This window comes from Falco rusticolus, chromosome 4 (assembly GCF_015220075.1).
Source record: "Falco rusticolus isolate bFalRus1 chromosome 4, bFalRus1.pri, whole genome shotgun sequence".
Lineage (NCBI taxonomy): Eukaryota > Metazoa > Chordata > Aves > Falconiformes > Falconidae > Falco > Falco rusticolus.
In genome coordinates, this window is record NC_051190.1 from 34184365 (window position 1) to 34327201 (window position 142837).

General features: G+C 42.1%; 3 protein-coding genes across 5 annotated transcripts; all 3 read left to right on the plus strand.

The window, feature by feature from the left end:
* The first annotated feature begins 31081 nt into the window (after positions 1–31081).
* SMG1 (SMG1 nonsense mediated mRNA decay associated PI3K related kinase) lies at positions 31082–99843 on the plus strand. 3 transcript variants are annotated; one of them, XM_037383241.1, is made up of 63 exons: positions 31082–31360; positions 40728–40891; positions 44822–44977; positions 50131–50267; positions 52565–52623; positions 53370–53583; positions 54387–54512; positions 54604–54676; positions 55356–55453; positions 57018–57191; positions 58226–58450; positions 59188–59289; positions 59737–60006; positions 60571–60701; positions 61433–61594; positions 62089–62207; positions 62953–63040; positions 63127–63228; positions 63635–63775; positions 64081–64280; positions 64567–64763; positions 65441–65608; positions 66415–66569; positions 67648–67793; positions 68468–68669; positions 70489–70598; positions 70979–71126; positions 71513–71672; positions 72358–72478; positions 73140–73388; positions 73685–73969; positions 74971–75115; positions 75394–75532; positions 75822–76052; positions 76148–76325; positions 77126–77287; positions 77578–77795; positions 77994–78148; positions 79085–79307; positions 80269–80515; positions 81106–81335; positions 81911–82159; positions 82550–82688; positions 82771–82880; positions 83494–83712; positions 84150–84340; positions 84955–85127; positions 85509–85788; positions 86522–86794; positions 86925–87159; positions 88644–88870; positions 90077–90227; positions 90315–90504; positions 90739–91208; positions 92220–92357; positions 93222–93374; positions 93710–93889; positions 94107–94334; positions 94793–95004; positions 95204–95310; positions 96038–96217; positions 96415–96521; positions 97213–99843. In XM_037383241.1, the coding sequence occupies exons 1-63, from the start codon at positions 31272–31274 to the stop codon at positions 97288–97290; spliced, it is 10989 nt and encodes a 3662-aa protein (XP_037239138.1). In that variant the 5' UTR covers positions 31082–31271; the 3' UTR covers positions 97291–99843. The 3 variants fall into 3 exon arrangements, with proteins under 3 accessions (XP_037239138.1, XP_037239140.1, XP_037239139.1); XM_037383243.1 differs by lacking the exon at positions 73685–73969; XM_037383242.1 differs by lacking the exon at positions 40728–40891.
* A 3541-nt stretch (positions 99844–103384) lies between these two features.
* ARL6IP1 (ADP ribosylation factor like GTPase 6 interacting protein 1) lies at positions 103385–113545 on the plus strand. The gene is made up of 6 exons (XM_037385814.1): positions 103385–103505; positions 105468–105601; positions 110345–110464; positions 111347–111464; positions 112128–112212; positions 112463–113545. Exons 1-6 carry the CDS (start codon positions 103470–103472, stop codon positions 112579–112581), a joined length of 612 nt encoding a protein of 203 aa, XP_037241711.1. The 5' UTR covers positions 103385–103469; the 3' UTR covers positions 112582–113545.
* A 1044-nt stretch (positions 113546–114589) lies between these two features.
* On the plus strand, positions 114590–118987 carry RPS15A (ribosomal protein S15a). The gene is made up of 5 exons (XM_037386042.1): positions 114590–114657; positions 115581–115718; positions 115912–115991; positions 117515–117600; positions 118852–118987. Exons 2-5 carry the CDS (start codon positions 115586–115588, stop codon positions 118943–118945), a joined length of 393 nt encoding a protein of 130 aa, XP_037241939.1. The 5' UTR covers positions 114590–114657; positions 115581–115585; the 3' UTR covers positions 118946–118987.
* Positions 118988–142837: the final 23850 nt, after the last annotated feature.

Genomic DNA, 142837 nt, shown 5'->3' on the forward strand with positions numbered 1-142837 from the left:
GCAGCTTCCAGGTGTCACAGAGGCTGCCCCGCTGCTGGTAACATCTTTCTTCCCAGGTAGGTGGGTAGTCCACATTGCACCAGGGTTACTCCAAGGTTACCCCAAGGTTACCCAGCAGGAAGGCTTGCCCAGGTGGCACAGGGATGACCCAGCTGCACAGCCTGAAAGGGCAGCATCAGCTCTGCTCTCCCTGAGAGGGACAGCAGCACCCGCAGGGACGGTGCACAGATGCTGGCCCCTGGGCAGTGTCCAGTCCCAGGAGCAGCATGGAAAATACCAAGAAAAAGGAGGGGAAAGGATGTGACTGGCTGGGAGTTGCAGACACAGCGTCTGCCCCCATGGCCTGGGGAGCACTGTAATGGAAACTCATCAGATCTGTGGGAAATCAAAGAGAAAACACTAAACCATGCATGCTCAGTAGGTTTTCTGACAGTTTTTATTTGCAGTTGGTCCAGATCTCAGATTCCTTGCTTTATAAAGACTGGATCTGGGCGTTTAGCATGCCTTGCTCCGGGTACCTGTGCAGGAGAGTGACAGCTGGATGCCCTCGCAGACCAGAGGACAGAAGGTAGTCAGGCTTAACGAGCAGCTGGCACATGGCAAGTCTTCCACACTGAGTAAAACATTTGATGCATTTTCTTTAAGCAAAGAGCTCCAAGGAAACATTTCCCATCAAAGCTGGTTCCCACAGGTTGCCAGAGGAGGTGGGTGCCCTGTGGGAAGGTGCTGCCAGAGCTGGTCTCCCCTCCTGCGACAGGCAAGGAGGCTGTGGCATTGTGAATTTGCAGGGGGTGCTACCTTGCTGCCCCTAATTAATGCTGTCCCTAATTAATTTTTGTCCCAGGTGCTTCTCCACGCAGATTTTCCATATTGCTGGCAGTGGGCTGTCCAGTGCGGAATCCCAAGCCACAGGCTCCCCCGAGGTGATGGAGAGGAACTGCAGGTCTTCCCGAAACCCAATGCAAAGGAGCATCTCTGGTTGGTGCTACCAGCTGAGCAGACACGGCTCACCTCAGAGGCACTTCTGTGTAAAAAAATTGTCATAAATTAAAGGTATTTTCCCTCCCCAGCTCTCAGACTGACACCTTTCACTGCTGCTACTTTTGACGTGACAGAGTTAAGTGGAGAGGGCTCAGGTCATGCTCATGGTTCACACTAAATCTGCCTGTGGTCACGGTCAACGGTGAGTGGGCATAAAGGGTCTGTCCCTCTCCAAAAGCTGTGCCCAGGTCCGCTGCCCCACAGTGCCACTCCTGGGAGATCATTGCTCCAGGCCAGGAGTCCCCAAAGGTGGGAGTCCCAGGAGCATCCTCTAAGGGGGTTTATGCCCTGTAAGTTAAACCCCAAGTGATGTTTTAACCAGACCCCTGGGAACCGGGGCAGGGCTGTGGCTGGGAAGCAGGGCGTGCATGCGGGATTTGGCCGGCCGGGGCAAGGCAGGTTGGAGCCCCCCGTCTGCCTGGCGTGGGGGCACGGCAAACACCGGCTGGGACCCTGTGGGAAGGAGAAACCCAGCAGGGAGCCGGGCACGAGGCTGCAGTGGGGGCCCCGTTAGAGCCAGCAGTGATGAGGGTTCCCCCCTGTTCCTGCCTGCCCTGGGTGCAGCACTGCTTGTTGGGCTCATCATGCCCAGAGAAATGAAGTTTTCTTTCCTTAATCTGGCACAAGCCGACATGCAGAGCTGGGGTCGCTTCCTTGCTGCAGGCTTTCTGGATCTGCCGGCCGGACCCCTGGGGGGCTGGAAATACTCAGCCCTGACTTCGACCTTAATGCACCGAAGACGTGATTATTCTAATGCAGCACAGCGCCTGTCACACCATTATGTCCAGTTGCCGATGGGCTTCTCAATATAAAGTGGCTTCCTCGGGGTGCAAGCACCCACATCACCCGTGGTGGGGAGGGACCAGCACCTCCAGCCTTCCCTCTGCATGCAACTGCCAGAATCTGCCTTGCAAATCTGCATTTCCCTGCAGCTCTCTATCTCTTGGTTCCCTCTGTTTACATAGGGATTATAAAGCAAATCTTTGCATCAGACTTACTGAAAGCAAACCTCAGGTTCTTCTGTGTGCAAAGCACCGGGAACGAAGGAGGGATGGCTGTGATCCCAGGCAGCAAGAACAGCCTGGTGGGATCCCACGGGAAGGGAGCCCTGGCAGGGACTGGTGGATCAGTGCACAGCAGGCTCCTGGAGGTGGACACCAAAGAGCTCATCAAAGTTCCTAGGTGCAGGGAAATAAAACAAACACACACAAAAAACCCAAGTGGATGGAATCACGTGGTGGCCGTATCATCTTGGGAAAGGCAAAAATCAAGACTGAGCATTTTCTTTGAGTTTCTCTGCTCGAGCTCTGCTGGCGCACTTGAACTAGAAGAGGGTGTGCAGTGGGGATGGCTGAGAGCTGTGCGGGGTGGCAGGGGAAGGAACAGTCAGTCCAGATGCAAAATTTGGCAAAGGATGCTATTAACTTATTTTTTTCTCTCCCATACAACACTCAGAAAATGAAGAACAAGTCCTTTCACTGACACCTAGCAAACACCTGGATGGACAGCCCAGCATCCACCCAGTGCTGATGGGGATGCCCAGGCGTGTGTGAAGCGATTCCTGCTGCTTTGTCCGCCTGTGGCCATGCTGGTGGGGGCCAGGCTGGTGCTGCAGTACATGGGCCACAGCATTGTCCCTGCCCCGCTCGCCCCCAGCCCCATGGCAGCCAGCCTGGCCGTGTGCTAAAGCACACCAGACGGGACAGTGTCCCTCCAATGTGCATCGCCACTGGATTAAAGTTGTACAGGTTCGTATGCATTTGGAGGGAGAGAGGGAGCCTTTGCTGTGGCACATACGTGAGAGAGTGCTGCCATCTTTTGGCTATGCAAATCAGGAGAGGTATAGAGGAGTTATACAGGGTCCCATGGAGCTTGCATGGGCTAGGAAAATGTTGCCTATGCACCACTCCTCTCTGTTCTGTGTGTTGCTGCCACTCCTCTCTGTTCTGTGTGTTGCTGCCGTTATTTCCGTTACCGTGTGTTATTCCCTTTACCATGTGAAGTGACCCTAGGTGCGAGGGGAGAGCCCTGACCGGTGCTCGGTGCTGGCTGTGGGGACACCGCGGTGGCTCCCGACAGCCCAAGCTGAGCATCCCGGCAAGCATACTGTGTTGTGGGACACCAGCATCCCTTTCTTCCAAACAAAATGGTTGATCGAGTATCTATTTTTAGATACATATAAAGATTTGCTGTAAATTTCAGAATTAATTATTGGATGATGGAAAGTCTCAGGCTTATCTGTTTGCTTCAGTGGCGCATTGCAGTATCTGGAGCCATGTAATTAGCACCTTCCTGGGCTTAAAAACGGAGCTTACCATCAGCACACAAGTGAGCGCTCTGTTTTATAGACAGTGTTTACTCCGTGTGCATTGCTCAGGACTGAATGGCAACTACTACCACTAAGCACAACAGGTTTCAGAAATGAACTTCAGAGAATAGGATATCTGATTCCTCTCTGGTGAGCCCCATCCAGAGCTAAGCATGACTCACTCCATCCGTCCATCAACACAAATTCCACCAGTGTGATTTCCCTCAAAGAAAACAGGTTATGCTTTGACAGCTCCAGGGCACCATCAGCTGTAGAGGTTATTTGTCAGTATGGCAGCCTTTCTTTTACATTTGTGTGGGTCCAAATAGCTCATCTGAAGTCCTTTGCCTTTGAAAAGGACAAGAAAATGGAAATTATTGGAAAAACATAAGTGAATTCTTGTGGCTGCTGAGGCTGGATGTAGGAAACATGACCTGACAGCTTGCTTCCCACGCTAGGTTGGAGCCCAGCTGCAACCCACGCTGCAGTGGCATGTTTTGAACCCCACCAAGGCTGGTTTGTGCGGCATGATCCCTTCCCCGGCCGTTGGTGCTCGGCGCAACTCCATCACGGCCACGGTCCCGCCCAAGGTTCGGCTGCAGGTGCACAGTGCTGGGCTGAAATTCCTCCTCGCCCCCCCCCCCCCCCCCCCCCCCCCCCCCCCGGATTTAAACATCTCTTTTTGGGTGAATGCTTTTGGGAGGATAGTCCTGTGAAAATAGCCCTGAAAAGCTATCATGAGCATTTGTTCGATAGGTCATTCCTACCCTTCCCATGGTGATAAAGCCAATATTTGAACAGCCATGAAAAAAGGAAAGAAAAATTGCCTGGGGAGATTAGAGGGTCAAACTGTGCCTGGTATTTTGTTGATGCAGGTGTGATCCATTTGAATGTGACATCTCTGGCAGTGGCATAAGCTGCTTTCCCAAATAAAAGGCTCCCAATATATCACTTTTCCAACACAGAAAAACGAATTTCAGTGATGCTGCACTGAAAGAAGGTGAGGTACGGGGGACGGGGACCTGCTTTGAGCTAATAGCCCATCGCTGAGAATGTGACTGTTGAACTGGCACATTTCAGGCTGTTTTTCTTGCCTCTGCCCAAATCAACAGCGGTGAGTCATCACGGCAGACGGTATCAGCTGCCATGGCGTTTGCAGCGGTTCATAGCGCAGCCTGCCGAAACCTGCTGCTTTCCCCTGCTGCTGACAGGAGTGGGACTCTGATCCTGGCCGTCCTCAGCACCAAAACAACGATCACTCAACGGAAACGTGGTTTCAGGAGCCAGAGACCCTATGTTTACTTTCAGTACCAAAAGAAGCGGTGCCCTGTTCCCGTGCTGGAGTAGGAGATGGCAAAAGACTGGGCAGAGTCTGCCCACCTGCACTTTGGCCACCCCTATGCCACCATGGCTGCTGCCAGCACATCCCTGGGGATGCACAGCCGGTGCTCCCCTCCCCTCCCCCAGCTCAGCGAGGACCAAAGCAAAGGGGAGCCAGGGTGTGCTGCAGCACCCTTTGGCCCGTGCAGCTGAGCACCTGTCTTGCAGACACCAGGATGTTGGGTGGGGAAAGGGGAGTTTGGCACCTTGGTGTCCTGGCCCAGTATGGATTCAGGGCATGCCCAGGGCATGTCCCCAGACCTGTGACTGGGGCTCCCTGCGTGCACCCACTTGCACAGAGCTGGTGCAAGGTCGGTGGGGTCCAACTCCTTTCCCATGCGGAAGGCCAACAGCATCCCGGCTTGTGTCTGAACAGCATGGCCAGCAGGACAAGGGCAGTGATTGACCCCCTGTGCTCCGCACTGGTGAGACCACTCATTGAATCCTGTGTTCAAGAGAGACATTGAGGGGCTGGAACGTGTCCAGAGACAGGCAACAGAGCTGGGGAAAGGGGCACAAGTCTTCTGGGGAGCGGCTGAGGGAATGGGGGGTGTTTAATCTGGTGAAAAGCAGAGTGGGGAGGACCTTATCTCTCCCTCCAGCTGCCTGACAGGGGCTGTAGGCAGGTGGGGGTCGGTCTCTTCTCCCAGATAAGCAGCAGGACAAGAGGAAATGGCCTCACGTTGTGCCAGGGGAGGTTTAAATTGGATATTGGGAAAAGTTTCTTCCCCATAAGGGTTGTCAAGCACTGGAACAGGCTGCCCAGGGAAGGTATACCCTGGAGGTATTTGAAAGACATGTAGATGTGGCACTTGGTTCAGTGATGGACTGGGCAATCCTGGGTTAACAGTTGGACTTTGTGATCTTACGGATCTTTTCCAACCTAAATGATTCTATGAACAATGCCTGGGGCTTGCCATGGCCCTGCAGGTGGGAGGCACCACTCAGCACCAAATCCACTGCTGCCCACCCCAAGATTGGTGGCTCCAGGAGGGCCAGTGTGGTGCCTGGCAGGGCAGAGCTGTCACCCCGGGGCACTGCCAGGGCTGTGCAAGCCCTCTCCTCTGGGCCTGCACATGCACAAAGCCAGGGACCTGGATTTATCCAGAAAAGCTGCAGGATATGGATGTCGCTGAGCAGCTTTTGCTGAGCAGCCTGATGTGATTTGGAAGAAGAAAAGCCGCAGTGCTTGTAGTCATTTTCCAGGCTTGACCAGCATGGCTTAGCAAAAGGTCAGTCTGTGGCCGGGGCTCACTGACAGTCCTTGTGGGTACAGGCACATACCCACAGCACCGGCAACAACAGCAGATGATGAAACACATTGGCAGGATCTGGGAAGACTGAGCACAGTTTGCTACAGAGGGAAGTATTTCAGCAGCTTTTCAAGGTCAATAGAGATGCCCTTTTGCCTCTGAAGTCCTTATTGCCACAGCTCCTCTCTGCTTCTTGCTTGGGAATGGAAGCGCTGTCGGAGTTACAGGAGCACAGCCTGGGCTTTGCCCTGCGAAAGCCCCAGCTGCTCAGTCCAGGCTCAGAGCGGACAAGCTCCTCGGCTGCTCAGGCAGCTCCCTGTGCAGGCAAAGTGATGGGATGGGGAAAGTGTGAGGCTGCAAAGTCATCACTATCAACACTGTCAGCCCAGCTGGTCTCAAGACATTCTCCCTTGAACACCCACCTCACAGATATTAATCAGCCAGCTGGGCAGATTAGATTAGCTGGATTTCTGCATCCAAAGCTGATGCCCACTGATTGGAAACCACTCCAGAGCACAGGCAGTTAAATAGGAAGGTGTTTCCTATTCATGCACAAGCTTTGCTGAAAGGAGATAAGCATACATAATAAGAGGAGGCAGAGGAGCAAGGCTGAATTAGCAAGGAGTTTGGCATGCTTTTGGTCTGATGGTTACTACAGTCTCAGGAATTCACTAATTGGCTGTGTGGGACAACTAATTATCTTATCAGCCAGTAAGTCAAGTAGTAATTCAGTTTAAGCACACTTTTTCTTCTTTTTTTTTTTTTTTCCCTCTATTTGGAAGCATATTTGGCACTTTGGCATCTCCACGCACCGTTGCAGTGCAGCACAGGCTGTGGGATGCTAACCCCCTGGCTCTGTGGGAAGGTGGGTCACAGCCACTAACGGGTTCTGGGTGACACTGCACGCAGCCTCGCTTGCTGCTGCAGCAAAGGATGAAATGTTGGGGGTTGGGCTGTTTTTTTGTTTGTTTGGGGGTTTTTTTTGGACCCTGAATTATGTCTCAAGGATGGGGCCAAAAGACAAGCCCAAAGAAAACAGGAGGCTTCAGCCTGATACATGGGGGCAGTGGTCCACAAGGGCCAGAGCTAACCAGAAAATAATAGCCCGAACACTTTTAATAAGAGACATCAATCTGAGCAGTACAGAAACTTTTTTCTTAAGCGGGTGCCCTGGTTGCTCCAGGTCCTAATTTCTCCAATCTTGTATGCTTCTTACATGAGTATCCAAAGATGCGTGCACTGGATGGGGCAGAAAATTAATAGCTGGAAAAGGCATTTTTTTTTCTAACTGGTTGGTAAACATTTTAGTCTGTGGGCTTAACCCTGCCCTGAATGATGCCAGAGTAAATTTGAAGGTCTTTTAATTATTTATTAGAGTTACTCCAGGTGTAACAAAGTGCAGAACTCATTACTGCATCTGGTGAGGGATCCACATCTTGGGCAGGAGAAGAAATCCGAGACCAATGTTGCATTTTCCCCCACCAGTGTAAGAGTTATCTCCCCCGAGCCCAGGGAGAGGGGGATGAGGAGGTGACTTAAGTTATTCATAAGCTGAGTCCTAATGAAGCTAATCACCAGCTAATTAAAGTCCTCCTATCAGACATCCTGTGCTGCTTTGCCCTAACATAGAGCATGGGGAGTTCTTAGCTGAAGAAGCTGAAAAAAATTATTTGGAATACATTCCAAAATTAATTTAATATATGATGTCTGCTGGGACTGGGTGAGTCAGAGCGCTGTGATGGGACTGTGAATGTGCTGCAATGTATTTGTACTGAAGTTTAAATAAGATTGATGGAGCCATAAAAACATTATTGAAGAGGCTTCGTGGTGGAGCCTAGGGGAAAAATAAAGCACAGCAACAGGCTCTTGGTTTTGTAGCATACTCCCACCTCACTGTGGGGTTGTGATGGTGACAGGTTGTCTTTGTTGGCTGGGTTTGGGTCCGCAGAGAGCTGCGGATGGCTGTGGGATGGGGTGGATGTCTGGGACTTGTGGGAGTTGCTAAAGCTCTGCAAGGAGATTTCCCAGGAGATGACAGATGGCCTGTGGAGCTGTTTCTAGTAGAAGTTTAAGGTCAACCTGAATCTTCTGGTTTAGAGCTGAGGTTTTGTCGTAATTGTCCTTGAGGAAGAGGGCTTGCAAAGCTGATGAGGTCTGAGGCCAATGTGGTGGGGATGCAGAGCTCCCAGCTGATTTGAGCTGCAGCTCCTGAACAGCTGAGATCCTCAGGCTGGTCCTTTTCAACTGCAAAGTCATATTGATTTGCCTCCTAATGCCTTTTACTAGCAAACACACAGAGCACTGGTCCCAGGAGCATTCCCTTCCCTTTCACCCGCTGAGGACATGAACGTGCCCCAATGGTCAAAGGGTAAAAATGTTCCGGTCCAAAGGATGCAGGCAAAAGGATGGATTTGGCCAGTTCACTGCTCCCTCGAGCTGTTTTTTAAAAACATCCCATAAGTGGAGAGCTCAAGTCTCTCCCTGTATTCCTTGAAACAGTGATAGGAGAGTAGACCAGAAGAAACCATCTGGCTGTCAGGGCTGTGACAGGGAAACGGGTTTTGGAACAGAAACCAGAAAATCCAGAACTGCTGAAGGTGTTGCTGGGAGTTACTGGTGCTCAGACAGTTCAGAGATGGCTTGGGATGCTGCAATGCCTCTTGGAAAAGAGCGTTCATGCTCCTACAGGAGAAACCCAACTCTTGCTGGCTGTGGTGCCTGGGAAGTCTTTGCAGCAGCAGGTGACCTCAGTCAGGGAGATGCCTCAAGGGTCCAGGCATCCCTCGCTGAATCTAAGGCTATCCCTCCACACCCCTTTTTCTCCAGGGCAGCTGAAGCTGGTTCCCCCCTCCTCACCCCACTCCTCAGCAGGGCCAGCGCCCCTGCCCATGGCGCTGTGCAATGAATCCCACCAGCAAACCCCACCAGGCTGGAAACCAGAGACTGCCCATCTGCCACAAATGCTTTTGGAAGCAGAGCAAAAGAAATGGGATGGATGGTATAATAAAACTACAAAGAATTATTGGCTTTGGTTTGCTTTGCAAAGATTAAGAAGCTCTTTCAAGTGTCTTGGGCTTCATTTATCACCTGGATATAGACCAGCACAGGCAAGTACGTTTATGGTGGAAGATATCTCTAAAGGTCTGCCTTTATACTTCACAGCTGTGAGGTATCAAACCCTCAGCTTTTTAATGATATTTCAGTCACAGTAAGCTGTAAAGAGGAGCAGCAAGTGTACATGGAGCTGCGGCAGCCTGCAGCCAGAGGCTGGGCATCTGTGGGCCCTGGGCAGCTCCCCTGCCCTGGTGCTCATCACGCTGTGTGTCACTGGTGTGCTTCAGGCAAGGTGACAGAGAGCCTGCTGTCTGCAGGTGTCCACTTTTGGCTGAACCCTCTCCGTCTGCACTTGTAGAAAGGTTTAGTGGTGGCTGCTGCCTTGAGGTGTTCAACGCCACACATGTGCAGCTGCCACATACAGTATTGCTCACTTGGAAATCCCTTTCCAAATGCACTGAGACCTCAGCTCCAGGGCAAGAGCAAGGAAGACCCAGGACACACCAGGATTTCCAGCCGGGATATTTCTATCATTGCTGGATTAAAAGCACTGAAGCAGAACCCTTCTGAGTAATTCAGAGTCTCCCTTTGCAACTGGGTGTGTGAGTCATCAATATGTTGACACATACTCATTTTAGTAAAATCTGGTATTTGTTTCACTAGTAGTGTTGATGTACAAAAGGCATTGAAACGAAGTGCTGCATGTTAAAGATCAATTAGCTTTTACTCCCACTGAAAATGACAATGGTATTTGGAAGACATATGTACACCCACGTCCTCGCTTATGCTCGCCAGAAAATTTATGGTGCTCTCCCCAGCTGCAGGGAGGCCATTTCCTCTGCAGTGAACTTGAAACTTTGGTTTCTGCCTCTGCTCTTTCTCCGTTTGAGTACAGGAGGGAAAGTCCTGCAAAGAGCGAGTGGGTCAGCACCAGCCAGGAGGGGCTGGGACTCGCCTGCTATTCTTCAGACCTCGCTCCCTTCACCTGAGGCTTATTTTGGGTAACCAAAGGAGCTGATTTGCAGCGTGTGTACGGGCTGCAGGTGGAAACACTTCCCCTGCCTGAGAGCTGCACCCCTGGGGTCTATAACAGCAGCTTAAGGGGAAGAGGGGAAGCACCACCACAGGTACCTCTGAGGGAAGTGCTGTGAGATGTGGGGCAGAGGTTTGCAGGGCTGGTACCAAGGGCTTTATGCTGCTCTGCCAGAAGAAGAGATGAGGTAGGAGAAAGCATGGTAAAGGTGCTGGCCTGGGTTACCAGAGACCCTGAGCTAAGCCTGTCCCAGTCCCCATGGGCATCTCCCCGTGGGCAGCATGGGGCCCTGCTGGATGCTGGGGTGCTCCTCTGCTGGTTTGAACAGGGGGGCTCTGGCTGCTGATTTTCTTCTCAAGCTGCTTTACCAGTTCTGTTTGATCTCAAGCCACTGTTTTAAAAGAAAGTGGTATTCCAAGGAGTAAAGCACATTTCTCAGACGTGTTATTTAAAGCAACAGTCAGCCTTAAATGCGGGGTGGCACCTGCCCAGACTTTCCTGTTCCTGCCGTTGGTGTTGCAAGGAGGTGGAGGCCATTGCTCAATGTTTGTGACTAACGCAGCCCTCCCTACCCACAGCTCTCGGGGGGAGTGGGCACCCACCATCAGACCCTGCTGGAACCTGGGGTGGCTGGCACAGGGTTCTGTGTGAGCCCACCTGGGCCAAAAGAACCTTGGGGGATGAGGATCAGGGGGCTCTTTTCAGCTTGATAATCTCCCTGAGGCAATTGAGGGGCTGCTGCTCCTGGAGGAAGGGTGTGCTTAAGTAATTTCTTGCTGCCAAAAGAAACACCTGAGAGGTGGTGGCAGCTGTGCTGGCTTCAGCCAGCATTCAAGGATAATAAATTGAAAGAAACCACCTGAGAAGGGAGGTTATTCTTGCACTGGATCAGTTCCCTGGTGTGGTTTGCACTGTGCCTCCCAAAAAAAGGTGTAGTGGCTCAATTTGGGCAGGACTGAGCTGGTGGGGATGGGCTCTGCCCTCGAGAGGAGGGCAATGTCCCCAGGGGCCACACAGGTGAAACACAGGGCTCCCTCATCCCATTTCTCTCTCTGCTGCATCCAGAAATTCAAACACTGTTGCATTAAGGGTATGGACACCTTTTCCTGTGTTTTGGCTTATTTTCTCCTCCACCCCTATGTGAAGACAGATGCAAACTGAGCTGGGAACAGACTAGCTACAAAAGCGGTTTCAACTGCCAAGAACAGCAGACTGGAAAGACAGAGGGATGCGCGTGCTTTGCTTCTCATTTATACCGAAGTTGTAGATGTTATTTGTCATTTCCAATCATGTGCGTGACTGTCAGTTTAATCAAACTGCTCCTTTTAATGTCTGACTCATGCAGGGGCTCCTTTCCGTTCCTGCCTATGTCAGGTGAGGACCCAGCATGGGCAGGGTGGGGCATGGCCACCTCGATGCCCTGCAGCCCCCCCAAAGGGCTGGTGGCCAGGCACACTGCTGGGGGGCTGTGCCGCTTCAGGCACAGGCTGGGGCTGGATGCACAGAAGCAGCAAGTCGGGGACCGCCAGCAGGTCCCTGTCGTGATGCTGGTCCCCAGGGATGCCCGGAGGAATTCACGTGCTCATCAAAGGCATCTGCAAGCGATGGCACGGAGGGCAGCAGTAAGAAACCTGACGTCACCTGCCACGGCTGCTCGCTCTGTCTCGCCTGCTGGGGACTATTTTTAGCATTATCTCAAAAGTGCCTCCTCGCCAGGGTTTAGTTGCTTAGCAGCCACCTCGTGGCTGGCATGATTAGGCTGAGAGCAGGCAGTTATTAATGCACACGTGCGGAGATTACCTTGCAGCTTCCACCTGGTCATTGCCTGAAAACCTAACGGCTCTCGGATGCATGGGTCTGGGGGCAGGGGGTTTCAGCCCCAGGGGATGCTGTCCCCTGCGTGCAGCAGTGACAGCCCCCATGGGCCTTGGGGGGGCTGCCTGCGCCCCCTGTCCTGGGGTCACCCCTCCAGCACAGCGGACCCTTTCCCTCTGGGTTTGCTCTGTTTGGGAACAGGCATCAAAAAAGGGACTGGAGCTCAAAATTTGTCTCTGTGGAAGTCCCCAGCCTGCAGCCAAGAAAACACGGTGCACAAAAGACTGGCAGGATGCTTTGTTTATTCTTTGGTGAGCCATTTTACTTTCAGATGATCTGTTTTCTCTGACATGTATAGAACTGTATTTTTCTAAAACTGCCTACCAGGATTGCTGGTGTCTGAGTGCAGAATTATGTTTGTTGTAAAGTCAGTGGTACCCTTGGTCATGATTAGGGCTCTCAGAAGACAAAGGGAGTTATTTTCTCAAATTGAAAAGTTTGGTCCTTGAATTATATCTGCTCAAATTGATTAAATCAGACTGTTGAGCCACAGATAACACTGTAAATACATTAAGCTGAAGAAAAAAATCTTTTAAGTCTCCATGCCCTGACAGGCTCCTTTTAAAGCTGGAAAATCCTGAAATGAGTTACTGTGAGTACAAATACAATATACAAAAATGACTTTTAGGGACTGGCTTCCAAAATGGCAGGAGTCTAAGCTGACGCACAATTATAAGCGTGTCCCAGCTGCTGGCAAAGTGATGCCTGCACCTGGAGACCACTGCAGCCTTCCAACAGTCAGAGTATTGCAGCTCCTCCTAGGAGTTTAGAGGTTATTTCAACAGCAAAGTGGTCCTTCAGCCTCTGTTCAGGGATGGTCTGGCTCAGTGGCAATGTTGAACAGTGCCTCTTGGGGACAGCCACTGCGCAGAGGGACAGCCAGCACAGCTGGCCAAATGCCTGTCCCAAGAAGCTTCCATAAAGGGACACACAGGTCTTAGAGATTAAAGGGCAAAGACCGGGACTTTCATGAGTGGGCATAAAGGGACATCCACCACCTTAATGCCATCCTTGACTGTGGTCTGGCCCTCAGCAGTGTCTTTTTTGAGCTGTTGTAGAACACGAACTTCCTCAGCAGGGCCCCAGCTGGGAGCAGCAGCCCCTCATTAGCACCTTTAATCCTCTTCAAATTCCAGGATAGCGCAAATAATATTCCTCGAGAGTGATCAAAAGCTTGCACATGGACGTGGAGCAAACTGGAGATTGCACGAAGTGGAAAATGGGGCATAATCTGATAAACCTGAAAAATCATGCTGAGGCTGTGTGCGCCTGCTGGGGCACATCCTATTCCTGCCTGCCCAAGCCCCTCAGGGACATGCTGTAGCTCCTGTCCCTGCACTCGCACCTCCTCCTAGTCTCTGACTAGATATGTCTGGGAGTGCATCCAAGCTGCAGAGCCACAGGTCTCAGCACAGGCAGAGGAGGTAGAGGGAAGGGGAAGGCAGGAGGGGCCTGCGAGGAGGGCTGTTGTGTTGGGAGATGCTTGATCTGGGCAGCTGAGCGAGGGAACTGAGGTCTGGGATCTCCTCAATAACCCACTGCCCAGCTAGCAGGGAGGGAGGAGGGACAGGTCGCTGCAAGGACAGATGCTATTTCAGGAGCGATGCTGTTTGTGAGACGGAAGGTCTCTGTCAGGCACCAGGGCCTGAGTGCTGCCGGCAGGAGAGGGTTTCTGCTGCGCGTCAGGTGCTGCCAGGAGTAGTCCTGCAGCATCCAAACCAGGAATCAGACGCCTACTCAAGAGAGGTGATCTCTGAGTATCATCCCCTGTTTAATGCAGGGTAGGTTATGCTGCTGTGTGTTTTATGGCCAGGATCTCACCTGGAGCATCTCCACACCCCTCCTAGGCTGTGGGCAGGGACAAGAGGTGGGAGCCTTGGCTCCCAGCATAAAAGCCCTCCGTGCATACCTGTAGATTTATTGATTCAGCATAAAAAGAAGAAATCAAGTATGAAATCAGCTTGCTTTGCCAGTTTGGTCCACAGATCATGCATTTTTAGAAAGCCAGCCCACATCCTTCATGTAACAGAGTTACAGGCCACTACTCTTGATAAATGGCAGCCAAGACTTAAGTAGGGAACGGGAATGGGGCAGCCAGGTGTTTCCTGCAGGTGGTGGTGACACCAAAGGCATTCTCGGTGGCCCATGCTACTATCCAACTAGCTGGTAAGTTGGAACGGAGCTCAGTTTGAGGAAGAGTAAAATACAGTACTGCAGAACAGAGAAGGCATTTCAGCCTGGTTATGGTTTGCACCCTAGAGTAATCTTTAAACACTTAAAGATGAAATGGCAATTCCTGAACTATTGGAAACTCAGCATTTCAGGAAAATCGTTCTCTTAAAGCGTGCTTGAGTGATGGAGCTGTTTCCTCTCCCTTTGTCCTCTTCAACTGAGGTACAGCAAAGGATGCAGAGCTAGTTACTAAGTTGTTTTTCCTGACTGGCCCTGGGAAAGGTGGATCTGGCAGGTGACAGCAGCAGTGGCCTGGGAGTCCTGGCCAAAGCAGCAAAATGTGTGTTTCTGCCATGTCCTGAAAACGCGATGGAGAATCAAATAGCGCTGTGCCTGTGCTCCTGTTCCTCTGCAGCTACAGCCGGCTCGTTTTCACTGTCTGGCATGTGTCCTGGCTGAATCAAGCCAGTGTGCGCCCAACTGTCTGCGCAGGCATGCCCCGAGGTGATGCTGGAAAGGCTATTCCTTGGCTTTCTGCTCCTATTAGTCATGTTAGCGCCTGTGCCTGTATTGATTATTTTCAGACATTATGCAATGTTAAAGCCCCTCCGCCCTTGCGAGGCAGCGTGAGAGCAGATTTGCACGCTTTTCTTCAAAACAACTTCAACTATAAACCCGTGCATTTGCAAAAACAGCCCCTCGCTGGGCCTTTTTACGTTTTTAATGAAACACTTTCTGCATTCAAATTCCGGTTGCCTCTCGCTCTGTGTGACAGCGCCTTCGCTCTGCCACCTGCTGCCAGCTGCTGCAAGCATTGGCTTCACTGCAGCCAGCCCAGACCTTGGGGTGAAGTGTAAAATAAATTTGAAATAAGAAATCATATTTAGGTGTCTTAGGGCAGAGCTTTATCCTACTACTTATTTGCTTAATGCTCTTTACTTTGGCAAGCATGTCAAGAGTGGGAAAGGAAACGCGTGTTAACATTTGTCACACATTTGGTAATATTGCATATAGAAAGGTAAATGCCAAATGTACATATGCCATTTTATAAATAAATGCTTCTGGCACGGAAAGGCGTTTTCTGCCTAATTACGTGGCCTTTTTGATGTAAATGTTATGAATGTGTGGTAATATTTGGCCATCTGCTGATGACAGTAAGAACTGCACAGGCAGGGCGGGATGGAGCCCCTCCGCGCTGGCTCTGCTGCAGGCTGGGGATGGGATTGGGGCACCCCAGCACCCCGCAGAGGTACTGGGATCTGCCCCACGTGCTGGGATGGGGGTGACAGCCTCAGCCGGACATCCTGACATCAAAAGAAACCTAAATGCAGGTTTGGGATCACGACCTTGGTCTGTAATGGTATCTGTGGGTGGCAACTAGCAGGTGGCCCTGCTGGCCCATGGCAAGCTTTCCCCAGGCTGCTGGCCACTTGCTGCTTCCAATGGCTGGAGTTGTTTCTAGAAATGCATTTGCCTAATGTCTGTGGCCTACGGACTGCACCTGGGAACAAAACCACAATATCCAGGTGAGAGAGGAAAAGGAGGTGGCAGAAGAAAGTAGGGCAGGTGAGAAAAACACACAGTACAAAAACAACAAAAAAAAACCAACCAAAAAAAGGTCTAAGTAAAAAGAAGGTGGGAAATTCTCGGTTTGTGAGGTCAAGGCTGGCTGAAGGAGGAGATGGAGGCTGAGAGAGCAAGGAAAAGCTGATGAGGGCAGACATGGAGACAAGAAAAGGAGAAAGGCAAGGAGTGGTGGAAATGAAGAGCCTTTCTCCAAAGAGAGAAATTAGGATATGCCGTTCGGGTTATGATATATAGAAACTTGTCCCTTGAAAGTCCCCTGTGCTCCTCCTCTCCCCACACAGGCTGTGGGGCAGGGGGAAGAGGCGAGGATGCAGGACTTTTCCACTTCTGTCCGAGCCCTGCCAGCACCAGCACTTGTATTTCACACCTGCTCGGCTTGGTGTGCCTGATGGGCAGTGGGGTGCACTGTCCCTGCGTGGGCAGAGTGGGGTGTTTCAGTGCCCTTCCAGCCTGCTGGCTTTCCCTATGGATTGGAGAAAACAGCGGGTTCAGGTCTTACACTCACAAGCTGGAGTCAGTGCGGAGGAGCTGGGGCAGGCACGCTGGGTGCTGGGGTGGCGGCAGGGATGTGACACCATGACAGCAGAGGTATGGTCTAACTTTGCCTCGACTCCGTTTCAGAACCGAAATATGTTAGTTAAAGATTTTATCACTAGTTTTGTTTTCCTTTTCCTCTCTGAGACTGGCGGCCCCGTTCTGTGTGCCAGCACGAGCCAGCGCTGCAGTGGCCCTGGCCAGCGCGGACGGATGCAGGAACACTGGTGCCCTGACTGTGTCACCTAGAAGACACCTGGTGCTGAAGTCTTCGCAGTCCCTTCTGGCTTTTCCCCCACCGCACGCACTTATGGCAGAATATCGGTGCTGTGCACTCCGAAACAGGTTGTGCAGGGGGGCGGTGATTTTACAGGCTGCCCAGCAGAAGGCAGCCAGGTGAGCTCCAGCAATATCTGATTATCTTCTCCCATCAGAGGGAGCTTTCAGGCGTTCCTACCCCTGACACCCCACAAAAGGTACTGAGGAGATGTTTTAGAAGGAGAAAAAGGAGGACTTGGCTTTTAAACCCACAGAAACATGAGTCGGGGAAGTTTTCTAGAAGAGACAGATAAAATAATAGCACAGCCATTTTCTGTCTGTCTTTCCTAAGCACATTTGTTAATCTTTCTGCTGAATGAATCCTGCATTTTCTCAGCACAGCCAGAGTTTCGCCCTGTGAGCCCACCCCTGACAGCGACAGGGGCACCTGGCATCACTGTAGCACCAGTCCCACCTGTATCTACCCTGAGGCTCAGCTGGGGGTCATGAGCTGGGAACAGAGGACCATGTCCTACAGCGAGAGCTGGAATCGAGTGAGGGAAGGTAACAAACACGTGGCAGAGATGCTGAAGCTGTGGAGTTCTATAGGAGTCCCCAGGCTGGCCAGTGCTGAGAGCCTCCAGCACGAGGAGCAGCCCTCAGGATGTGTATCCCTGCTGGTCTGACTTTCTTGGGGGAGAAGGAGAAATTCCCATCATCTGTCAGAAGTCATCACCTGAAACTCCCCAGTCCTCGGTTCAGCCCTGGGGTCATTCCACTACTGCAATGAATTTGTGCCAGGTAAGGACTCTGTTGATTGCATATGTAAAAAATATGTGGTTTTTTACTTCCAGCTATCATCAGTTTGAAAACTGCCTCTATATTTGACAGGCAGTGTATTGACTCACTTCTGCTCATTTGTTTTCCAGCTCCGTTTTTCATTTTGCATTTCTCAACATCTCACCACAAGCTATTCGGGTTAGTGCTCTTTCTGTGACAGGGCACATCCTCAAACAAAACTGCACATTTGGGACAGGAGATGTCTGCTCCAAGGCTTGCAGCTTGGCTTTTTATAAAGACCTGAACAATTTGCAAAATTTGGATCCAGCCAATGTTTTGAACGCGGCCAAGGCTGTGTTAAGGAGCTCAAGTACAGCACTGTAGCTGTTTTGCTGCAGCACTATGTTTTTGTTTCAGCTTAGAGTAAAAAATAAACCTGACATACTGAAGGAATTGGTGGAGATCTCATACAGAGGAGTGAAGTACTTGTGTTAGAGGTATGGGGACAAATTCCCTGTTGGGGAGAGCCTGATTTCCAGGCGTGGGATGTTCCTTTGGCCAAAAATCCTGTGCAATTCCTTCACCCTGCTAAGACAAAAAAGCTTTGTGCACTCTCTTACCACGGTCCTTAATTGTAAGTGAAAATCTTCCCACACATGGCTGAGATTTGTCTGTGGCCTAACACTGTTCATAGCAATTGTATTCCGATGTTCTTGTTTGTTAGTTTAATAATATCCTAAGTAGCATTTAATACTACTGTTATAGCTGCCATATCTGATGCAGACTGAATATCAATCCCTTACAAAGCTGGAGGTTGGAACATGAATGGAAACTTTCTTTTATGCTGAGTTCATTGTTCATTTGTTTAGTGTTCCCCTTTCATATCTTCTGTTTCAATTCAAGAAAAAAAATCTCTGAAAAAGGAAGGGAGGAGAAAAGACAGTTTCTGTGGGCTCACGTAAGTGTTCCTGACCTACTCCCTCTTGGTCCTGCTTACCTGTAGCTCAGCTGAAGTAAAATTGACATACAACCGCTGTTGCTGTATCAGCTGGGCCATACTGATCTTTAGGCATAGATCCCCCTAACTTCAAGGAGAATATTTGACCTCTTGGAGGCCTGAGCAACCTCCAGAGCCTGGAACGGTAAAGGCGTTCCCCCGTGCATTTGCCGTGGGGAATCACTGAGCTGTATTTCAGGCTGTCGCTCCCTGCTCCAGGGGTGGCTGCACTGAGCAACAGCAAAAGCGACCCGGGGTGGGAGAGCTGTGAGGTTAAACTGCAGGAGACACGGAGTTATTTCTTGCCACAAGACAAACGGTATTACTCACACAACATGAACAAGATCTATCCCAGGGCTTATGAAGACTGTCAGCTTTGCACACGTGGATAAAAGGCATTAAGGAAATCTCCCTTATTTTTTCGATGTGTTGTCTTTTCTGGGACTTGCCCATTTGCCGAGTTTGTGCTGTCATGCTGAACGCATTTTGAAGCTCTCTTCAAGTGCTGTGTATTTAATTGGCTTCACAGGCAGGCACCTCGCGCGACACAGTCTGTCTTGTTGGCAGCCTGTGAAATATTTTGCCATTGTTCTTTTTCATTTGGCACATGAGTGTCTGCACACAGTGTCCAGAATAGCCAGGTCCGAGTCACTGGTGACATCATGGTCTATGGAAGAAAAACTTCCTCGGGGAGCAGGGGCAGTACGTGCAGCTTGGGGCTAACTACAAAAGAAATCTGCTTTTTTGTGTAGGAAATGAAAAATATGCTCAGAAAGATAAAAGGGAATAATAACACTGACTACTAGCAGAGGACGTGTTGGATGACCCTGAAGTCAGTGTGATTGTACTTTACACCGTACCGGTGATTACATCTGTAGGATGAGCCCCAGCTCTCAGTGAATTCATCCTTGTGCCTTGGTGGCCCTTTCCCTCTTAACAGGGGCAAACTGTGGTCCAGAATGACCTGCCAGGATTCAGCAGAGCTGACCGAAGGAAAGCAGGGCTCCTCAGCAAGCCTCCTGTCTTGGGAACCTGTCGCTTCCAGACTAGAGCCTGCTGGGTCCCAGGTTGTGACCCTGGTTTCCCTTTTTCTTTTCTTTCTGTCTGTCTTTCTCTCTCTCTCGGACCGCTGAGAGTAAATGGTAAAAGCTCTCTTTCCTGATGCTGCTGTGGGAAGATTCGTAGATTCCTCCTGGCTTCCAGGAAATATCGACAATTCCAAGGCAGGGAAGAGTCAGCTGCGAGGGAGGGAGGAGGAACACTGCAATAGCTATTCAACTGTCCTGGGAGATTTGCATCCTTCAGCTAATAACTGAAGCAGAGTATAACAATGGAATTAATTTTAAACCGCCTGAGCAATCAAAGAGCAATTACTTCCTTTAATTACAAGCAAGATGGGGGAAACAATAGGATTTAATTTCAATAAAATCTCAAACAACTCAACTCTGATTTTTATTTAATACAAAAGTAACAGAACTTTGCGCTTTGCAACAACCTATGTGCCTGAAAATACCATGCTTTATCGTCACTATTGGCACGATAAACCATGGTATGGGCTTTGCTTAATATTCAGCACCTGACTGAAAAATAAACCAGGGCCCTACGCTTTGTTTTTAAATTATAATCCCAAATCTGTACAGCAGTGTCTGTTCTCAGTGCCAAAGTTCACTGGCAGAACCCAGCACTAAATTGAATGATGCCCTGTTTGTTTTGGTATTACTTATTAATTACATTTTTTTTAGATGCCCCCAAGTATTACAGTTCCTTTACAGAGCACACGGCTAACTCGATCTCTCCCTGGAAGGGCTGAGGGCTCAGCGAGGGGGATGTGAGGGGGACCTTTGGCTACTCCCGGGCTGGAAAAACTTACCAAAATCTGGGTAAACAGAAAGGGAAATGAGAGCAAAAGTAACAGCCGGATTAGTTGGCTGCTGGAGCGCCGCAGGCGAGCTGGTGAGTGGCACAGCTGTAGAACAGTTTTGGCTTGCTTCTTCCTGCTTTTTTTGCCTTTGTAGTTGCTGGTTTGTGTTTTTTTTCCTGGTATTTTTAGCATTATTCCAGTTTGGTAGTATTTAACCTTGCTGCTACAATAACTGCTGCAGAAATTGTCAAGAGGGAATTTATTCTGTCTTTGTGAATATATTTGTACAGCATGAAATAAAGAAGGCCTGACGCAAGATATCGAACAACAAGGAAAAGACAAAATATTGACTCACCAATTCAGCAAGCATCATCTGCCTAGTGTGCTGAAAAAGGCAGGAGTCCTGTAAGAACAATCTCCCCTTGATCATGTTATTAAGGAATATCTCGTAAGGTGAAGAAACGGAAGGACTGGAGACAGCTGCATGGCCTGTAGTAAGCCTGGTAATTTTTGAATACTTTGCATAGTGCGAACATATAAAACTCATACATGATTTATATAGGTAGGCAAAGGAACTGATATACCCAGGCATGTATTTCCAACGCACATAAATCAGTGGTAGTTTCATTCCTGGTGTTAGTGATTCCATTTATTCTCATCTTGGTGCTTGTTGCTTTTATTTAGCGTAGCCCCTTCTGACGTCCTGAGTCACTTCAGAAGAGGAGGACACGACGATCCAGCTTTAGCTTCTCCAGGCAGCGCTTTCAGTCCCATGCCTCGGTTGTTGTCAAGGAGACATATCTCTGGCATATATCTTCTCTGTGGTTTCTCTTCTTAGTATGCTTTTCCATTGCTATGGAGACTATCAGAAACTCATTTAGCAACTCCCAGTGCCCCACGAGGAATGTGTATTTCATAACTCACTGCTCAGAACAAGGAGTGCTGTTTAATTTTTGGCCTCTCACCTGCACTGTCCAGCCTGGCTACGCCAGGGACTCTCTGTGCCAAGATGTTCTGAAATGATACAGCGCAGGTCTAAGGGCAGGGCTACAAAAAGGTGGCTTCAATGGGGACAGTTTTGAAGCTGAGGCAAACCTTGCACGTGGAAGGTAGCCAAACGCTTGCCGTGGCTACTTGGCGTAGCTCTCCAAGTCCAAATCCCTCTTATTCTACAGGTCCTCATCTTGTGTTCTGCTGAGTTCTTGTGCCGTTGCTATCTCCAGTAGAGAGACCATTTCAGATCAAGGAGTAAGTGTTTGCATGCTGTAGGTAAACTGTAGCTCTGGAGACCTTAAGGATTTCTTAATAATGTATGTTTAGGAGACATAATTACAGGAAAGAACATTAAAAGACAAGTGGCCAAATAGCATGAGGGACTGAACTTGCTGGGGTAAGAGCAGAAGCAGCTCACAGACCTGAGGATCGGGACAGGGAACACAGATACGGTTGTCTTTCATGGATGCTGTAGGAAGCAAACCAGATGAAACCAAGGAAAATGCCTAACTATAATGGTGCAAAAAAGAGGGAAACAGAACCGCTCTGTTGGCCACCACTGCAGGGCAGGAGAGAGGGAACCATGCAGTGGGGCTAGCGGCGTGGAGATAAGGAGTGAGATGGAGGATCTGCAGCTTGATTTGACCAGCTCCCAAGACTGTCAGCATCCTGACACTGTGGATCAAGGCTGCATCCCCCTCAGGGCAGTACCTGCATTTGTGTCAGTCAAGCGGTGGCACTTTTGACTCCCAGAGAGCGGCGGGGCAGTTGCATGAGAAGCAGCAGCATCCCAGCAATAGAAGTGGCAACAGCAGGCTGGAGAAACCTAACCATGTGCTGACACTGTGCACTCAAACCACTCTGGCCAGTACAGAAGAGTAGGCTTTATTAGGAAAACCAAGACATAAAAGAAGTTACCATTTGAGGTTTACAACAGCTGGTACACAGGAAGGCGGTCACTGCTGGGCTGAAGGGCCAGCAAGCAGCGGGTTTGAGCACAGCAGCGTCTTTCTTCTAAGAGAGGATGGAGAACAATCCTTGCAACCCAGCCCAACAGGGACCCAGTCCATGGGAAGACCCCTTTCAAAGTGGGTGCAAACAAGCAGGCAAAAATAAGAAATAAATAGGGCTGCCTATAAAATAATAATGTTCCACATTCAGCGTAGGAATTATAGCCCCTCTCATGAGCTCTGTGGTTTGTGCTGAGATGGCAGCTGAGACTGCACTTCCCAGCTCCCTGCCCTATTTGCCCACTCCAGTGCACAGTCTGACATATTAACGTAATCCTCAGTTCCAGTTTGCGCTAATATGCCAGTCTATGCCCTGCAGTAACAGATATACTGTCATTTGGCTACTAGGGCTAGAAGGCCATAGGTGGGCTCTGAGAGGGGGACGGTAACTCCACTACCCTCCCTGGGTAAATCGGAGCCCACCCATACCCAGAAATCTGTAAGCAGCCAGTTAGTCTCCAAATCACCACCCTAGTGCAACACAGAGTCATAAATATCCAGCAGGTACTAGGAACAGCTGAACCCAGCTTAAAGGATCTAAATATATAAATAAAATGAAGTAATTAATCAATTCAGGCATTTTACCAAAATGTATGTAAAATGTACATATTTTATTGTGTCACATGATTTGTAATGAAGTAGGATTTGGGGAACTGAAAAGAATCACATATACCCTGTCACTTACGCAAATAACTCTATTCACTGATGTAAAAAATCAGTTAGCGACGTGTGAAGCTGCTTTAAGATGTTGATGTGGATCTCCCTGATGTATGGGCCTTGTTTACATATGCTGGACTACAGCCAGTCCAGCACAGCACAGAGCTGGGCTGGTATAGGAGGCATACCCTGAAAGGACCCTCCGTGTTCAGGAGCCAGCGCACAGCAACTGACACACTCGCAGGCAGCGGCAAATGAAAAGAGGAAGGAAATGCATTAAAGATCATCTACCTTGAACAACTGATGTCAGTATGTCTTAGAAATGATGGGTGGCTTTTTGCTTCAGTGTCTATTTAATCTTACAAAGTTCAAAATTTAAAGGATGTATTTCATTCAAACGTAGATGTTCTTTTTTTCAACTTGAATTACAGATTTAAGGGCAATGAATCCAGCTAGTGTCTATAGAAATGTATGTGTATGTATGTATACACCATACATGCAAATGCATTTCAGAGGGGTAGCTGTGCCCAAAGAGCAATTACTTGTGCAGTTCTGGTTTGTACCACTGCATTTCTCAGTGTCACTTTTTTTGTCTCATTGTGTTTTCTTCTCAGTGTTTAAACGCGTAACTTGTTCTTTAGCTGTGTGTTGGTGAAGGCATACAGCCAGGATTTATGGATTTGTGAACCTGTCATTATGGGGTTGGTGGACTGGGTCTGCACACTTGGAGCTGAACTCCATTTATCTTAAACTAATGGGCACATCAGACATGGCATAAATGCAGGGCAGCTTCTAGTGACAGTGTTTTACAAAAACATCTGCATGAATGAGCTGAGAGACCAAAACATTGACTGTTTTTATATTCAGTGAACAGAAATAACATGAAAAAACACCATGATAAAGCACTATCCTTTTGCTTTACTGATTATTTCAAGGTTAATTTCATCGATTCTGAATGATCGTTGTATCTGCAAGACTGGGGAACAAGTTCAAGGAACCGAGAGAATCAAGTAATTACAAGGCTGAAAACAATCTAATTAATATCTCAAATAAGAATTTAAAGGAACTTACATGGAAGACAAAAATACGTTTATGTAATTTATCAATTACTTTCTAGCTGAGTGAAAGGCTGATGACGTTTGTTAAAAGGCCTTTGGGTTAAAGGGCTGTAATGCTGCTGTGTGCATCGGCTGCGTGAGCTGTGGTCTAAGGAGGATGGCTGCGCTGCAAGGAGCCAAGCGAAGGCGTAACGTAAACCATGGTCTAGAAAAACAATGAAAGACAGAAAGAGAAGGGGAGAGATGTGCTCTGTTTAAGGGCTCGTTCAGCTTCAAATGGCAAAGCTCCCAACGACTTCAGGCTCTTGAACCTACAGCAAAATGATTAGAATAAACGTTCTGTTGTGCTCCAAGATCCCAACTAGATCAAGGTCTTACTGTGCTAAACATAATGAAAGTTTCTGCCCAGAAAACTTTAAAAGATACAGAGTTTTATAGAATAACATGTTTTTTTACAGGAGAAATCACAAGTATTGGGGACTAAGGATATCACTGATGTGTAAATCGCAAAAAAATGATGCACAAAGAACACGTTAATACTGCATGGTAAGATCTTCTGTCTTCTGTTTATTTCTGATTAAGTCCTTGGAGTTGTCTCTGTAAACATGCAAAAACTGAATTAAGAGAACTTTATGAAGGCTACAAAAGCAAAACTTGCAAATTGGGGAAAAGTCAGAATTTGGGTTGACTAGGAATAGTGTATGCTTTTCATGCACAAGAATGCACACTGTTTTTTCATCCTGGCCTGGAGATGAGTCAAAGCTGTGTACTGAAGGAAGCTGTGGTTTGTAAGACTATTGTTAGAGAAGCTGGAAATTGTAGTGATTTAGATAGGGCAGTAGTGCAGGAAGATGATTTGGTGGTTACAATGTGTGTATGTTATTTAGGAAATCAGATTCTCTTTTACATAAGACAGTTCTTCCACACCAAGCTTTTCACAGGCTCAAATTAATACTGTCTTCGCACTGCATGTATCTGGCAGTAGAAGGCAATTTATTCTGATTTGATTCAGCTTGAATTGTGCCATTATTTAGATACAGATGCAGCCTTTCTCACAAAAATAACATGCAATAACAACTATGCAGGTGAGATTTCAACCAAATAGTGCCTGGGGCCTCAGTTCCCGCTGTGGGGACTTTGAATCCTCCTGGGTTTGCTCTAGATAGTGCCAGGTGACTGCAGCCACAGGGATGCCCATCGTCTGCAGCACCAAGCACAACAACCACGGTTGAGCTGGGGCAGAGCAACTGCTGCTGCTGCTGACCCTGAGCTTACCCCAGCTTTATCCACACGCCACAACTGAAGGAGTCCAACTCCATTTGTTTTCTGCTGTCGAGTATTTTTCCACCCTGGTGGCATGTTATCATGCAAACATCCAGAGTTGTGGAAGACTGTGGGCCATGGGTCCTCTAGTAATAACTTTTGGTCCCGTTGCCAGCTCTGTGGTCAAACACCTCAACTTGTGAGTTTCCACAAAAACACCCTTCAGAAGGACTGTGAGAAAATTAAGTGGGACTTGAGAAATGTGTGCAGAATTGGTGCATGGCTCCTCCCTTTTGTGCTCTGATACTATGTCTTTTCTCATAAAGGCTAGTTATCAAGCTGTCACTCGCAGTACGACCCAAGTGACATCTCTGGTGGTATCATCAAAGTCTTTTCCAGAGGCTTCAAGGAAAGACAGATAAGGACTTGGTATGCTGAGACCTGAAACACATTACAAAACAGGTAGGAAAATAAGCCTGGAAAAAGCAGTTAAAATTAGAGATTAAAAGATAAGTACCTTGGGGGGAGTCTACTGTATGTTTTACTTTTAATTGTACTGCACCTCTTAGACCAATTTTTCTTTTACTTTTCATAGCACTCCACTATCAGCAATAAGCACCAAACTGAGCTAAATTAACAAGCTGGATTCATTACACCATCCAAACAGATTTCCCTGGGCTTATTATGCCTTAAGGGCTCAATACTTTCGTGACAGTCTCTTTCAAATTACCCCTTCAACAAACATGACATAAACTTGGGTCTGTAGAGCATGAAAATTTATGTGAGAGCAGTTATTTTAATAGATGGAAATTCTCGGATTCACCAGAAAGCTGAAGTATCAAGCACACTACTAATTTTTCAAAAGGACTTCACAGATAATAGTATTGTAGTATTGGCATCCATGGTGAAAGATAACTGCTTCTTGCTCCAACTTTGTCTTTCTCTGCAGTGCAGTACAGTGAACGCCAGCTCCGTTCCAGCATTGTGCAGCATTTCATAATATGCAATTGCTTGTAAGTCCTGATTCAGCTTTGCACTCCTGCAGGATGCAGTGTTTCTCATTTAGTTTCTGCCCAGGCTCTCCTGAAATAATGCAAGCACCACAAATCTCCCAACAGCTGCCAGTCAAAACAGCCAACTCTTGCAGCAATGTGAACTAATCTGCAGCCAGGCTGCCTGGCTTGCAGATAACAGAACATCTTAGGCAGGACCTTGGGTATGGCACTGCCTCACTGAACAGAAGGGAGGGAACTGCTGCTTGTGGGCACACGTTTTATTCAGAATGAGTAAAAGCATACTTGATTTTTGGCTGGCGCTGTCTACCAATCAGACATGTACCTGTTCCACAACGAGTTTGTTTTTCAGAGATGCTGAGAAATATTTTTAACTGAGTTGCTATGATGCTGCCAATTTAACTACAAAACACACTGCATGCAGACTATGACTTTCCTCTAAGGCATTCTGTGTGGCTTCCAAAACTCATAAAAGGATTGCTGCAGTTTCTGCTGTCCTGAAGACCAGCATGGAAGCTACTGCTCTGGGCTATCTTGCCATTTTTACCCTGGCTGAACTTTAATAGATGTAATGTGGCTGATAGGATTGAGAAAAAAATTTACTTTTCTACCATTTTTCCTTGGACATTTCAAGACCTAAATACTTAAAGACCTACAACTGTTTTCGGCTATGTATTTGTCAGGTCAAAGTAACTCCAATGCCTACTTGTTTAGGAACCAGTCACTTAAATGGAAGTGCTCAATTTATATATTATATATGCCCGTTGCTGGTAATATGTAAATAATGTCTAGGACATTTAAGGAAGCATATAGTTAAAAAACAGAAAAGCATACTGTTAATAAACAGAAAATGAAGGAACAGCTTATACACACAACCAAGGACTTCTGTAATCCATGATGTGATAAATCTGTAACAAACATCTGTGACAGGAACTCAGATACTTAGTCATATACTGTACATAATGCTACTTTACCTAGGAGATGTAAAATGCCTTAAAGATGTAATAGCCTTAAAGAAATTCAGTAGAGCAAAAATGCAAGTTCTAAGAAAGTTAACGTGTTGTATTTGTTGCACTGATGTAGAGGAATACTGTTCAGTAGAAGTTATCCTCTAAAAGACCTTGAGGAAATGGAGCAGATGGTTCCATGTGCTATCCCACTTAAATTCAAAGTGCTTTTATAAATACTCAGAAAAAGTAAAATAATATTTTCCTTAGTCTTTTATGTAAAGAAAAGAAGGTAAAAGGTTAGTTTTGTCAGTATTACAATCATGGTGCATTTATTATGGAATTCTAAAATAAAAGATTGACTTTTTTTGCATTAAAAATATTTTCAGCTCAAACGTTTAGAATGGTTCAGTATGCCTTGCTATTGGGACTATTTGTACATTGGATTTCTGTATTCATACACTCTATAGGATAAGGAAAAATTCCAGTTTGGGATGAAACCAGGTAGGCCCCAATACGGACTGCACCATTTGGTCATGATAGTCAGTATGTTTGCTTGGCAGTGCAATCTCCACGGATTATTATACCTGCCGACATTTTTAATGAAGAAAACAGTAGGAGACCTGAGGGACCTACTGTGCATGTGCTGATGGGCTGTGTCTGCGCCACAAGTACAATATGTTCTGGACACCCTGGGCCGTCTATGCCTGCACAGATTGGCCATACATCACATGTGCTTTAAGTCTGCTATGTCCAGAAAATAGTGTATGAGGCCATTCAACTGAAAATCTGGTAGGTTACTGATAAAAACAGGATTCTGCCATCAAAGCAGTAGAATTGGCAGATATAGGGAGTAACTATTCTAGGAATCCTTTATAATTTTTAAGAGGCATCCATCTGCAATATACAGGCTACAGGATCTGGAGTCTGGTACTTCTCTGCTTTAGTTAAATACTGTTTTGCTCCTTGGCTTCTATCCTATTTCCAGAAGAGGAAATAGCATCTCTTTCCCTCTCATGGTTGGTGATTTTTTTTCTCTCAATCTGTAGCTTTGTTATGGATCAGAGGGAGCCAGGGGCCAAAAGTGACTTGCAATCCTCAGCTCATGCTGGTTTTTCTAGACATACTGCTTAGTAAGAAAATAAACTAGTAAGGGGTAAAAGATGCAATATGGTGCTTACCGCCCTATTTCAGCACATTAAATATGTACAATCTGCACTTTATTCCAACTAAAAATAACACTCAGATTCATACAGTTTTCTTTTATATATTAAATAGAGAAATCATTACCATGAATTATAAAGCAGGAAAAGTGTGGCTCACTGTGTCTGTCACTCCAGAGTTCTGCATTAGGATGGATGTGGACAGTTTGATGGAGTGGATTGAGTGTACGCCCAGGAGTGAGACAGGAGACGTATCTCTGCAAGTGTCATCAACTCATCCTGAGATTTAAAGCAGGTCTTTTAAGTCTATATGTTTCTATCTTAAGAAAGTCCAGATTTAGACAACTTATTTATTTATTTTTTAACAAGACTCAAGAATTTATGACCTACAGCTTCAACCAATGTCAGTGCCAGCCACTAAGTATCCAAAACTGAAGTCTCAAACTTGAGGACAGAAAATTAGTAGGCAGTTTGGAAAATGCTGGCCTCAGCTTCCCTGGGCTGCTTCATTCCTAGAGTGGTGCTGGAATGGCCTTATCCATCTTTGCAAAGTGATTGATAGAAATCTGCAACTGAGAAAGTGCTATACAAATAATTATTGCTCTATCTCACAAAGCTTGATGACCATTTAAACCATTTTCTGTAATATCATTCAAATTTCACAATATAATCATCCTTGTAAAAACAGATCAAGTATGCCTTTTTGTTTGGCAACTATATAACATTTTACAGTTTTAAGGCACAACAGCACAGTTTAGAATGCTAAACATCACATTTACAAATGGAAACAACTGCACTCGGAAGAGGGATCTGCATTAGACCACACAGACTGCAGCAAATTCATCACTAGAATGCAGAATTTCTGATACAAAATTTACTGTACCAATCAGCTAAATCAGTGGTTCTTAAACTCTTGTTATATGCTGGCAGTTGTTGGTCATAGTATGCCAGTTTGCTTTCTTGCCTCCCCTTGCCAAATTAATTTCAAAGGTGGTTATAAACATTCCTAAAGTTACCTTGTCCCTCAAGTGATTCATATTGTTACCATTGGGCTGCTACTCAGTTATGAAATAAAATCATCACCTGCTGCATCACTGGGGCAGAGGATCTGCTAGACTTTGTTGGAAAGGCTGAGCAAATTTGTAGCAAGTATTGTTGCTATACTTGTAAAAATCTAATTTTGCCACATGTTCTGTAATTCTGGATGTCCATCTCAATTATAAAGAAGGGAAAAAAGATCTATCATGGCTTATAGAATTGATAGTTTTTCCAAAACTGATTCACTTAAGATACGCAAGCATATGTCAGTTGAAGCACAGTCTGATGGGCACTGGGCCATATTGCATCAAAATGGCATTGTGTCGCAATAAAGACTTATGATACAATTTTTATTTTTTTTTATCCCGAAACGCACTTTGAAATCTGTCCATGTCTTGCATGCACTGCTTATGGACTGTAAGCCAACAAGACTGTATCAGCAGGATGATAGCTGCCCAGCAGAATCCAAGGGAGGCGGCAGTATGCCATCTGTCTTGGCTAAATCACCAACAGAACTGTGGCGTATTAGGCACAGGGGAGTTTTAAAAGTCTCCTCAGGTCTTTCAGTGGTCTCAAATCTAGGATATTGTAATTAAAAAAAGTTTGGTCTACCCAGGTCTCTTTGCTGACTACACTATTAAAATTTTTCATAACTAAGGAAATATTCCGCAGTCAGGAATCTGGTTTATCAGATCAGCTAATGTCAGTTTCCAGGTCTTGCAGGAGAAATAAGAATACGCGTCACACAGTCTTCACATCTTTTTGGGGAAATGTACTCGGAGTATCCACCAAATTGAGGAGACTCTTTTTCTCTTCCTCCAGATTTGCCTGCCTTCCTGTTTACAGACGGGCTTTCCCCACAATGAGCACCAAATGCTCTTCTAGCAAATGTTGCAACTGCTTTACACAGGAAAGTCATCTGGGCTTAGAAATACACTATTTGCTAGTCTGCTTTTGAAATGCATTTTAGCAGCTGTGCAGAAGAAGGAGAGACCTCAGGGGTTTAGTTAGTTTAGCATGGGATAACTCAGCTCTTTGCTGACCAGCGCCAAACATCAGACTTGTCCCAGGCAGTCATATATGGGCGACGCATCCTACAGGGAGAAAATGTGGAGATGAGGATCCGATCTATCCAGAGGGACACAGCTCGCCGCGGACACTCCAGCAAGGAGTGCCAGCACAGACCCGGGCAGAGGGAAGGGGGGACGATGTCCGCATCCTCCTAAAGAGGGGAGATGGGAGCAGCGCGGGGTCCCCCAGCGCGGCTCAGGGCCTGGGAGCCACGGCTCCCCTCAGGCTCCCCTTGTGCCCTGGGGACCTCGGTCCCCTCTGCACCCGGGGGCTGGGGTGCCCTGGCTGCCCTCATAGCTGCGGGACTGGGAGCCCCCGCTGCCCTCACGTCCCGGGGACCTCGGTCCCCTCAGGGCGCAGCGGTGCCAGGATCCCCGCAGGGCGCGGGGCACCCCGGACCCTCTTGCTGGTCAGGCTGGGATCCCCTGGCTGCCCTCAGGCGCAGGGGCCCCGGGTCCCCCTCAAGGCGGAAGGGTCGGGAGCCTGTCGGCTGTCACCGATCCTGACAGCGCGGGGGCTCAGGCGGCAGCCCCCGCGCCCCTCACGCCCCGGGCCGGGCCGCTCTCCCACGGCCGCCACGAGAGCAGCCCGCGGCCCCGCGGGTCTGGCGGCCGGGGACCCCCCTCCCGCAGGCGGGGAAGCCCGGCCCGGGGCTGCCGCAGGCGGAGCGCCCCGCCCCCGCCCTCCCGGCGTGCCCCGCGGAGGGGGCGGGCGGCCCATGTCCGCGATCCCGGCATGCCGCGCGGCCGGGCAGCAGCCGGAGCAGCCGCGGCGGCCGCGTCCCCTCCCTCCGGTGTGAGACAGCAGCCGCCCGCGGAGCGCAAGTGAGGAGCCGCCGCCCGCGCCTCTCCGCCCCGCTTCCTTCTCTTCCTCCGCCCCTGCCCCGCGCCGCTGCCCGGCCGGCCATGCCGTCTCGGGCAAGGTAATGAGCCGCAGAGCCCCGGGGTCTCGGCTGAGCGGCACCGGCAGCAGGCAGCACTACCACCCGCGGGGCTGGAATGACTGGCAACCCAGGTGGGCAGGGCTGGGGCGGGGGGCGCGGCCGCGCGGGTGCCGGGGCAGCGGGGCACGGCGGCGGGCGGCTCGGCCCGGCCCCGCCGCCGGGCCTGGGGGAGCGGGGCGGCGCGGGCCGCGGCGGCTCGGAGCGGCGGCGGAGCCACTTCCTGGCCGCCGGGCCTAGTGCGGGGCGGGTGGCGGCGGGCCGGCCGCCGGGCCTAGGCGGCGGGGAGGGGGCCGGCCGCGGCCGTGCTCCGGCGGGAGCCGGGCCGGGGCGCGCAGGGCGTTTCCGGATCCGCGTCCGCCGGAGGCGGGATGGGGACGGGTCTGTCAGCGCCCGGGGCTCGGTGGGACGCCGCTGCGAGCTCCGAGCGGGCGGGCGGGAGCGCGGCGGCCTGCCCCCGCACCCCTCGGCGGCCCCCCCGGCGGCCTGTAACGTACCTGCCGGTGCCCGGTGCGTGTCAGCGGGCGGGGGACGCTTCACCGGAGAGCTGAAGCGCTGGGGGCCTGCAGCGGGCGGAGGGGACCGGGGGGGGGGGGGAGCGACACGGACTCGGAACCTGTATTTTTCCAGCCTGGTTGTCAGCTGGCAGGTGATCGAAGCACAGAGGCTGCAGGAGCACTTGTAGTCCTCTGAGGGTTAGTGAAACAGTAAAGGATTATTTATTATTTTTGTTTATCTGGGGGAAGTACTTGAGCTCTGAGTAGGCTGGGGTGAGGGCTTATACAACGTGGTGGGTTTTAAGGTGTGTTTACACCCGGTACTTCATCATAAGTGACATTTAAAGTCTGTTGATTTCTTTAATCAAGTATAGGGAGTGTATTTCAGGTCTTGATTGCTTCTGATGTATCTGATGCCAATGTGTTAGCTCTAATGCACAGCTGTGCTACTTCAAGAGTCAAAATTGTCATGTAGAAATTGTAAATAAATTTGGTGTTTCTTAATATCTTTTTTAATGTGGAAGATTTGGGGCTTTTTTAGTGTTTTTGAAAGTTTAACACAACATGGGATCCTGCTTTTAAACTTTTTAGCAGCAAAGAACAGTGACACACGTGCTTGGGAACATACTTACGGACAATGGTCCAGGTCACATACAATTTGGACTAGGAAAATTGGGTGGATCTGAAGATCTATCTTGGCAAACACAGGTGTAACTTCAGTATTTATTGTGAAGGAAGCTTTCCTTTTGCTTGAACAGCTAGCAGCACAGCCTCTAGGCCTAATGCTAGAGGCTATTCAATTCTTAGTGGTCTGTGGGACATGGTTATTTAAGTTCTAATTTCTTCTGTTATTGAACTGCATGGTCAAATAACTTGCTATTTTTTCCTTACTTAAAAACTTGCAAACCTTACTGGTGACATTGTCTTATAGCACCTGGGGGTTTTGGGTGAATTAAGAAGTCTGGTTTCTCTCTTGCTCCTTAGCTACTACCTTGCTTCAGATTTCTGGACTGCAGTCTGGAATTCTGGACCCTAACTTTTGACCTTCCCACCTGGAACGAATTGGATGTGTCTTTGCAGTGGATGGCTTCTATAAATGCTTTGTGGTTGGATATATTTTGTTACAAGTTCTATTTTTTAGCCTAAAAAGTACATCGTACAGGGGCTAGGAAGCTGACTTCTTCCACTATAGCATTGCCTGCAATAGGTTCAGTTGTGTTAGGCATGAAAGTAAGAGTGTAGCTGCTAGAAATGCTTTGCCTCCTGTTAAGGCTGGTTTAAGAAGTTGGACTGTCACCTCAGTGCCTGACTCTGGTCAGTTCCCTGTGCTGCAGTTTGCTTCCTTAGCTCTCAAGCACAGCTGCTGTAAACTGGGCTGCTCAAATCATTATCCCAAAAGCCACAGCAGAAACAAAAATCTGAAAGCACTAGAGAAAGTGTGGCAGACCAGGGGAGCTTCATAGTGCAGATAGGGCCTCGTTCTGTTTCCATCACACCAGGTGATTAGAGCCCCTGCTAAGAAATGGGTAACATCTCCTCGCTGATCCTGTCACTTGCAAGAATCTAACTTTATTCTTTCCTTTAATTATTCTTTCCTTTAAATATTATTGTGTTTAATCTGGTGAGAGAGCCCAGCAATCAAAAATGTTCACACAGTCCCAAACAGGAGAGCCTGTATTTCTCTATATGTTATGCTCATGTTTTTTAAAATCTGAGAAAGATAGCTTTGGTGATATGGAACCTGTGAGTCTATCAGTCTTTGTTGTATTGGCGTTAACTAATTTTTAGAAGTGATTCACATGCATGGTTGAAAGGAGATCTGTTATATAAAACTTGCAACGAGTGTTTCTTTTTCATAGATTGTTTCGTTTATGCTCTTCGAAAAAGCCCCCAACACAAAATATACCCGTGTATTCTTTCCTTCCCCTTTCTTTTCTGTTGACTGTTAGTTTCGTTTAGCTTAGGTGATGTTGCTGGTAAATGCTTTCTTGCAGGGCGTGGAAGAGGGAGTGCACTCACCAAAGTAATGAAAGCTGTAGTCATTGTAGTTGTTTCAAGTTCCTAAGGGGGGGGAAGGAACTGCTAATGCATGGGTGTATTATCAGATGGATAGTGTTTTCAAATGCCCATTTTTGTGTGTGTAAAAATGACTAGATTGGTTCTTACTACTAGGTCCAAATTCCTCTGAAGTTCTAGTAATGCTAATCAGCATTGGGATCTGGGATGAAAACTTTGTGAAACTGAAAGTTGGAGTCCACATCCTTCTTTAAGGGAGAGTAGTTTTAATTTTTTTTTTCTGTACCTGCATGAATACAGTCATATCTGTCAGATGCACATGAACTGGTTTTCCTGCAGTGTGTGAGCATTGATAGAGCTGTGTATTGCAGAGGGAGTTGTCCTGATATATATGGGCATATTAGGTTGTGCACCAGACTTAAATGAATAGTAACACAAAAACTTTTTAGATAAATGTTGTATATCTGTGACAGAAAACAGGGGTTTTTTGAAAAGGCTATGTAAGATCTTGTTCCCCCGTCTAATCTTCCCAGTTTTCTAGACCTTTACTTCTTTTTTTCTTTCCTTTTTTGTTTGACAGATCTCACTGCATATACCCTTATATGACTTCTGGGGAAAAAAAATAAAATCATGTCAGTGTGCAGGTCTTGTTTATGAGCAGAATTAATTTGGTAGAGTACCAAAGGTTAATTATATACTGAAACAAGCAATACCTTCCTTTGATACAAAATGGTCTGAGTGGCAAAGCAAGTTTCATGTCCTTATGATGGTATGAAGCAGGAGCGTGAGTGCAGGGTAGCAGGCTAGCAAGTACAGGGTGCACCATGGCTTGCTTATTCTTAGGTGGAAGGGAGGAAAGGAAGATAAGATTTTAATTAACAGGACCTCTCTGTCTCTCCTGTCATAAATATAGGTTAGCAGGGGAGTACAGGGAAGAGTGAAAAAGAAAGTCTTTTGCATCTGAGAGAAGTTCCAGAAGTCTTACTAGGTTTAGTACTGAAATTCGTTCTTGAAAATGAAGTGTATCCTTCTCATCATGCAATGTAAGTCAGTGTTACAAATTATTAATTTCTTTTAGCGTGGTGCTGCCAAACCAAGTCGCTGCCTAGGTCTCTGTGTGTCTAGACAGGATAAGACAAGACAATAGAATATGGCTTTCCTTCCAGGTAGCCTATAACTTAAGCAGGAGAACAGTACTGGCTAGCACTTTATAACTGAGGACAAGTGCCCTGTATTTGATTAAAGATTGAATGGGAGGTATTGGCAGGGAGCAAAGAAGCTCATCAGAGCAAATAGGCTAAGAAAGTGATGAGAGTAGTGCTTTTTATGTGGCTGTAAAGAGCAGAGACATGCCTTCTACAAAAGGCAAGAACTAGTTATTGTGGATGTTGTCTGTTCGTAATGCTCAATTAACACATTGAATGACAAGCAGGGTGATAATAGGGGATGCTCTATAGAAGGAAGCTGAAACAGAGACTGTTTCTTCTGTGTTTGCATGTACAAGTTAAACAGAACGTGTTTCTTAGAAATAGGCTGAAATCTTGGTTTGGACAGGTCTGTAACTGAGAGACCTGAAAGTTGACAACATAGAGATGTTTGAGGATGTTGCTGAAATTACCAGAGAATGGGTGTAGAGTTGTGTATGATGGAAGTTGGTAAGGCATTTCCATCCCTTCAGGGATGGTTGCGAGAGAGTAGAGGGCAAAAGGTGAGATAAAGTGTCCATAGGGAGAGAGAAAGAAATAGTCAGTGATATTGATGGCTGCTTAGAGATCTAGATGTAGTATCAGTTGTGAGGTGCCATTGTGAAGAGATCAGTGGAAACCTTGGGAAGAGATTCAGTGGGCTGAGGGAGATGAACAGGAATGTGTTCAGTTCTGAACTGACAACAAGTAATTCTCAATCTCCTTTCACATCTGAGTGTGTTGAATATGCTGATAAGGTTGGGAAGGTATGAGATCAAAGAGCTTTTTTGGTGGTGATTTTTGTTTTTTTGGTAAAATGGGGGAGCCCAAGTTTGTAATGTGAAAGCCTTTGTTTTTAATGTGAAGACAGAGGAGAATGAGGTGTGGGAGAGATGAAAGAAGGTGAAAGTGTGTCAGTGGGAAGCAAAAGGAACTTGGAGAGCAGATAGTCTTCCATACAAGTATAGCCATGCTAGATCAGACCAATAATTAGCTAGCATAATATCCTGTATCCAAAAATGGCTATCAGAAGATGCCTATGGAAAAATAAGAACAGGATGTGTGTGTGTGATACGTTACCCTGATGTTCCCTCCTAATGTCCGTCACAGGACAGAAGGAAATTGGTGAGCTGCCGTGTTAAGAAGGGAGTGATGCAGAATCGAGCGGTGATCTGAAAAGGTACTGTGACTGCAGGTAGTTGTCGAGCAGTGGATATGACAGAATTGCAGTAGGAAAATAGACAGCTGTTATTTCACTAGTAGAAAACATGGCAACTTACACCCTTGTTACGCGCTCTCAGCGCAGAAGTAGAAACAGAAGGTGGCTTTGGGGTGGGCTTGGCAAGATGGACTAAGTGATGATAAAAGAGCATGGCAAAGGTGGCTGTCATCACTCTGCATGCCAGTGGAAGGAAGGTTGGAAACTTGACAGGAAGGTGTTGATTTGAGTGGATACAGTGGCTCTAAGTTTTAAATATTTTATTGATAAAGATTTTAAGTAATGAAGAATTTATCTGCATTATAGCAAATAAACTTGACAAATGGAACAAATAAGCAAGTAAAATTGACTGACTTGCATGATAATACAACTCATACAGTAGAGCTGTCTTGGGATAAATGTAGAACCTGTACTTGGAAATAAATGGAATAATTAAATGATTATTTTTTTGTCTCAAAATAATATCCATATGGCAGATATGTGTGCTACAGATAATGAATAGAACACACCAGCTTGTTTGTAACAAGTTTTTTGGACAAAAATTCTTAAGGCTTCCATATAACTAAAGAAGTGTGATGTATTTTTAATTGACCTATTTTTCTTTTTCTAGATATTTTTTTTTTAAAAGCCAGTTGTTCTCAGCCATGCTTTCTTCAGCCATACAAATTGGCTAGTCAAATCATGCTGATACTTTTGATGGAATGAGATACACATTTATTTTTGGGAATTATTTCCTTCTGTACGTCCGGGGGGGCGGGGGGGGGGGGGGGGAGGGAGATCAGTAGCGCTTTTTGTTTAGAAAGAACTAGTGGCCATTTCTGCTTATTTAGGTGGGTAAACTATTTTCTTTTTCTGATGGGTAAAGGCAGGTTAAACATCACCCTGCAGAAACCTGAATGTAATCTTTTCTGTGTAAATGATGTTGCTAAAACAGTGTATGCAGGAAATTGGTGTTGGTGGTAATCAGGTAGTCTTCCACCCAGAACCAGGCACAGGTGAAAATTGTCATGTGAGCTCTTGAAGTGCTGTGCTTAGTTTCCATCAGTGAGTTTTTTGGGTGAAAATAAGAGTAGTGTCTCAAAATGAGAAATAAGCTTTTAAAGCTACAGTATAATGTGATCATCATCAAGTTCATCCTTGCAGTTTCCCATTCCAACTTTGTCTAACACTGCATTTGCTTTTGTACTTCTGCTTATATGTTGCTAACGTTGTACACTGATTTTATTAGCATACAATGTTTGTTCAGGTCTGTGGCAATGTCAGTGTGTATAACTGATAAATTTGTTGTGACATAGGCTTTTTTTGAAAGATGATGTTAAGCATTATGTCTGTCACGTAACCTACTGTCTGCTTGGCACAATGTAAGTAAAGTGGAAATACTGCTGTGTGAACAGGAAAAGTGCGCTCCCGAAATGCAGGTGTGAGTTGAGGTAGCTGGGAGTAGTTCTTACCGTCACCTGGTGGAACGGCTGCAGTGTACCTCCAAGGGCTGAAGGCAGGTAGAGAAAGTAATTATTTGTAAGACTTTGGCAAGTACCTGCTCATAGAGTGGCTGCATTTTGAGTTCTAAGTGGTTGTCTTTCAAAATCACAAACGTGTTACTGGCATGAAAAACGGTATTTTTCAGAAACAGATTTGAAAATTGTATGTCTCTTCCTGTGCACACAGGCTGTGCTTCACTGTGAGTTTGCACCGCGGCATCCTGTGTCACCCAGGCGTCTGGGTTCTGGGTAAGGGAGCACAGGTGACGGGTGCTGGGGTCCTATCCCTGGGGTCCTGACGAGCCTACACCACAAACTCCCAGAGTGCCTGTGCAGGAGCAACAGTACAAGTCTTAAATTCCCTTCCCGCCTGAGAAACAGTGCGTGTTGAACAGCTAGAAATGTACAGGCCCATGAGATGACGGGCTCTGCTTTTGGTGTAAGTCTTACTCTAAGCTTATTTCAGTTCAAAATCCTTCAAAGCAATGCGGGCTGTAGCAGCCCATTGGGCCACAGAACCCAGTTCTCTGGAAACAGTATCTTTTCTATGAAGCATTGTTTTCTCTGCTTCCTAAAGAAAGCTTAGAAACCGCTAGATATCCAAGCTACACACTTACTGTAGTGGGAACAATGTTTTCAGTGGGATCTATTGTCTCTTAAATTGATACATTGGAGAACAGTTATATATTTTAACAAAATTGTGCTCACCTTCTACTTGGGTGATAAAGTGTGAACAGATCAGCTTGCAGAAAGCCGTTCCCAAAGACAAAATGAAAATGAAGTGAGTCTGTGGTTTTTCCCAGGGAGACAATAGGCTTACGTATTTTACCACAATGGAAAATTTTACAGATTGTTCAAAGGCTGTGCTGTGGGAAGTGAGGTTAGCTGAGAACACGTGTAGTTCTTCAGTTGATTGGGATACACATACAATTTTTTAGACTGTTCCATTTAATCAGCTTGCCTTCAGACTTAAGAATTTCAGACTTAACGCTTGACAATTGGAGATGATACAGGCTGCAGCACATCGTCTTAAAAAAAGCAATGCTCTTTGGGGAGGTACACTACTGAGAACCTACCAGTACTTACAGTTACCAATTGAAAATTTGTCTGTTTCATTGGAAGGCTAAAATAATTTGAATCCTCCGTAATAAACTCTGCTGTTCCTCAAAGTGAGCTGGAAGTTTCCTGAGGTTTTAGGACAGGGAGAAAATCTGGGGGCTCTGTGGCAGACTGGAAAATTTGCACATGGTGTATGCACATTTACAGTTCATACCATTTGGAGGTGCAGTGCAGAACTTTGTTGTTGTTCAGCATAATTTAGGTGAATGATGAAGGTCCAACTGTATTTTTGCAGTCTTAGTTGACTGTCATGAGGAAAGACTTACTAAGGCTTTGCCTCTTGAGTACCACAGCCTGTTTTATGAAATAGTCCAAGCAAGTGCTCGGCAAAAAAGTAGATGTGATGCCACAGTGAACACTGAATGAGGAAAAGTCTTCCTGTATATCTGAAGATGAATTTGCTTGTAGTAGAGCGAAAGGGAATAATATTTGCCAAACAAACGTACTGTCAACTTTGTACTGTGAGAACAGGGCAAACGCACAATTTTCTTCATTTGAACCCTGTTCCAAATTGGTGGTATATTGTCTTTTAACTGTCTCAAGTGAATAAAGTCTGTGTGTGTGTGTGTGTCTTTAATTCCAGTGGTTTTTGCAAATATCAGCCCTCATGGTATTACTCCTCCAATTGTATGGAGGACGGGCTGTGTTTGAAAATAGCAAGCCTTCAGGACAGCTCAAGTTAACAACTGCTTTTCAAAAATTGTAGCTGTGTTTTTCCCTTTTGGCCTTAAGATGTATTCAACTCCTTTTCTATGAATGTGTCTACCAGTTTTAATCATAGTGTTCTCTTGGAAAGTAAAAATTAAAGACTTTTCCAAGAACATGTGATGTTTCTCATTACACAAATTATAGTTAATTTACAGGAATGAAAAGCAACAACCTGTCCTGCTTTTTGTTAAATAATCAAGTGAACTATCCAAAGCTTAAAATAAAAATAGTAGGTCTTCTAGAGTTTGCTTGGGGAAAGCCCTCTGTAAATAATTTGAATAGTATGATTCCAGATATAATTGAACTGAACAAAATTCTATGGTGTTTTGGATGGGTGTTGTTTTACCAGTTTTAATGTAAAACCTCCAGTATTGCTCGTAAGGATGCATTTAAAATCATTGGTTGAATTTAAGTTCTGAAGTCTCATGTCCACAAGTTTCGTAAATTAAAGTTATTGTATTTTTAAAAAATGAAATCACGTAGTATGTCCAGTGAGAAATTGGCTTTATAATTTTCAACTTTTTCTGCAAAAGTTTATGCTGGGCTGTAAATCAGTTTTCTAATATGAGAGTGGTTTAAGCTTAACGCAGATTTTTTAAACTCACTTCTTATCAGCAAACAGTTACTCTAAAGGATAACAGCTCTTAATTTACATTTCCAGGTTTTTCCATGGTAAAGCCTGTTTTCTTGTTTTGCAATTTTTGTTTTGCAGAAACTTAATATGTGATTCCTATGTTCGTTATCAGTTACATACTAGTAACACCTCCATCTAATAAGTGGTTTTACATTGCTCAATAAAGCCCATAGTGTATTGTGTAAATACTTGTGTGCATTAGTAATGACTTTCATAAATGGCAGGTGCTGTATTGCCTAGCTGTGGCATATACCTATACCTAGTTGTATTTTACTTTTCACTTCTGGGAAGTCATTTTTCCTTATGTAGGCATCTACCTGAAAAGAGACTTGAGAACATCCTGAGAAAAGGCACTGGCACACTAGAATGCATTTCCTTTGCATGTTGCGATAATAATTAAGTCAATTCTAATGCCAACGTGAATTTAAGGTTTCTTTTTAAGAAGCAGGTTAGATTTACAACTTTTTTTTGACACAGAAAAATACATTTGGGATTGTCATTTAAATATGTTGCATTTATAAGTGAATGTGAATCCCACTCCTGTTATATCCCTACATAAAAAAAAATATTTTTCTCTTTATAGAACTGACAGTGCATCAGCTGACCAGGACAATTTAAAATACTCTTCATCCAGAGATCGGGGCAGTTCTGCCTCCTATGGATTACAACCCTCAAATTCAGCTGTGGTGTCTCGACAAAGACACGATGATATCAGAGTCCACACTGACATACAGAATGAAGAAAAAGGTATACAGATTGCTGTTTCATGTGTAAATTGAGGGGACATTCAGAGGAAGGCAGGAAGTTGGAAATGGTGGAGAACTATTTTTTTGGTTTGGTTTTTTTTTTTTCCCCCCAAAAAAAGACTGTGAACTGATTCAAGTTATTGCCACAGTATCTCTGTGTTGAGAAATTTATCAGGGATCAAATAAATGTGTGGTTGATATGAATAGTGAGAAAAATATGCAGTTGCATTAGCTGAAGAATGTGAGAGAAGACTTAATGCATTAACAGAATAGGCACTTTTTCCTAAAGAATAGTTGTCTGGTTTACAAGTTGTAATTTCTTCCTGAATACTGTCTAGTCCTGATGGTATTGAAAATGGACTGCCTGATTAAGCAGGCTGCTAATCTGATATATTACCTATTGCAGCTTTACTGCAGTGAGCTGGAATCTTTGGGAATCATATCTATGTTTTGTCATTAATGGGAATTCCTACCTCTGTGTGCCTCAATCTGATTTCATATAAATTGCATGATGTATGCTTCATACAATTTTTTCTGGTGTGTGGTTTTTGGTTTGTTTTTTTTTTTTTTAGAATAGAAATACTTTCTGTAGAAAACAGCTGAAAATTTAGTCACGTTTTTTCATCTTTATGAAAAATCTGTATTCTGATTTTATATTTTTAATTGCCAGATCAAGGTATCAAATAGGAAGATTTTTTTACCTGCAGAGTCACTTTTTAGACTACATAAATCTTCAGGCAGGCCAGATTGAAAACCCCCAAAAATCTCACAGGGAGATTAGTGTGGGAGGTTTTTTTCAGGAACCTGAAAAGCATTTGCACTCACCCTACTTCTCTGCCCTCTAACTCTCTGCAAAGAATTGCTACATCTTAGGGGAAGTTACAGCTGGGTGTGCTGCTGCAAAGTTGGTTTTTTTAGGTACTGTTAGTAGGAGGCAGGAGCATGAAACGGGTATTTGTTTATCTGTATACCTTGAGAACCTTGAGATTTGGTTAACCTTAACAGAGGAATTGCTTAGAAAGTGAGTATATTTGTCAGAGTGTCTGCTAACGTGGGGAGCTTTACTGTGTTTTACACAGATTGCCATAGTAGGTTATTCTTATACTTTGAAGTGTGCTAGAATTTAAAGAACATACTGGCAGGATACTGAAATAGTAAGTTCTGGACAAATTCAGTAAGGTAGTTCCTGAGGTTGTTGGGAAAGTGCCATTTGAAAAGAAAAATGCACTTATCTCTCCCTCAAGTACTCTATCTTACAGGGCATGTCTCTGCTAGCTCAGCACTTTAACTATGCTGTTTTGTTCAGGTATGACTTGAAAAGAGATGATTAGGATATTCTGTACCATAAAATCAAATTCCAGGTCTCTCTAGTTCATTTTTATTTTTGGAGAAACTTGTAAACTTACAGAATAGTTTCCTTGTTTCCTAAAATTTTTCACTTAAACTGTTGGAGTCTGCCAGCGTGAAATTTTCGTTTTAAAAACATCTAGCTTTTCTGTCCTGGATAACCATGTCATAAATTCCTAGAATCCTTGAGAAGAGATTCTACAGCCCCCTTCCCCTAGTTTCTGGTACTCATAATAAAAATTACTTCCAACTTGATGATTTCTAGGAGTTGTTCAGGTTTGAAAACCTCCAATGATGGGAGTTTCTGCAGTGTCCCTTAAGCAGCCTGTTTAGTGCTTTGCCACTCTCCTGATAAATAATTGTTTTCTCATATCCAGTTCAAATTTCCCTTGCTGCAGCTTATGACTGTTGACTCTTGATTCCTGTACTTCTGCTCTGTATCTGTAAGATTAGCCTGGCTCTTCTTTATTTTTATAAAACTCATCACATTAACTAGTGGAAGACTGCAATTAGATCTCTCCCCTTTATTTTCGGAACAAGACAAGGAAGTTGGAAGATAGAAGTTTTTAAAGAAGGCTCTTGGCTTTTTACTTATAGATGAGGTGTTCTCCCTGTGACACTTACCTCCCTTTTGATTTGTAATTATGATGTACTCGGAGTCCTTACTGCTAAAAAGATACTGCATTATTATTTGTATGTCATGGTACCTGTATATTTATGCTAAAATTAATAACGATGACATAGCTGATCATATTCTTATTTGATGTCAGATTTAGCATTTGAAGGGAAATTAATAGCATTTGTATATATTAGGATTTTCAAAAACTTTTCAGACCAGGAGGTAACTGGGGAGAGTTATAATTTAATATTTGCAACCTTATTGCTGAAAAACCTGATTGCCCTGCTGTTTTTTAATTAAATGACAGTGTTTCATATTATTACCAAAGATGTACCAACTATATGTCCAGTGGGAGAATATAGGTTTGTGTTTGTTTAATTTAAAATAATGTCAAATATGCTATAGTGAATACTACATGCCTTTGCAGACAACCAGAACCCCTGGGATATTTTATGTGCTAGAGGGGAAGTATGGAATAACCTTAAGAGCTCCGGTAGTATATGGTAGTATGTCTGTTTTTGCTAGTTAATATTTGTGGTCTGAAAACATGATTATCTGACATATTCAGTTAAACTAATCTTTGTTGCTTTGAATTCGTGATTATTGCTGTTAGAAGTAATTTCCTTCATAGGACAGTGTTGGTTTGTTATGACAAAATAACATTAAGGTGGCACACATGCTAGTTTATGTTTAAAAATTGAGTTTAATGTTGCAAATCCAAATATACACAAATAAAAAATTATTTTTTTACTTTAATTATAATTATCTAATTACAACTGAGACTTTGCACAGGATTTTCTGTAATGGTAGGATAGTCCCATGTGTATAGAAATGCACAAAATTCTGCTGGTAGTTCACAGCTTCTTTATGTTAAAAGCTTTGACTTCAAGATGACGTCTTTACATCTGATGAAGTCTGGTTTCACCTCGATGTTTCAACTTTTTTTTTTTTTTTTGTTTTAATCCATCCTGTCGCCTCAGGAGGCTGCGTCTTTTTTACAGAAAGCCACCTTTCCTTTTCCCCAGCCTTTCACTGATGCAGGTGGAATTGTGGAAATAACTTTTCTGAAAGAAGTCTTGCATATCTCATGTTGTTCTGGATTTAATTTTATTAGTTGATTGTTCCTTGTCTTAGACAGGGAAGGTACTTTGGAAAGCTGTGTGCACAACTGCCTCAAAAGTGAGCTGTGATACATTGAATGAAATATTGGGCAGGCTCAAGAACTTGCCCCTCAAAGTGGTGTGGCAGACTAGAGAGATCTTTGGTTTTAACATTTGTGTATGTAAATTCTTGTGAGTCTAGGAGTAAAAGTAATTGCATTACACAATGACAGTTTTACCTCGATTTTCTATTGTTACCAGAGATGTGCCATGTGTATCTTGAGTGGGAGTATGTAGGATTGAGTTTAATTTAAGATAACGTTAGTATTAGTGTATGAAAATATTGACTGTTGTGTGTTTAGGGAGAGGTGTTCAATCTGTACATATAAATAACCTGTGGCTTTTGAGAAGTTTTCTTCGGGGTTTTTTTTTTTTTTCCCGTTTTACTGAGCCTATGTGGTGGCCTTTGTAACAAAAACAGTGTGGAAATTTGATGTGCGTAATCAAGAATCAAGGAAGTGAATGTATCTAATCATGTGTACTAGCAGTTTGACATGAAGGGCCTTGTAAAATACAGGGTCAAAAGTAATAATAAGAAACCCCCAAATGCTACAAAATCGATGTTTTTGCCCCAAATAGAGGGATTTTCATATGCTTCAAAAAAAGACTGATTAGGTTCTGAATATGTGACCTGGAAACTTGCAGGGCATAACAAAACATTTTTTCATGTGAAGAAAGGAAGCTAAAGAAGGTGGTAGAGCATAGGGCTGCTAATTTGCATATGAATAGAATAACTCGTAACATACTACCCTACTAAATATATGGTCTGATAGCCCATTTTAATCTCATGTTGGTTTTTCCACAGGTGGATACAGTGTCAATGGAGGATCTGGGGAAAATACTTATGGTCGGAAGTCGTTGGGGCAAGAGCTGAGAGTTAACAATGTGACCAATCCTGATTTTACAAGTGTTCCGCATGGGAATCGTGCTTTAGCCACAAAAGACATGAGGAAATCACAGGGTAAGGATACCACAGACTTATAGGAAAAGAGGATGTCTTCTAGCAATCTCTCTTGTGTTCAGAATATGAAAAGAAGTTCACTATGATTAGGCAATCTATACAGATATTTTTTTGTGATATATGATTAGATGATGCTGATGGAAACACTCATCTTGTATTTACTGTTCCCTGTGTTGAGCATTCCTCCATAGGTTAGGCACATCTCTTGACTTTATGGCTTATGCTGTCAATCTTTCCGTTTCCCTTAAATAAGTTTTAAACCCTTATTCAGGGTAACCAGATTTGGCTAAGAGTTCGAGGGCTCCAAGGAGGAGAATTTGCTCTTTGGTTTGTTGAAAAGTTGTTTATTAATGAGTCCTAGTGTGAGAAAACCCGTGACAATGAGCTCAGCCGTTACCTGTTCTCACTGGCCTGCAGGTCAACCAGTCATCACATCAAACCAGCTGGTTAGTCACTAGTAGATGCATACTCCTGAACCAGCAACAATTCATGCTCCCTCTTGCTCAGCTGAGGATTAGAAGCCAGGGGGGAACCAGAGGCATCATAAGAATGTGGGCAGGGTCTTGGGAGATGCAAGGAGAGGGAATCTGGAGTTGCAGGAGGGTGCAAGAATGCTGGACTTGTGCTTTTGCTATTTGGGTTTAAATCATAGTTAAAAAAAAAAAATTCCAGGGACTTTTGAATGAAAATAGAAACTTTGTTAGGACCGAGCACTGTTGTTTATTGCATCACTTAGTGTAAGTGGTAGTGGAGCCACTGACAAAAACTGTTACTGCTTTATACCAGCCACATCATAAACATATGAGGACACGGTGTTTCTCCTCAGGAATTTCTATTTCAGAGGTGACAAAAGGTGAAAAAAGAATGTTGTGTGCTTTCTGGGTGGAAGGACTGAGGTGCAAGTGATGACATGAGTGTTGCGGAAGCCTGATCTTTGGAATGGGTTAATTTCAAGATTTATAATACCATTCTGGTGTCTTGATCTAAAAATTATTCAGTCCTTTTAGTGTCTTAAATTATGTCTGTGGAGGAAACAGAGAATTGTCTAATTGAGAGCTCTGTGTAAATGATACTTTCGGTAGTGGGCTAGTGCGTGAATTTACTGTTAGTACTGGCAGAAAATTAAAACTGGCCTCCTACGTATGTGAGTACCTCTTTAATCCTTAAAATGTTAAGAACTATAATTTTGGATGACTGAAGACCCTGCCTGTGACTTGTATTCTGTCCTCTAGATGTCAGATTTCAAGAGTTTCTCCTTTTTAATTAGGTTGTCTTTGTAATTGTTTGTAGGTTTCAGCAAGTCATTTTGATTTTTCATGTCTTGTTCAAAATACAGTGAGATTATGTTGCAACAGGATCTTATTTTCTTTTTTTATATTTTCTTGTTTGTTTATGTGTACATGAAGCAATTTTTACAGTAGTTGTCTTCTGTGAGTTAGCATGTGGCTGAGACCTCATGGATTTTTCACGAAGTGGAAGTCATACTGGTGTTCATTAACTAGTGATTTGATTAGTATAGCTTCAGTCATGCTCTTGATTAGTTTATCCTTCTTTTATTTATCTTTAAGTTATGATTATGGCTCAACAGACAGCTCACACTCTTAGGGACTAATGCCAACGTTCATCAGATATTAATAAAAACAAAAGTTGCTCTTAGTAGAGTTTTGAACAGTATGTCTTGTTCTGGCAGCAGTTAAATGTGTGTCTCGTAGCAGTAACCTTGATGGTGTTAGTTTTAATTATACAGTTCTGGTTTTAAGATGTTTTTGTATGTAGCACAGTGCAACTGTATTTCAAAACAAATTACAGTTTTCCATGAAGAGATTACAAAGAAAAAGATAAATGCAGAGAAGATAACACTAATAAGTTGCAAGTTGTGGATTTAAGTAATTCAAGGCTTATAGTTACTGCTGACTTTTCATCTAACACTGAAGAGTCAACCAGCATTTTTAGGGACAGGAGGGGGAACTTTTTTAGGGACCTTACAAAGACCTAGAATATCTTTATAAAAAGTTATTTACAAAAAATATTTTTCAGTATTTCCAAACCACTGCATCCTGGTTTGCCCTTCAAGAGCAGTTTCTAGTGACCTTACTCAGCTGTGCTGGTGTAGCCTCCCATTCGCTCGCTGAGTGGCAGAGGTCAGTGCGAAGTGGGAGTGACAGAAATGTGTGCTGTGTGTTTCTGGTCCAGGTTAGTGCTGGTAGAGTACAACCCTAGGAATATTGTACAACAGTTTTCTTTCTCATGAGGCACATCTGTTGTCTTGGAAAGGACTGTGGTATGGGGTGGCCAATGCATTTAATTATTCAACAACCTATTCAAATTGCTATTTTGAGAGGCTTCATATGTAGATGGTCTAATAGTGAAATAAGCATGTGTAGATTTGGTTCAGCTTAAGTTTTCAAGATACATTCAGTAATGTAGAAAACTACTTCCCTAGCAGAAGAGTTTTTACATGGAATCATTGATGGATCGCAGTTGTGCTTTTTATTTTGTGTACTGTGGTCTGTGTTAGTTTCCATTGTAACCCAGCTTTAAAAGAACTTTCATTCTTGTTTGCATATGTTTTGTATCTGAACTCTCAAAAAAATTTCCTTTTTTCCCTGGTCTGGTGACCTACTACTGTCCAGGTTTTAAAAAAAATGGTAGTAGGCATGGCACACCCATGGGCAGGCTGCATTCTTCCTGGTAGTCCTTTTCTTTTTTTCTCCAGGGTTGATATATTTTTGGGGTCAGTAACTGCACTAGGTCCATCTTTCTGAAGTTTGGCAGTGTATTAACTGTTGGCAGGTAAGCCTTGGACTACAGTTGCTAGCTCAGCTGTGGGCAGAAATACAAGGAGATCTTCAGATGCAAGCAATCATCTAGCAGGGATTGTCACTATTAGTCTGGTACCATCACTCAGGAAGACTTCAGATACTTCTTCAAAAGGTGTCTTTGCTATTCATGATTTCTTGTATGTTTCCCACCAGACATCTGGCTTTTTGTCCACTACTGAAGACTCTGGTTTCTAGATAAAGCAAGGGGCAAGAATCTTAGTTCTTCCTAAATGGATACGTATGCCTTAGTCTTCTGTAAAATCAGTGACATCTTAAAACAGGTGCTTTTCATGCCTGTCAGGTAACATCTCGACATGTCTTGTGTAGTTGTGCTAGCTAGGAACAAAATGTAGATTCAATCCTTCAGACTCTTACTGCTATTTTAATGTTTGCTAAGCCTGCCTAATCCTTCAGAATGTCAGGTGTCTTCAAAATGAGTTGCTTAAACTGGTGCCTGGCAAGAAACAGATCATCAAAGCCTATTTTATTCATACTCTTTTAAAATGTAAAAAATAAAGACATGAGGTTGAGAACATTCTTCATGATTTTAATACAGAAGACATGCTGTCCTGTAGATGATGATCTATAAGACTTACTGGCCTGTGGGTTGGTTCATAGGATTTTGTAATATACAAGTACACAAAGGTTTCTCTATTTCTTAAATTTCTTCATTACAAGTTACTACAAATTACCACTAGTAAAGCAAGTATATACTTAGGATTTTTTACTTACATGCACACCTATATATATATACACTGTTCAAAGTGTTACTGGTACAGCACTCACCAGACCTCCTAGGAGTGGTGCCAGTTGGTGACAGAAAAACTTCAACGATGATCTGCATCACGGAACCTGGAGTCAGTCGGGTGTTCCCAGCACGGGTCCAGTCTGTCCAGGAGATCTTGCATAGTGAAGTCTTTGCAGGGGGAGCTCTTGGGGAGAAGCTTCATTTTGGGTGGAAAGCGAGTTATTGTTAAGACGTAAGGGCTCTTAGGATGCAACCCCTTGGAGCCACCAGCAGCTCTTACTAACTACTGTTTTTCACCTGGAACAGGCAATAGATGGTGCTGTTTTCTATTTTCTCAGACCAATGTTTGTTTTCCCAGTCTCTCTTTCCAGCTGGAGCAGCCAGTAGCTGTTGCAGAATCCTGCCTTCCGAGGATGTTTTCCACCATTACAGTCTATTTCTCTCCTTTCTAGACAATAAGGTTGTTGCTGCATTTTCTTGGGTTTGTGCTTATCAAGGGTATCTCGGGATGTCTCAGGTTCTTAGGTGCCCAGCTGCCCTTCAAGGATGCTCCAGGTTCCAAGGCTGCAGTTCCCATCATTTGTCAGTATTTTTCCATTATAACCAGGCTGCCTTTATGGCTGCTCCCATCAGATGACTGATGTGTAACATACTGGAGAAAAAAGCTGCCTTTAGTTGTCTTGGGTGTTCTTATAAGAGGCTTGGTGACTAAAAAAAACCCATCATGTTCCATGAAACCTCTAATTTTAATCACTGTGAAACATCTAATGTTAAACTTCTCAAAAGAAACTTTGTTTCTTTTTTGCAAATAAGGGAATTGAATTATTCATGCAAATTCATTGTAATTGGTACCTAAATCAGGTAGAGTTGTGACCTTCACTGGTATCAATAGTGCTATTGGTCAACTTTAATGAAATGTTTTCTTTGGAAGATGCTAATTCTCTTGTATTATCCACTTAATTCGGTAGCCGCTGCACCCCTACACGCCTGTATACTTTTGTTCATCAATAAAGGAAGAGTCATTCTGTTCTCCATTTCAAAGCAGAACCCTGCTAGCTATCAGAGAACTGCTCATAATCTTAGTTCTTCTGGCAAAATGGTGGAGAAAATCCTGTTTCTTGGTAGATGCTTGAGCTTAAATTTGGTTCTTTGCTTCAAGAAGCAGCTTGTTTATTCCACAAGGTTTTCTTTAAATATTATTTGTTGAATTATTTTTGTTTATATATTCAGTCAGAAATCTGATTTAACCTTACCACACCCCCACCTTTTTATAGGTCCATTTATGTAGAAGGGAACCAAATCCAGGTTTTTGTGTAGAAGTAAAACAGTTCTGCTTAGTTCTGAATGAATTTTACCCAGGTGCTGGGCTGTCCAGTGGAAGAAATGAAATATTTTAGTAGCTAACTTAGATTTTACGTTTAATTTTTCTTATAGTAGCTTTAAAACAAATCAGGATTTTTTTTTTACTTTTTTCTCAAATTACTGTTATGACTTATTGAGTCCACAAATACACATTTCAGACTATACAGATACTATTGATCAAATGCTGTAGAGGAAAGAAATAATTGCCTTTTCTTCTTCAGAGCGATCGTTGTCTTATTCTGACGAGTCTCGACTGTCAAATCTTCTTCGGAGGATTACTCGGGAAGACGACAGAGACCGAAGACTGGCTACTGTAAAGCAATTGAAAGAATTCATCCAGCAACCAGATAATAAACTGGTTAGTAATTCTTTTTTGTAGCACTGGAGTATTTCTTGTTTTATAAAACTGTCTAAAAATCTGAGTATTGAGAGATATCTGCAAGGAATATCTTATATACAGGGAATTTCCTTCCACAACAAAGGAAAGTGTATTTCTGGATTGCCTGCCCTTTTTCCAGCATTCAGGAAACTTGTTATTGCTTGATTCCTTGGGACATATTGCCTTAAAGCAAACTATTGAAGTCATGCACTGTAGCAATAAATAAGGTATGTGTATGGGGCTTTTTGCCTCATCTTAGCAATATTCTCTGGATTCTTCAACAAGGAAGTAGAGAAAAGTAAAATGTATTGTTGTCTTGTTCAAGAACTGTTTCTGTATTTTAAACAAAATACACAGATGTTTCTACAGTCTTGTGAATAGCTCATCTTAGAGTTAACTCAGCTTTCCAGCTAAACACCTTTGTATGTGTATTCCCTTTTAGGGGAATAGAACAAAAGGATCTTTGTTTTCATTAGATCTTTGGGTTTTTTAATGGGTTGTTGAACTCTTTAGTGTCCTCAGGTGATTCTTAAGGATTTGGGGTTGGGGGGGGAAGTATCCCACTGTGGGTATGCGTTTTTAATATTACTTATTTTGAAGTGCAGTATTAAGAATATTTAATCTGACACATCTCCTTCACTGTTTTGGAGAGCTTAGGAGTTCTCCAAGTATTAAAAAAGCAGGAAGTGATGGTTTAATACTGTGCTGCTCATTTACACGCAGTGCTGCAACCTTTCGGTTGTGAATTATACATTTATCCATATTTATAAGAAGTTGGTTCATTCTCTCGTTATGTATTAATTTTTCAATGGTAATTGTGCTCTTTTTCCAAAAGTCATGACACTTAAATATTGAGGCTTACCTATTCTGTGGACCTAGGTATAAGCAGACCATGTGCAAGCCTAGCTAATACTTCAGCTTTCCTCTGAAACTAAATCCTTGTTTGTACAAGGGTTTGGGGAGTAAATGCTTTCCACAATTATTCCATGGCTGGTTTTTTTATTTACTTCCATTATTCTCAATGCATTTTTTCCCTAGGTTTTTTTTTTTGTAACTGCATTTTATTTAAGTTCATTGGCATATCAGACCCTGTTGGAACTGCCAGTCAAATATCTAACTCGGTGGTGACAAACTTTGTTAGTGATCAGAATGTTAAAAGTTTTTCACTGAGAAACTTTTCTTTAAACTTCTCCCAGCTTGCCAATGAGAACAAGACCGTATGTCAAGTGATATCCACGATGTCAAGCCTAAAACTTTTTAATGGACAGTATTTAACCTAGCAGTAGCTCCTGCAGATCTTGACAGTATTAAGTGCAGTTTAGCAGAGTTCTCTTCATTCTCAGGGTTGAAATGTGTGTTCAACAAAGTAATAAAAGTCACTAGGCAGTGGCATTGTCATGTAATGACATAATATTCCAGCTCCTAAGTTGTATAGATGCCTTCTCCTGTCTCTTTTGTAACGTCTTGCAAACACCAGCCACATTTTTAAAATGTCCTTGTGACTTCTTGAGGAATCAAGCATGTGAACCTCTTTTTCTCCCCACTTCTACCCCCAAAAGAGTGATGTTACTCAAAACTCAACAACAAAAACTATATAATGTCCATGGTGCTGAAGATTAATATCTTTCTGAAGAAAAGAGAACAAAGCTTTTATTAACTTGTCAAGAAGACTACTTCATCTTATACACAGTTGCAGCTAATGTAGTATTTTACAACTCGATTAACTGATGTGTTGGGTTTCTTTAGTGCATATTAGCAAAACAAGTATTTCTGGTTATGTTTACTGAGAAGCACCAGTTCATCGATAATTTTCATTCCCCAGAATAATACTCTGTTTCTCTGAGAGTCTGGATTGCCTAAGGAGAAAATACTTCAGATTCTGCTATCTGATCAATTAAATATTCTGCTGATACGATTGTTTATAAGTATAGGAGACTAGGTCTTCAGTAGATGCTACTGGTGAGCTGGATGGTGAATCTTATGTTTGTGATGTAATCTTATCAGCAAGAACTAAACTTAGAACAAACAGTGATAGCAGGCTGCCAGTGTATTTTTGTGGGTAGTGTAAATAAATATGAAATATAACATGTAGGATAATATTGCAGTATTGCTTAATATAGTTCATGCTGTCTGCAGTGGCTGTGGGAAGCATAATAGTAGTCTATTGGCAAACAGAATTGGCAGTGGTGTTTTTAATGTGGGTGTAAACAGGACGTAGTTTGCAGAAGTTATCGTGCCGTTATTGTGCTTATGCTTTTATATATCCTGTATTATAGGTACTAATTAAACAACTGGATAATATCCTGACTGCCATTCATGATGTACTCAATGAAAGGTAAGCTGGAAAAGCTAAACGGTTTGAAGGTTTTAAAGAGGAAAAATAACTTCAGTTTTAAGTTTGGATTTCAGTGTAGAAATGTAACGGAGGGGGGAAAGACTGAAAGAAATTAATTCACTAATTTTGCATGGGTGTGACATTGCAGTAACAAGACTGAACTGGGGGAGAATTAAGACTCTTAGGCACATCAACAGGACTGTTAGACTGTCTAAAGTACACTTCACATGGAGACAATTTGAATGCACAAGCGTGGCTTCTGTGTTGTAGGTAATATGAAGTCTCTCAGCTATGTTTAATCACCTGGGTGTAGTAGTACGCTGCTGTGGTTGTCTAGCTTGCAAATTGGATTGTTTTCTACAACCTGATTTAATTAATTTACATCCTACTAAGAGCATATGTAGAGGGAGCTTAGATGTCGATGGGATTTTTGGTGTTCAGTGTTATTATCCAAAGTCAGTTGTATGTTAAGAATTTTTTTCCTTGGGTAGTGTCGCGAGTAGAATGGCTTATCTGTTGCATGCTTTTATTCAAGTTGATGTATTCCATAGAAAAAATATTTCACAGAGTTTTTCAGGTTATTTTTATTTTAGTTTCATCACTGCTGCCATTAAGTAGGAGAGAAGAAGCTTCATTCATGCATATATTTTTCTGCTTTAGGAAATATTTTAATTTGTTCGTGGTTTCTTGTGTTCTGCTGTCATGTCTGGAGATCCTACTGTTTTTTTTCCTCCCCAAAAATACAGTAGCAAACTGCTTCAAGAACTGAGACAGGAAGGAGCATGCTGTCTTGGCCTTCTTTGTGCTTCTCTGAGCTACGAGGCTGAGAAGATCTTTAAATGGATTTTTAGCAAATTCAGCTCATCCACAAAAGATGAAGTTAAACTTCTTTATTTGTGTGCAACCTACAAAGCATTAGAGACTGTAGGAGAAAAGAAAGCCTTTTCATCTTTGATGCCGGTAAGACTACAAGTTAAAACAGGATTATTAATGATTTTTTCCAGTGCAATGCTTGAATCAACTTTTTAAACTGGAATGAACAATAAGTAATGATATGTTAACATAGTAAATATAATAACTGGGAGGGAACTTTCTGACCAAAGGAATTATTTGTTTCTGATTACATTGGAAAGGAATGTCAAGCCTTTGTAGGATGATACGTATTTTGAAGTGACTTTTTAGTATATATTGCAGATCCAAGAGGAAGAACCTTGTTGTGACCAAAAAGAGAACTCAAGTGGAGTGGTACACAAAATCCAACCTGTTGATTACTTTATGCTACCCCTCCTATTTACAATTTCTAACCTGAATTGTAATTAGATGTAGGATGTATGCAGACAAATCTGGCCCTCTGGTTCAAGTTTTAGGGTCTGTATTTTGGGTGTAGAACAACTACATCCAGGTCTGTGCTCCAATGTAATATTTACTTTACAGAGCCAAAAAACTTCAGCAGGAGAAACGGGAATTTAAAACAACTAGTTGTTCTGTGGCTGAAGAATTAAAGAATGTGGTGTCCCCAAGCCTTGAACCTGACTGTCATATTTCAAACAAATGCCCACTTGAAATTATTATTTTCATGCAGTATGTGATGCTTTTTACATTTTTTTTCTTCCTGCAGAAAGAGTATTAAGATGCTTCTGTTGTTTGAGTCAGAGTAGTTTGAAAAGTGTTCAACACTGAATAAATCTGTGTCTAATATCATAACTTTTTTGTATGTCGTTTTAATGAAGTGTTATGTCTAGTGGCTTTGCTTTACTTTTTAGCTTGTGATGACCAGCTTGCAGTCCATTCTAGAAAATGTGGATACACCAGAGTTACTGTGCAAATGTGTCAAGTGCATCCTTTTGGTGTCCCGATGCTACCCACACATTTTCAGCACCAATTTTAGGGTAAGCTTACGTTATCCTCTGTGTTTCCTTACTCACATAAATGCTGGTGCAGCAAAATGGGTAAATAACTTTTTTCAAAATCGCTTTCCAGGACACAGTGGACATATTGGTTGGGTGGCATATAGATCACACTCAGAAACCTTCATTGACGCAGCAGGTGTCTGGTAAGTTTGGCTAAAGAGTCACTAATATAGTCCACTGGGTTGCAGATGATGTGGGTTTACTTACACTAGTCTGGTCCTACTGACATGGAGATTGACATAAAACCAAAATGAGTTTCTGGCTATGTAACAAGAGACCTTGTTCCAAATTTTTAGTAAACTTGCATTTGCCATATTATGCTATATCTGGAGAAATGGGATGCTTTATTCAGGCTACATTTGAACCTAAATTGTTTCGTGTAAGTTTTAAACAATTTTTAATAATTTTATACATCTTAATATGTTCTCTGTGAAAGAATGCTTTCTCCTGTGTGCTTACAAAGAATCCTTGTGGTAAAGATACTGTACTGGCATTTAAGAAACTGGAAACTTTTTCGTATAGCTATAGCAGTTGTCTTGGAGTTATTCACAGCAAGTCTGTTATGTTTCCTGTGTCAGTCCTAGGTTCTGTCCTTAATGTTTAACTGCCATGGGACAGGACTGAACCTTAAAATGGATTTGTCAAAGGGACAAAAGAGGAAAATGAAGTTTATATTTATTTTAAAAACAACTTATGTAAAAGCTTTCATGCAGGTGACTTTCTCTACCTTAGCAACTTTTAGCTCAGCAATATGCAACTAAAATTTAATTTTCATGTGTTACCCTGTTTCCCTGTTTTAATTGCCCTGGTATTTTTATACAGGATGGCTGCAGAGTTTGGAGCCCTTTTGGGTGGCTGATCTTACTTTTTCTACCACGCTGTTGGGTCAGTTTTTAGAAGATATGGAAGCTTACGCTGAGGTAAATGAGACTTTATGGTATATACCATGTTAACTGTTACAGATTTCTTAAAAAATCCACAGCTGTGGTTCTTATGGATGGCATTACACTTGTAGAAAATAACTTTATATGGTTTTCCTGGGGAAAATGGGATCAAATTACAGAGTACAGTTATGGCATGTACAATGACAATTCCACACGAATCCTCATGAACTACTTAAACAGTATCATAACCAGGCTTTCAGCCGTTGTTGATTGACAATATAATGTTATGAAAACAATTAACCAAGCAGGAATGCCTTAATTTTAAAAAAAACTGCAATGAAGACATTTTGCAGTCTTTCTTTGGTATTTTCTCTTAATTGCCCAGCTTCAGAAATTTTTTAGAAGTAGTGACTACTGCAGGGAGAGGGATTCTTAGATTAATGGTAAATGTCTTTTTTCTTTTTTTTTTATGAGATTATGTTGTGCACAAAATCATGTACCAGGAGCTGATAGAAAACTAAAGTATGTTAATTTAACATATTTGATTTTGACTTTGTAACCTTTGCTTAGTTAACAGAGCATAGAGTTTATCTGGCGGTGTCAATAAAGGAAGTTTTGGGGTTTTTGGTGGGGGGAGTGTTGTCTTAAGGTATATGTGCTCATATGTATATATGCTTATAAGTAGATTATGCTATATTATGTATGTTAACATGCAGATCCTATAGATGAAATCGTATTTCCAGCATAGTCTGTTTCCCTCAAAGCAGAAGAAAGAAATTGATTTTATTAGTGTACCTATATATACACAAAGGTACAGCTTTAAGAGTTAGGATTCATAGACCTCTTTGGCAGCGTCAAACCCACAGAAACCTGCACTACTGCGACTGTAGGCGCACGGCTGAAAGTGATTAGTCAGTGCAGTAAATTGCTGCTTATCAGCTTGTCTGCTGAACTGGACAACATGTGTATTCTTAGTCACGGAAGAGTTTTAAGACAACGTGTGTTAACTTAAACCATGGAGGAGGTGATTCCAGCTAGTGTGTGTTTATCTCGCAGTGGGGTAGACCAAGGCTATATCTATAGTAATGAGATCAACACTTATGGGAATGTTCCCAGGCACTGATGCCAGCTGGCATGAAGTACCCTGCTAGTAAACTCAGGATCTCCAGATCAAGGTAGCTGCATGTAAACAGTGTGATGGGAATAGCCACTCGAACATACTGACTCAATTTGTGGATGGGAATTGTTTGGGAGAGTGGTAAAAGTTTGCAGACAGCTGTTGTGACAGCAGCAATATGGATGATCCTGTTCCAGGGGCCGGGAACATTATAAACTTCTGTTTTAATTTACAAGATACAGTCTGCATACACTGTTTCAGTCGCTAAACTAACAAACAGTATCTCCTTACTGGTCTGTGACATGCTCGTTGCCATTCTGTGTCTATCTCCCATCTTATGTATGTGAAGTTAGAGACAGAGGATAGTACCTATAATATGTCTGGAAAATAGATGAAGTATTTTCCATCTCATATTTTGATCTTTTATGCATGTATTATAACTGTTAATGCTATGTACTGATATATACGTTTTTTGTACTGTAGGACCTCAGCCATGTGGCTTCAGGGGAATCAGTAGATGAAGATATTCCTCCTCCTTCGGTATCACTACCTAAACTGGCTGCGCTGCTTCGGGTTTTCAGTACTGTGGTGAGGAGTATTGGGGAACGCTTCAGCCCAATTAGAGGGCCACCAATTACAGAAGCATATGTAACTGATGTAAGAATTCAAGTTTTTCTTCTCGTTTCCTGCTGACGTAATTTATCACCAAATAATGATGCTATTCACTGCTGAGTTTGTTTAGGTTTTGTGAATTTTACATGAATATGTATATATATGCTCAGCTTTGAGGAAATGTATTTTCTTAAAGAAACATACTGGAAGAATTTTATTAAATATTAGGGTATAGATTGTGATAGCAGCACATGGGAGTCATACAGCATAAACTAGCTTTTTTTAGGTGTTTTAATTTCATGTAGCTAGGATTATGCATGTGTTACCTGTCTGTAACCATAATGTTACCATTTATTCAGATTGTTATGACAGTATAAAAACTGAACTCAAATTACAAGTTTGTATTTATAAAACGTAGGGGTTTCTAGTCTATGCTGAAATTGTATCTAGCAAATCTGATAGCAAAGTCCACTTGTTCTAAAGTATAGGATGGGATAGTGTAAACTTATAATAAATATTATATAATATGCTAATAGCTGTTACACTTCTGTAACAGGAACTCTAGAGGATGTGGATGATCAAAAAAAAAAATGCTAGCAGTCAGAATCTTGTTGCTGCGTGAGCTGCACAACTGGAATTTATGCCCTTGCGACATTCTGTGAGGGACAAAACTTCTTGGGTAAATAAGTGTATGGGTTTTCCAATGAAAGCCAGGACAGTGATGTAACTTGTGTCTTAATCTGCAGAGGCTTCTTGTGACAAAAGCTCAGAAAGAGCACTAATCTGTCTTTTACAAGAGGAGTTCTGTTGACATCAGTTGGAACTGAACAGAATTCTGAATAATGAATTTCGGTTTTCTAGGCTTTTAACTGAGTAGGAAACCAGGCAATTGAAGGTTTGTTTTTTCTTCTGTAGTGCCATGATGTGCATTATTCAGAATATTCTTTTGACAGAATTTACCAAGCTGCAGAGTAGGTAATGGATGGGATATCAAATGGATGTGAATATTATTAAATACCATGCGGTCCTTGACTCTTTTTTTAATGGAGTTTAATTTAGGTGTGTTTTTAATTTTCCAGGTGCTGTACAGAGTAATGAGATGTGTGACTACAGCGAACCAAGTATTCTTTTCTGAAGCTGTACTTACAGCTGCCAATGAGTGTGTTGGTGTTTTACTTGGCAGCCTAGATCCAAGCATGACCATACACTGTGACATGGTCATCACGTATGGATTAGATCAAATGGAAAACTGTCGGACTTGTGGCACGGATTATATCATTTCAGTTCTGAATCTGTTGACACTGGTTTGTACATATTTTTATTACTGTGGTTTTCACATTGGAAAATACTATTTTCTGAGCAAGCTTGGGTGTTTTTCTGTGTGTACTAAATATTCAAAACTCTTCCCTTCCTGATCAGAAGCAAGAAATTCCTCTTCTAAATGCTTGTGTTTTCTGTAAAGCATCTGCTGCTAGCTTTTTTTATGCATTTGGCTTGTAGATCATGGCGTTTAGTTTTAGCCTGAGCATTCATGTTTTGTGGTTTGTGGGGTGGTGTTTTGTTTTGGTTTGGGTTTTTTTGGTGAGGGGTGGTTGGTTGTTTTTTCCACCCTGTCTGGCTTGACTGTTGGACAGTGCCATTCTCTGGCCTCTGCAGTTGATAACACCACACCACCTGGTGAATTTCAGAATCTTAGTGCATAATATGTTCTATTTATCTACTGATGCCATGATGTGGGAAATCAGACTTCATCAATATATATAGCTCCATGTGTAGGCCACAGACTCTTAAACCTGCATTGATCTAAATGAATTGTGCAACTTTTAGCTCTCAGCTGTGCTGTTAAAGCCTGAAAATAACTAATTCTCTGAATGTGAATTTGGGAAAGCAAATACAACGTACTTGCATTGCTGGGAAGCTGTTTTTTCTAGATACAGTGTGTATAAGCTAGAAAAACAGTGTTTAAATTAATCTTAAATAATCTATTCTAATAAAAATTAATTCAGGTGAGGATGCTTACCATCTTGGCTTTTATCCCCAGATTGTTGAACAAATAAATACAAAACTACCATCGTCGTTTGTAGAGAAATTATTTATACCAGAGTCTAAACTACTTGTTCTTCGTTATCATAAGGAGAAAGAGGTAAGAGTAAGTGACTTCTGCAGGTGTTACAACAGCCTTCATGTATTGCCTAGAATATATTTATTAAGCTGTAAAACTTTGTTCATCTTAAATATATTTTTTTTAATCTAACTGCATATCTATAAAACTTCTGAAAAGGCAGATGCAGCTAGTCCTTGGTTTTGGCATTTAGATAAGGAATTGGTTGGCTGGACATTGTACCAGATAGGGAAGTCCTTAGCTGATGTGACTTTCATAGTCGGGTGTGTTGTGTGGATGATCTGGAAAGCAATTAACAGATTCTGCAAGTAAGTAGTACTTAATTATAGAAAACTGGAGATAGGTATGTGTATCAGACTAGGCTATTCATAGATAATGAAGCATAATTTTAAATTCAGTTTTGGTGATGAATATATGTTATGATTTCATGCTAATCAATGATTACTGTAATTATTTTATAATCTCAAGGTTGTTGCAGCAGCCCTTGCTGTATACCAAGCCGTACTGAGCCTGAAGAACATTCCTGTTTTGGAGACTGCTTATAGGTTGATTCTAGGAGAAATGACCTGTGCTCTGAATAGTCTTCTCTATAGTTTACATCTTCCTGATGCCTGTTCTGAAATCCAGCATGACTCTTTCAAGAAGCGTATCCTCAATGTGGATAATGCAAAGTTTATTGTTATATTTGACCTCAGTGCTCTAAGTACTATTGGAAATGCTAAAAACTCATTAATTGGGGTGAGTAAAAACTCTACAGATACAGTTTGTACAACAAGTTTAAAAACAATTTTTTACTTAAAGTATACTGTAATGTCTTTCACTATTAGTGCGCACATGTATGATTAAAATGATCATATTTGTTTCCTAAGATGTTAGTAGAAAAACTTTAGTATTGAAACTTTGGGGAAACTGAACAGGTGGATTGTGTCTCTAGTTGGTGCATAAGGAAAAACAGTTTCTAGGGAGGAGCATCTTATCAGGGTTATTAATGGATTGATTCTAAGATAGTCGTAGTAATTCTTTTTGAAAATCAAGACAAATAAAAGCAGCTTTAGGTTGTCCTCTGGTGGTATATCAGCCATATGAAAACCTTGGTTTCAGACCTTTCCAAATAAAGACGTAAACTGCTTTGAACAGGTTGCTTAAAAAGAGGAAAGAAAATAGTTGCAATTATGGTCAGAAAAGTGAGTTAAATTATTTCCCATGGGAAGAAGCAAAACACAATAATTAATGGTGTGGAAATTACACTTAAAAATAGGTCCTGTTTATTATGTTTGTTTGTTTGTTGCTGTTGTTTTTTAGATGTGGGCCCTTTCACCGACTGTATTTGCACTACTGAGTAAAAATCTGATGATTGTTCATGGTGACATAGCAGTTCATTTTCCTGCTGTCCAGTATGCAGTACTCTATACGTTATATTCACACTGTTCCAGGTATGAAGATTAATAATTCATCAGTATTTTAAGAGCACTAGGATGGACTGATCTGAATAGATTATGTTGTTGAAGGGATGAATATAAATAAGCTATTACAATTAAGCTTTTGTTCCATCTTCCCTAATCAGTTTTTACTTTCATTAATTGAAGGGAGTCTGTATCTCAGCCAAGAAAGCATATCCTGGCTTAAAATTTGGCATTTTATTCAAAGGCAGATTAGAAGTCTTGTGTTTGAATAGAGATAACTGAGGGAGAACTCTACTGAAGTAAATAAGGAAAGATTATTTACTGTTTTGCTTACTGTGAGATCTAGGAGAGGTAATGAAATGTAAACAACAGATTTAAACACACTTTGGAACTTATTACTACAAAATGTTGCTGAAGTAGGGGAATATACTAGTTTAACTGTTACTCTACCCATTTCTTGGTTCTGGTGATTTTTCACTATGCATTTGATACCAGCCACAGTTGAAACCAGGTTATGGGGCTGCATGGACTGATGTCAAATTGTCGCTTTGTTGTTTTCGGCTAGGGATCAGAACACCTGGGTTTTGACAGAATGTACACCCACACAGTAACCATGTTAACTTTTGCTGCTGGGTTTTTTGGTTGTTTTCATTTGTTTGTTTTTTTTGTTGTTGTTGTTTTTCCCCTCTCCTGTATACTTTAAGGAAGTACCCCTATTCTTGGGGTGGGTTTATATTTTATGTTTTTCCTTGCCTTTTCAGGCATGACCATTTCATATCCAGTAGCCTCAGCTCTTCCTCTCCCTCTCTGTTTGATGGAGCAGTTATAAGTACTGTAACCACAGCAACAAAAAAACATTTTTCAATCATACTAAACCTTTTGGGGCTACTGCTTAAGAAGGATAACCTTACTCAAGATACCAGGTAACTAACGTTTTCTTACTAATCAGGAGGCTTTTTTTTTCCCCACCAGTAGAATGCCTTGATTCAGAAACCAGGATAATTTTAGTTGTAAAATTTGGGATAAATTTAACCAATCAGATATTTGGGGTTTTTTTATTATTTGAAACATTGATAATGACATACCTGTGGAAAAAGTAGCTGCTGATTTTTAGGCATGAAAATTATAAAAATTGAAGCCATCGTAAGATCTATACAGTAAAAGCAGAGCTATCCAAGCTTACTGAAAAAAGGTTTTTGTTCAGTAGTAGTACCCTTTTACCATAGTTACAACCCTGTATTACCAAAATGTTGTGAAAGCTAGGGAGCGTTTTAATGTTCCAAAAGCTGCTGTTTAAAAAAAAAAAAAAAAAAGAGTTCTGGTATAATACTCATCTGTAATGTAAAGTAGTTTAAGTTATATTGAAAGATATCTTTCTGTAACAGTAAAGAGTGACTAACACTTTTGTTTTTTGAAGGAAACTACTTATGACATGGGCTTTGGAAGTGGCTGTTCTGATGAAAAAATCAGAAACATATGCACCGTTATTTTCTCTCCCATCTTTTCATAAATTTTGTAAAGGACTTTTGGCAAACAGTAAGATATCACATATTTTTACTTAACTGTCTTTTACTTGGCATAATTAAGTGACCATGTCATATACCACCGATAGCTGTAACTACTTGTTGTTTAATTTACTTTTGGGTAGGCTTCCAGTTTGTATTGCACAAAAACTTACACTCCTGTATTTTTCCTCAAGTGCATCCCTACCTATTACTTATGCAAACAATTTATTGTCCTTGAGTAACAATTTGTGATTGTGAAATTGTGAAAAGCATCTACCAAAAATGTCAGTGATGTGCCAAATCTTACTTGTAAGATTGCATTATATTTTATCAAAAGCAATGGAACCGTTCCATAATGTGATGTATTGTTTGTTTTGGATTTCAAAACCTGGAAACAGAAATATGGGAACAAATGCTTTTAGCACCATAATACTAGCAAGAGCAGTAACTTCCCAAGGCCAGGAGTTACAACTTCACCTTCCTTTTTTTCTATTGAAATGTATTGTGTACAACGCCAGTGTATGGGGACCATAGGAAGGACTAATCTGTCAGCTGTCGGAAAAGACCCATGAGAACATTTATCACAAGTGACTTTGTTACTAGTCATATACTTGCTTACAGTAAAACTAGTCAATGAAAAAGTTTTGCTTGAAGCCTCTGTCTCCTGCCAGCTATGCTGTAATGTATGCAGATGTTCTACCGCAAACAGAGTAATGCATAAATTACCTAATTCTAGGAAGAATAACTTTTTTTTTTCTTTCAATTCCTTAATTCAGCCCTTCTGGATGATATGAACATTTGTCTTCAAGCATGTAGTAGTCTCCATGCCCTGTCTTCCTCCCTCCCAGATGACCTTTTACAAAGGTACTTGCACAGAATTCTGTATAATATTTGAATTATGCTGTTAATGGAAATGTTACCACCTTTCTTTTTCCTTTTTGGTGATGCAGATGTGTTGATGTGTGTCGTGTTCAACTAGTACATAGTGGTGCTCGTGTAAGACAAACTTTTGGAAAACTTCTGAAGTCGATTCCTTTAGATGTTGTGTTGAGGTAAGTTGTTGAAATTAACTTCAATGACATATTTGAAAAATAAAGCCAGTTGAATGTTGTCATGCTTTTAGATTTTTAAAGTATGGCTGCATGGAGTGTCTTCTATCTCTTACTTTGCAGGTCTGAGAACAGTAGGTAGTACACAAAGTAATTAACAAATCTGATAAACTATGCAACACTTCCTGTAGCAAATATGAATACTTGTAAGGTACATGTTATCCAGAGCTTCAGCAATATTACATCCTGCAAATTGTCTCAGGCCTGAACTTTTGAAAGCACCAGAGAATATACTTATTTCCAGTCATTGCGTGTGTGTGTGTGTGTGTGTGTAACTTTTTTGCACAACTTCTTTTGATGTATTCAAGTGCATTGTAACATGGGTTGTTTTCTCTCTCTCTTCCTGTAGTAACCGTACCCACACAGAAATACAAGAAATTTCTTTGGCTATAAGAAGTCATATGAGCAAAGCTCCAAGTAATACATTCCACCCACAGGATTTCTCTGATGTCATTAGTTTTATTTTGTATGGAAACTCTCACCGAACTGGGTAAGAGCTTTTAAAACTGAAATCCATGGATGTTGAATTTATAGCAAACAATTCAAAACCGTATTTAGTTTTAAATTTGTAATTATGTTTACAAATTACATTGATTTACCTTCAGTCATTTACTTTTATATTTGAAGTATTTATAAGTATCTTCAAATGCACACCTTTTTTGCATAATTGCCTATGTACATTGCTGCTTGGAAATAATCATATGAAAGACTTGAGGGCAACAGGGGGCTGAAGTGTGTGCAATATAAACTTGTTGCCACGTGAATTTGTGTTAATGTGCTGATGTTTTCTTTCAGGAAGGATAATTGGTTAGAAAGGTTATTCTATAGCTGTCAAAGACTAGATAAGAGAGATCAGCCAACCATCCCTCGTAATCTGTTGAAGACTGATGCTGTTCTTTGGCAATGGGCTGTTTGGGAAGCAGCTCAGTTTACTGTTCTTTCGAAGTTACGAACTCCTCTGGGTAGAGCCCAAGATACATTTCAAACAATTGAAGGTAATGTAAAAAATATAGGTTATTTTCATGGGATTTTTTTTTGTAAGGTTGAGCAGCTAAGAACTTTGTGTCCAAGGCAAGAAGTGCAGTGGCTTTGTTTTTCAGTGATTATAGATTTTTAGCATGTTTTTGACTGACACATCAAGAAATGTAATTGCAGAAGAGCAGTTGCATAATTATTGTTAACTTTTGAGAGATTTTGAGAGATCATTGCTATGCCTTGACACACTTAAATAAAGTACTTCTGGTAACTTTTTTTTTTCCCATGTTTTGGTAAAATGCTTAGGTATTATTAGGAGTCTTGCAGCCCATACGTTAAACCCTGACCAAGATGTTAGCCAGTGGACTACTGCAGACAACGATGAAGGACACAGTAGCAACCAGCTTAGGCTTGTTCTCCTTCTACAGTATCTGGAGAACTTGGAAAAATTGATGTACAATGCTTATGAAGGATGTGCCAATGCCCTTACCTCTCCACCCAAGGTTTGTCTGTCTTATGGTGCTGATGTTACTTGAAAGTCTATTGAATGAACAGTGTTTTCAAGGTTGTTCAGGTCTTGACTGTGGAAATTGAGAAAAACTTCTTAAAGTTGGAGACTGTAATTTGTCTGACTTTGACTTTGGCTTATTCCTAGAGAAACGTGAAAACAGGACTTATTTCTGGAGTACCAGCTTGTATAGTGGTACAAAATCAATCAAGTGTGTAGTAAGTCTGATTTGTAGTAGTCACTTATTTGTAGATTGCCAGCAGTCCTGTTATAAAGTAATACAATTATTTGAGGCTTTAAATTGCTTTTTGAGGAGTACAGTAATTATTTATAAACAACATACCCTTTTGTGTAGTTCTAACTGCAAAGTGCTCTTCACTGTTGAAATAAGCTATTTAATTAGCAGACTTTGGTAGTAATGTACAGTTAATAGTCGGTTTACTTCAAGATTTTTAGCTTGCAAGTATGCCTGGCCAGTTGTGGGCTATGCATGATTTCAAACCATCTTCATTAATAAAACGGAAGATGCAGAATTTTACCTCTTTCATCATCTCTCAATTGAAAACTCAACTACCTGTCCTGACTGATTGTTGTAAGTATTTAAGTACTTAATGTAACTGTTTTGATTCATGCAGAATGGTGTTGTAAAACTTACCTTTTCTGTCTTTAAAGGTTATCAGGACATTCTTTTATACTAATCGTCAGACATGCCAAGACTGGCTCACGCGGATTAGACTTTCCATCATGAGAGTTGGGTTGCTGGCCGGCCAGCCTGCTGTGACAGTCAGGCATGGCTTTGATTTACTCACAGAAATGAAAACTAACAATAGTATTTCTCAGGTAATCTCTTCTCAAGCTCTGTAGGCTATTGCAAAAATATTTCCACGTCATTCTAAAAGAACTAAGCTAAGGCAATCAGTAGTTATTAAACCAAGTGGTAAAAGACTGTGTTGTACAGACATGCTTCTGTATTGACAGACTTTTGTGGTTAAGCGATACTGTATGTTGGAGGTTAGGATGTACTGTATATATGTGGTCAAATACTATAAGTAAATGAGTGCTGTAGGTTGTTCACAGTTGGAATTGAGCAATTCTTTTTAAGTGGAAGATTCTGCTTAAACCTTATGAAACTGCTGTTATATTAGTGTGGCCTTCCTGAGCTTGTGGCAGTGTAATGTCTCTGCTTACCTGTGGGTATGGGCAGGGGGGATGTATCGTGAGGGTATCCTTCCTCTGTAAGCAGCTAGCAGGTAAGTGCTGGGTGAGATCAGTAGATAAAATGGTTAAGCCTTCTTAAAAAGGCTGAATAGTTTCTTCAGTACATGACTTGATTTGCTTAAATATTTTAACAAAGGAGGTTTGATAGATTTGCTTCCTGCCTCTTTAAGAATTCTCATACTTACATAGATATAGGCCATCACATAGTGATTGCTAACTGCTGACATTTAGGCTATGGATTCACAGCATATCCTCTTCCCTTAGCTCCCCTGCTTTTCCAAAAGCAGTGTAATGGATGAATATGCAAAGCACTTCACTTGTAGATGCATATAATGAAATACTATTTTACTATTTCCAAGTATTTAAGCGTGTATATAGCTTTTATTTTATGTGAGACTTCTCTAATAAAGCTTTCGGTTTGGTTTTAGGGAAATGAATTGGAGGTGACAATTACGATGCTAGTAGAAGCATTATGTGAGCTTCACTGTCCTGAAGCTATTCAGGGTATCGCTGTCTGGTCTTCTGCTGTACTTGGGAAGAGTCTTGCCTGGATCAATTCTGTAGCTCTCCAAGCAGAAGGGCGGTAAGTTTTCTCAGATAACAATGTTACAAACTTGGACACTTTTTCCTTCTTATGCATAGTTCTGCTTCTGAATCTTTTAAATTGTGGTGTGAATCAAGGCTGTTGATGTAATTTCCATGTCCAAGTCATTGTGTCTTTCAGAGATACCCAATGCATTCAGTGTTTTTAGGTACTTTAACTTTTAACTAAATTACCAGGAATTTAATATAAATGGTGTTTCTAAGCTGTTTTTTCTTGGTTTTTCATACCCAGCAATACTATTTTCATATTGTGTTTAATTTTCCATTGCAAAATATTATTAACTTAAATATTTTCTAATGAAGTTTCTGACCAATGGTGTGATCTGGTTACCTGCTATAGTTTGCAAAGAGAGGGACTCCAAGGGAGATGTTTTGCAGTTTTAGTTCAGTTTTGAAAATGTAGCTTCTACGTCTATTGAAGTAGAATCTTTGGCTGCAGGTACAAATAAGTGGATCAGTGTTCCAGGTGGGATATGCCTGCCTTTTGGTGTTTTCAGCTCCTTAAAGGAATGCATCCTTTGTTCTGTATGAAACAAAAAAGGGACACCTGTCATTATTTACCTGCAATGTAAGATTACCACAACAAAACAAAAAAATAAGGTTTTGCATTTACAACTCTACCATTTTTGTTAGATTACTTAAAATAACGTGCAGCTTTGTAACATGTGAGAAGTTTCTCAGAAATGTCAAGTTTAAGGTGTGAATTGTTGCCCTAGACCCAGTTTTACAATCCTCTCTTAAATGATACATAGTTAATCAGTATTCAGGTTTACTCATTCACATAAAAAGTGTGGCAGGCAAATAAAAAACTTAATTGTCTCCTTTAATCTGTACTTGGTTTGAAGTTGGCATTAAAACCTGAATGGAAAAGTTTTTATACTGTGCTATAACCTGGAAATTCAGATGGCAAACATGTATTCTACGTTATCCTTTCCTTTTGCTGAAGGTGACATGAACTTTTTGAGTATTGTGCTAAAGAAATGTTTAAAATATATTCTATTTACCAAAAAAGAAAACTGGTTCTGTAAAATGCTGACTAAAATATTCAACCATTTAAGGTTTGAAAAAGCAACTGCGGAGTATCAGGAGCACCTGTGCTCCATGACAGGAGTGGATTGCTGCATAACAGGCTTTGACAAAACTGTTCTGAAGTTGGCCAATTCAAACAGTGTGAATAATGCCAGCCCAAAGCATTCCTTGAATGGTCGGTATTTATTGTTTTCTTTTTAGAAGAAATACAATATTGTTACTGTATGTACATAAAATTGGAATGTTTGTTGATATAGCCGTGGTAGTGATGGTGTCTAATTCTTAAATCTGAACATCTATTTCTGTTTGCAGTTAAACTGAACTGGTAATGCCGTTGAAACCAGTAGTATGCATAGAAGCTTTGCAGTATTGAGGTCTGGATGAATGAAATTAAAAATAATAGTAAAATACTTTGTAACTTACAAATTGAATGATCTAAAATAATTTAGCATGACTTAAGGCTTATTATTTGTGATACAATTATATCGTAAATGCACTAGTTAAAGTGTTTTAATTACTGAGACTTGGTTTCAGTATTCAGTTTTGTCTTTGAAAAGGGGCCTTCTTTGTTCTTAATTCTAGTTACTCTGTTTATCTGTTTTGATGCTTCTTTACAGAAATGGACTAAATTCTTCCAAAATCTCCTTTGAAAAGGTTCTGGTTTTTTTTAAGTGAAAGAAGAATACTGTAAATGTTATATAACTACTTGATTTTATTTTTTTTTTAATTAAGTGGTTTTCTTGACAAAAGACACAGAAATTACATTTGAGTAATAGAATTGTTATTTAAAAATATATAAGCATAAATATATATTAAAGTATATGTACTTTTTTTTTTGCTGTTTCACAGGAGAAACTAGAAAAACTGTTCTGACTAAGCCAAGTGACTCTTCACCTGAAGTTATAAACTACTTGGGTAACAAAGCATGTGAATGTTACATTTCCATTGCTGACTGGTCTGCTGTTCAGGAGTGGCAGAATATGGTCCATGAATTGAAGAAAAGCAATAGTAATACCTCAATCAATCTGAAAGCAGATTTTAACTACATAAAGTAAGCATATAATGAATTTATTCAGCAGCGTCTTACAGTTCCGTATCTTAGAACTGAAATACTAAAGTTTTTATGGATTTTAGAAACCAGATGTTATTGAAATAGAGGCATGATAAGAAGAAAGTTGTGTTCAGAGAGGGAAAACTTGGCCATGATATTTACTAGCCATGCAGATAAATAAAGAGGTAACATAATTCTAAATAGTTACTATGACTTTCTGACTGCTAAGGTTTCTTAGTGTTCAAGAAAACCATCTTTTCATTGAAAGTAAAAGAAAATTTATTCTACTTCTATTGGTAGAAGATGCATCCTTTTGTACAACTTAATAGTAAAAAAAAATTATCTCAGTGGTACAGTTCTTCAAAAATATTTTAATTCAGTAGTTGAATGTAAAAAGTATATTAAAGAGGTGGTCTTGGCTGCTTACATTTTTTTGGTTCCATTTTTTTTAATGGAACATAGAATTGTTGTTTGTGCATTTATTTCCTAACCCTTGATATTTGTCTGGTTCTTGAAAATTCTTCGTGATGTTGAAATACTCCCTCAATGTTTAAGGGTCCTTTCTGTTTCATTTGACAACTTCATTACTTTCTATCCCTGTACTATTGTGGTGAAGATTGTAAAATCCTCTTGGCTGAAACTTGTTGACTTGAAAATAAAAGCATAGAAGGAAGCTTCAAAATAAAATCTTGCAGGTCTGAAAAGATGACTACTTTTGTCAGAGAAAGGGCTGATCCTTTTCCTTACTGCAGTAACTCAGTGTTGTGCATTTAATCCATTAGGAAAGGGAGTGCTTGTCACAGATGTGAGAATGTGTCATTTTCTGAATGTTTTGTGGTTTTGTAAACTAAACCCACTGTAATGATAAACATCGCAAGTACTTGCTGTAATGATGCAGAGGTCTGGTTGTTTTGACGGGCTTGAGTTAATTTTCATCCAGGTAATTACTGGAAGTAAAGATACTAAATCATCAGAAAAATCCTGTAAAGAGCTCCTGAGGATGCGGAGCACGTTGACTCCTCCACTCCTGAGCAGGCAGATAAGCGACCCTGTGTAGTAATGACAATCAAAATTATTCAGCAGAAGGGGGAGTTTTCACATGCTGAATACTTCTGTTCTTTTCTGATGCAGATACTTAGATAATTCTCCTTCAGTGGATAGTAACAAGAATATTGAACCTTTGAATCTTCTGTATTTCAGAGTCGTCAAGCCTGTTAACCTTTTATTCCCTTTTTTTGTGTAGTTCCGTAAAAATCTATAATGCCCAAATTATTTCCATTATTTCCTAATGTGGAATAATGAGGGAAAAATTAAATTTGCTGCTTCAGGCCATTAAACAATATAAATTTGGATGATCCACGACCTGCACGATATTCCAGTATTTCTGATAGTTTGGTTTTGTGTAAACTGAAGTGATGAAACCATCACCTCATGAAATTCTGCCCCCAAACTTATTTTTCTGTGCAGGGGAAAGAGTTTTGGGGTTTTCTTGATTTGACTTTGGAAAGAGTTTAAAACCAAATTTTTTCTTCCTGGCTGTGGTGGTAGAGTATTATATATAGTGTGATGATAAAAGCTTCACAGCCGGGGAGGTGTGGGTTTTTTTCCTTTCACTTTGATACTGAATTTGCCCAGTTGGTGCAGTACTATTGTCTCTTACTGATCTATGTGAAAGTTGGTATTTTTGCTTAGGATTAATCATTAGTGCTCTGTAGGATTTTGAGTTAGGCTTGAGTCTTTCTTTTTAGCTATATAAGACACTTATCAACTGCAATGAAGTAAGAAATGTGAAAATAAAACTATAAACATTGAATTGCAGATCTCTGAGCAGCTTTGAGTCTGGACAACTTACTGAATGCACTGAACAACTAGAATTATTACCAGGAGAAAATATCAACCTACTTGCAGGGGGATCCAAAGAAAAAATAGGTATACACACCTAAGTTAACATTACTTCAAATACAAAAGTAAATATTTCTTCATGTGTCTGTCTCTATAAATGAGAGACTGACCTTCTGAATGCAGTTTGCTGTGTTCAGTGGACTGACCGTGATGTTTATGAATCGAGCTTCAAAATGATTGACAGTGGTCATTGTAACTGTTGATACAGGTGTATTTTCTGGAGTTAATGTGTTTGTTTATAAGTAATTTATCATCAATTTCTAATATGAATGCATATATATATTAAATATATATATTAAAGAAGGTTTTTTTCCCCAAACTTCCTTGCTTTCAAAAATGCATTCTCAGTGACGCTTGATAAAAATTTGGCAATTCTAGTTGGTTTCAATTGTTTAATCTCCATGTAGACATGAAGAAGCTCCTCCCTAATATGCTAAGTCCTGATCCAAGAGAACTTCAAAAAGCCGTTGAAGTACAGCTTTTGAGAAGTTCAGTATGTCTGGCAACAGCTGTAAACCACATAGAACAGGAGCAAAAGTGGCAGTCAATATCAGAGTAAGTTGAAATGTGCTTTGAATGAAAGAATGTAATATACTGTGAAAAGCTGTTCTATTTGTTAAACGTAAGTTTGTGAAAAGCCTACTCTGCTTTGTACTTCAGCATCTGTGGTAGTTTGCTACCAGTTTTAGGTGTTGTGAGTTATAAGCTTACTGAAGAAAAACAAGACTGTTTAACTTGGAGATTATGTAGTTCTTTAAGTTGATAAGTACTGCTGCTTGTTGATTTAATTAAAGTATCATAGTGGCACTTGTGTGTGATATTGCAAGATCTTCTCATCTCTTTGAAGATGTTGAATTTGCTTTTTCTTCAGTAATTTTGAGACCACTGTTTATTCTTAAAGTCTAGCTGAAAAAAATGGCTGTTCTGATTCTTCATTTCAGAAATGTTATTAAGTACTTAAAGCAAACATCACGAATCGCTATTGGCCCTTTAAGACTTTCCACACTCACCGTGTCTCAGTCTTTACCAGTATTGAGCACTCTTCAGTTGTATTGTTCTTCTGCTTTGGAAAATACTGTATCCAACAGGCTGACATCAGAGGTAGGTCTGTGTTTAAAACCTAAATAGGAGTAATGTCTTTTTCCATGTCAGGTCATGAAGTTTTGCATATAGAACTTATATTAATCTTTTTAAGCGTTCTTAATCATACTATAAAAAGACCTGTTAGTTTTCTAGCTAAAGACACATAGTTTTCTAATGTGCCTTGACGCAGGTTTTTTTTAAATATACTTCAATTTGACTTCTTTTTATAGTTATACTATCTCCTTCAGTTACACTTGTAGTATTTTTAAAGTTTTGTTGGTTGTTGCTTTTTAGAGAAGTGTTGCTGTTTCATCTCTAAATACTTTGTAGCACTTATTCCTACAACACGTGTAATTTACTTTAAAAGTAACTTTAAAATATTTATCAAAAAACAATCACTTCAGCAATTAAAAACTCCATGTCAAACTTCAAACAGTATGAATGATCTAGTTCTAATTTCTAATCATGTTGTCCAGAAAACAGATCTACTTGATTTTAAGCTATTCTTAGAGTTGTCCTCTCAAAATCAAGCATGTCTTTCTAGAGTTGAATAAAATAGTTGCACTTTATTAGTTAACGATAGAGCGGCTACTAATACAAATAAGAAAGCTCTGCACAAAAATGCTCATTGGTTTTAATAAATAAAAATACATTTTGGTAAAGATGTGTCATGACAACTGTGCAATTTCTATGCCTCTTTCAGGACTGTCTTATACCTCTCTTCAATGATGCTTTGAGGTCATGCAAACAACATGATGTAAGGCCATGGATGCATGCACTGAGGTACACAGTGTACCAGAATCAACTGATGGAAAAACTTAAAGGTATAAAAGCTCTTACTTTAGTGTTATGAAAAGTAAACTTAAATCTGCTGAAAGCAGCAGTTGTGTCTTTTTCTATTATTTTAGGTGGATTACTTTTAAAAAGCCAAGTTCTGGTTATTTGCATGACTTGTTTATAACTGGGAGTCTCAATTACTACTGTAATGTAGACTGTTAAAAAGAACAAAAATTATTCCGAAATGCTTAGCAATTCTACACTTACTCCTCTGGTTACACTTTTACTTGCTCATCTCTTCATACTTTAAATACTTTCACTTCCGAACACTTCAGCACTATCAATAATGGGTCTTTAAAACCAGTCAGAAGGCATTTAAATATACAGTATGATAAAAGGCAATGGGAGAAAAATTGTATCGGGGACAAGTAGATTTCTTAGTTAAGAAGACTGCTTATTGTTAAAAAAATACATTTTTGCCCAACAGATAATCTGTGGAAATACTTTTTTTGTTTTGGATGAGGTATATTAACGTTCTAGGCAGAAGTCATCCAAATTCGTGAAGGTGTTAGGAAGTATAAAAGGCCTGAGCAATTTTTTACTGATGGCTATATATGGAATAGATTGGACAGAAACTATGTATATAATGTAGGTGCAATTATTGTTTGTTTAATATTTTTGTTTACAATGTCTTGGTTTCTTCTGCAGAACCAACAGTCCCAATTAAAAGCCATCTAATGGAGCTGGGCTTAACAGCAGCAAAATTTGCACGGAAGAGAGGAAATATTGCTCTAGCTACACGACTGCTTGCCCAGTGCAGTGAAGTTCAGCTAGGAAAAACCACCACTGCACAAGACTTAGTCCAGCACTTCAAAAAATTGTCTGCACCAGGTCAGATAGATGAAAAATGGGGTCCTGAACTTGATATTGAGAAAACAAAATTGTTATACACAGCAGGTGAGTATTTGCTAATGACACTGTAGATATTTGAGCTTCTTGTCCTTATAACCATGCTAATTCCCCTGACCTTGAAGAAATTGTAGAACAGTATCATTAGGAACTAATTTCATCCTATTAACTGTTGTCTCAGTCTGAAAGTGTTCTCACAAGTCTTTTGTTACTTGTAATTTTTAACGTCAAAAGAGAATTTTCTCTGTAAAAATACATTGTTACCAGCCGTATCTGAATATGCTGAATTTCAGAAGTGTTTTGACTAAACACTTAACTGAAAATACGCTTTTCATGATATGCAGGTCAGTCAACACATGCCATGGAAATGCTGAGTTCTTGTGCCATATCCTTTTGCAAATCTGCCAAAGCTGAATATGCAGTTGCTAAATCTATTCTCACGCTGGCTAAATGGATTCAAGCAGAATGGAAAGAAATTTCAGGACAGTTGAAACAAGTATATAGAGCTCGACAGCAGCAGAATCACACTGGTCTGTCTACCCTGTCTAAAAACATATGTAATTTGATTGATCTCCCAGCTGTTAATACGCTAGAAGAGGAATATCCTAGGATTGAAAGTGAATCTACAGGTAGATTTGTTCTCACTCATGCTTTGTTAAATTATTTACTAATGATTCCACTGAGGGATAGCATCATTTACACTGATAAACACTAAGTGCTCCATCACTCATGTATTTGTTTTCCTAATACATGTATAAACACTGTGTGCTTTGTGCAATAGGTAGCTATACACAGTTAAAAACCCCAAACACCTTAAGATTGTTGTCTCATATTTCTTTCACATTTTTCTGATTCAAGTGATGGTGGCTGGAGAAGAAACTGGAATGCATTTATTTTATGTTGAGGAGGCTATTAATTTTTGTTATGTTGTTGTCTGCTTTCGGCTCCTGTGTTTGCTAAAGTTTGAATGAAATCTTTCAGATTAAGTGTCATCAGGATTTATTTTTTTAAGGCCTTGATAATTGTGAAAAGCTGTTACCTTTAGATTAAAGATAACAAGAAAACCTATACTTAATTTGAACACTTCTGTTGCCCCAAAATGTACCCTAAATTCCTAGTTTTCAGCAGACTTTTCTTCAAATGTCAAGATAAAGTTATTTCTTTGCTTAGACATGGATTTCATAAATAACTTAATTCCTGTCTTGCAGGGTCAGAATTATTTTAACATCTGTTAATGGATGTTGAGTGGTAGGTGCTTTGACTTGACAGTGAAGAAAATATATATATATATACACAAATAAACACACTGCCCTAGGTACTTCATAAAAGTCTGTTCCTGCATTATCTTGCTGTTTTGGAGACCATGAGTTTCTTGCCTCAGTTCCATTCTTTCTGTGAAGGAGAAAGCAATTGTAGGGTATAGGCAGTGGTCGTTAGCAAATGAAAAACTGGTCTTTGTTTTGCAGTCTGTGTCAGAACTGAAAAGTAATTTCCTTTTTGAAAATTTTCCTCTTGGGTACTAACTTGACTGAAAAAAATACTACATACTTTACAGTGTTATTCTCTATGCTAAAGAAATTAGACGTAGACTTTGCATCATAACATGTATTGCTCTTTTCTCCCATCACAGTAAATATTGGAGTTGGAGAACCTGACTTCATCTTGGGACAGCTGTATCACTTGTCTTCGGTACAGGCACCTGAAGTAGCCAAGTCTTGGGCAGCCCTGGCTAGCTGGGCTTATAGATGGGGACGGAAAGTAGTCGATAATGCTAGGTAAATTCATCCTAATGTTTAAACTTAAATGGCACAGTTAGTTTCCTTAAGATAAACCCTAGCTTTGTGTTTGGTTACTGTTCTTTGGGGTCTGAAGTTGCATGTGATCAGAGAACTGAATGTTCTCTTGATTATTGCCCTCTTTAAAAAGAAGTTTAATTCTGAGATAAGGATGAAGATTTCTTCCTTCGATAAATTTTATATGCACAGTCTTAATGGGTTCAGTAGCTCTGTGAGTACTAATATATTGGGGATCAGTAATTCATTAATTGTTACAGTCAGGGAGAAGGTGTTCGTCTTCTGCCCCGGGAAAAATCTGAGGTTCAGAACTTGCTTCCAGACAACATTGCAGAAGAAGATAAAGAGAAAATCTATGGGATTCTTGGGCAAGCAGTGTGTCGTCCAGCTGGGATTCAAGTAAGTGTAAATTTGCTTGTTTAAAAAATGTTTAACTTCAGTGTGAATGTTATTTTTCCTCTACTTGTGATTCTTGACTCTTGTAAATGTTTTCAAGTTTAAAATTCAGACAAGAGTCCTCTTAAGAAACAATCTCCTAGCTAAGTGGTAACACGTCTGTGGACTACGGTAATATGATCAAGTATGTGCAGTTGCATCAGTTGCCTAGACAAAAACTGGATTAGGAACTAATATTGCTTGTAGAAATGGTTGGAGGACTTAAATCTGTTTTCTCTTTATTTGCATTTAGGATGAAGATATGACTCTACAAATCACTGAAAATGAAGACAATGAAGAAGATGATATGGTGGATGTTATATGGCGTCAGTTATTAACAAGTTGTCCCTGGCTTTCAGATCTTGATGAAAACGCAACAGAAGGGTTAATTAAAGTTTGGAGGAAAGTTGTAGACAGAATCTTCAGTCTCTATAAACTCTCCTGCAGTGCATACTTTACTTTCCTCAAACTCAATGCTGGTCAGGTTAGTGTTTGTGCTGATGAGGAAATTCAGTCAGAGACTTTTCTATATGATATGAACCGTATACTTAGCTTAGAGGAGTATTTCTTTCTTTCAAGGTTCCACTTGATGAAGATGATCCCAGGCTGCACTTAAGAAATACTTCTGAGCAAAGCACTGATGATGTTATTGTGATGGCAACTCTAAGACTGTTACGATTGCTTGTGAAACATGCTGGAGAGCTTAGACAGTATCTGGAGCATGGGCTAGAAACTACACCTACTGCTCCTTGGAGAGGTAAATATATGTTATCTAGTTATTAAAATGAATTTTGATGCATTTTCTCTAAACACAGGCAGAAAGGTATCATTGTCCTTTCATAGCATTTTTATTTAAGCATGATGGAAAGAGGGCCTGGCTTTTACTAAATAATTTCATTGAAGGCATTTGTCTACCATGTATTCTGATCTTAAAATAGATAGGTGGCATAGATTCTGTTTCCCTCCCTCCTGTGCCTTAAGGCATTGAAAGGGGAAAGGAGATGTAGTTTGTCAAATATTACATTATATTACCACCTTAAAAAAAACCACAAGCAACTAGTATTTTCTTAGCTATGGTTTGAAATGCAGTTCAGAGAAGGATGTGTGGGTATAGCCAGGTATCTCAAATAGTTGTTTGTCACTACACTACTGGTCCAGGTTGCTCAGGGACTTCCCCATAAAAGGTTATTGAGTTAAAGCGTGGAAGGCAGCAGGAAAGGAGGCCAGCTATTGTAAAACTCTACTTTCTCTTGAAACATCCAGTTATGCTAACTTCAAGAGCTACTAATGTGAGTCCCCTTATTTTTGAAAAATTATGTGACAGATAAGTGTGCAAAACTCAATTCCTAGTGCTTGACTAAAGGATTCTGTATTTGAATAGTAGAAGAAAATAAGCTACTGTGTGGACTGTGCAAAGCAGTTATTTAAAAGAAGTTTTTATTGGGAAACTAGACGTTTATGTTCCCTCAATGAAAAACCAGCCTGCTTTTAAAAAGAAAATAAAAATATGCATCACTTGAAATTGAGTCAGCACATCTTCTTTTCCTGTTTATAAAGGTATTATACCTCAGCTTTTCTCCCGCCTGAATCACCCAGAAGTGTATGTTCGTCAGAGTATTTGCAACTTACTGTGTCGAGTGGCTCAAGATTCTCCTCATCTCATACTATATCCTGCAATAGTGGGTACCATTTCACTTAGCAGTGAATCCCAGACTTCAGGTATGGAGGGAAAAATAAATGTTCAAATACACTAAAGCTAATATATCTTTATATACTCCGTAAGATGATAGGGGTGTTTTTTTTTCAGTAACTGATAGTTTTTCTTGACTACTTTTTTATGGGACCTCACTGATACCTTTAATTTGATTTAGTTTTTTCAATTTTATCATTGTATATTTTGCTAGTGCTTAATGTAATATGGGGACCTGATGCTAAATGAAGTATTGAATGATGTATCTTTTAAGGCCAGAACAGTGTAGATAATATTTTAAAATCTGCTTTTATTTTAGGAAACAAGCTGCCTTCTGCCATCCCTACTTTGCTAGGTAATATTCAAGGAGAAGAGCTGTTGGGTGGTGAGTGTGATGGAGGGAGCCCCCCAGCTTCTCAAGAAAGTAGTAAGGATGACACAAAAGTTGGATTAAATGAAGATCAAGCAATGATGCAAGATTGTTACAGCAAAATTGTGGAGAAACTCTCTGCTGCAAATCCAACAATGGTATTGCAGGTAAATAATGCAAATATATACGACTTGTGCTTTTATTTGAACCACAAAAAAATATAATTCATGTATCTTGTGGGTAGACCTACTGAAAGTTTGGTGCATCTTTGCTGTTAGGCTGTCATCTTTTTTCAAGTTCATCTACAACAATGTCTTAATACTAGTACTCTTAAAAATAAGTGAATCCTAATTTATTTTACACAGGTTCAGATGTTAGTGGCTGAGCTGCGCAGAGTTACAGTTCTTTGGGATGAACTTTGGTTGGGAGTTTTACTGCAGCAGCACATGTATGTCCTCAGAAGGATTCAGCAACTGGAAGATGAAGTCAAGAGGGTCCAAAACAACAACACTTTACGAAAGTATGTCTCTGAATAATTCAAGTGATAATCCTAACAAATGTTTGTTCTTGGGGAAGCATATAGTCAAGCAGTGGTGTTGCTCCTGAATTCATATTATTCTAGCTGCTGCTTTGTAAGGCAGTGACCTTATTTCAAGAATATTTTGATGCTACAGCTAGTATGCTAATTGAATGAGAAAGAACAAGTCTGCTTGTGAATCCATGTTCTGTACCAATAATGTGTTAGAACCCAGTGCATGTGAAGTTGTGGATTATGAGATCTTATAGTTTTCCAAGTTCTGTCTTACAAGTCATCTAAAACGAGGACAAGGATGTTGAAACGTGTAATCTTTTTGGAGTTTACTGTAAATACAGGTATTGGGAGTAAACAGATCTTCTTAAACTGCTTTTGGTTTTCAGTGTTCAGTAAGTCTGTCTTTGTCTTCCTTTGAATGAGTTTGTGGAAGAGGAAGGCCATTCACTGGGCACTTGGCTAAGCTTAGGAATGCCTCTTGAACTCTATAGTTGGTGCTGACATGGGATGGGAGAACAGCTTGATGTGAATATTTCTCTTTCCCTTCATTATAGTGTGTACATCCTGTACATCCTCAGGAAGTAGTAGTGAAGAACTTTTTATTAAAGGAAATCAGTTGCTTGGAGTGGTTTGAGCTCTGAGCTTCTCCTCAGGGTTTCCAGTGGTGAAGAATCCGGTTCAGATGTTTCAGTTTTAAAAAATGGGGTGGGGAAAAGTGTCATTCATAGGAACATGCATTCAATGTGGAATGAAATACACTTCCTTTTAATACTGTAATTCTTGAAGACCTCATTTTAGAGATGTAATAATTTTTATGCATTCTTAGATGTCTCATTTGCAGTCTTATTTTAATGCTTTGCCTATGAAATAACTTGGTTTTATGGAGTTAAGAGAAAATTTTGGTGTCTTTTTTTTGTTTAATAGAGAGGAGAAAATAGCAATCATGCGTGAAAAGCATACAGCTCTAATGAAGCCCATTGTATTTGCTTTGGAACACGTACGGAGCATCACTGCAGCTCCTGCAGAAACTCCTCATGAGAAATGGTTTCAGGATAACTATGGAGATGCAATTGAAAACGCGCTAGAGAAACTTAAGAATCCTTTGAACCCTGCTAAACCTGGAAGCAGCTGGCTGCCATTTAAAGAGGTATTATATTCACAGACTAAGAGTACAGTGTGGAGATTCTTGGTACCCTTGCTACACCATGTGCTTGACCCTCAGTGGTTTCTTGCCATATCAAAATTGCAGCCTGAAAGTTAGTCTTCTCTGCAATCACAGGCATGCTAGACACTAAAGCACAGTAATTTTTGCCTCTGTAACAAGTCTTCCTTTGTGCATTACTGCATTTCTACCCAATGAATTTATTTGAATTTTTCCAAATCTTGCATCTTCTGCTGTCTGGGATGCTGTCAGTTTTTTAGGGGCAGAGGGCTTTATTTTTTTAAATACTGTCTTTCTGAAACTCCATGCTGTTTGAATTTAGTGAATTTAAAATTTAACAAGTTGGTACTCTGGTTATCTAAGCATAGTCCTTGGGCTGTGCAGCAACAGTCAAATGATCAACCTTTCCCAAAGATATTTTATTTTCAGTTATGTGGTCTTGTCTTAGTTTTTAATGGGTCTGAGGAGAAACAATATCTAGAACCAACCTGGTGATTTTTAAAAGTCTTGCTAGACAGAACCGAGGTTTTTCATATAAATACTTTTTGTTTTTAGTTCCCCTACTGCTTTGCAGAACAAGCAAGCATGCAGATACATAAAGAGGAGGTGGCTGAATGCTGCTGCCTTTGACCACAGCTCCAATATTTGTAAATGCAGGAGCAAACTTCTTGATGAGTTTGATTTGTTTATGACTTTGGCAGTTATTGCCAGGCAGGGTATATTTGCTGCATAAAGGGTGTTTTTCAGGTTTTGATCGTCTTCATCCTAGGCTGTAAATGGATTAGTAGGGTGGCAAGGGTGAAAAGCATTTTAAGAAAAATCTCCATGCTTTCTGGAAAATGACCGTCATTAAGTCTGTTTTGGTGGTAGTTTTTATTTGTTTTTTTTAATGCTAGCTGTTAAGATGAACTTCAACCTAAAACACAACTATGTTTTTGTGGAATAGGTTATGCTTAGTTTGCAGCAAAGAGCACAGAAGCGGGCTAGTTACCTTTTACGACTTGAAGAAATCAGTCCTTGGTTGGCTGCCATGATGAACACTGAAATAGCACTTCCTGGAGAAGTATCTACCAGAGACACAGTCACAATTCACAGCGTGGGCAGCACCATCACAATCCTGCCTACGAAAACCAAACCTAAAAAGCTGCTTTTCCTGGGTTCAGATGGAAAGAACTATCCCTACCTGTTCAAAGGTAAGAAATTGACATTTTCTCATACAAGTTAATGTCTCTTTATAAATTAGACTATATTGAAGTTGGAAAGATGCATGGTTGTGATTTTTATCTGCCTGCATGACATGGAGAAAGAGTTGCTTAGAGCATCTGCTCCCTTTCATCCCCACCTCCCACTTCACCATACATTTTCAAGGAATTTGGCCTTGTGAAGCTAAGTCGGGGTGTTTCGGACCCCTTCTTTATAAGAATTGCTTTAGGAACAGTTTTCTGCTTGCATACTGTTAGGATTAGCTGGATGCATTTTTTCCAGAAGGTTAAGGTAGCACCTAGAAGCAAACTTTAGACTTCATGCCTTCCTGGCAAGGCCTATTCGTTATGCTGTGTGTACTGCTTACACCAAGAGCTGTCATAAACTGGTGATTCTAGTAGGTAAGTGCTATGTAAACATTTAGGTTTAGGCTGAACAACTCATCCTAATCTGCATAATTTATTAAACTATTAATGGTCTGAAATTAAGTAGGATTTCAAAAAATTACATGTTTTGTGCTGCAAGAGAAGAATTTTTTTTATCTAGAAACTGAATTTTAAACAAAATAAATTGATTCCAGGTTTGGAAGACTTGCATCTTGATGAAAGAATCATGCAATTCTTATCAATTGTGAACACAATGTTTGCTACTATTAACCGTCAAGAGACACCAAGGTTCCACGCGAGGCACTACTCTGTGACACCTCTAGGAACAAGATCAGGCTTGATCCAGTGGGTGGATGGAGCTACACCTTTGTTTGGTCTCTACAAGCGGTGGCAACAACGAGAAGCTGCTTTACAAGCACAAAAGGTAACATATGTTTGATGCCAGCTAGAACAAATCAGAAGGGAAACACTTATTCAGATTTGCTTTGCAATTCTAAATAATGTAGTCTTAAAAGGATTGTGTTTTGTTTGTAATAATGCAAAATGGTTCTGTTTCATATCTCTTGGGATTTTACCAGATGGTGATGAAACCATGTAAGTATTTGTGTGTGTGTGTGTGTATATATATATATATCAGTATGTAACATAAATATACTGTTCTGGCACAAGAATTCAAGGAGAACTGCTTTTGAACAAACAGTTAACCTCAATTAAAATTATTTTAGTTCTAAATCTCATTCTCTCATTCTCATTTAAATATAGTTTTCACTTATATTTTTGAAATTACCTTGATAAGAGTAGAGTTAGGCCAAAACAATGTGTTTTCAGTTTATTCAGACTTTTTTTAACTACCAAATTTTGAAAGACTTCTCTACTGAGGATGACTTTCACAGCTCAGAAGAGTTGATTTTGTATTTCATTCTCACCAAAACTGAATTTGGGACACTTTTCTGTGGTAATGAGTTGCGATATGTAAACTGCCATTTTTACCTTTCCTAGGCTCAGGACTCGTACCAGACTCCTCAGAATCCTGGAATAGTGCCTAGACCCAGTGAACTTTACTACAGTAAAATTGGACCTGCTTTAAAGGCAGTTGGGCTTAGTCTTGATGTGTCACGTCGTGACTGGCCCTTGAATGTCATGAGGGCTGTTCTAGAAGAACTGATGGAAGCAACTCCCCCAAATCTCCTAGCTAAGGAGCTCTGGTCATCATGTACTACACCGGATGAATGGTGGAGAGTTACGCAGGTGAGTTACAACAAATATATTTTCCCTTTGAAACTCTTGTGTTTTTAATGGGATGAGGGGCAACAAATGCCTGGGATGTGTTCAAGCAATGATACTCGTGAGTTAGGTGAGGTAGCACTGCTGAAGTTTCATATAATGGGAAAGGTTGGCAATTGTACCATCTGGAATGAAAAATGGGTGTACACCTGATAGTTCTACATTATTATACTAGAATTATCAGCCTAAGACATGAAAACTCTTGTAAAATATAATCAGACAACAAATAGAAGACAGCTTGGAATAAGTTGGTTTTGATTTGTCTTACACTTAAAATGTTTTAAGATGGTAGTCAGTCCAATGTGTTGGCAGAGGATTCCCACAAATAATTTTTTCCTGAAACTCTCTTTAAAGTCGTATGCAAGATCCACTGCAGTTATGTCCATGGTTGGCTACATCATTGGTCTTGGAGACAGACATCTGGATAATGTTCTTATAGATATGACTACAGGAGAAGTTGTCCACATAGATTATAATGTTTGCTTTGAAAAAGGTAATTTAAAAAATGCTATATGTTATTCAAATGAAAGGTTTCCCTTCTTGGTGATTAAAAGAAACAAATTTTTATCTTGAAGGAAAAAGCCTTAGGGTACCAGAGAAGGTTCCGTTCCGGATGACGCACAATATTGAGACAGCACTTGGAGTGACAGGAGTGGAAGGGGTTTTCAGGCTTTCTTGTGAACAGGTAAGTTGGGAAACTTGCAGAAAACTGAGGGCTATCACTTGCCAAATGCTGTCTTAGAACTTTTTTTATTAAACTTCTGCTGTTGATTTATAAAGTCTTTTCTGCTGTGGTTTTAATTGGACTTACTTTAGATACTTCCTGTAGTGGTATTTAAGAAATCAGAGAATGTCAAATAAATACATATGCAAGTAATGGTACAATTACAGTTCGGGGGGGGGAAGGGGGACTTGTCGTGCTAGATGTAAAATGTTAAGTTTTTCCTGCAGCTTTCTTTGTAAAGTTTTACTTGCCCTCTTTCTTCAGGACTTGTCCTTTATAAACATGACAGATAAGTTTTAAAAAGAAAAATGCTTTGAACAAAAGGGAGTTTTCTTCTCCAAGTGTCTGTTGCTAGAGTATGGAGGTTTTGTGGAAGGCTAGAATGCATTCTTTAGTTTTAGTGATGTTACTACAGTTTTGTCGCATTTGTATACATTGTGGTGGTGTTCTGTAGTTGTAGTGGCTTGGGATAGGTTGTGGACTTCTGTACCTACTCAAGTACAACATTTTGCACTTAAAATTCCACTGCTATAGAAGGATAATGCAAGATCAGAATGTTTAAAATGTGATGCAGGTCCTTCATATTATGCGGCGTGGGAGAGAGACTTTGCTTACATTGCTTGAAGCTTTTGTTTATGATCCTCTGGTGGACTGGACAGCAGGAGGTGAAGCAGGATTTGCTGGAGCTGTCTATGGTGGTGGTGGCCAGCAGGCTGAAAACAAACAAAGCAAAAGAGAAATGGAAAGAGATATTACACGTAGTCTGTTTTCTTCAAGAGTGGCCGAGATAAAGGTGAGTTTTCTACAAAAATTTCTATTTTATAACCAAATGAGGCCCTATGCTTTCACTTAATACATGTGTGTTTTGGCAGTGGTGGAAGAGGTGGTCATTTATTAGAAGTAGTTCACAAATTCTATTGAGCTAAAATGAGTTTGTATTGAGGAAATACAATATGCTTGTATGGAACTTGCAAGTATTTAGTTTTCATTTTCTGTGTGTGTAATTCTAAAACATGTTTTAGTGTTTTGCCTAAATCTGGGCTAGAGGAATAAAAATAGAGGTTTAGTGAGCAATCTAAATGAAGAATGTCTGTTAAGTTTTAGTACTTGTAGCACTGGATGTAGTCCTAGATGAACAACATCACTGAAGGGTTAAATGCTGCTGTATATTACTTTCTCTTATCTGTTTGAACTAAGTCCAGTTCTATAACATCTGTGTCTTGGTTATAGGTTAACTGGTTTAAGAACAGAGATGAAATGCTTGCTGTGCTGCCAAAATTGGACAGTAGTTTAGAAGAGTATCTGAACCTGCAAGAGCAGTTGACAGATGTAGAAAAGTTGCAAGGAAAACTACTGGAGGAGATAGAATTTCTGGAAGGCGCGGACGGAGTGGATCATCCCTCCCACACACTTCAGCACAGGTACAGAGGAGCCAGAAATCCTGTCAGGAATCTCACAGTTCAATACCATTTGCGATTTGGTAATGCACTTACAAGTTAAATGTTAGAAATGTATATATGAGAGAGATAAATAGCTGGGTGAAAGCTCTTCTTAAAGTCAGCACGTCGCTGCTTGTACAGAAGAACTACTGAAACTGTTTTCCTACTGAATAATCTTATCTATGTCCTACGCCTCGTACTCTATCGATATAACCTGTGCTAGTCAGTGTTCCACACCTGACTGTCAAGGCAAGAGACAATGTGCTGAATGTGGTGTCCCATCACATTAATCCACATAATACAGCTATTGATAAATAGCAGAAAAATCTTTTCATACAAGTTTCTAATTCTTTAGCTTTCAAGTTTATTTGAAATTGATCAAGGATTTCAGAATTGCATGAATATGCATATGCATTCATTATTTTGTAGGTAAACAGAATTATTAATACTGTTAAAGTTTTACATAATTGGTGAGAATGTGTTCATTTTCTGGTCGACAAGGTAGTTGTATTTTTCTGTAGGGTTTTGTATTCGATATAGTTAAGTATTCTTTTTCTTGTAATACTTAACTTGATTCTGTGGCTTCAATAATTCAGGTATTCTGAGCACACACAGTTGCAGTCTCAACAAAGAGCTGTCCAGGAAGCAATCCAGGTGAAGCTGAATGAATTTGAGCAGTGGATAACACATTACCAAACTGCATTCACTAATTTGGAGGCAACACAACTTGCAAGTCTTCTTCAAGAAATTAGCACACAAATGGACCTAGGTATAAAATAGTATTTGTGTGGATTTTTAATGGTTTGCAAATAACTAGACTTTAATATGAGGAGGTATTATGAGTATCCTCTGACTTAAAGGCAAGGACCTGTGTATAATAAATGGAAAGAAAGGGGGCTCTTCAAAGGGTGATTTAGAGCACTCAAGGTTTCTGTGCCAAGCTGTATGAAGGAACTTGTCTGTTTTACCCCAGCTGGGCACAAGATTATTCTCTTTCTTTGTGCTCAAAATTCTCAGTATGACTTCTCCATGCCTCCTTTATCATAGAAAAAAAATATTTTTGAAAAGATGTTAATGCTCAGTATTTGTATGCTGTAAAATATACGCGCTTCAGAGATGCATCATAACTTTTAACCATCTTTCTTATAAGGTCCTCCAAGTTATGTACCAGCAACAGCGTTTCTGCAAAATGCAGGCCAGGCACATCTAATCAGTCAGTGTGAACAACTGGAAGGGGAAGTTGGGGCTCTTCTCCAGCAGAGAAGATCAGTCTTACGTGGTTGTCTTGAACAATTGCACAACTATGCAACAGTAGCTCTTCAGTATCCAAAAGCTGTGTTCCAGAAGCACCGAATAGAGCAGTGGAAAACCTGGATGGAAGAACTCATCTGTAACATGACAATAGAGCGTTGTCAGGATATCTTTAGGAAGTAAGTTGACAGAATAATGGATTGTTTGAAGAACTTAATTTTCAAGCTACCTTAGGGGTTTAGTTTTCTAATTAAGATTAATACTTTTGCAAGGACCGATTTAATTATAAAGCAAGACAAGATTAAGTTGTAATTCTAGAAATCTGTAGAAAAAGATGAAAAACTGCTTTAAAAATACAGTTCAAGTTTAATCTGGGTACTGCAAAAAGAAAACCAAGTAATGTTGCCATGCAATGAATAAATGAAGAACCATGTTTGTGGCCTTAGGGTAGTGATATTTAGTGGGTTCAGAAACTTCTAGTATTTAAAAATCACTTAGGTCAGCTAAAGATTCTCTTTATTAAAGCAAGATTTTTCAGGCAGGTTTTTTTTGTTGTTGTTCTGAAGTCAGGCCATTTCAGCATTATTACCGCTTGGTTTACAAGATCTAGATTATATCAAGCATTTACAGTGAAACCTGTTTTCTTCCTGTTTCTTATTTTCTAATCGTTCTTTGCCTCAAGGGCTACTAATTGTTTTCTGTCCTTGCAAATAGGTATGAAATATGGTGCATTCTAGGATTTTACAAAAGTGTCATTAGGGTAGCCATCGACTGCTGTGGTATTTAGAGCTGATATGGTGTAGGTGGTGTGGGAACTGTTCAAATGCAGTGTGTTTTTCCTCCCACAGAGCAAAATGCAATTTGCTGGTGCTTGAGAAGGGAGAATTTTGTCATTGTACTTCTACTTTACAGGTATGAAATGCAGTATGCTCCTCAGCCACCTCCAAGTATGTGTCAGTTCATAACTGCTACAGAAATGACTCTACAGCGCTATGCAGCAGATATAAATAACAAACTTATCAGGCAGGTGGAGCGTTTGAAACAGGAGGCAGTTACTGTACCTGTTTGTGAAGAGCAGCTGAAAGAAATCGAACGTTGCATAAAAGTGTTCCTTCATGAGAATGGAGAGGAGGGCTCACTGAGCTTAGCAAGTGTTATCATCTCTGCTCTTTGCACGCTGACGAGGTGAGATGCCTCTTGTGAAATTCTTTTGTACGCATTCATGTTTGAGACCACCTAAAAGGAATATTCAAGTAACATGTGGAGAATGCAATGGCAAGCAGGTTGTCTTAAGTAAGTGTCATAATTCATCTAGGCGAAATCTGATGATGGAAGGTGCAGCATCTAGTGCTGGAGAGCAGCTGGTTGATTTGACTTCAAGAGATGGAGCCTGGTTCTTGGAGGAGCTTTGCAGCATGAGTGGGAACGTTACGTGCCTTGTACAGTTGCTGAAGCAGTGTCATCTTGTACCCCAGGACTTAGATATTCCTAACCCAATTGAAGCATCAGAAGCTGTTCACTTAGCGAATGGAGTATATATCTCGCTTCAGGTGATACTTACTTTTATGTTACTATACTTTCCTCAACCCCAACTTTCTAAGGTTTTAGCTAAGCCATTCTTAAAAGCTTCTTCCTCAAACAGCTAAATGGTTCTTTATGGTGCTGCTGAGTTTTGTTGTTGGGTTTGGACCTTAGTTTTGATAGCTGTATTTGGCTGAGCTGAACAGGCATTCACTACTACCGTTTACATTTCACTGGTTGAAAGAAAACATTTTGTTCTGTACATGACAAATTGTAAAAACTGCTGTCAAGTAAGTAACTGTGAGAAAGTTAGCATGAGATTTATAGACACACCAGCATCATGTGTTGCTTTCATTCTTCTGTTGCTGGCAGTCCAGAACAACTTCCTAACTGTTTAATCTGTGTTCTTTTCTGTTGTCTGCTCCTGCTAAGCCTTAGTTATTTTCACCTGAAAACAAGTAGTTTGAGACAAATTCTGAAAACATGTTTTACAGGCCCCTATCTCCAAGATTGCAAAAGGAGAAAAATGCATTTATAATTTTGTGGTTTAGAAATGTTTCTACTTCAAACCACAAAACATTAGCGGAAGCTTGAGTGAAATATGTGCCGAAGGTTTGGGGGGTTTATAAACTGTGGCTGGTGTAAATAGCTTTTTGAGGCTTTTGGTTCTTCAGTATTGTATTTGAAAAATATTTTCCTACCAACCTGTGTAAGTGCATGGAGATTTTAATCACTTAGTTTTGTCGCTCTTCAAAATATTGGTGCTTCAGAAATTTTGCAGAAACGTACGTGCAATTTCATTGCATTGCAGCTGACATCTTTCACCTACACATTGTAGTCCTCGCTGTGTGAGCTCTTAAGTAAGATGTGTAACTCACTGGGCAGTTAAGGTTACGAATCTTTTTGGCGTGTCTTGTCTCATTTTGGAGACAGAGCATGTTGGTTGGTTCTTTCTGTAGCTGCCTTTAGCCCTCTGTTGTATTCTGCTTGGAGAAAATTGCTTTGTGCCACTTAAGGTATTGTGTTTCTTACCTGTATTGATTTCTGTGTCGTGAGTAGGACTGTAGCAAAATAATCATTACCTGGCAAGTTTTAGATTAGTTTCCCTTACCTAGTCTAATCAGTCTAGGAAATCATAAATTCAGTATATAATTTAACTCATTGATAGTTACATAATGGAAAAGAAAAGCTACCAATTTTGATGAACTTGGCTTGTGAAGTGTGATCTCTGTACCACCAATCCTCTGCTGAGGATTGCTGTAAGGTGTTGCTGCTGATGCTGTTGAGGTAGTTGTTGCTACATTGTGCAGATGTCAAACCTTTGGGTTTGTCCAGGATTTAATGTATTCCTGATTTCTTTAATTTTAAAAAAGTAAGATTTGGACCCTTGACTGACCACCGTTATCTTTTAACTGATGTCTACTGCAGGGCAGACTAATACTAAAATGAGAAAAGTTGCACATGATATTTTTTCAGAGGGGAAAATTTCTTACGTTTTCATGATTCCCAACAGGAATTGAACTCAAATTTCCGACAGATCATTTTTCCTGAAGCGCTCAGGTGCTTGATGAAAGGAGAGTATACTTTAGAAAGTATGCTCCATGAATTAGATAATCTTATTGAACAAACAACTGATGGAGTCCCCTTGCAAACACTGGTGGAATCTCTTCAAGCCTACTTACGAAACGCTGCTATGGGACTAGAGGAAGAAATGCATACTCATTACATCGATGTTGCAAGGTAAATCACTTTTTTAAAAAAAAAAAAATCAGGTATGAGAAAATGAAGACTGAAGAGCACTAGCTTGTCTGAATTTTATTACTTGTTTGACACCCAGGCTTTTCCTCCTGAGAATACCCTGAAGCAGAGTGCAGTGTCTAAACTGCACGTGTTTCCTCTCTGTGCGTTTATCCGCATGCGTACACAGAAATACAGAGCTACAGCAATTTACACTTATATCTGCTTAAAGCTGACTTTTGGTAGTCAACTTTTTCCAAAACGTGTAGATATGATTTTATGTTTGAAGTTCAGGGATGCTAAAAATAGGAACTGGTCCATTGAGTGTGGGAGGAACCTGTGAAAGGGAGAGCTTGTAACCATGGCATTCCTCTCGTCAGGAGGTTTGATGAGCAGCTTTTGCGTGATGAATCGGTGACTTGATTGAAAAAACAACACACAAACAAACAAAACCCAAACCAAGGACAGACCTGTGCGTCTTGGAATGTGGGAAACTACCTTTCTGGGGAAGTGCTTGGTAGACAGCTGAGCCAATTCAAAAGCTTCCTGCTGACTAGAAGTGATCTCGCTGCTTCCCTTGAGCCACTTGTGGTGGCTTCATCAGTGGTACAAGGAAGGCTGCTATACCAGTTAATTTACCTTTTTTTCCCCTTTAGGTTAATTTTCTTCCTAGTTTACCCCTTGGCAAGCCTGCTCAGCCTGTTAGTTGGGCATCAATAGTGATATAAGGGAGGGCGAGGATAAGACCACCCTTTCAGGAGCAGCAAGCTGTTAAACCATCTCAGCCTGAGACCTCATCCTTTGTTTTACCCCATACTCCAGTCAGTCAGTTACATACGTGTATGTTATAAAACTAGTACTTGGCTTTCAAGGAAGGAAAGGTGATACTGACATCACTTTTTGTAACTTTCTTACCATGCTCATAGGAAGTACGATTTGTATCCTCTACCTGTATTATAAGTTAGCCTTGTAGTTGGTCCTTGAATACAATCCTGTCTTTTATGGTATCCTTAGCCGTTCCTACGACACCAGCCTTAGGATTATTGTGGTGAGCAGGGGGTTAGGAAAAGCCTGCAAAAATTTTGTCTTGTTTGGCTACAACTTAATTCCAATCTGCTCTAGCTGGGGGATCAATCGGTTTAAGAAAATCCTATTTATTTCTTGTAGACTAAGCAAAAACATGTAACACTTTTTTTTTTTTTTTTAAAGAGTACTTCATGCTCAGTATGGTGAACTGATTCAGCCGAGAAATGGTTCAGTTGATGAAACTCCCAAAATGTCAGCTGGTCAGATGCTTTTGGTAGCCTTTGATGGAATGTTTGCTCAAGTGGAAACTGCATTTGGTTTGTTGATTGAAAAGGTATGGATCTGTTCTTTTCAGAGGACTTCTTGAGTCAGAAATACGAAAGTTTTATAAAAACTGATCTGTTTCCTTTACGTTGCTCAGCTAAACAAGATGGAAATACCTGTTGCTTGGCGTAAGATTGACATAATTAGGGAAGCCCGCAGCACCCAAGTTAACTTCTTTGATGATGACAATAATCGGCAAGTTCTAGAGGAAATCTTCTTTCTGAAGAGACTGCAAACAATTAAAGAATTCTTCAGGCTCTGTGGTACCTTTTCTAAAACATTGTCAGGTAAATAAATGTTACTGAATATTCAGTATTGCTTTGTCCACTTCTCATCCCGTGTCCTTTTTAGAAGGATATAAAATGGTCACTTCTACTGTAACTTACCTTTCATATGTGGCAAGTGTGCAGAAACTAAAAATTACTTCCTGTAATCTTGTTGCATTTATAAGTCAGATAATATTTTTCTAGATGCATCAAATATTTTGTTTATAACAGAAAACTATTTCTTTCCTTTAAAAGGAATCAGTTCCCTTGAAGACCAGAACGCAGTAAATGGACCTGTTCAAATTGTCAACGTGAAAGCTCTTTACAGAAACTCTTGTTTTAGTGAAGACCAAATGGCCAAACCAATCAAGGCTTTTACAGCTGACTTTGTGAGGCAGCTCTTAATTGGCCTTCCAAATCAAGCTTTGGGACTAACTTTATGCAGTTTCATCAGTGCTTTGGGTGTTGATATAATTGCTCAGGTAGAGGCTAAAGACTTTGGGGCAGAAAGCAAGGTTTCTGTGGATGACCTGTGCAAGAAGGCTGTGGAGCACAACATCCAAATTGGCAAGTTCTCACAGTTGGTCATGAACAGGGCAACAGTATTAGCTAGTTCGTATGATACAGCGTGGAAGAAGCATGATCTAGTGCGCAGGCTTGAAACCAGTATTTCGTCTTGCAAGACCAGCCTTCAGAGAGTGCAGCTGCATATTGCCATGTTCCAGGTGAGACCACAACGTGCGTTATTTCTGCCTGCGTTGTCTGTTGGAAGTGAACTTTAGTTACTGTGTCTGAGCAACATGCTGTTGAATGAGCTCTAGAGTATTGTAACAGACTTGATAAAGTGTGTTGCTTTTAAATTATCCTGTAAACGTATAAGGAAAAAAATGTTACAGCTAGCTTCTTTTGAAGACTAGCTGCTTTATGAGATGCCAGTGTGGCAATGTGTAAATTATTTTTCAAGTCAGTACATGTATTTTTTTTCAATCTCCACATAGTCATTTATTAGAAAAATAAATCGTTCACTGGCTCTCTTACTGGCAATGTTGTCCTATTCTCCCCCTTTTTTCAAACAGACTATGACTTTAAGGGAGGAGATTGCTTAAAAGAGAGGGTACGCATTGCTGAGTGTCATCTTGTACCTTCCTTCAAAGTTTTAAGCCATTAACTGTATCCTTGCTCCACTGTTTGCCTTACGGAAAAAATAGAAATTGCGGCAGTATCAATCCTGAAAATGTCCTTCTGAGGCTTTAGATAAATGACATTGTGTCCCTTGAAGTGTGTGCTGGTATCCAGGTGTGTTGTAGTATCATTGATGTTCATTGTGTAGCGATTTGTAGGTGAAGGGTAAAAGCTTTCTCCATGCCAGGTAATAAACTATTTCATAGACTGGTAAGCAAAACCGTCTTGGTTTTAATGCGTCACAAGTGAATTGTTTCTGAATATTGATGGGTTTTCCTTTAGATCAAAGAAATGTGTATAAATCACTTATAGTAAGTTAGTGACTGATTAATGGTATAAATATCCAAGCCAGCAAAACATAGTTTACAACTACTTACATAATTTAACACTCTCTAATGATTTAGAACTTTCAAGTGTGCCAGTATCATCTGGCACCTAGCCCTTTTAAAACACCCTTTCTTGTAAACTGTTACGGACCACTGGAATTGCTGTTTGTGGGCCAAAGTGCTTCGTGCTGAGCAATGCTGAAAATTGTTCCCCTTATTTTCTTAAAGTGGCAGCACGAAGATCTCCTTATCAGTCGCCCACAAGCTATTTCTGTTACTCCTCCGCCTCGTTCTGCAATTTTAGCCAGCATGAAAAAGAAACTTCACACGCTCAGTCAGATTGAAGCTTCAATTGCAACAGTCCAGGTACTGCTGGTTTCGGGAGGTTTGTTCAGCAGCGTATCGGAATGTGATTAGCACAAACTGCAAAATTGTCTGCCACCCCCAGATTGTTCTCTCTCCTGCTACTGAAGTACAAACTTAGTGGTATTTTCATTAATCTCTTTCAGTCTGTCTGATGTGTACTGTTACACTTTTTTAATTTGCTACCTCATACAAAATATTCTCTCAGGAATATCAGTAAATCTGTTTCATGAGTGAAAGTTTGAATATGTGAAAGTACCTTTCCTTCTGAAGGCTGGTCAAGCTCCTGTTCTTTAAGCTTGTCTGACTTAGGTCATCCTTACTGTCATTTCACCAGCTAAGTGTCAGAAGCTTCCGTTGTAGAGCTGAGCAAATCAGCTATTCTGTGTGCTGTGGCTTGGCTTTTTAGGCTTTTGGGTGTCTGTAATATAGAATGTTTAATTGTTTAAAACAAATACTGCTTAGCTTCCTGAGTTTTAATTTCCTTTTAGTTGTGAAGGTACTGTTTGTAATTTTTTGAAGATTATTTGTAAAATAATTTGATATTCCTATGATTTTACATAATTTTTAGCCTAGAAATGTGATTATTTTTGTGTTTCTTTTTCTGGTAGGTTAAAATCTAGACAGATGGCTTTATTTCCATAACAATCAAATCCAGTTGTGATGTGTGCTGAAAATAAACCTTTAAAACCAGCATAAGCTAACATTTGTCAGTCATGAATACCACATTCTTTTACATATATGGGTATAAGAATGTCTGCCTGTGTTATATATGTGCACTTTTTTTATGTTAGGCAGTTGGGCTTGAGATTATGTATATCAATAGGTTATTTATATCTGTTTGGGTTTTTTTCTTCCCCAATACAGGAAAAACTAGCAGCACTTGAAGCAAGTATTGAGCAGCGTTTAAAATGGGCAGGAGGCGCTAATCCTGCACTGGCACCCGTCTTGCAAGATTTTGATGCCACTATTGCTGAAAGGAGAAACCTTGTACTGAAAGAAAGTCAGAGAGCGAGTCAGGTACTCTACATAAGTGCAGTATTACTGACTTGATAAGTGTGTTCACTTTTTATTTCCTGCTTGAGATTTATGTAGAAAACTTTTTTCCTCTTCAGCATCTAAAGAGCAAACAGAAATAACCAAATACTTCTGGGAATTTCACTTCAAAAGCCATATGAATAATCTCTGGGAGGATTGCTGCAGGGATGGATGGCCCTGAAATGATACCGCTACTTAACAGAGCGGCTTTACTGCTATATTTAAAACTCTGTCTTCCAAGGACATGGAAGAAATGCAATTTGTATAATAGGCAGTTTAATTGGAATAATTTTTCTCACTTTGCTTCGATTTTTCAGGTCACTTTCCTCTGCAGTAATATCATTCATTTTGAAAGTTTACGCACTAGAACAGCAGAAGCCTTAAATCTTGATGCTGCATTATTTGAACTTCTCAAACGCTGTCAACAAATGTGCTCATTTGCGTCACAGTTCAACAGTTCGGTCTCTGAACTGGAGCTTCGCCTGCTTCAGAGAGTGGTAAGTAAAGGTCAAAGCAAAGTATGTAATGTTAGAATCACTGTAATCGCGAGCTCTGAATTTTGTCTTTCATTCTGAATTAATGTTATGTATACCTTTGGATGGGTTGTGGATTACGGTGTATTCCATCAGCTGCTAAACAATTGGCAGTAGCACCTACACAGTAACTGAGTTTTATGTTTGGATACAGATACAAAAATGTTTCTGTTATTTTTAGGGCACTGGTCTTGAACATCCTATTGGCAGCTCTGAATGGCTTCACTCAGCTCACAAGCAGTTGACCCAGGAAATATCTACACAGAGAACTGTACAAACAGAAAGAGAACAGCAAATAGAAACAGTTTGTGAAACAATTCAGAATCTGGTGGATAGTATTAAAACTGTGCTCACGGGTCATAACAGACAACTTGGAGATGTCAAACATCTACTGAAAGCTATGGCGAAGGTATGCCTAAAACTTCATTAAACTTATTATTCTAACCCATGTCAGTATGGTTTTAAGAAAATTAACACCTGTAAATATGTGCTTAGTAAAGTACCTATGAACAGTGAAATGTGTTTGTGCATATGGAGTTTGAGATACAAAATTAATTTCATCTCTAACAGTTCATAAAGCTTTATTTCTAAAGTTAGGCTCATCAGGCTTTGGTTTTATTAAACCTTTGCTCTCAATTGGCAGTTGAAACATTGTGTTTACAAATTCTCTTGGGTTTTAATTAAAAAATGTTTTAAAACATTTGGTCTTTCTCAAATTGATTTTCTTGAAATGTAACTCCTGAAAATTAATGGTTATTTGTAGTCAAATAACAAACAGAGGGGCTGAAAAGGCTAAGAAATGCTCAACTTCATTCTCTTAGGCAAAATACAGCAAGTAGTTAACCTTTTTGCACATCTTTGTTACAGGATGAAGAAGCGGCTTTGGCAGATGGTGAAGATGTTCCCTATGAGAATAGTGTTAGGCAGTTCTTGGGCGAATATAAATCGTGGCAAGATAATATTCAGACAGTTTTGTTTACATTAGTTCAGGTTATGGGTCAAGCCCGCAGTCAGGAACATGTTGAAATGCTGCAGGAAATAACTCCCACCTTGAAAGAACTAAAAACACAGAGCCAAAGGTAAGAAAGTCACTTGCCTTCAGGTGAAGGCACTTTGCTTATCTGCTTGTATGGAGCAGTGACACAGTACAGGGCACCTGCTTGGTGATAGTCATAGAATGCAGAAATTCTTCTGCAAAATTTCACTTGACTTTCTGTTTTAGTTTTTAATACGTAGAGTAGTTGCATGAATATTTATCAAGTCTATTATGTTTCCTAGTGTCTACAATAATCTGGTGGGTTTTGCATCACCCTTAGTCACGGATACATCAAATGAATGCTCAAGCCCAACGTCAGCTGCTATGTATCAGCCAACCTTTGCTGCAGGTAATGCTTGAAAAAGTACAAACCAAAACATCAGGAATTGATGTTAGAGTGGGGATCATCACTTTTATTAAACTTTGATATACAGACAATCTCTGCAAGATCATAAAAGCCCATAAAATTCAAGTCATTCAGCATACAGTGCTGAATGGCTGCTTGGTCGTAGCCTTTGAACAGACTTAAAGATCTGGATTCACTCCAGGAAGCCCAGAATACATGGAATGCATTGTCACATATATCAACTGAACTGTAATTTCTGTTGAAATTACTACTAAAATTTATAGTGACCTTGAAATTAATCCTGAAACCCTACAAGGGCATTCACATTTGTAAAACTTTCATTACATTACAGTTAAAACCTCAAGGTTTCTTATGAGCATGGATTTCTATTTCAAGGATTATTCTATTGTTAATGTTTGGACTAAGTACAGGCTCCTGATTGCATTTTATAACTACCATACAAAATGATAGAATTAGAGCTTAAGAGAGCCCATAAAAATTTGCCCATAAAAATAAATGTTTTGCAGTGGAACAAAACCTGTTTACAAAGTGAAAGAACTTTAGAAAACTGAAAGATTGAGGAGGGAACAACTGCTGCAGACTTTAAAATAGAAGTTTAAAATGCGTTTGTACTGATAACACCATTAAACATATATCAAATGCAGTTTTTTCTTATATCTATGATACATTCTTTGGAGTACTTTTAAGTGCTTTTAAACTTCCTTTACAGCTGTACGTAGCAATACCGGGCAGAAAACTCAGCCAGAGGTGATGTCACAGAATGCAAGAAAGCTAATCCAGAAAAATCTTGCCACGTCAGCAGATACTCCTCCAAGCACAGTCCCAGGAGCTGGCAAAAGTGTTGCCTGTAGTCCCAAAAAGACAGCCAGGGACCCTAAAACAGGAAAAGGTAAATACAGGGCTTTAAAAAAAAAACAAAACAAAAAAAAAACAAAAACAAAAAAACCCAAAACAAACTGCAAGAAGAAAACCACCCAAAAAACCCAATAAAGAATGACCACTGACAACAACAAAAAACCCTGAAACATATCAGTGGCCTTCTGTGTGGGAATGTAAAATTGAATTAACTTTATTTTGTACCTTTAGCGGTGCAGGAAAGGAACTCGTATGCAGTTAGCGTGTGGAAGCGGGTCAAAGCCAAGTTAGAGGGCCGAGATGTGGATCCCAACAGGAGAATGTCTGTTGCTGAACAGGTGAGTTGAAAATAATGAAGTTCCAGTACTGGTCCTCGCTTTAAATATTCGGTGGCAAGCACATGTGTATGTCTGCTGGAGTATGCCTTAAAAGGCTGAAATCCTGTTGTGAATGGGGGGTCCCTTTTGAGATGTGTGACTTATTCCAATGCAAATCAAGGTACGCTGCTGCCTTATATTGCTGCATTGATTTTTTTTTTTAATCAATTGCTTTTGTTTTCCATATCATAGATCTATCTAAATTCACGAATTGGACAAAATTGATTTTTGTATGTCAGTAAGCTAACATTTGTTACACAGCTGTTGATACCCAGGGAGAACATGAGATCTGTACAGCTGTCTAAAGGACAGATCTTGTCTGTGTTTAGTAGCATAACACAGCCATGCTCCTGTCTCTGGGAAACTGCATCAGGGGACCCAGATGTCCACATAAATCTGAGAACATTGTGACTCTTTTCGAGATGAGGGCGATGAATGAGATGGTGCGATCTTTTTTTGCCCCTGCAGTACCAATTCCTATTTCTTAGGTGGACTACATAAAGTTTTGCAAGATTAAGTTTACAGTTACTATAGATTTTTTTTCACTCAAGCTTTGTATTTGCAGGTGACATTCAACAGTAAATTTTAAGATCACTTAAATGCTTTTAAAAATCTAGCTTATTTTTAATTGCTTGTTTGACCTTTTTAATAGGTTGACTTTGTGATTAAGGAAGCAACTAATCTAGATAACTTGGCTCAGCTGTATGAAGGTTGGACTGCCTGGGTATGAGTAGGGAGAAAGCAGATCAGTCTGGTTCAGCGAGGTCAGACATCCACCAGAATCAACTCGGCCTCAGGCATCCATAGCCGCACCACAGTCGGTGGTGATGCATACTGGGGCTTAATCTGAGGAAACCTAGGAAATCTCGGTGCACTGGGAAGTGAAATCCTGCAGGATAGCTGCACTCAGGGATACGCTAAACACAATGGTCTGCAACCCCCACGGTCAAGGGTGAAAGCTCACTGCTTGAACAACACGGTTTGTCTTTCTGCTACGGAAGAACTGCAAACGTGTCTGGGGGTTAGCTGCAGAAAGAAATCGGGATGCTACAAACCGCAGAGTGATTTGGAACTCAATTCCACCCGACCCTGTGAACAATTCAGGAAACACCGAACCCTGTTCAAAGAAAAACAGAAAAAATGGGGCCATGAAGAAATCACAGCAAGGGAAGATTTGATGCATTCAGATTCTTGTTACTCTTGTTGCGTGGCAACAGTGCTGGTTGAGTCAACCAGTTAGTATGGAAAAAGGCTACAAAATGTAAACTTCAGAAATGGACTGAAAGCCAAGAGCTGTACATCAGATACACGCTGCATTGGAAGAACTTCTGAGATAGAAGAAAAAGCCTTTGTTCTCTTCTCCCTTTCCTCTTTCCTTTCTCTCCTCCCTCCCAGCCTCTCCTTGCATACACCCCTCTCGGCTTATTCTTGTAGGTTAGGCGTACTTCCAATATACTTTTTATTTCAATGCTTCTACTTCACAGTTTAGTCAAATTAACAACTTAAATTTTGTTTGGTAAACAAATTTTCCAAAAGCACTGAAGATAGAGAACATCAACGGTTACTTATGAGTTGGTCAAATGCAAAATGTAGTTTTGGTTATTTTAAAGTCATTTCTGTGATTCTATTATGTACAGTTTCTCAAAATTGTCACTGTGCATTTAAAAGTAATGAATCTTACAGGCATTTGATTTAATGTGCACTTCCCTCTGCTTGCAGTGTACACTTTTTTGTAATTCAAATTGTCCCTCCAATCTCATTCTACTGTGATTGCTGTAGTTTCTTTTGTACAACGTAGCTAATCCAATGTAATCTTTACCTTTTTAAAAACCAGGATAGAGTATCTAGTAGAGTTTTACATTGTTGATGACAGATAAAACAATAAAGTGATGTTCTGGTGGAGGTAGAGTGATATGCTTTTTGCTTCACTTTCCTAATATTTTTAGTTTACACTTGTAAATTATAGTGCTTCAGTTCACAGGGGTATATGTATAATCCAAGAAATGAAGGACTCTCCAATTTTTGTTCAATTAGATCTGTAAAGATTTCTGCAAAGTAATTTTCCTTTGCCATATTACTTCTATAAATGGTTGTTCAATGATGCATCCACAGTGAAACTTCCACCAAGGTTTCTTGCTTTTTTTTAATCAATTCTGTACTCAAAGTGTGATTATGTTCAGAAAAGTCTCTCTAAAAATGGCATCTTCTTACTGAGATCAATGTCCTGCTTGTCTGCCAGTTGTCTAAAAGACTTCTTGCTTCCTTTTTGAAGTCGGACACCCTTAAGAAAAAGCAACTTCCTTTTCTTAGAGCAAATAAACCTTGTGCAATTCAGTTACAACTACACAATCTTACAGGTGCTGATAGCTAAAGCAGAAGCGCACACTGGTGTTCTCAACCCAGATAAATGTGCGCAGTTATGTATTAAAAGTTGCTCTTTTGTAAACTTGGTGAATTCTTTACGCACAGTTGTTGAAAAACAATAGACATGGGAAAATCCTTTTTGCCATTTTAGTTACTTTTCAAAGGAAAAACTTTAAATATAGCATTTTGTCAATCAAAATCTTAAGTATTAAAGGATTTGAGCCAAGCCCATTCCTGGCATAAAATTAATTTAATTGAATGAATTTGCAGCGGTTCATCTGACTAGAAAGCTTGGCTAGTAATTTTCAGGTAACATAAATTTAACACCAGGCGTAAGTAACAGACAAACTTGTGTTATTTTCAGTATTTGCACTATGCTAACTGCTCTGCCTCCTCGGTAGGTCTTAGAATTCACTTTCTCCTCTGTTGCCAATTTTTCGTGGACATGCACTTGGAAGTGTGAGAGTTTTCAACAGCCACACGGCCTTTTTTGCATTCTGATTGCCTGATTAACTCTAGGGAAGTCGCAGGCTTTGTCTCTGACGATACCCATGCAGATGCATTCCACTGCCATTGCTTCCTGAACCCTCTGCCACGCCACGCGTTGAAAGAAGGAAGGCTCTGAACGTTGCAGTGAAGAACATTCATATGCAGAACGAGACACTTGGCACTGTTGGTCCTTTTTATTTTTTTCCAGTTAAAAATAACCTTATGAACAATCTGTTTGGAGTACCATAGTAACAAGAGTGTATTATACATGCTGTTTTATTTCTTGGAAGCTGGGGGGAAGGGAGGGGTAATGCACTCAACTGTGGCTCATGTATTATACCTCTGCTATCCAGAAATGAAACACTTGTGTGGAGATGGGTTCTTACTGCATAATTTAATAAAGTTTTAAAAAAAAAAATTGTATTCATAATTTCCTTGTATGCAAAACTACTTGTGATTGTGAAAATCAGGGGGGAGAATGAAGTGCCTAAATACAAATAACAAACCAAATCCCAAATTAGAGCAGGATTCTCCAGAGACTTAGATTTGGGTTACTAATGTTGAGGAGTCAGTTTACACACTTAGGAGTTAGTGGGAATTTCAGCTTTTGCTGGCATGTTTTTCTTGGTAAATATTGACAATATGGCAAATCGGTACAGTCTTGGTTAAAGCTAAAATGTAGGCTCTGTGTGTGCATCTTGCATATTAAATGAGACTTCTTGATTTCTTTAATTAAATAAGATTTCTTGAAGTCAAACTCAAAGTGTGCTCATCGGTGTTTAAGTTGTTACCCCCTCCCCATTATAGGCTAGTGGGTGACGTGCTGTTAACCCTTTGAAAATCCAGTTACTAGTTTGCTCTTCCCGCTCCCCTTCTGCAAAGCCAGGATGTGAGTGTGGATCTACCAAACGGGTTACTGGGATGTGTTAAACAATCAGGATTCGTTAGTGGTGTCTTAGATTATTTTGGTGGGATTGGGATAACAGCAGTGTCACGTTAATATAACTGAAATTGAAATGGTAACGTGTACAGTTAATAAATTGGTTTTACTTTGCAACAATTAGTTTTGCCCTCAGTGATTAGTCTATTTAAATAGTAATGGTTTGCCTAATTTTTCACCTCTCTGCAAAACTCAAGTGTCTAAGATGTAAATCAGAGGGAGGGAGCTAGTTTTCCAAGGAAAAATGAATGAGATGTCCATAAAAGCATTGCTGATAGTGCCGGTGCGAGGTTGTGTTGCAGGGTGAGGAGGGTGTGTGTCCCTGCACAAGCTCTGCCGTGGGAATTCACCTGAATTAAAAGCACCATATAAAAATATTCCTTCAGAAATACTGGGTGGGATTGGAGAGGTTAAAGCTCCATTTTTCTAAATGCTGTAGTCCTTAAGGTTAATTTGCTTCAATTATTCATTGATGTGTTCTGTGCCTAGTACATTTGGCAGTCCTGTTCTAGCTCACTCAAAGTATTTCAAAGATTTCTTTGGTTTTCTTCCCTTACTTTTTTTTGCAAGCTTTTCCTAAAATCATTACACATTGAAAAATTGGTCTAGGAAGAAAGTTAAAGATGACACCTGCCATCTTTTGCTTTCTTAACAAAGTACCCAATTATCACATGCATATATTATTTCTTTTTCAGTAGTGGAAAACAGTTACCCATGGGTATTCTTTAAATGTTTTAGTTAAAGAATTTAATTGAAAATACAGATACTACATAAAACTGTTGTATATACTTGAGTGCATAGCTGATTAGAGCAATTCTGTTATGCATCAGATTTATTAATAGCACAAGAAAAAAGTTTGAGATGCCTTTATTATATGAGGTATGAATGGGTGGAGGCTTAACATGTAAAACTTGTGTCTCGATGTCTAAGTGCACAGAGCAATAAACTGCTCCTTTTAAAGATGCTTTGAAGCTGGCTCGGGAATTTAATTTTCTGTGCATCTGCTAAGGGAAGCTCAGCGTAGGAAGAATGCATCGCATTGCAGCACGACCTGTGTCACGCACTGAAGCACACAGAAAACAGTTGCCTGTCTATAGTTCAGGTAGTGTACGGGAGGTGATGAATAGGGTTTTCCATGCTCTGAGCTATTACCTTTCTCTGCCTTCTACAGTAGGACTCTGATTTTAACAACTGCATTTATAAACATATACATGTATATGTATACACACACATCTTTTTTTCATTTGACGCGGTGCTTCGGAAGGCCTGGCTGCTCAGCGAGGAAGGTCCTGAGCAGTGTGGCAGGACCCCGTGCTGTCCTGGTCTCAGAGTGCGATGGCCCAGCCCTGGTATTTCTGAGTGCGAGGGCATCCCGCAGCACTTGCTGTTCCTTCTGCCCCTCCGCTACGGGGCAAGGCGTAACGTGAGGGAACTGCACCTCGGTGGCCCCTCTAGGATGGGAGAAATACTAACAGCGGACTCACCTGGGAGCTGGCATTTGCAAGACCAGCTTGAAGGTAGTGAATCCGGTAGGAGACGAAGATGATGGAAATACCCTCTGAGTTTTCACTGGTGAGTGCTTGTGGTTTTGGGGTGAGAATCATACCCATGGATGAAACCGGGAGCTGGCTGATCGAGTAGCCAGAGAGGTGGCTTCTGCAGGACACGGCCCGTACTCCTAGGGACAGTGATGCGTCATGCGTCTATGTGTGTCTGTACTTCCTCAAAAGACTGATCAGAATTATTACTGGCATCACTTCCTAATGAAATTAGCTTTTGCTTGAGCTTTGTGGTAAAATTACAGATTTTGAGGGTGGACTCCGTTATTTTTAGGGGCAAAATAGGACACAAAAATACTCTTTACTCTTAGCTTTTAGCAACATGCAAATGAATTCAAAGGTGGTTCAGTAAAGTATCTATTTTTTACATACAATCTTGAGTGTGGAAAGCACTCTGTAAAAGACCCAACAATCCAGTACAGCCATATTCTTGCTTTTATAGTATCGTACTTAATCCTTTTTTTCCTTTCCACCAAGCTGGTGAGCTGCTTTGGAAAAGCATCACAGTTTTGGTGCCAGAAACCCTAAGAGGTTTTCTTTGCCCTCGTTTTGGAATTGCATTACATCCTAGCGATGGTGATTAAGCTCTGTAACACGTGCCTGAAACATTTAGACAGCTGAGCCAGAAAAAATATTTATATCCTAGTGCTTTTTCTCCTGTGTCTATTCCCATGAAATAAATGGGAAGAAATGCTATGTGACCAAAGACGGGGAAGCAAGCTGCGGGCCAGCTGGGAGAGCCTGCCGGTGTAGTCCAGGTGCTGCATCGGTCTCCCATGCGGTAATCCTGGCGCCTGGGAATCCCACCCGGGAATTCGGCTGCCCACAGCGGGCACGGCGGGCGCTGCTCCCGGGCCCCGTGCAGCAGCCACGCAGCCGCGCTGGGCACACGGCAGGGATGTGCAGCCACGGCCGGTTCGGGGCCGGGCCCCCCGCCCCGCGTTACTTCGGCAGCAACGGGCGCTTTACCCGCACCGAGCTGTTCCCGGCGGGAATGCGCCCCGCTCGCCGGGCACGGGTGTCTGCCAAGGGAAGGAACCGTTCCCCACGGCACACCACCCGCACCGCCCTGCCTCCCCAGGCGCGCCCGGGGCACACGGGTCGGGCGTTTTAGAGTGAACGCACCGTCCCTCAGGGCCTGCCGGGAGGTGGCACCGCCACCGCCCCCGTGCCCACGGCGGGCTGCGGGCCCGCCTCCCCCTGCCCAGGCGGGCTTCAGCGCCAGGCAGGCGGCCGCCACGGCTCGCCTCGGGCCTGCTCCGCCGCACTGCCCGCGGGTCCCGCGGCTGGGCCGGCCCTGCTGCGCTGCGCTGCCCCGCCCCGCTCCTGTCGCAGTCGCATTGCGACGGAGGGGGGTGGAATGGGGCGGAGGCCCCACGCTGATTGGGCGGCTCTCGGTGTTCAAATCCCACCAGCCAACCAGATGTCGATGAGGCGCGGCAGAAGCGCTAGGATTGGCCCGCGCTGAGTGAGGAGAAGGCCAATCAGGCCCGGGGAGGCTACAAAAGCCGCCGGCGGCGCGGGAGGGTGGGGCTGGCGGTGAGGGGGCCGCGCAAGATGGCGGAGGGCGACAACAACAGCGTCTACCAGCTGGTGAGGGCGGGCGGCCCCCGCTGAAGCTGGCGGCGGGGCCGCCCGGTGGCTGCGACGGGGCTGCCCGGGGAGCTGGGGCCCGGGCAGGGCGGGGAGAGCCGGGCCTGGCTGCGGCGGCTGGCGAGGGCCGCCGGGCCCGTGGAGGGCGGGGAGCGGCCTCCCTGCGTCCGCTGCTGCCGCCGAGGGTCCCCGGGGTGGGCATCGGCTTGTGGCTGAGCTCCGGCGGGGCTGCTGCTCGCAGGCCGGAGCTCTAACAGCCTCTGGCGGTACCTGCCGCGCCGGGCTCGTATCGATACTCATTTTTAATGACTTGTTATGAAATATTAAATATTCATGTCTTTGTGTTTCAACATTCTTCGGCTGCGTTGCGGAATGCTGCAGCTTTGCGGGAGAGTGTCAGGAGCTGGGTGATGGGCTTAAATATATCAAGGGTGGGTTTGAATACTTAAGCAAGATCCTTCGGTTAATTACTTTTTTATCTCTAATGGCAAACGCGCCGCCCCCGCGGGGAAGGAGCTGTGTGTGCAAGCGCCTGCAGCCTTCGGCAGGGCTGCCTGCCTCGAGCAGAACTTCGTATTTGTGGAGACTTCCATAATGTTCGATTGACGAAAAACCACTTTTGACGGATGGGCTCTGGAATGCGAATGGTGTTGACAGGCGCTGACTTAAGTTGTCTCTACCGGGCCCGGTGGGAAAACACCTTACAGTCGTGTCTGCTGGGCTGGCAGGGGCAGGCTGCTATGAGTAACGCTGTGGTTTTCCAGTCTGTTTCCCATCAAATTTTCTCTTGGTTGTGATAATAAATGCAGACGGTCAGAGGTAATAAAGCAAAACAGTCTGTCATAAAACTTTTGGAAAAATGCAGCTTTTGTTCTTTTTTTTCTTCCATCTGACAGTTTGGGTTTATAACTTCAAATGGATGTGGTAACGGGCAGGTGGTCGGCAGCATGCCAGATGGTTTTCTACATTTCTGTCCTGAACTATAGTTTTCAAATAGTTTCCAATGGAATCACACAGGAAAGACATACTTTACCATGATAGCTGCACTCAGCTGTCCTTGTTACTCCAGTGGTATCAGGCTTCTCGTTTGAGTTAAGCATAGCACACAGCTGAGAATGAAACCTGCTCTGCTGTCTCTGCACAAGCCTATGTGCAGGTCTTGGCGACTGTTCACCTCTCACAGCTTGGGCAGCGATCGCTTCTGTTCACGGTTGAATGAATGTTGTGATCTCTGAGATTCTTTGTCCCAATGAGGGGAAACTGTTAAGCTATGTTAAATGCAGAACATCTCAGGTGAACTGCTTAGCAAGCTGATGCCAGAACAGAAAAGGCCTCCTTGCAGATGATGTGTAGCAGTGAAGATAGGAATAATACAGGAAGGGGAGTTTAAAGGCTGCCTGATCACTGTCTTGGGCAACCTGTGGAAAAACTACCTTTGCAGTCCAGATGTGATCCATTGGGTAATTTTCCTTAACTGTGGATTCTGAGTTTTTATCCATCTTCCATGTGTTGGGATGGTGTTGGACAGCAACTAGTAAGCCTCAGCTTAATGTGGTAGAGTTGTCTTGGAAAATACATGTGTTTTAAACAGTTCTCATGTTGCAGTTTTCCAGTGAAGACTTGAGAGGCTTTAGCTAGACTTTAAAACTTGACTTTTTACTAACCTGGGGAAGAAAGTACCATAAATGGGAGATTGGGGGAAAACACCTTGGCTGAGTGTGGGAGGAGGTATCATTTGGTCTAGTAACATATGCTGCTGCATTGTTAGGATCTTGACTGTTTTAAAGTGTCGGTGCTACAATGTAACTCAGTACAAAACTTACAGCACTATTAGTAATTTAATTACTCAGAAAGGTTTGTGACTGGACTTTTAATTACAACACTTTTTTTAGGTACTTGAGTGTGGGAATTAATTTGATACTCTAGTTAGTAACAAAAGACTTTTCTTCTCTTTTTGTGTAGGCTGCAGAAACTGCTAGCTTGGAAGAGCAGTTGCAAGGATGGGGAGAAGTGATTCTGATGACCGATAAAGTTCTTCGCTGGGAGAGAGCTTGGTTTCCTCTGGCACTGATGAGTGTTGTTTCCTTTTCGTTTCTGTAAGTAGTTTGTAGACGGAGCCTAGAACACCATTGTACTTTCATGGCTGGTGGAAAGCCTATTAAGTAAATTAGTAAGGCGTCTTTAAAAATCTAGTAGGAAGGCTCTCTCTCCAGGTTCTGTGTCTGAATGCATGTGAACTTTCTTGAAAAGAAAAACCTTAAGTATTGAGAACAGGAAGTACTGTGAGTCACGTCCTGCCCAGAGGTGGGGGCAGTGCTTTCTGCAAAGGCTGTTTGCCAGCAGTGGTTGCCATTGTTTTTTACCATGCTCAGCTGTACGTTCTTCATTGGTATGTTCCTATTCTGCCCTCATCCTTTGTAACCTACTTCTTAGTCAAATCTGGTTATCTCCTTTGGCTTTTTTCCCCAAACCAACAGCAGTATTGTTATGGAAGACTTGTTTCCATAGGGCAGACTTTTCTATTCAGCACCTTTGGTGTGTTGAACTCATCCTGAGCAATCAGATTTGCAGAACTTGTTCTTTTACAGTCTCTGCCCTGTCCTTTGAGAAAGGAGGAAAAGGAGAGACTGCAGGTAACTTTCAGTCAACAGGATGGGAGGATGTGCCTGTCTTTGCATTGGAGATGCAGAACGGGCTTGCTGGAGGCACTTGTACATGCTTTTATGTAATGGGGTAGTAGGTGACATCAACCTGCCTTGTACAGACTAGTGTCCGTGCCAGCTGTGGAGTTTGCCAGTTGCATGTGGTTTTGGTGTAAGGAGAAGATGGGAGTTACAAAAACAAATGTTGAAGCAGGTGAGGCAAGGATAATTGGTTTCCTGGTTTATATAAATTTTACGGCCTTCAAGGGAGGCGAGGAGGACGGAAATGAAAAGAAACAAAAAGGAAACAAAAGAAACAAAAAGGAAACAAAAGAAACAAAAAGGAAACAAAAGAAACAAAAAGGAAACAAAAGAAACAAAAAGGAAACAAAAGAAACAAAAAGGAAACAAAGAACAAAAAGGAACAAGAAACAAAAAGGAAACAAAAGAAACAAAAAGGAAACAAAAGAAACAAAAAGGAACAAAAGAAACAAAAAAGGAAACAAAAGAACAAACAAAGGAAACAATAAGAAACAACAAACAAGGAAACAAAAGAGAAACAAAAAGGAAACAAAAGAAACAAAAAGTAAACAAAAGAAACAAAAAGGAAACAAAAGAAACAAAAAGGAAACAAAAGAAACAAAAAGGAAACAAAAGAAACAAAAAGGAAACAAAAGAAACAAAAAGGAAACAAAAGAAACAAAAAGGAAACAAAAGAAACAAAAAGGAAACAAAAGAAACAAAAAGGAAACAAAAGAAACAAAAAAGGAAACAAAAGAAACAAAACAAAGGAAACAAAAGAAACAAAAAGAAACAAAAAGAAACAAAAAGGAAACAAAGAAACAAAAAGGAAACAAAAGAAACAAAAAGGAAACAAAAGAAACAAAAAGGAAACAAAAGAAACAAAAAGGAAACAAAAGAAACAAAAAGGAAACAAAAGAAACAAAAAGGAAACAAAAGAAACAAAAGGAAACAAAAGAAACAAAAAGGAAACAAAAGAAACAAAAAGGAAACAAAAGAAACAAAAAGGAAACAAAAGAAACAAAAAGGAAACAAAAGAAACAAAAAGGAAACAAAAGAAACAAAAAGGAAACAAAAGAAACAAAAAGGAAACAAAAGAAACAAAAAGGAAACAAAAGAAACAAAAAGGAAACACAAAGAAACAAAAAGGAAACAAAAGAAACAAAAGGAAACAAAAGAAACAAAAGGAAACAAAAGAAACAAAAAGGAAACAAAAGAACACAAAGGAAACAAAAGAAACAAAAGGAAACAAAAGAACAAAAGGAAACAAAAGAAACAAAAAGGAAACAAAAGAAACAAAAAGGAAACAAAAGAAACAAAAAGGAAACAAAAGAAACAAAAGGAAACAAAAGAAACAAAAAGGAAACAAAAGAAACAAAAAGGAAACAAAAGAAACAAAAAGGAAACAAAAGAAACAAAAAGGAAACAAAAGAAACAAAAAGGAAACAAAAGAAACAAAAAGGAAACAAAAGAAACAAAAAGGAAACAAAAGAAACAAAAAGGAAACAAAAGAAACAAAAAGGAAACAAAAGAAACAAAAAGGAAACAAAAGAAACAAAAAGGAAACAAAAGAAACAAAAAGGAAACAAAAGAAACAAAAGGAAACAAAAGAAACAAAAAAGGAAACAAAAGAAACAAAAGGAAACAAAGAAACAAAAAGGAAACAAAAGAAACAAAAAGGAAACAAAGAAACAAAAAGGAAACAAAAGAAACAAAAAGAAACAAAGCAAAAAGGAAACAAAAGAAACAAAAAAAACAAAGAAACAAAAAGGAAACAAAAACAAAAGGAAACAAAGGAAACAAAAAGGACAAAACAAAAGGAAACAAAGAACAAAAGGAAACAAAGAAACAAAAAGGAAACAAAGACAAAAAGGAAACAAAGAAACAAAAGGAAACAAAGAAACAAAAAGGAAACAAAGGAAACAAAAAGGAAACAAGAAACAAAAGGAAACAAAGAAACAAAAAGGAAACAAAGGAAACAAAAAAAACAAAGAAACAAAAAAACAAAGGAAACAAAAGGAAACAAAGAAACAAAAAGGAAACAAAGAAACAAAAAGGAAACAAAGAAACAAAAGGAAACAAAGAAACAAAAAGGAAACAAAAGAAACAAAAAGGAAACAAATGAAACAAAAAGGAAACAAAGGAAACAAAAAGGAAACAAAGGAAACAAAAGGAAACAAAGGAAACAAAAGGAAACAAAGGAACACAAAAAGGAAACAAAGGAAACAAAAAAGGAAACAAAGGAAACAAAAAGGAAACAAAGGAAACAAAAAGGAAACAAAGGAAACAAAAAGGAAACAAAGGAAACAAAAAGGAAACAAAGGAAACAAAAAGGAAACAAAGGAAACAAAAAGGAAACAAAGGAAACAAAAAGGAAACAAAGGAAACAAAAGGAAACAAAGAAACAAAAAGGAAACAAAAGAAACAAAAAGGAAACAAAGGAAACAAAAGGAAACAAAGGAAACAAAAAGGAAACAAAGGAAACAAAAAGGAAACAAAGGAAACAAAAAGGAAACAAAGGAAACAAAAAGGAAACAAAGGAAACAAAAAGGAAACAAAGGAAACAAAAAGGAAACAAAGGAAACAAAAAGGAAACAAAGGAAACAAAAAGGAACAAAGGAAACAAAAAGGAAACAAAGGAAACAAAAAGGAAACAAAGGAAACAAAAAGGAAACAAAAGGAAACAAAAGGAAACAAAAGAAACAAAAAGGAAACAAAGAAACAAAAGGAAACAAAAGAAACAAAAAGGAAACAAAGGAAACAAAAAGGAAACAAAGAACAAAAAGGAAACAAAAGGAAACAAAAAGGAAACAAAGAAACAAAAGGAAACAAAAGAAACAAAAAGGAAACAAAAGAAACAAAAGGAACAAAAGAAACAAAAAGGAAACAAAGAAACAAAAAAGGAAACAAAAGAAACAAAAAGGAAACAAAAGAAACAAAAAGGAAACAAAAGAAACAAAAAGGAAACAAAAGAAACAAAAAGGAAACAAAAGAAACAAAAAGGAAACAAAGGAAACAAAAAGGAAACAAAAGAAACAAAAAGGAAACAAAGGAAACAAAAAGGAAACAAAGGAAACAAAAAGGAAACAAAAGAAACAAAAAGGAAACAAAAGAAACAAAAAGGAAACAAAAGAAACAAAAAGGAAACAAAAGAAACAAAAAGGGAAACAAAGAAACAAAGGAAACAAAAAGGAAACAAAGCACACAAAAAGGAAACAAAGGAAACAAAAAGGAAACAAAAAGGAAACAAAGGAAACAAAAAGGAAACAAAGGAAACAAAAAGGAAACAAAGGAAACATAACTTTTAACAGAAGTAATTACATGAACTTCAGGGTATTCTGGTATAAATTCTGTCATTATAGAAGGAAAGATCTTGTGTTGAGTAATACTCTGAGGAAACAGAACTACTTCAGATTCTAAATTGGTACTTCATGAAAAATGAACTTCAACACTCAGCACAGTAGCACTGTGCCAGATGTATAGAAAGACTGCCCCTCCAATGGACTGTAATTTCTTTACTTTTATTGCTTCAGTGTTCAGGAAGTTGTGTTAAGTGCAGATAAGTAGCACAGGGCACAGCTGAGTCTTAACAGATGCTTAAGAGATGAGCTAGTTCTCTTCCAGTATCTGAGTGTTGGCACACAATGTGTAAAAGCACCACGCTGTCCTAATTGGAGATTTATGGCTCCTTGTCCAGAACAGGTTTGGTTGGCTCTCACAGGTGAGACAGAGTGACTGACAGCCCATAGTGGATGTGAGTTCTGTGACTGACTTAAGAACCAACAAATGTAGAGGTTTCACTCTTATCTGGTTATTTCCTGTGTTACTCATTCATCCTCATCCCCTGGTCAGCCTAAAGTTCACTAGATGTCAACTTCTGAGAGGGCAAGAATTGATTAGTTTTTATTTCTACTATATTTCATACTACGTTTGCTGTATTGTAGCATTTTCTTATCTAGTACATTAAGAAAAATGTGTTTTGAAATCTGTACGTCTTTGTGATAGTGCTGAAGTACTTGAAACTTTTTACTAGTAATAAGAGCAAATTTGAAAATTTTTTCAAGGTTGTGCAAGGGGGTAGGTCTACTGTTTAAAGTCCTGAGTCAGGACTAAATACTGTCTAGTATTTAGTAGGCTGAGCATCCAGAAGTCATTTCTGTTATCTTCTTTCTGCAGGATGATCTACTACTTGGACCCATCAGTTCTTTCAGGTGTCTCCTGTTTTGTTATGTTCCTCTGTTTGGCTGATTATCTTGTTCCTGCTCTTGCACCTAGAATCTTTGGCTCTAATAAATGGTGAGGAAAGCTTGAATTAAAATAGTTTGAGTGTAAATAAATAACAAACTTTATCAAAATGGTATGTGGCTTGCAAATACCAGATGATAGTCGTAGTAAAAAATCGGCAGTCTCTGTAATAAATGAAGTGAGGACACTAGTAAGATGTCCTTCATTCAGAAAAAGAGAAAGAGAACTACAACAATGTATCTTTATTGTTTCTTTTCTTCTCGAAAAATAAGATTTTTTTGAAGGAGCAGGTGCGTTCTTTGCTTTCCATTAAGGATGCTAGTTAGTTCTGCTAAACCGGTTTTTAGTAATTAATGGATAATAAGACACTGAGAATTAAAATCATAAAGAAGGGTATTGGATTATATGTTTGAAAGAGTGGCAGTGGTAAATACAGTGAAGAAAAGAGCAGTGCAGAGAGTGTGAATGTGATTGTGATTGAAACAGATTTGAAGAAGGACAAGGGTTATATAAAATTAGTAAGCTGTAGAAGAATGTTATTTGAACTAAATATTGAGTTAGAAGTAAATTTTAGTGTATCTGCTTTAAGGTGACTAGTGGATAAATGTTCTTGTCTAATAATGAATTGACAGAACCCAAAGTAATACACGCTGGTATCAGGTGTGTATTGCTTGTGTGTATCACACTGGTATCAGACTAAAATCAATAGTCTTCTGGTTTGAATGTGTTGCTCTTTCAGAGTCAGTGTACAGAAAAATTATATGGGGAATTGCATTATGATGCTAAATAAAAATAAGGTCTGGAACCAAGTGAAACAAATGCCAGGATAAGTACTGGATAAATTTTCACTGCCAGAAAAATACCATGGGAGATTTTTAAAATTTCAGAGGAAATCCTGAATTCTTATTTCTGGCTTTTTTTCTTTAATAAAAGGACTACGGAACAGCAGCAAAGATTTCATGAGATTTGTAGCAATTTGGTAAAATCTCGTCGCCGAATTGTTGGCTGGTGGAAACGCCTCTTCACATTGAAGGAAGAGAAGCCTAAAATGGTATTGAGTTCTAGGAGTTCATCTCTATTGTATTAAGATTTTATTTGGTTTGTTTTATCTTAACTATTTTCATGAGGTACATGTCTGATTGAACTGGTATTTCAAACCAAGAACCAGCAGTTCTGGCTGTGACTTAATCCAGTCAACATCTTAAAGTGGCAAGATACATGACTTTAAACTTGTGGTGTTATGTGGTTAGGAGTGTACCCTTGATACTATGGTAAAGCTACATTGGGTTTCTTTGGATAGTTCAGTTTTTGGAAACACAACTTGTTTCTGGTGTACTTGAACTATCAAAAAAAACCCCCCAAAAAACCCTTAGTAACATGCCAGCTGAGGTACGTGAACTGCTGAGTTTTCTGCCCTGAAATCGGCTTCAGGTACTGCGTGAGGCTGAAGTTGTGTCAGTGGGGTTGATGTAGGCTGACTAAGGGATATCAGGACAGAAAAGAGCTGGCATCCTGTAAAACTGATGGTCGGAAAATAAATGAGAACTTACAATTCTGTAATCTCAGTTTTAACAAGCCTATGCATAGGTGTTGCATGTGGAAGAGCCAGCAAATTTTAAGTTAGTTTTAAATGTTGAAGTGTTGCCGAATACTGAAGGGGAGGAGGGAGAATTCCCAGCAGATCTGTGATAACTGTTCCCTTTTCATTTTTTAGTACTTCATGACCATGCTGTTTTCTCTTGCTGTGGTTGCCTGGATTGGACAACAAGTTCACAATCTCTTTCTGACTTATCTTATTGGTAAGTATGCAGCATGCAAAACAGAAGTAACTTTTTTTGTTAGCTGCCTGAAATGGTACAAGACTGGTAGAAGTAATTTTTGGTTATGAGAGTGTGGTGATTTGTTATTGTTGCAGGGTCATATTTTTCTGTTTTCAAGCAGTTAATGGTTCTTAAGAAAAGCAAGAAATTGCAGGGTGACAGAAGCATGTTAAAGGAGTATTAAGTAATTCTTTTTTTTCTTTTTTTTTTTTTTTCTTCCCCCCTCTAGTAAGTTTCTTGTTGCTGTTTCCTGGACTAAACCAGCATGGGATCATTACAAAGTATGTTGGAATGGCGAAAAGGGAGGTAAACAAACTTCTCAAGCACAAGGAGAAGAAAAATGAATGAAGACTTAACTGCTGTTCACTCTTGTAAAAGGTTTACTTGAACAGTTTTGAGAATTAATGTATAATTAAGACAATAGAAATTTTATCGCTCATTGGCTTTTTTATTGGCTCCCTGATGAAGTGAAAATGTCAATTTAGCAACTGCTGTGGGTTTGTGTGTCTCTTGCTGTGCTGACTTGAGTTCTGCAGCTGATCTTATACAAAAGATCCTGACCTTTGATGTACAGAGCTTATTAAGTGTCTTCACCAAACTAAGAGGCCCTGTGATAAAATACCCAATCTCAAGAAACAGCAGAATCATAATGTGTGATAGCATTTCTGTAACTGTGTTAGTTTCACTGATCATTAATGTGTGCCTACAGCAAGTATGAAAGGCAGTGCTGAAAGCTGCTTCTTGGAGGCTTATTACTACTGATCCTTGTGGAAGGAGGACAATTAGCTGACTACGAATGGTCATAGCTGAGGGTGCATACTCAAAATTGGGGCAGAAGGTGATCATCTCGCTGAACCTGTTTGATTTTTTTTTTTTGACTGCATATACCAGATTATCTGTTGAATAGGGCTCTGGAACATATAAATTTGTAGTTCATTTATTTAGCTGTAGTGTAAAATTTTAACTCGTTGCACTGAGACTGTAGAAAGTGAGTTAAGGTGCATGTTGCCTTGATGGCCGATTGTTCTAAAAACTGCTGTTGTGGAGCCATGTAGCACGTTTGGTTTTCTGAATGTTGTTGTCTGTATACAAAATCACCTTGGATATGCTAGGTTTGTCTCTGTAAATAAGCCTTTCTGAATTGTTTGTTCTTTTCTATGACTTCTCTCTTTTTTTTTTTTAAACTGAACTTTATCTTTAAAAAGCTAAAACCTGTGTTACTGTTTTAAAAGTTTACTGTTTTAAAATGAACTTTCTTCAGTGTCTATTGTAACTGTTGAATAGGTAAATACAGACTAAAGAGAAAAAACTTAAGACTTTTTTGTGAATGTACAGAATATCGCATAAGTACATCTTCCAGTTGAGAGCTGGGGCTGGGAGTGGTGTTTTGGTGGCATGTGGTGTGCAGTGTCCTAATGGAAAAACACCCTCCCTTTGGAGTGGCTCCCTGTAAATAGTAAAACTTGTATCAGCCCTGACAGTACACTGACAGCTCCTGCTGCAGGGAGGAAGGGCTGTAATGTCACCTGGAGTTGATGGACACTGATAAAAGGGATAGGTTGTGGACAAATTGGATCCAATCAGTAAAACTTGAGAGATCTGAACCGTGGGGAGATGCTGCCGTGCCATCATTTAGAAAGTGCTCTACTTGACTGTAGAGTTAACTGCATTTTGGAGGGGTCGTCCTTTTTGAACCAGGAGGGAGTCAGGCCTCACCGCATGTCCCTGAGGACCCACTTGGAGGAGTCAGCATTGGCGGGAGAGCTGTGCACTTAACTGGCACAGGCTGTCGCTGGAAGAAATCCTGGATAGAAGAAGACCCATGGTGACACTGCACAGTGTCACGGAGCTGTCTGTGGGAGACTGGTGGGAGCCTGTGCCCCACGCCGGCATGGCTGTTGGGTGCTGTATGGCTGCTGTGCCAGCTCTGAGTGCCCTGTGTCCCTTCTAACTGGAAAATTCCATAGCAGCACAACCCCTCCGCTCGGTGAGCTGGGACCATCGCCTTCCCTTCACGGTACTGAGTAGCTACGCTGCTCGCTGCCCGTAACGTGTCAGCGGATGCGTTGGGAATCCCTGCAGTGGTGCTCTGTCTTGCAAAAAAAGATTTAAAAAATTAGAAATGGGAGGGGGGAAAGGGAAGCCCAGCGCACTGCGGGACGGCCGCGGCGGTACCAGCCCTGCCTGCGTTCTGCCCTGAAGCGTTCCGGTTGCTATAGGAACGGGCAGCCGCGTCGCCCCGGAAGTGCGCCACGCGGCTCCCGGCCAATGGGGATGACCAGCTGTGGCGCGCGGCGCCAGCCGACTGGGACTCCAAGTCTCGCGAGATCTGGCGGGGCGCCGCGCGCCACCACGCGCCCGTGGCCCTCCCATAATCCCGCGCGGGCGCCGGGTCCCTTCCTTTTCCGCCATCTTGCTGCACCGGTGAGTGCAGGCTGCCGCTGGGTGCCGGCGGGCATCCGCCGCCTCCTGGCCCCATCTGAGCCCCGCGGCCGCCGCTGCCCGCCTCGCCGGGGCCGCGGGGGTGCGCCCGCCCGGCCCGGCCCGTTTTGAGCCGCCGGTGTCTGCCCGAGCGCTCTCTGGAGCCTCCAGAGTGGCGGGTGGGGGGCAGCGCCCTCCTGCCGATGGCGCCGCTCCCCGCGGAGATGCGGGGCGGGGGCCGAGGGCGGGGGCTGGCGCAGCAGCCGGGCCCGGGCCGCTGCCCTGGGGGGGCTGGGTCGGGCAGGGCACGGAGGCGGCGGACTGCGGGGAGCGAGGGTCGTGCGGCGCTGCCTGCCAGGAGGTAGCGGCGGGCGGGGGGCTGGGCCCCGGGGGAGGGGACGGGGCCTGGCCGCGCTTGCCCGGCGGCCTCGGGCTCCGTCGGGAAAGGCCTCATGTGCCGCGGGACCGGGGCGGCTCGCAGCGGCGCTGGCCCGGCCCGGGAGCCCTCCGTGGACGGCGGTGGCGGTGCGCTGGCCCCGCTAGTGAGCGGGGTGACAGTGCCAGCCGGGTCACACCGTGCCCTAGGCCGGGTGCCCATGTCAGTACCATGAGAACGCAGGAGCTGGTGCCCTGTTCCCTTTTCAGAGTGCTGTGTCGTGCGTGTATTCGGCACTTCTCTTGCAGCTAGGCAAGCCGAGCTCGTATCTCTTATGTAAATGCATCTATGACATTTAACACCGTGTACGACTCGGTTTTTGAACAGGGCTGCTCTCCTTGTTAGCCTAAAATTGTTTTTTGAGGCTTAACATAACTTTCTGTCAATCTTGGATCTTTTAAGACTAAAACTAGTCTTAAAAAAAGTGGAGTGCTTGGGATTTCTGTGCCGAAAAGCTGGTGTTCGTAACTGCCTCCTGTCTTCCCTGCAGGCACCATGGTGCGCATGAATGTTCTAGCCGATGCGCTCAAAAGCATCAACAATGCAGAGAAACGTGGGAAACGCCAAGTTCTCATTAGGCCGTGCTCCAAAGTAATTGTCCGTTTTTTAACTGTGATGATGAAGCACGGTAAGTCTTGAGTGCACAGCACTGACTTGTTTTTCTCAGTTCGTGGTTTCTGTGGATGCTGTTATGTTTAGGTGCTTTTTGGCTAAAAGTAAATTGAGGTGCTCGAGTTAGTCTTGTACATCGTGGTTAACTGAGTTGTATTACGGTAGCTAAGCATACATATTTGATGTGTCTGTTTGCTCATCTTTTATAGGTTACATTGGTGAATTTGAGATAATTGATGATCACAGAGCTGGGAAGATTGTTGTCAATCTCACAGGCAGACTCAACAAGGTAGGATTTGTTTTCCTGAACTCAGTTCTCTAGGATGGTGTTTAAATTAGACCTTCCCCCCCGCCCCCCCTTGTTTGTTCCAGTTTGGAAAGAATTACTTGTAAGGAAGGTGGTATTTATTGTACAACTCTCACTCATGGGTATTATCAGTGGTTATCAAATGCTTGTTAATTTTTCTAGATCCATGATGGTTGACTGGGTAAATTTCTTTTAAACTCTGAATATGTAAGACACATTTTCAGGGAAGTCTGCTTGCAAGTGCTGTGTGTTTCTCTCTCTTTAAAGGCTTTCTGGTTACCTAGCGATTTCTCAGTTTCTTTGATGTTTAAGCTATCTAGAAGACTTGTCTTAAGAGATAGGCACTGAGTTGCTTTCCACTTGATGGTTAATACCTGTAAATGTTGAGAAGACAAGCGTTTCTCCTGCTGCTAGATGGGCTTTGCTTGCAGGTGAGGGAAAGTTGAATGTTAATTAGTGCTTTTTAAGTTCCTGGGGCATATGAAGTATTCATGTATGTTGGATTTTTTAAAAATGCTTTTGTCGCAAAATCTTGAGCCATCTGGTTCTGTGATGACTTGCTGTGCATTATTCTTTCCAATTAAGCTATTCAAATCAGAGGTGGCTCTTTACTAAAGAAATAAAAGAATTACTTGGTCAAAATACATTGGGGGCTATGTCTGCAATGAACAAGTACTGCAGCTGAAAATTACTGGAGTGTAGTAGGCGGAGAATTCCAACACCATCCAAATTACTAGTGTCAATGTGTCTGTAATAAAAATAATATACGTCAGGTTTGAGTACAGTGTTCCTTGAACTCTTCCAGCATGCTTTTGTAAAAGATCTTCCAGGGTGTAGCTGGATCGAACGTTTCTCTCAATAGTTGCAACAAGCTAAGAGTTGTTTGATTCAGAAAAATGCCCATCAGTGCAGGAATTTGTGTTTCTGTTTTGCTCTTGGGTATTAATTAAAATATTTTGAGCTAGTGAGGTAACTTGAGGTGATAGCGGTGGTCATAGTAAGTAATATGATTAACTTGAAAACTTTGCTAACTTTTAGGAATGTTAATTTCCCCCTTTTTAAAATCTGCAGGTATTTTTTGCCATCTATGTATGATGATTAGAAGTAGAATATCCCTGAGTAATTGAAGGATTTTTGATGATATAGGATGCTTAATAATCTTTAGTGGTTCATAGTGTGCTTTTGTGCTCTCCCAGGTCTAGCCATTAATTTGTTAGTTAAGCTTCAGCAGCAGTGTAAGTCGCTATTTAAGCGAGGAGGAGGAGGAGGAGGCAAGGCTAAGAAAATAATAGCTGAATAGCTGTGTGAGAGGCTCAACGTACATGAGAGGAAGCACTGTTTCATGTTACGGGTAATGGAGCATGCTTCTTCGTACTCTAATCTTTTGCTGCCAAAAATATTTTTAATTGCAGTTGTTAAATTCCTTCATCCAGTGAACTGGAATGACAAATGTGCAAATCCAGTTTATAAAGTTCTTCAGTTTGTAATGGAATTTTGTTTTATAGTGTGGTGTAATCAGTCCCAGATTTGACGTTCAGCTGAAGGATTTGGAAAAGTGGCAGAACAACCTGCTGCCTTCACGTCAGTTTGGGTAAGTATGGAAACACATCTGTGTTGTATGTAAAAACGTGGGATTTTTTATTATGCTTTCATATTGCTTGAGTTACAAGTTGCCTGACACCTTTTCTCTCATCAGTCTGGAGGTAGATACCGGTCTAAAAATCCATCTTCTATATAAATGCTCTTTTTAACCAGTTTTAAAGGGGCACTGCTAAGCAAGCACCTGGTTTTGCTTGGCTTTGGTAAATCCTCATTTCACCTTTTCTACAGTTTACTGGGAAAACAGTACTTTTCTCTTAATGGTTTTAATTTTATTAGTGGCCGTTTTCAGGGGAAGGAATCATGAAAGTTACAAGGTTGATGGAACTAGGTTGTACTACTTCAAATTAAACTTCTTGATAGTGTATAAATTGATTAGATAATAAGTGGTGAGAGACTCAGAGCCCCTGTTAAACAAACCTCCGTAACACAGAAAATCTTACTATTTTGTGGTATTTTTTTCCTTCACAAAATTCACTGAGTCAAGAGTAATAAATCTCAGTGCACCAGGATGACAGGACTGGAAGAGCCTTCAGGGGCTCAGCCGGTCTGTCCTGTCAAAGGCAGGATTAACAGTTGGTTGTCACTTCTGTTCTTAAAGCTCCAGAGATAAGCCTCTTGCTGTAGCTGTACCTGTATGGCTTACTAGCGTGTGTTGTCACACTGAGATTTTTGAGAGTATTTATAGAGTGGTGGGAGAAGAGGTTCTCAGACCTGAAGCTGTGCGGATGTAGTATGCTGATAATCCTGGTGCTGGCATTAGCAATGACGAAGGCTGATTCAGTTGTCAGTCCAGATCCAGATACTCGTCTGCATCAGTGCACAGTGCTCAAAACAGAGACAACGTGTGGGGAGCTGAGGAGCTGTCTGGCACCATGGCAACTCTGCCTGCTCTAAAGAAAAATGTCTGCTTAAAATAGAAGCAGGCTTTGTCTAGAAACGATAGAGTTGCTACTGTGCAACAGCAGAACTGACTTTACAGGGCGAATGCACAAGAAAACTTCTTGTTGAGACTTAAGCAGATACTTGGAGAACAGAAGCCTGTAAATGTCCTTTGAGTGCTGCAGAGTTGTACTTCAGAGGAGTTTCTTTTTTGTTGTCTGGTGGTGGGCCTAACGGAAGTAAGATTGGGTTCTTCCAGAAACTAATCTTACTGTTGTAACACAGAAATGAAGTTTGCGCTGTCAACTCTGCACGAGCACGGAATGAAACAAGAAACTGAACGTTTGTTGTTTCTTAACAGGTACATTGTACTGACAACCTCAGCTGGCATCATGGACCATGAAGAGGCTAGGCGAAAACACACAGGAGGCAAAATCCTGGGATTCTTTTTCTAAAACTTGTAAAAAAAGAGGATACTAATAAATTGTTCAAATGGACTCTGGTGTTTCCAGTCGGTATTTTAATGACTTCAAACACTACCTGCTGGTAGTGCTTGTAACAACTCTTCAATAGCGTGCAAGTTCCAAATTCAAGTGACGTTCTGGTTCCCCATCATCCCTGGTCACAGCTTTTATTTCTGTTAATGATATTACATACTTTTGATAGCTGCCACTTGAGTGACAGTTACCGGTTGCTATACAGAACAACTTCAGCAGGGGAACTGTCACGTTAAACTACATGTTAAACAGTGAGATTGTCTCATAGGTGTTGGATGAGTGTGTCTCCATAGTTACATATATATGATATAGTTTCACCTTTTGGCTAAATAATAGGAGATGCCTTGCCAGAAATTTGTTTCCTGTTCATGGTTTAAAAAGTGATGAGATGTGGGATTGTGGAATAATTAAGATGGTTGAAGTTTGATTTCGGATCACAAACTGGTTCCGCATCTTGTAGTGTAAGGAGTAACTGAGGTAGAGGTGTGAATGTTTTCTCTTGCTTTTTCTTCAGATTTCTACTTTGGCATTCATTTGAAACATTTTGGGTAGGGTAGTTGCTGTGCAGCTGCTTTGCATGTTGCCGTGAAGGTACAACTGGGATTTCCTTTGAAGTTTTTGGAGCTAGGAGGTAAGGATATCTGAACTTGCAGGCGATGGACTGTTCAGTGTTGAAGGAGTTGTTGGTCTTTGTTTCAGGTGTCTGATGCATAACAGCATAATGTACGTGATAAAGAAAAACCAAGACAATTCTTTCAAAGCAGTACACAGAGCAGGTAACTACAGCTGAGGAGGTAAGCTTCTGGGCTGATGGCATTGTCCTTTTGCCAGCTGTTGGAAATCCTTTGCCTTATTTCACTTTGTTGGGAGTCTTTATTAGGAAGGAGCCTATTGAAGGGTAGCAAGCCTGTTTCAACATGCTGCAAAACAGCTGTTGAGTTTGTGGTTCTCCCGATACAGATGGAAACAATGTCCCTTCTTGGCGATATGTCCTGATACTTGATATCTACAGTTGCTTGAGATCAAGTATTGTGCCTTGTAGGTGGTACTTCACAAAGCTTTTCAAAGAGCCTTGGGATGGGAGTGACCATCATTGGGCACGGAGTCCTCAAACTCTAACCTGTTTTGGTTCAGTCTGTCACTGTTCATGGAGAAAAGGTGATCCTTCAAAGCAAAGAGGTTTTAACTGTGTAGACAGGCAGCACAATCTCCCCTGAGGTGGTGGCTCCCCTGTGAGGAACAAGAAGCAACAGAGCTGTGAAAGACTGCTTACAGCAAGTGTTCTGATGGTGGACCATTAGCGTCCTGTAACAGACTTGCAGCTTGACTGAGAAGAACAGGAATAATAAAAAAACAGGCTAGTTTACCTGTTTTGTCTCAGTCTATGCTGGTTAAGGTCACAAAGTGTGGATTGCAGATGGCATCAAAACATTCAAATGTGATCAGCTCAGCGTGTTCTCTGATTTGAAACAAATTTGTTCAGCTGAAGATAAAGATCTGTACCTTGAATTACAAAGAGCAGTTACAAAGTCAAAATAAGTCTGCCTTGACCCCTTTTTATTGTCAAGTCAAGCTATTCAGGTCTTTTTTTCTATGCTTAATGGAGATAATTTTGCAGTACTAAGTATTGATACACACACAAGCTTTTGTATTTCTTGCTCAGAGTAACCGTGAGGATCATGTCAAGATTCCACTGATCCTTTTTATAAAAGCTGGGATCAGTCCAGAATAGAAAACATGTTTCTGATACCTGGTGGAAGAAGGTCAGTGACACTAAGGCTTTCTTCAGATGAATGTGCTATGGCTTTGAGTTCCCTGCTAGTTTGACATTACTGTTTTAAACCAGTTTTATACAGTGCACGCACCAGTTTTCCTGAACCAGTTTACCTGTGTATGTCCTTTACTACCACAGAGACGTCTGAAGTAGCAGAATTAATGATATTCTATGTTGATGGACCAGTGGGGAGTAAGCCATTAGTTTATTTCACAAGCCAGCCCAGTGACTTTGTAGAATTATTAAATGGAAACTAGGTCTCCAGTGTAAAAAGAATGACTTCGAGAGACGCATGCAGCAGCAGATGTACCTTCTCTGTGGTGTGTCTTAACGAATGTAGCTACACACAAGGCTTACCGCTTGTGGAGGCTGATGTGGCTGATCCGAGTTCTTGAGATTATCTCTAAGCTTGAGTCTCACTGATGAGAGCTTTACTCCTGGGCAGTCACTGCTGGCTGAAACCCAAGGAACTTCTGAAGTGGGACTTGAGAGCTGACAGGCAGGACTATGACACACCCTGCAACACATCTGCTTTAAATGGGTTTGTAGAAATTCTTAGGCGTGTTTAAAATCAGAAAGTGGTTTTGCTTTTTTAAGCCTCAGTGATGCTTTGTGAGCTGAGGATGTACGCCTGGGGAAAGCAGTTTGTAGGTAAAAGTTAACGATCATTTTGGGTAATGCAAAGATTAGTAGGGGGAGGTGAGAGGGAAGGAAGCACAAAGCTGAAAGTGCAGTATGGGTTGCAACTGGCAATCAAGGTGAAGTGTTAGTTTAGAGAAGGTGTTTGGTACCTGTGGAGCAGAGGGTGACATTTGTGATGGAGTCATCCCCTGTGGGACAGAGCCAGTTGACCTTCACGTGTAGAAAACAGGGTGGGCGACGTGCACAGAAAGCGCCTGTGCTGCAAACCCCTGAATTGCCAAGGTTTACCCCTGGTGCTGCCCTGGGCACCCTGCAGTCTGATGCTGAATGAGTCTGGAAGTGATTGTGTCACCTCCACACCCTTCTAGATGTAGAGAGAAGTCTTAGCCTTTTGGCTGGAGGTCTGCTTCTCCTTGCTGAGCCAAACCCCAATGCCTCGCTCCCTGTGAATGCAGCTGCTGGCCCGGCTGTTGTGCCGTGGAGAGGCTGGTCCTGTTATGGTATGGATAGCATATGGTGATGTATTGCCTGTAGGGCCCTGCTCAGCTGATCACAAGAAGGTAAGCATCAGTAGTCCCAGTCACAGGTGGTAAAATGGGGTCAGAACTTAATTTGAGTTGTGAAAATTACTTATGAAGTCGGAAGTAGCTGGGAGCGGGTTGGTGCCCGTGTGCGGGGTGCAGCCTGGTCTCACTGCTGTCACAATACGTGATTGGCATTTCCGGATGCCGATTGCCATTGCTTCTTTATAAACAGGATAAAACATGTTCAAACCGCCTGCCGTCTGTTAAGAGAAATACCTATTTACTGTTGCAGTGGGAAGTTGTCAACAGATGGCAGCATCCGACTTCGAATGGCTGGAGGCTGAGGGGCTCTGTGTGAGGAGGCTTCCTGTTGCTGCTGGTCTCCCTGCTCCTCCTGCAGAGCTAAATGTCCTGGCTTCTCCTGCACTCCCGTCCGCAAAGATAATTTTTTTCTGTCTTTGATGCAGTAAGGCCTGATGTAAGTTGGTATGGGAGGTGAGAATAAGTACGGATCTTCAAAATACAACAGGGTAAAAAGGCTGGTGCGTGACAGTAGCTTCACTGGAAACGTGCTTTCCCCTCCTCATCCTTCCATTTGATTTCTGCCACAGGTAAGTCAGCCAGCTCCGTTCCCCAGAATGGAGCCTGTGTGGTGTTGCTCAAACTTGTGTGCTGATTACTTGCACCAGAAACGAAGGCAGTAATTAAACCTTGGTCTCCAGTGTCTGAACAGTTCCCTGAGTGGCTCTTTCACACCTACTGGAGTCTAGATGAAAACCAACCACAACAGACAAGGACGTGTGTGGCGATGCAGCAGAAAGCAAGGAAAGAGAATGGCTGGAAGTGGTGAGTGAGGCTTTAGAGTTTGCCCCAGCAGATTTGGCACCAAGCAGTCATTTCACAGCAGTGAAAGAATGGGAATTTGTGCGTGACTGGTATGGGGTCCTGACTGCAGGATGCGGGGACGGGGAGCACGGTGGTGGGCATGTCAAGATGTGCAGATGAGGCTGATGGTAGGGGATGGGAGACATCCTTTTTTTTTAAAGGATCTGGGACTGCCAAAGCTGCTGTTGTAGGGTTTTTAATTCAAATGACATGCTCTCAAATGACAGGATAGTTTTTGTGTTTTGTCTAATGCTATTTAGCTAATTTAGACTTAAGACTATTGTTCAGTCTTACTGCCAATTAATGCAAATATCAGGCTCTCAGTAAATATCTGGATGGATTTAACCTCAGTTTATTCCACAGGACTATTCTGGTAGAGCCAAAGAGTTTCAGAAGCTGGTGGCCTCTGTTATTGCCCAAGCCTCTGATGCTTTCTCTGCTCAAGTGCTGCTATTTTACCTGTGCAGTTCTATTTTAAAAGAGAAATACATATTTTTCTCTTTATTTCTGCTATTCACTGTCTCCTTGCTCTGGTACATTGGTGTCTTGTCTACCAGCTCATGACCTGGATTAACTTGGTTTTGTTGACAGATATTTTTACAATGAGAAAAGTGCTGACATAGCAAGTGACAAGAATCACTGGGTAAACTTTATTGCTTGGTATGCAAAGGTGCATCTTCTGCTGGGAAAAAAAATAAATTCCATTGACCTTCTGCGCTTCTCAGATGAAGTGAATGAGGATGTATGGAGGCATAAAACCTTCCCCTTAGTTTTGGATTCAGTCTGGGTTATTATATGAGATATGTAAAAATAACCATAAAAGCACTGGAAACAGAGATCATGTACAAAGAAGTATTGTGGTTCTGGTGAAGGTAAGGAGAGTTTTGACCTTTGCTAGGACAACTCAGTGCAATCGGGTGGTCCTGGTGTCCACAGTTACCTAGTGGTTACCCCCAGTTTTGAAAGCTGTCCTGGCATTCTTGGTCTGGCTGTGCTGGGTTTGGCAGCCACCAAGTGATTCCTGCTCAGTGTGTGGCTGCTAAATTGACATGTATGTATTTATATAGGGAGTACAAATTAGGACCTGTATTACCTGGGCACTGATGCACAGGGCGAGCACATCACACTGCGAGGGGAGCCTGGGCACAGCCAAGCGGAGGTGGCAGCCGCTGGGAATTTCACCATCCCAAAAGGGTTACAGCTCCACCAGGACAGGCTGTACTGACTGGTGATCTTTTCTCGTGCAGTACCCAGAATGAAAGGATGGGCAGATACTTGATTAATGACTAAATTACAACCTGGTAAAATGGGATACTTGTGATACAACAGTATTTTAGTCATGCTCGGCCTGTGTAATGCAGGTCTTGGCTGTGTGCTGACTCACCTTGGTGTGCTAGTTTTCCTTAAGCAGAGAAATGGATGTCCTTAATCACCCAGTGTGTGCTCCTGCTGGAATTTCACTGACTGAAGAAGGGGAAAGGAAAACTGCAAGTCAAAAAATATATGTAAAGTAAAAGTGGGGAAAATACTTGTGTCATTAACACAATTGTTCCACCTTCTAAAATGGGAGTTGGGAACTAAGTCCGGGAGAGATACTCTGTTACATTCCCTGGCCTTGGTATAACAAAGGCCCCATACCTCATTCCTGTTGAGTTTGATCCCATTCGACTCCTTCTGGGTGAGAGGGAGCAAACAAGAAGAGGAGGGTAAGCTGCTGGTAGAAGCTGCCTTTGCAAGTGCCACAAAGCTGCAACGATTACTCCCAGCAAGCAGCAAGCAAGGTAAACCCCCTTTTGCACACCCTGCTGTGCCAGTGGCAAGCCTCAGTCTAACAAGGTTATCAAATTGATGTCTGCTTGCTTCAACAGACTAAATGTAGCTGACTGCTACAACTGCTTTATGTGTCCTACAGCCCTGTTCCCCCTCCTTCATGCGCTGGTTGTGACACAGCTGTTGAAGGAAAACCTCTGGGGACATGTATTGTGTTCTTGGGTTGGCATCAGGGCAATAATCATTGTGCACTTGTAGTTGATCAAATTTTAGTGTCGTGCAACAGCATAATGCAGCAGGATGCTTGAGATCAGCCAGCTGAAAACACCCAGCAACCACCACTTACATTTTTTATAGTGACATAAAACATTGTTAAAGTGGATGTCAAATGGCCTGTAAAAGCAAATGGGTCAGGTACATATTTTAATGAAATGGGTAGCTTGTTCTGCCTGTCCTGGGCTGTAATTTTCCTGATCCTCAGGACACCCCATCTCATCAGTATTGTGACTGAGTTGAGCATAGTGATGCTGTTGGTGCAATTGGGCTGGTGGGATGGATGTGAGCTTTTGCTTTGGGATTAAAAGGGCAGGATTCAAGCTCTAAGTCTAGTTTACTTATATTTTATTGAGGGTTTTTTCTGCTAGTGCTGCACTTAATCATTGCATATGCATTCCTGTAGCATTGTCTGCTTTTGGACTAGGTTCCCGAGCAGGGTATGTGACCCACCCCAAACTTTCTGTCTGCCAAGGAGGTGCTTTTTGTCACAGTTTGGGGGTAGTGTTGCCTTGAGGGCAAGCCATGGAAATGGACTGTGTCCCTGCTACTCTTAATCCATTGCTATTCCCTCTTGAGTCTTCATCATTTATAACTGGGACTTGATTTGTTTCATATTTCATTAAGTTCATTTATTGTTCCCATTCTGGAAACACACCATGCTGCCCATTCTACAGAAAACTGTTTTTCCAGAACTTGCAATCCCCTGCCTGTGATCTCTAGATGTCTCTCTTGCCCTAATATAAGAAAATAAGAAAAAGGCAGGAGTAGCAAAACACTTGTGATCTTGGACAGAAGCATCTATGTGCAAGACCCCTCCGTCTTCACCTCCCCAGCTAGATTTGAGTGGGATTTGCACCTTCTGTTGTGGGGAAGAAACGTGGCGTAACCATTCTTGTTGTCTTCTGCTGATGCAAGTAAATTGTGCTTTCAGCTGGACCAAGCTGTAAGCAGGAAGGAGCAAGGATTATATCTGGGAGCAGGAGGAGAAAAGCAGGTGATGAGTGAGATTAAAAGAAAAGCTGCTGCTGAAGCCCACCTCTGGGGTACTTTCCCAGTCTCGTTAGCCAAATGGATGGAGCCTAATTGGTGTTTGGTCCACTGTTTTGTGCAGTTTTAAAAAGGAAAATTCAGGAACTTCAATGAGAACTTTAGGGTTTTAGTATCTTTACAAATCAGGCCTTAAGAATAAAAAAAAAATCGGGGAAAATAAAGAATTTTTTTTTTCCTTTTCTCCCTGTACTTCTGCAATTCACATGGATGCTTGTCTCCTCACTTGCAGTAACATGCCCAGCTGTATTCTTGCATAACAGGATCCTCAACATATATTCCACGAGTTTGTGTGGGCTGGTAGTTAGTGCTGACCCTCGTTCAGTCCTTGGGATTTATTCCTTAGGGCAGCAATATTAGCCCCTCAGTTGGGCATCTGTGCTCCTCAGATTTGAAACCATTTTTCCCTCACTCCAGCAGGCTGTGTGTTGCAGAGGCCCACGGTGCGTGTGTTTGTGCAGAGACCTGTGTTTGCTGTGGTGTGGATGGGTGGGTAGATCTGTCCCTCCTGGGCAGAAGTCAAAGCTTTGCTTGTTTTCCATGATCAGTGGAGGATTTTGGAATCAGTTCTATTTTCAGTTCAATGTGAAAAATGCTATATAAATTTCAGCCCAGGTAGTGGGAGTTTTGGGATTTGGTGTGATGCCTTGCTTACTGTGTTTGTGAAGCATCTTCTGGCGAAAGATGAGATGTGCATCGTAGGACCACTAAATTCATCTGCTGCCTGCCAGGCAGGCATTTGCTTTGGGAGGGAAGCAAAAATCAGGAGACTATTTTTAGCTCTGAAATACTTTTCTGGAATGATGTTCAGTCCTCACCAGCCTTTGATGAGCAGAGATGTAATCCCTGAAAGCAACAACTGAAGGTGCCTGGATCCATGCTCAGCTGCTGGCAGCTCCCAGTGTGGTTGTGGAAGTGCTGGGCAGCACCTGGCACGGCAGCCGCCCCCAGACATCACCGAATGGCAGGCACCAGATGAGGGTGAGACACACGCGGGGTGGCAGGAGCTGCAGTACAGGAATGTGTCTGAGCTTGAGTGACTCCAAGCCCATTTTCCCCATGGAGACCCAGTTGTACCGTGTATGGCACGGGGCTGAGAACAGCAGACCCATTGCACATCAGGAGTCAGCCCTGTTACCGTGCCCAGGTACAAGAATCCATCTTGCAAATTGGCAAAATATGAACCCAGTTGTGGTAGGTGACGGCTCCAGAAATAGAAAGGTGCAGTAATAGCAGATAACACTCCCTGATAGCTGAAATAAAAATAATTAAACTGTACAAAAGTGTACTTTAATTGCAAACTCTCTCCTGTCTGCTAAAATCACTAGAAATAAAGGTCTCCTCTTTAGTGATGAGCAGTTCCAGGCAGAACAGACGTGATGGGGAAACATGTTTGGAATAAATACTGATGTGAATGACACTTATTAGCTACAGTGTGGCATATTTATTTCCCTGTAGTTAGCATAATAGCACAGCTTGAAACGAGAAGGGTTCTTTACTCATGCCTGTGTGTGTGTGTGCACGTAAAAATAACGACGTTGTTATGGGCAGAATGCAGATGATTTTCCTGTCTCTGCAATTAGCACTGATGTTTGGATGGCATCATTTGTGGTGGGAGATGAGTGAGTGGCCGAAGCACTGCTGTGCTTTGCGAAAACATTCTGTGCCTTGTGTCAAACAGGAGACGACTGAAACAGCAGCACAAGAGGCCAGCTCCTCTCCCCCGTCTCCTGACAGTTGCCTGTCCATGGTGGCTCTGCTCTGCTTTTGGGTGCTGCGGAGCTCCTGCAAGGGCAAGTCACCCCTCACCAGCCCCTGGGGCTCCTGGTCACAGCCAACAGCCTTAATTTGAGCTGTGGCTGGAGTGGGAGGGGAGTGGAAACATCCCGCTTATCTCACAGGAATTTAATTACAGACCTGTGGGTGGCTGGGTGAAAGCTTGATTGTCTTCTGAGGAGCTGGGTGCTCCAAGTGAAGATTGGCGATGAAGATAAGGTCGCTTGCTTGAATTGTGCAGGTTACCCACCTTTCTGCTTATGGGAACCCGCTTGTCTTATTCTTGTCTTGCTTTTCTGCGCTCATGTCCTTTCAGGTGCCCTTGTACCTGGCGCTCTTAGCTGGGAGCAGGGTTGGAGGCTCTGCAGGGAGGTGTTTGTTGCTTGCTTGCCCAGAGCCTGCTCCGTCACGCTGGCTGTCAGGGTCTGGCAGTCCCACTGCTGCCCTGCTCCTTCTGGTTTTGTGGGTTTGGAGTTTCTTGCCCTTAGAACCTGCAGTAATTTTAAAATCACTGAGCAGCTCAGTGAGGGCTTCCCACTATATGATTGATATTTCATCCCCAGTTTTCTGGAGCGAGGAAAAGCTTTGCCGAGGGTCTGGGTGTTGGGCAGACACTGGCTGCCCACTGGCATGGGCGAAGGACCCCCTCGCAGCAGCTTCAGGACGAATGTCTTAGCACTCGAGTGGTTCAGCAGGCATCATCTTTGAATTGTTGCTTTGCATCAGCAAGTAAGATTTCCCAGCTCCTCTGCGCACATTTTAATGTAAGTATGTGTGGAAATGGACAACCTTGGACCTTTATCATACTGTTCAAACTTTGAGTGAAACTGGCTGGTGGATTGCAGAGCTGTGTGGGGACGGGATGACAATGAGGGGGACAAATGAAGTGAATGTCTGAGCTCTGATTCCTTAAGAAAAATTGTGAGGCATTTCGAGTGAGGAGCCAAGAGGTTCTCAGGTCAGCTGTGAATGCCAAGTACTGTCTCAGGAGCTGTCTTGGAAGCCTTTTTTCTGAGGGGAATAATTATACTGTGGCAAAAGTATTGACTTGCGAGGTATTTGCCTGCCTTATTGGTACTGTAGTCTTCCATTGCTGAAATGTAAGATGAAAAACCTTAAGATGTATGCCTAGGAGTAACAAACTTTCTGTTCTTCCTAAGTTCATTTGATTGAGTGGTTGATTCAGAAATACCATAAAAGTGCCAGGACATAGCTTGAAATGTCTCGTTACCAGGTGTAAGGCTGCTTATAACTTTCACTCAGAGGTTGCTGAGGGTTTTGTGTTTTTTTTCCTATTGGTCATCTAATGAAAATGCCAAAGGGGGAAAAAAACTATTACAAAAAATAGAAAATGCTGCTTTGATTGAAAATAAAAATGCTGAACCAGCAGTGGCTTTCAGTAGCATTTGCTCTGTTGTATTGCCCTGACTGTATATTATTTCACAAGCCTATGGGATGTTGTATGGTGTGAGGGTCTCCTGCCTGCTGGTTTTGGGCATGTGGGAGGTATTGCAGAGCTGAGAGCTGAGCAGGTAGCATATGTCAATAGAGGGACCTGACAAGTCTGCAGGGAGGAAAAAACTCATGCTGCTGTTACAGCACTACTTAGCTGAAGTCAGACAAGTGTCCCCTGTAGGGTATGGCCAGCATGGCTAGCTGAGGGGCCAAGGACCTTGTTGGACCTTTTGTGGCTGCTGGTGACCTGTGATAGTGTGGGGACACTTTTGCTGCTCTTGCCTTCTCTTACAGGGTTGTCTGCCCCTCTAGCTTTGGGTGCTAGTGCAGTAAGTGATATGAGAGAGCTCATGGCATCGCCAGGTCCTATGTAATACGTGTGTAGGACCAACAAGGCTGCTGCGGACCTGTGAAAGGTGGCTGAAGCAGCTGAGAACTGGTGGTCCAAAGCATGAGCAGGCAGCAACAGTGCTGGGACGGAAATGTGAGGAAAGCTATCGCAGAGTACTGCTGGAGAGGCTGGGGAGGGCATATCTCCTCTGCCTGACAGGAGGAGGAAGGTGCTTCTCTGAAGACCTTGGTCGTGGTTGGAGGTTCATGTGGCATCTTCAGAAGCCTCCTGTCATGGAGAAGATGATGCTGTAGGAGGACAGTCTTGGCCAGGTCCAGCTCGTACTGACTTTAGGTGGCATCAGGGTCTGTCTTTAGTCTCAGACTTCAGCACTTCTTCCCTTGTGCCTGGGCATCTCCCAGTGCCGGCCGCAGAAGTGGTAGTTTGAGGATCTCCATGGCACGCTGGAGAACGTGCTGTTGAGGGTGGAGGTGTCACAGCTTATGTACCAGCAACTGAATGCGTTGGCTGCTGGGAAGCCTCTGATCCTGTTGCTGTCTCAGCCATGCCCTGGCACAGGCTGTGGTATGCAGAGGTGCTTGAAGACACTGCGGTACCACCATGGGAGGTCACGGTGCCCCAGAGCAGCCTGCATTTGTGGGAGGCTTCTATGGCCCTCTTCAAGGTTCAACTGATTGCTTCTTTGAGCCTGCCAGAGGCTGCAGTCCCCTCCTTACAGTGATGCTGGCACTCTCCGCAGCAGGGAAAGGGAAACTTGGAGACGTGGCAACTAATTTGCAAATAATAAAACACTTAAAGCTATACGAAAAGCATCTTGCATGGAAAATCAGACAGGGCAGGAAAACAAGCACTTACCATCAACATAATGCAGCTGAAATTTCTTTCTTGGAGATAATCATCTCTGACTCCAGCAGTAAAAATAAAGGACAAAAGCTGGAAGAAGCCAGAAAGCACAGTCGTGGGAGTGAATCTTGGTGAAATGAAAATTAAAAACACAATGAAAGGCATAGAATTGCCTTAAGTAAAAACAGAGCTGTCTGCCTAGAACAACAACTGAGATTATATGGGAAGCACACAGGGGTATGGGGAGCTGGGCTGAGCGTGGGGCTGCAGTGAGGCTCGTGCTATGCCAGTGCTGAGCTGGGAAGGAAGGGGGGGAAAGAGCCCCTGCCTAGACTTGAGAAAGATCCAGATTTCAGGCAGCCTGGGAGACATTCAGGTCCTTGCTTTTAGCACCCAGTCTGAAGGATAAAGTAGTTTATGGTCTGTCTGAAGGATAATGGCTGATCCTGGCCAGTGCCTGCTCCTGCCTGGTGAAGCTCATCAAAGGTCAGCAACTCGGGGATGGGCAGTGTGTGCTGAACTGGCTTTCCTCAGCGAACCTCACTGAAGTTCATGTTTAAAGGTCTGTGCAAGTCAGTCTTCATCCAAAGCTCAAACAATTGAAGGGAAGATTTCCACTGGCACAGATCCAAACCCCACCAGGCTGTGAACGCTCTGAGAGGCAGTGCTGCCAGCTGAACCGACTTGGGAGCAGCCCGTGGAGTTTGGTATTGTCCCTGCTATGTGGGAGCACAGTCTCATGCAAATCAGAGCCACAAAACCAGGCTCTAAATGTTGTTTCCCACTTCAGGTTTTAAACTGTCATTTGGAGGCCTTCACTTAAAAATTGCTGTCACTTTTTAAGTGTTACAAGAGATGCACAGCCTCATATCGAAAGGATGCCAATGTATCGTGCGAATACCTATGTCTTGTGAATATTTCAGGCTGACCTTGATGGACTTGTTACGCTGAGTGTCCTGAAAATCAAAATGCTTGATGAATTATCTGCTGTTTTGCACAACACCAAGAAAGCACCTGGGACCCTTTTGCTCCCCGTAGACAATGGTGCACAGAGGCTTATGCAACTCTCCTGCTCTGCTGGTGGCTGCTCCCTTCCAGAGCTGGCATGGTATTTTTAGATGCAAAGGAGAAGTGTCTCCTAACTATATGCTAATCACATTTACAAAGCTTCAGCTGATATTAAAATGATTTCAACCTTTGCCTGAATTCACGTGCTTTTGTTTGTTGCCTTTTGTATGGTCTGCCTATTTTCTACCAAAAATAGGTAGAGCTCTATTTTCTACCTAAAATTAGACTCTGCCTATTTTCTACCAAAACCACAGTTTGGGAGTTGCCATACAACAAAGGATGTTTTTATCCTTTTTGAAGATCTTTTGAGTTATCCTTGGCCCCAGCTATCTGAAATACAGACTCATGCACATATATTCTCTCTGCAGGCAAAGAACGGAGGCAGGAACAGACTTTACAGCTGTGGTTCTCAAATTTTATTAGTCAAAGGGCTGCCTGACCTTCAGGGGGAAAAAAAAAAAATATATATCTGGGAGCCATCATATCTGATGCTGCCACCTTGGTGTTCATTTATGGCCAAATAACTTCTTTATAGGATATTTTTTATTAGCTTTGCTTCCACTTTTTGTTTACTTGCTTGCCTGGATGGGATTGTGCTCAGTAAATGTCTTTGTCTCTCCTCATGTGTTGCTGTCTGGTGCCTCACATGGCACCCTCGGGCCTTCACTGGCCACGGGCCTGCAGCCTGCCTGGCCTCTGCCCTTCTGCAGGTGCTGTGGTGGAATTTTTTTCTTAGGAAAAAGATGCTACATACTTAGCCCAGCCTGCCGTCTGATGTTGAGGAAGTGCTCCCATGCTCAGTCCCTTGCAGAAAAAGCTCACCGCGTACTTAGGTGAGTGAGGGTTGCAGCAAGGGCATGCCAGGGCCTTCGCTGAGGGGAGCGGGGCAGGGCCCTGCTGGCGGGGCTCGCTGGTGCTGAGGGGCCCGGGGCAGACCCGGCTGGGTTTCACTGGTGTTTCTGGAGCCAGGGTGCCGCTGGTGAGGGCTGGCGGCTGCGGCGGGCTGGGCTTCTCTCCCTGCAGAGGCAGGCAGCATTGTGAGGATCCCTGCATAGGAACTGGTGCTTCCAAAGCCAGGCCTTTTGGTGGCAAAGCGGCATCTGCATTTGCGGTGCCCAAAGGCAAGGCTGCTGCCCTCCTGCGCCATTCCAGGCTGTGGGTGCTGGGCCTCGCTCCTGGGCATTTGGGGATCCCTCCCCTTGCCAAGCTGCTCTCCCGGTGCCCTGTCCTAGCCTGTGGCCTCAGAGAGGGCCCAGGCACATGTGTGCTTCCCCACGTGGCACCTGGACTAGGGGCTCTGCTCATCCCTCGGTCCCCCTCCAAAAGCAGTTGGCTGTGGGATTTTGCGACGTTACGCGTGTGAGAAGGGAGCGGCCACCTGAGGTACATGCAGCACAAGCACCAGCAAGTGTCATGTCGATGCTCTACGTTCTTGTTGCCCCATTTCCGAGTGCACCCCACTGACTCATTTCTCCCTCATTCAGCCCAGCAATGACTGTCAGACTTGGAGTTTCAGAATCTCATGTCTCCTGAAAGAGGCTGGGCTACTGGCACAGCTCAGCTCCTGGCCCACTGAGCCCTTTAAAAGCCACACGGCTACCAGTATGCCAGGGATGGGGCGGCTCTGGGGAGGGCAGGGCTGTGGGGGTCAGGGCTGTGGTGGGCTGACCTTGGCTGGACACCAGGTGCCCACCAAGCTGCTCTATCACTCCCCTCCTCAGCAGAACAGTGGCAGGGGCAGGGTGGTGGGGAGGATAAGATAAAAACCCCCACCCTGTGGGTCGAGATAAAGGCAGTTTAATGAAGCAATAGCAAAGGCCATGCACAGAAGCAAAGGAAAACAAAAGATGTTATTCTCTACTTCCCATCAGCAAGCTATGTTTGGCCACTTCCTGGGAAGCAGGGCTTCAGTACACTTACCGGTTGTTCTGGAAGACAAATGCTGTAAGTAATGAATGCCTCCCGACCCCAATTTCTCTTATATCTGAGCGGCCATTATATGCCATGGAATATCTCTTCAGTCAGTGTGGGTCAGCTGTCCTGGCTGTGCCCCCTCCCAAGATCCTGCCCACTCCCAGCCTGCTGGCGAGGGGGAATGTGGCAGAGCCAGCCCTGGTGCTGTGCCAGCCCTGCTCAGCAGGAGCCGGAGCACCGGTGTGTTATCAGCACCTCTCTGGCTGCGGGTATGGAGCACAGCACCGTGAGGGCTGCCATGGGGTGAGCGCAGCACCATGAGGGCTGCCAGGGGGCTCAGCCAGGCCCAGTACAATCTCCACTCCTGTTCCACACCCTTTGTGTCATGCTTGGGTCCCATGTAACTTTATACATACATGTGTCTTCTAACCATTCCGTTGTATTTAATTCTCATTATTGAAATTCCTTCTCACCAACATTTACAACTACATACTTAAACCATCTTTATAGCCAACGTACGGGTTTATACAGTCTCATTAATTACTATCCCTTGTCCTTTAACAGATCGGTATTACTATCTTGTTCCATGAGCTCCTGTAGTCCTCCCAGTGTTCAGAAGGGGCTGTGACTGGGTCCCCACCGTGAAGATGGGTGCTCAGTGCAGGAAACATGTCACGTTTGATTGCTGGGCACCAGCACTGGCTTGGTTGGGGTCATCCCTGCACTCATCTGGTTCCTTGTGACTCACTCTTCTGTGTCGGTTCAGGTCACTGCAGCGACAGCCCCTTGGCCCGGGCCTGGCCCGGCGCTGCTGCCGCCCTGCCCCCGCCCCGCGGCTCTCGCCGGACCCGCCCCGCGGGCCCCTCCTGAGGGGAGGCGGGCAGGGAGCGCGGTCACCCCGCGGGCCCCTCCTGAGGGGAGGCGGGCAGGGAGCTCGGTCACCCCGCGGGCCCCTCCTAAGGGGAGGCGGGCAGGGAGCGCGGTCACCCCGCGGGCCCCTCCTAAGGGGAGGCGGGCAGGGAGCGCGGTCACCCCGCGGCCCCCTCCTGAGGGGAGGCGGGCAGGGAGCGCGGCCTGAGGGGCTGGCAGCTGCCCCAGGCCCCTGGGTCTCTAGCTGCCCCCTCAGCCCAGCTGCCCCTGGCCCCCGTGTGCCTTCTGCTCAGCCGTGCGGGCCGCTGCGGCCCGGAGCCGCGGCCTGAGGGAAGCAGCAAGGCAGGCGTCCCCGGAGGGCCGCAAATGGCTCTAGGCTGGCCTTCTACAAGGCCCTCCGTCGAGGTGAGGTGATACTTAGAAAGTAATCTTGTGTAATTCAGGTCCCAGAGGGAGAGACATGCACTGGTGGAGGATTTGTTCTGTGCCCTCATGCTTCCCTGTGCTGCTGTTCCTCCCCTCCTCCTCCTCCTCCTCTTTAATCCCCAACTTTGTTGGATTCAACTTTTTATCCTGATCTTCAAGGACCAATGCAAAATGCTTCCACGGCTTAGGAAGCTGCTGAGATTTGTATTCAACATATTTAACATATTTAGGGCTGAATTAAAGCAAAGGGAGACAAAACAGAACAGATCGAAGAGTAAGTGTGTCTGTGCGTGTGTGAAGGAAGAGGCGATGCCTGCAGATACACAGGGAAAATAAAACATGGGAATGAAGACAGACAGAGTGCGGTCCCTCTTTGTTGTCATATCAAGCACACTGTGACTAATGGTGATAATTTTTTTTCTCCCCATCACTGCCATAATAGAAGAATAAAACTAATTGTCATCTGCCACCCACTGTTTGTAAAGCAGCTTCTCTTAAATGGTTCTTATGTATTGAATTCAGCTGTCAAAAGGAGCTGCTTTTTTCATGGTGTGCAAAATGCGTTTCAGTATGAACACAGCTCAATGCAAAGGTCACACCATCAAAAATGTTTTCCCTCAGTAGTGAGTATAATGACAAAAAAAGGCTTTTTGCAGTCTGTTCTCACCATTTTACTTGATATTTCTTAAATGGTAGACAGCTGGAGATTAAATTTCCTTTGATGGGCAGAATTTGAGGGAGAATGTTTTGTAGTGTATTTTGGGTTTTCCCCTCCTCTCTTCAGTGCTGTGGTATGGGCTCTTTAGTAGCTATTTATGACAGGTAGTATGAGCCATAAAAAAGAGCAGGAGACAAAAGAAAATAACCTATTGTTTTTCAGATTGGCTGTTGTTCCTTAGGATATTAGTATGTGTTTCTGTGTGTGCTAGTGGTTTAATGGTAGTTTGGTTCTTGGAGGCTTAAATTCCTTTCCCTGTCAGTGTTTCCATTTATTTGACACATTCCAAATATGAAGACTTTGGGAGCCAGGCTACAGAGCAAGGGGGACCACTACAACAGTCAGTATTGCTACAGACAGTAGTCAGAGGTCACACAGCAGCGACAGGGAGGGTTCCTGCTGACATTTCCACAGGAGAATCAAGGTAAGGTGGTTTGTAGTTACAATTACAGGTGTACTCACGCAGGGGTGCCTGTTTTCCTGTGTGTGCTCCCAGACCTGCTTGTAACATAAGCTGGTGGTGGTGGGGAAATGGTCTGACTGTCTTCTGCCAGGCATCTGAAAGTGGGTCTTACGTCTTCAGGAGTATAACTTGCGTGTTTCACCCACATTTTTACAACAGCTTTGCTGTGTTTTGGAGTTGTGGAGGGGAAGTTTGGGGAAGGCTTTATGCACTCCAAGGGGAAATGGTTTCCACTGTTGTGCTGCCTGCATTAACCTGCAGTGACCCTTGCCCAAAGGACTGTGTGCAGACAATGAAAACAGTGGTTCTTCATCAGCTCCTACCAAATACATGTCAAGTTCTCTTCCAGCAATGGCAAAGGGAAGCTCATGATTGCTGAGAATGTAACCCCAGCTGTCCTCTCTCCCATAGAAGGAGGAACCTGTCTTTCAAGGAGACTTTTCGTTACAATTTCATCTGTAGTTTGATTGTGTGCATTGATTTAGGCTTTACACTGCTTATGTACACAGAGATCTTAAAGAAAGAAAAATAAAATAAAGGGCAAGCACAAATGCTGCTAAGCCTTGAGATTTAAGATCTGCCATTAAAGGCAGTCCTCAGGAGAGGTTTGTATTGTAATGGTGGTTGGTGATCAAGTTGCCCTGGAAGATTCAGCAGTGGTGGTACGTCATTCTCAACAGACAAGAGGTTGTACTGCCTTGAGGATACACGAGTGGTGTCAATCTGCAGGGAGAACCAGGGCTTGCCTCAGTGAAAGTAATGTAATGTAACAGTAGTGTCTTTGTATGGTGGCACGGGCAAACCCTGTCATTGACTTTATGTGAAAACAGGGTGTAACAACAGTTTGGAGATCTCAAACATTAGTGTTCAGCTGGGGCACTGGATGCAGATTGAACATGGAGCATCTGAACTATTAAGCTTGCGCTGTTACTGTTTGATCTGTTAATGAGTGGTAGTAATGGATGTGGACCAGCTGAGACAGGAAGGCGTGGCTGGGGTAACACAGACCACACCTTACCTGCAGGGAGATACTATCCAGTAAACCCTGAGCAACTTCTCTGTTAGTAGGAGTGTTGCTTTTTCTCAACTCCCCCATCAGAACAGAAAACTTCCAAGTCTCTCCAGGCCTTATTTTTCTCTTAAATGTTAGATTTCCCTTTTTTTAAAGGGCAACTGTACCATATATGAAAGATTTTAGTTCCAAGTGTGCTCTGAATGCAGCAGAACCTGCTTTATTCTGTTGTGCTAGCAAAAATGTCTTGACAGGGATGGGTGTCGAAGCCCTGGGCTGAATAACTGGGCTAGAATTAGGCAGAGAATGTTTTGCAAGGATTTTCCAGCCAGGGAAAACCGCATGGTGTGGTCTCTTCTTGCTTCTATGCTGCTGTGCAATCCAGAGAGCTCCTTTGTTTTAAGTTGTGGTCTTCATGGCTGAGTAACAGTGGTGAAAGGGTCCTTACTTTGTCTCTGGGCCTCTCCATGGGTGGCAGTACCACGAGGTGGCAGTGGCCACCAAGTAATGTCTGGCCAGAAGCACAAAGTCCAGACAGTGTATTTATCCATCTCCTTGATCTCTGATGTAAGAGTGCGAGCACAATCCAGCTCCTAACTGACAACCAAAGCACTGTTTTAGCTCATACTTGTCCTTTGACTTTCAAGTAGACCCAAATTCCCATTTCTCCATTCCCATGTTGTTTGAGCACCTCAGTAAAGTCAGGGTGAGAGATGCCCGAATTCTTGATGAACGAATAGTGCATTGCTCTACCATGTGCACACTTCCAGAGACTTGCTGCCTCTGGAGGGCTCGCTTCTATTCAGGCTGCACCTTCCCTGCAGGATTACCTCGGGCATTTTGTGTAATGGTGGTTCTGTCTCTTTTCCTCAATATTCAATTTTTGGCTGACGTTTTGCTCTTCTGTGCCTGGGTTACCTGGAACGGACAGTGGGAGCTGCAGCGTGAATAAAAGCTAAATCACTGGAGTGATGCTGGCTCCACTGCCTTCTCAGGTTGTTGGGTCTGAAGGGGCAGAGAGGTTTTTCTGAACTTTGGTGGAACAGACTTCTAGAACAGCCGACCTTGAGGCTTTGTAGTAAATCAAGGGATATATATCTGGTAATCTGGGTGCTGCATGTCAACAGGAATTTGCAGCACCACAAAAAGTCCAGAAGTCCTGGTAGGCCTTTGTGCTGAGCCTGAATTGCCTAGCTCATCCTGGGAAATCTGCCTTCCTGGCCTGGAGGAGCTGGCCCATGCCCAAACCTACCTGCTGTAAAGGAAAGGCCGCTTACACCCTGGTGGGCTCCAGGTAGGCTTGGCCAGTTGAAGAACCAAGCCAGAGCTCGATAGAAATGTCTTTATCATGGAGCTGATGGCTTTTTGCTGTCTTTGGTGTTAACGGTATAAATCAAGAACTGTGAATGCATGGTAGATATGAAATGTCTGGTAACTGGGAACAAATGTTCATGGGTGGCTCTAAGGAGAATGGCTCGGAAAGGTAGGATGGCTTTCACATTCTGCAGTCAAGTTACTGAGTAATCTGAGGGCAGGCCAGGAGGATGGAAAGAAGGCAGGAATTGCCTCTATTCTGTTTTTCTGCTGATAAATGAAGCATGACAGCACAAAACTTTTTTAAAAAATTATTATTATTATATATATTATTAATATATATTATTAAGACTGTGACGTTTTAGGTAGAACATTGCACATGGGTGAAATGTGCTGCCTACCTGTGATGGAAAGCCTCACTTTGCAAAAAGGGACTCTACTGCTGTCATGTCACTGGGGCTGCTAGATACCATGTGCCACAGGTTTCTGTAGTCAAACCTCCCGTTTCAGGTTCTTCTCTGTAAAATGGATTTTGCTTCACCCAGCAGGGATGATGTGAGGATATGTTTGTTGATATTCTTGGGGTTCTCATCTGTTTTTGGGAGAGTGCTGTGAAAAGCTTGAATGGGAAGTTCTTTCTGTCACAGCATACCTATAATTAAACTGGTCTGTTTATTCATGAATTCATGCAGGCTTATTATTGTTTTTTCTAAGCTTTATCTAACAAATTGTGCAGTGTGGTCTGCCACACATCTGCTGCTTCATGCATGCTGGGGAGGGTGGACACCTGCTATCAGTGGAGGGAGAGTAGTGGAGTGGAAACAGTGGCCTCACTGGGATTTTACTTTGAAGATAAAACCCCTGCATAGCTATTTGTGAAACTTTTCTTTTGAAGCAGCAGCATGGTAGGTTTGTTGTCAAGCAGGAGACATTACAAAAGTAAATAACTGCAAGTTGGCCAAGTGCTTAATGAGGATCTGTGAGTTGTGACAGGTGAACTCATCTGGCAGCAACACTGGCTGCATCGCTGTGTCACATGCTGGTGGTTGCTCTTGGGAGACATTTGTAAAGTGTACCTGGTGCACATGTTGCTCCTACTCAGTGTGAGATGCAGGCTGTTGCCATCACATTGTCTTGTGGGTTAGATAGGAAAATTACATATGGAATCATGTGCAAGGACCATGACTGGTTCTGCTGAAGTTGGGGGGAGAAAGGGGGGAATGTCCCGTTGTGGACAGAGTTTGGTAAGAAGGCGAAGCAACCTGCTGGAAAGGGGTGGATGCCTAAGCACTGCATCTGCCAGCATGGACACTTGAGTCTTTGCAGTACATAAATCACAGAAAATGTGTGTGCTTTTCTCATTGTGTCAAAGCCAGAAAGTCCTGACCCAGCTGAAAGAAAATAACAATTTGAACAGAGATCTCATCAAGCAAGATGTTCCAGCTCGTTAGAAAACAACTTACTGTATGCTTGAAAGGCGCCTGCAATGCATAAAGAGAAATGGCCCACTCTTGCACTGAAAATCTAAAGTAGAATAGGCAGATATGACTTCATCTCTTCATGCTGGAAAATTACTGCCACTTAACTTGGTGTTCTTGCCATCTTAAAGTGGTTACTGAGGAGTCAGTGGTTTGGGAGCAAGTGTAAATGTGGCTCAGTTGGTTATCAAGTTGGAGCAAAGTCTCTTGGTTGGAAATAAGTATAATGGATGGAAAAGCAAATGAACAAGCAATATTGTCTGGCTTTTTAACTGGCCTTTTCCAGATATCTGGAAGGCTTGAGAGGGAAGAATTTGAAGTGAACTGTGTTGTCTGTCCCTTGCAGTGAAGCCAGCTATGGTCTTGCTGTTCACAGTACAGACTTCTGGTCTGGTGCCCCACCACTTCATTTGGGAAGTGTGGTCCCAGTGATAGGCACTGCCACAGTGTTTGGGGAAAATGAGCTGGTTCCACAGTGCAGGCACAGTGTACTGTCAGGGGATGAGCTCAGCAGGCTAGCAATAGATAGCACAGATGGTTGCATCAGCCTGCGCTCTCCTTATGCCAGTTCAGCGTACTGGGCTTTTGCTGTGATTTCAAGAGCTGGGGGACCTTGTCAGGCAGACTTGCAGGTGAGGTCTGCTCACAGGCTGCATGCTGCAGGGAGGGGAGATCACCTCTCTGTGGTGGGTTGCCATGTTAGAGGCCTTTTGACTAGAATATGGCCTTTGGGAGATGACTTTTTATGAGCAAAAGAGAGTTAGACCCAGCATCTCTGGTACTGCATTCATTTCCAGAGTGCACTTAATGAGAGAAGTTTCCAAGAAAAGGAAAGAGTGGTGGCAGTGGCTGGAGGGACCTGCAGTTTGCATGACTAATTGTTGTGTGCTACGTGAGTGGTTGAGTATGCCTTTCTCTTCACCAAATTCCATAATTCTAAAAAAATAAACAGTCTGTTTCTGAATATAAGAGCTCATGAGTTCTGAGCCTGGCGTGGCCTGGAGGTCCTCAGGTTCCCGTAGGCCCTGCCAGGGGAACAAGAGCCAAGTCCTGGCTAGGGAAGGAGCTCCTTGGCTCCAGGCTCTTGTTTCACAGCAGGACACGTGTAAGCCAAAGGCCCTTAGCCTTAAGGCAGGCCATGTGGGATGGGACCACTGCAATATGTCTATTTGGCATGCTTGGATGTGTAGGGATAGACAAAGCAGATGAAAGTATATCACCCAGCAGTGATATACTACCCAGTGGGGAAGTCTGCCACTTCCCCAGGGAAGCTATTCCAATGGTTTAATTACTCTCAATGCTGGGAAACAAGCTTTTATTTCAAAGCTGAATTTGTTTGACTTGTTTCTGCCCGTTGGGTCATATTTCAATGAGGCTTCCTCTTGGCTAGCTCTTCCATGTGCAAGTACCTGTGAGTATCAGTTGAGTTGTCCCTTTATTTTATTCAGACATATTAAATTCTTTATGTCTGTCTCTGCCGGAATTGCTCTCCAGACCCTGGTTTCCTTTCAGCTCTCATTTAAACTCATTTCCACGTCTTCCTATTCTCTGAAAACTGACTCTTTGGTCTGGATGCAGTTCTAGGGACTTAGGTCTATGTACAAAGTTAAGGTCACCTCTCATGCTGCCTGGCTTTTCAGTCATGTGACAGTAGCATCAGCACTGCAGAGATCATTACTTTCTTCTCTGAATCCTTGTCTTCTGTCTTGTAAACACAACATTGCCTTTTTGGTTCCCAAATCTACAGCCTTACATTATATTCTGCAGTGGTAATACACCACCCGTGCTCACCTCTGCAGACAGCGCAGCGGGTCTGGCTGAGAGCTGGAGCTACGTGAGACTTGTGGGCATTGGCACAGCCTGCCAGGTTGCTGTTTTCTACAGGTCCTTTATCTGCATGTTACTAGCACTCATAGGAATGGGAAAGTTCTCCCTGTGACCTCCCATTTCACAACAGTTTGCTTTGCAACTTAATTGGTGTTTGTCAACATTACAAAATTTTCAGCTAGAAATTTTCTCTAGGCTTGGCTAAGTTTCAGCGAAGTGGGGAAACAGGAACTGCTCTCACTCCCTCTGTTGAGGTTTTGCCATCTATCAAGGGAAGAGTGAGGATGGGAACGTGGAGGGGAGGCTGGGTCTGATGAATAATAGACCATGAAGGTATTAGGGTACCACTTATCTTAGGTGTATGAGCTTTTATAGGCAGTTGCAGAGAGGAGCTACTGAATGTGGTTCAAAGCAACCATCTGCTGTGGGCAGGCTGTGCTGCTGTCCAGAAGAGCCATCTCTGTTAATGATGAATATTTTCCCTTACTGTGAACTCTCTTTTATTTGGCTGCTTACCACAAGAATTGGTTAACCCCTTGAAAACTCTCAGAAAGTGGGTAACATTGCTGGGAGTTGATGTTTGATTAAAGGTTAAATTAATGTGTCTGCCCCCCCTGTACAGTGTAACCCACACAAGCAAAATCTAGGAGGACTGGAGAAGGGCAGATATCTCCTGCAAGACCCAGTTTACACATCAGAATAGCAATTGCCTGACATTAATGAAACAATGCTGGAATGAATAACAGGTCTTGTTCTTCCCACCTGTTCTGTGTCCCTGCTGACTGTAGTGTCTGAGTCTCACCAAAGCGGCTGGGATTTCAGTGCAGTGCTTGGGCATGTGCCTAGTTTCTAATTTCTCAGATTTAGGAGGGACTAAAATGTGTGTTAAATGCTTTGGTGAATAGAGATCTTTTGCCAGAAAAAAAACAGTACAGAAATCTGAACCAGAAGGCAGGGTATGTGTATTTTATTTTTTTTTACAGACTTTCTGGTTTTCTGTTTAAACACAAATATTTCTTCTTGACACCCTGCTTGAGGACGAATAAGGTGATTGCTTCTCATGGCTATGCTGTTTTCCCTATTTGAGTCTGCTCCTATAATGCCAGTCAGATTAAAAAAAAAATAATTTAAAAAAATGGCAGACTGTTGGGCGGAGATGGGATGTTAAACGTTGCAGAAAGCATGGAAACCCTGTGTCAGCCCAGAGCTTGTAAAGGGAAAACCATCACTTGGCAGAGACAGCTTAATAGGCTTGTAAAATCTGGCACCATCAAAACCACGATTTGGGTTTTATCACAGCATGGCAGTGGAGCCTTGAGAAATGACAGCTGTATTATCTGTCTTCAGATCATTCTGAGAGCAACATCAGGAGCAGGCTAGAAACAGTTCAGAAAATAATTTCATATTGAGAGTCTG

What these genes read in the sequence shown, in the direction of transcription:
- SMG1 (XM_037383241.1), top strand. Translation starts at nt 31,272, where the DNA reads ATGAGCCGCAGAGCCCCGGGGTCTCGGCTGAGCGGCACCGGCAGCAGG. An exon ending in CTTCAATTGCAACAGTCCAG is followed by an intron (nt 92,358 to 93,221) that starts GTACTGCTGGTT and finishes TCCCCAATACAG; the next exon opens with GAAAAACTAGCAGCACTTGA. An exon ending in CTAAAAACACAGAGCCAAAG is followed by an intron (nt 95,005 to 95,203) that starts GTAAGAAAGTCA and finishes TATGTTTCCTAG; the next exon opens with TGTCTACAATAATCTGGTGG.
- ARL6IP1 (XM_037385814.1), top strand. Translation starts at nt 103,470, where the DNA reads ATGGCGGAGGGCGACAACAACAGCGTCTACCAGCTG. An exon ending in ATCTTTGGCTCTAATAAATG is followed by an intron (nt 110,465 to 111,346) that starts GTGAGGAAAGCT and finishes CTTTAATAAAAG; the next exon opens with GACTACGGAACAGCAGCAAA. An exon ending in AGGAAGAGAAGCCTAAAATG is followed by an intron (nt 111,465 to 112,127) that starts GTATTGAGTTCT and finishes TTCATTTTTTAG; the next exon opens with TACTTCATGACCATGCTGTT.
- RPS15A (XM_037386042.1), top strand. Translation starts at nt 115,586, where the DNA reads ATGGTGCGCATGAATGTTCTAGCCGATGCGCTCAAAAGCATCAACAAT. An exon ending in AACTGTGATGATGAAGCACG is followed by an intron (nt 115,719 to 115,911) that starts GTAAGTCTTGAG and finishes CATCTTTTATAG; the next exon opens with GTTACATTGGTGAATTTGAG. An exon ending in CTGCCTTCACGTCAGTTTGG is followed by an intron (nt 117,601 to 118,851) that starts GTAAGTATGGAA and finishes GTTTCTTAACAG; the next exon opens with GTACATTGTACTGACAACCT.